Genomic DNA, 105949 nt, shown 5'->3' on the forward strand with positions numbered 1-105949 from the left:
CTTGAATTAATGTACAGTTCATCTACTTTCTTCTCCATTCCCACTCATTTTCTCCTCTTCCTACTCTCCCTCCCTTCTTACCTCCATTTCGTTCCTCTTCTGTATCTGCTGCATCTGCCAGGCAGTTAAATTTTAAAATAGCTTTTTTCCTTTGAAGTGCTAATGCCAGCAGCAATGCTACTTCTGTATCATTTAACTTTTCCAGTTTTCATAGTTTGCTTTTACTCTTTGTTTGTATGTACATATGCATATGTGTTACATGTTTTAGTAGTCAAGAGCAGGAAAAAGAATTGTAAAAAAGAAAGAAAAAATCTCCTAATTAAGTTTTCTAAATAAAAGTTAAATCCCGGCTTCTCTGCTATGATCTTGTCAGATCTCACAAGCTAAGCAGGTCAAACTTGGTAATTAGATAGCAGACGTCTGAGGAAAACCCAGGGTGCTAGACGTGGTGGCACTGAAGATTCAGTAGCTGCCATTGGTCCTTTTCAGAGAGTTTGAAATCACTGCTTATGTTGTTCTTTCTTCATTCAGTCCATCAGTGGCTTTTAAAAATGACAAGTTGGTATGTAACCTCTGTTTCAGAAAATTTACACTGCTTATTGCCAGAAGGTAGGAGGATGTTCTTGTAAAAGGATCACTTTGTATGTGTCCTCTTTTTATAGTCTTCTACAGCCATCTGCTAGTGCCTAAGGATAGGAAAGTAGATGAACTATACATTGGGGACGGGGTACTGGACTATTCTGATCAGATCCAATATGGCATTCACGTGCTTTTTAAACAGCCTGACTTGTTTTGTGTTGCACACTTAAACAGTCACTGTTGTCTTCTCCAAGGTGGTTCCTTTTGGTTTTGAATAAAATATGAATGCGTGTGTTTATTTTATATATGTATATATTTACCATATTTACAGTAATGACCCACAGCCCTAATAAGACCTTTATATAATATGCTGTACAGTTAGGTAACAAAGTAAAAAAAAAAAAAAGCCCTCATTCCATAGTTGGGTGTTAACCCTGAAGAGCTTTGGGGTCCCTAATAATACTGTGAGAGTTAGAAAGCTCAGAGGTGTCCATTTTAAATATTTGTGTTTCCTTCTTTCACATTGGGAAAGTTTCATTCATGAATGTGTAGCATCTTCCATGTTAGTTGTTTCATTTATACCCAGGTATAGAAAACAAATCACTGATCCGTAACAAAGTCACTAATTATACATGCACTGAGAATATTAAACATTTGCACTATCTGGATTAGCGTCAAGGTTCACTTTGAAAGATAATTTAACTGCTTCCTGGGCTGCAGGAATGTACTCACAGTTTAGTGAATTTAACAGTGGGACAGTTTGAGGGTCAGTCCTCTTACAGGGATATTTCTTTGACCTGATCCTGTTTGTTTAAAAGAAACTGTAAGATCCTATCTCCCGAACGGGGCAGTGGAACATTCCTTTGCTCCTTGCTCCAAGCCACTCTCAGCCGGTGCTCTACTCCAAACACTGCTTTTCTAAGCTTTTTTTAAGGCTCCAACTGCTAATTCAAAAGATATTTGGCTACATTCTCTCTTATTTTTTCCTAGACTTGCTGGAGGGGGATTAAAGACGTCCAAATCTTCACATAAAAATTGGGAATTAAAAACTTTTTGTCTTGTATAGGCATTATTTTTTGGCTGGTCTTTGGAGTATCTGAATGATGGCTGAAGATACCACTGTTTCAACTCCAAAAGTGTAATTCTTATGCATACCTTTAAAGAAAAACAAATCTCTTAGAAAATGAGATTTTGGAATTTCATAACCCAATTCGTACCAGCATGTATATTTATATCTGAGATTTATCACTATGTCACACAGCTTTGTGATTGTGCCCAATGGCTAGTGGGAGTTTGGGGGTCTGTAGATTATTCCCAGTAAGAGGAAAAACTGTTGATAGAGATTGATCTTTCTTCAGTGCAGTCCTGTTTATAACAAGCAGCATACAAAATCCTTTTTCCTTGAGCCTAGCAGGAATTCCACGTATGGAGAAAGCTGCTTTTCTCACAGCTCCAACCCTTGCCAGTTTGCACCAGCAGACCAAAACCTATCTTGCTTTTCTCTTAGGTGACTTTACCCTGTCTTGGCAGTAATTTGACATTAGCTCCCTCTCTCTATTGGCTATGTCTGCATGTTTATGTATGTCCTACATACACAGCCAGTATTTTTCTCATTTGTATTTATTTCCTGCTTGAAACACCAAAACCACTCCACCCACTTCTTTCACATTCTGAGCTGGTTCTTTGAAGCTTTTGTTTTGTACAGAGACATGTAATTGTGTTTGGGGTTTAGAGACTACAGCCATTTTAGCTACATGTTTCTGCAAAGAAGCATAATAACTTCTTACAGCTATCTTAAATGAAGAGGGACAGCTATACCCAAGAGTTGTAATGAGGTTTACCTGACCTAAAATTTTACAGCATCATAAACCACACTTCAGCTGAAACTTCAGGGCCAGATCTCCAGCAAAACAGTAAGGTTCAGTGTACTGGTGTAGTGAGTTTTCCTCTGATGTCTGTCTTATGTCTGTTCCTCCAGAAGCCAGGGAATGTATCAAGGTTGGGGAAGGCCATGGCTGCAGCAACACCCTCTACTCTGGCTAATTGCACAGCTTCAGGAGGGTGTTCAAAGCCGGTATACTGTACATGCCAGCCGTGTGTGCTGCTTACCTTGGCTGGGTATAGATGATTCAAAACTGCTTTCAAGGTGAAGGAACTGCAAAAGCATCTTAATTTTACTTTTAGTTACAGTAAGTCCTCTGCAAAAGGTACAGCTCAGCTGGACCAGCAATTTGGAGTAATACCTTTTGAACCATCTTACTCTTTCCTGAGACTGTTCATTCACCCCTCCTAGTTGATCTCTTTTCTTTCTTCAGTTCACCAGCTCTTGGTGATTCAATTTAGAACAGTGCAATAGCCATATGAGTGAGTGTATTTAAAATCAAGGGCAATTTTAAAAATCAGAAATAAAATATATGGCAAAGTGTTTCAGCTTCAAAAATGATCTACGCTTTTTTGGAATGGCCTCATCAATCATTCAGGAGTGACAGAATCACCCCATTTTTTGAAAAGAAATTCCAGTCATCTTTGAACACCATTGACGTAGTCTCAGTAACTTGTTTGTCATTTTAATATTAATAAGATTTTGTAACAGTCTTTATGACTTCAGTGAGCAAAAGTCATTTCATAATTAAATTACAATACACAATTACTAAATAAACATGAGGGAAGACACACTTCTCTGGAGTCTTTCAAAGGTTAGTACTGTATGAATACCAGATGCTGCAGATGTCAAGCCCTGAGGTTTCATATGATAAAGTTCCTGCAAGTTTTATGCTAATAGAAATCCACATTTGTGTAGATAATCTCACTTTGTTATAAAGCTGCAGAGAAAATGTCTTTGGAGAACAAGGAGCTGTTATGTCAAATTCACTCTTAATGAACTCTAGTGATTTCAGCATAGAAAGATAGATTTGGCCCTTTTTTTATCAGATGCTTAATTCACTTATGAAATTAATTGAAAATCAAGGCAAAAGACACCTTTCATACCTTGGGTTTTACTCTCTGCTTCAGATTGAAACAAATACTCAAACCATAATTCAACTGAAATCACAGTTTCTGTGTAGTGGCCAGAATTAATCATAAATCAAGCCAGCTTCATGAACCTTACTGGATGAATAACGGTGACCAAAGTTTAAGTTTTAAGTCCTGAATCAAGCAAATGTCATATAGCCTTCAGGCCACAGATATTTCACATAGCTGTACTATTATCATTTGCTTTTATTTTACTAAATCAGAACTAACCCTATCATAAAACACTCTTCCTTCAATATAACTCATCTTCAGTATAACATCTAGAAAAGAGTCTAGAAAATCTCTAATGTTCATATTTTTATATAAACTACTATAATTAGGAATTTCATGTCAAATACAGTGAGTCCTCAGAGAAAATTCAGTGAGTGAAATCCTAGCCCTGCTGAAGGTTATAGCAGAATTTCTTCGATTCTTATGTGATCAAGATTTCATCTAAAGTCTTTGGCAGAGATGCACTGGGAACTAATGTCTAGATGACAACACTGAAGCCTGAAGTAATCCATAGTGTTAACACACATATAACTTGAAAAATATCCACTGAACCTGGGTCTAGATAAATTCAAATGTTGCAGTTTTGGAACGGTGCATCCAGATGCAATAAATTTGACCAGCTTATAATACCAATAAGGGATCAGGAAAGATGTTGATCATTTAGTAGAATCACAGAGTTGTACCTTAGTAAAAATAAAAGTTAATAGAACAAACCCAGCCTTTGAAACTTTGAATACTTTTACAGGCACATAGCTATACAGAAGTTCATGAGATGCCTCATGAGTCTAATTGCCCATGTATTTGCGTTCTGTGATAAGGAATATGGAGAAATTCCAAAAACACTTAGAAGAAGCAGGTGAAAAGAACGGAAAACAGGCCCTTCCTCTGCCCAAATTAGCCACAGTGAATTTTCTTTGAGTCATGGTCCTAGTCCATTTTTAAGTAGCAGATCTAGCACAGCAGATACACTGGACCTTCCCCAGGCTAGACATACATGTATTTCTCCTCTATCATTTTAATTGTGCTGTACCTTTATTCGTCTCATCTCAAGAATTAGTCTTATTATTATAATATTTCTTACTATTTTCCCTAGTTATCTTAGAAAGACATAAAATGTGAAATTTACTGTTGTCTCCCAACTTAATGTCATCAGTGCAGACAAGATATTGGAGCCAAGAAGTGGGGTTATACTATAAAATAACAAAATTCAAGATTATACACTAGGGCCTAATAAAAATTTTTGCTATAATCTGATAGTCTGAGTCAAGTCATAGGGCAGGAGAAAAATCTTGTTAGTAGTGGGCACAGGAGGAGCTATAAGCAGCAATACAGGACAGCCATGAGAGAAAGCAAAGGCAATCCTATGCTGTTTCAAACTGTTTCAGTAGAGAAGAGAGACTCTTAATGCCATTATTCATGTTACTAATAACAGTTTACTAAAATGCCATGTAAAACTATGTCCATCGGTGATTAAGATAGACTAATTTAAACTGTAGTAGGCCACAGAGGTCTTTAGGGAAATAGAGAACTTGTTTTATGAAAAAGATTAAAGAGGACCTGCTTCAATTAAATGAAAACTGATTATTGTGCATAAACACATCAGAAGTTGAAGAGAAGAGAAAGAGTAATATCACTTATGGACATTATTGACAAAGAAACAAATGAGACCACTTCTAATCAGTTAGAAGAACGATGCTGAAGAACAGCCTTCAGTATCACTAGAGAAACGAACTGATTTTAAAATGAACCACAGGATTACAGAAGATATTAGATGATGTTGTTTGCTGAAAAGCTAGAGATTTGGCTTGGTGACTGAGTCATTTGACCCTAGTCCCATATTTTTCCAACTTTTTCATGTTAGAACTGATGTACTCATGTGAAACTTTTGATTCTGTAAAAATGATTTTTTTCAATAAAAGCTAGATAGAACAGTTCCATCTAATATTACAAAATTATGCTGAAACACCAGTAGTAAATGCAGAGAAGAAATACAGTAGCTATAGCTAGAAGCAATCAGGAAACAATGAAGAAAATTGAATTTACATGAAAAGCAGACACCAGAATTAAAAGAAAAGTTTATTTCATCAGAATATTAATCCAGGACACAGGCTGGTAGCTTTTAAAAGCAAAACCAGAAATAGCTATTTCTGACAAACCTTTGTCAGATATAATTAGGTTATGAAAAATAATGGGATAATTTTATATGCTTAATTTTAAAAGTTTAAAATTAGCTTTTACCTGTGTTCTTATCCTACAGCGAGAATGCCTTGAAATACATGGGAATCCTGAGTTGATGCTAGGAGAACTCACAAATGTGAAGAAAATGTGAAACTTTTGAAAAAGAGGGCAAATTTTCCTTTGCAGAAGGTGAATAAATATTATATTAAAAAAGAAAATTCAGTTGTAATACTCAAGTGTTATTGTGCTAAATGTGTAGTCTAAATGCAGTCATTGAAGTATGAAACATAAAGATTTTAGTCCTGCTATAAGTGCAAATCACAATGCAACCTCAGCTGTGGAGTTGCAAGTAATAATTCTTTTGTATACAAGTAACACAAAATCTAGCATAATGGGAAAGGAAAAATAACAATAGTATGTCGTACAAATGAAAATTTCCCATAAAGCGGGCTCTACCTTTTCCTCCTATTTTCTTCTCCTTTCCGCTTACACAGCGTTATCCTCATTTGTCTGTGATTAACTAAGGGCTTCTGACAATTCGGGGAGTCTCTCTGTGTACAGCTTACGAATGCTGTTTGATACTCAGGAATCTCTATATATAACTGTGTCAGACTGCAAATTCTTTCCTTCTGTGCTAATTGAAAATCTACGAGAGGTGACAGGAGAAATTTTTGCTCCTGGCATATGATCAGTAAAGAATTGTTAAACTTTGATAATATTCTATTCAAATACAGTCCCTTGAAGAACGAAGATGCTACCAGCTAGGCAAACCTGCTTTTACAGACGAGGTGAGGAGGCAATAAATAGGTGATAAATCATCTGCTCTGCACAAGTTTTGTTACCAAATACAGGAGCTACCTGACAAAGTAGATAGGATGCTGTAAGAGAAGCTTCTCTTGCTCAGTGTTGCAGACTGAGAAAAGATAAAGAAGTAAGTACATCTGTTAGTAAGTAGTGGAGAAGGATCCTGGACTTGCAGGACTCCTACCTGTATTTGGAAGGGAAAATGAAGGCAGAGAAATGCAAAGAGGGTCTAGCCTAAACCCACCCATTGCTTGCGTTAGGCCCTCGCTTAAGGATTGTTCTGGAACCCTTAAACTCTGGGCGGCTGCTTCCCCCCAATGCAGTGCCCTGCAAGGAAGAGCACTGAGGTCCAGCATACCCCGAGCGTTGGACTTTTGAAGCTTAAATGAGTGGGATTTGAAGAAGTCAGCAGTAACATGGGAAAGCCCCCGGCCAAGATGGGCTGTGGCGGACCGGGGAAGGAGCTCAAAGCCTGCACCTGCACGCCAGCACGTGGGGCTTGGGGGGATCCAGCTCAAGCAATTGGGAAGTGGCCGGCCAGTGTTTTTACCACAACCGTGGGGTTTGGGGCTGCATCTGTGCAAAGAAGCCCTCCCCGGCTGGCGTGACCGAGGGAAGGTGGCCCTCAAGCACCCTCTCTGCCTCAGTGACTTTCGCACTGCTGGGGCTCACTCCCCTCTGCCACTGTTTGGGGGGTGGCTTGGGGGCTTTGGGGCACTTCTCCATGGCCAAGGCACCTGGCGGATTGCTGTAAGGCAGAAAACAAGGACTCGTCCCCCACTGACCGTGGCCTGTCACAGCTACTGTTTGCCATTGACCGGGGCCGGCAGCGCCCCACACCCCACACCTCCAGACTGAGGAGAGCGGCGACTGAAGGCTACTTTCGCGGCCGGGGGCCATTGCAACTTCCCGCCGTTGCTCCAGCCCCTCTCGCTCCCGCCCCACGGGCGAGCAGCCCCTGTGACCGCGCCGAGGGCGCGGCGCGCGCCGGCGGCCGTTGGGCCCTAACCGTGCCCCGCGCGCCCGCCTCGCCTCGGGGGAGGGGGAGGGGGCCCGGGCCCGTCACCTGCCCAGACTCCTCCCCTCCCTCGGAGCCGGCGGGGCACCGGCCGCCGCCGCCAGCCGGGCGCAGCCTCCCCTCCGCCCGCCCGGCGCGGCGGTGCGCGGCGGCGGCGCCATGTGGCGCGGGGCGCGCTGCGGGACGCTCCCGCGCGACCCGGGGCTCCCCACCCCCCGCTCCCCGCTGCGTGCCGCCTCCTCCGGCCGCCGGGGCTGATGCATTAACCATGATGTGGCTGCCGGTGATGCGTTTGTGCGGAGCAGGCAGCGCGGGCGGGTGAGCGCGCAGAGCGCCGGCCCCTCCGCTCCGCTCCGCGGAGCCACCGCCAGCCGCGCGGAGCCGAGCCGCGGCCGCCCCGCTCTCGATGGCGCCGGAGGAGGTAATGGGAGCCGGGGCTCGCCCCGCTTCCCCGGCGGGCAGGGCGGAGGGGCGGCGGGGCCGGGCAGCGGTGACCGGCCGGGCAGGGGGGGACGCGCGCGTTGGTGCCCGCGGCGCGGAAATGGCCCTGCCGGCGTAGCCGTGCGGGAGCCGGTCGCACTTTTATCGCCGCTGTCAGAACCGCTGTGACTTCAGCAGTAACGACGCTGCACCCCCTCCCGCCGCCGGGTCACCCGCTCCGCATGCGAAATTAAACGCTGATAACCCATTAGCTTCATGTTCCCCGCTTAGGCGGGAGTGATGAGCGCTTGCTAATTAATTTACATACGAGGAAATTATCTCTGAAGGAAGGAAAGCTTCCCCCTTGCACCTGCTCCGTCGAGACTTGTCATCTGAATGTGGAGGAGAGCTATAAATCATGTCGCGTGTGCGCGGCGGAGCCGGCTTCCGCGAGCCCTCGGACTGTGTGTCCCCGTGCTGAGCTTGTGTTTCCCGCTAGGAAAAGGCTGAAACTCAGGTCAGGTATAAACCACCTCATTCCATTTACAGCTGATCTGTAGTTATTTATTGTGGTTCTAAAGGGGATTTTTTCCCTTCTGCTGATTAAATAGAAAGTACTTTTAGAGCATGTAGCAGTCATTTACGCAGTGTATCCTGAAATTTCTTGCAGAGTTGGAAGTGGTTGCCAGTCAATTTAATAATGATACTTCAGATTCATGTATGTCCTGTTATGTTTGCTACACCTGGAAAAAGTGAGAATAACTAGGCTCTTAAATCTTATTTTCAATTTCCAGTCAGTGCAAAATCATATTTTCTGATACACGAAATGGAGAAAACTCAGAGTAGGAAGACCACAACTTCCATCAGAAAGGTTGACTTTCTCAGGAACAACAAAATCTGTGTGTTGTTTTTATTGATTATTTCCATCGTTTGAAGAAACCTTTACAAATGTGATAAGCTACTTCAAAGATTTTTGCTTACTGCTTCTGGGGCAATACTTTGATAGTTCTTGATACTCACCAGTTGGATGAGCTGAACTGGGGAGAAGTGCCATTCATTCTGATGCTTGTTTTGAGGGATGCTTATTTCCGTGGCTACTATTTCTTCCTTAATTAGGAAATGGGATTTTTGGACTGGTAAGATCTTGGTTTCGTATTGTAGAAATTATTAATAATTGAATCTTACTTTTATGACGTCAGTGAATTTTCCTATATTTGACTAGTTTTGTTGCTGGAAAAGCTAGACAGATTTTGTTACTTCAGACAGGACTGATTTAGATCGGAGTTAATTACATTAGTAGCCTATCGTATTTTCAGTAATGCTGTAAATGGCAAATATTATTAAGCTTTGTTGCTCCAATTATGTATAAATACTGCTTTCTGGTTAAATAGGAAATGTTGTGTGTTGTAGTTTAAGACTGCAGTAAGTCATGTAATCTGAAGGAGGGAGTTAAGGAGGTTGTGTTCTTCAACAGTGATTTTTAAGTTTCCAAAGTTGCAGGTTTATTGTAAAAGTGTGTGTGTATAGCAAAAGAGGGCTATACTAGTGACATAAACTAATAACCCAGAAACCTAAGAGGTAAGAAAAAACTTACCAGCTAGGCTATAGCCTAACCACTGAATATGCTTACTTTGAAAGCAGGCACATCTGCAGTAGTTGTCTCATCACAGTTCTACAGCTGTAGAATAAGGGAACCAAAAGCAAGCACAAGCCAGAAATAAAAAGACAAAATTTTTAAAGGAGACTAGTAAGAGGGGAAGAAACATTCTGAAATGGAGTCTTTATGTTAAATCCATTTGCTGCAGTACTCAATGTTGTTTTTGAATAAAGTCATACTCAAATATACAGCAGTTTAAAAGATTTAAGGTGGAGGCCTCTGTCTAATCTATAAGCAACCAATTAACAAAGATTTTATTGTTGAAGATCCAGTTTACTGCAGAAAAGAGAAAGCAGGGCACAAATGACAGTCAATAAAGGTAGACTTCATTAGCTTTATCTTTGGCTTGGAACAAGAAAGCAATTTATTTTCTTCTCTACAAGTCTTCTAAGTGGAAATGCCATCATGAACAACACTGCCCAAAGTGGTCTGACTGTACTGAGTGGTGGCCATCTATTGGTCTGAGAGAGTACTGTAATAGAAACACTTTTTCTGTTTAACTGACGTTGTTCTGGTCTGCGCTCTGGCTAAGTAGATCACACACAGTGTGGAAGTGCTGAAAAATTAGGGGTATGAGCAACTTCTGTCATTGCTTGAGTATTCATTCCTGTGTACACAAGTGAAATACATGTTTGATTGCCAAAGTGTGGATCAAGTTATCTTGGAAGTGCATTTACTTTTCTTCTGTTCTGAAATGAAAAAAATCATTGGTCAGCCAGAAGGATGTAGGGAAACATATTTACAGTCACTGCCCTTTATTGTGCCTACAGTAACGACAGAATGGGGATCCTGGGCTCAGTGACTTCAGTAAATGACAGATCCACCTGCCTTTTGAACTTTTGCAACAAGTTGAGTGTGCTTTTTCAAAGTCATGAAGTCAGTGCTGCATGTTTCTTGATGAACACAGTTTCAGAAGAAGCCGAATGGAGCAGAGTTAGTGGGCTGCAACATTGCTTAATTAATGTGTGAATGATGTGTAAAATCACTGTCTGACATCTGGTCCGTATTTGTGGTCATGCTCTCTCTATATTCTGTAGCTCTTTTTGAATTGCATATTGCTCTTTGGCACTTGATATAAGGAAAGTTTTGAGCAAGTTGTTTGATGATTAGCATAAAAGTAGTATGTTTTGGGGGGGGTAGCTGTATGTTTTAACAGAGATTTATGTGAAGTTTTCAGACAGCATCGTCAATAAAGAAAGGATAATGCCAGCATCTTAGGCCTGTATGTACAGAGTACAATCAAATTCCTTTTTTGGCTGTTTATAGTAAGTAGGAATCTGTTAAACTGGCAAGGATGACAAATATTTAATGAAAACCTAAGAGGCAGTATTATTTCAGTATGTTTGCAATGCACTGCTCTGTTTAGTTGCTGATTAAATGTTTTGATCTCAAGAAGGGTTTCAAGCCAGCTTTAGTGGAATATTCTACAAAAACATGTAAGCTAGTGAGGTAGCGGGTTAAGTCTTAAGACTCTTTTCTTCAAAGGTTAATTGTAGTCCTCTTATAGCCCCAGTTGAACTTTAGTGGGAATAAAACAACTGGGGTGGGAGGGAACAGGATAGGGAGCAGTTCTAGTAATAGTAACACAAGGCTGAAGAAGAGGCTTTCCCGAGTTAGGCAAACATGTTATCTAATCCCCATCATAAACTCACTACAGTCTACCTTAATGCTAGTTAAGTATTTTGCCCTGTTGCTCTTTTTGGAAGGATGTTTCAAAACCTCTCTCCTAATGTTTAGAACTCTCTTCTAGTTTCTGGCCAAAATACATCCTTTGATTCCCAATTTTTCATGTGTCAGTATTGTTCTGTAAAGAGAACCCCTTTCTTGGTGTGTACCCTTCAGTATATTATAAACAGTGATCATGTGCCTTCCTCAGCTTTCATGTGCTAGATCGAACAAGCCAAAGCAAGCGCTTTTTAGTCTGTCTGCTAAAATAGAATAAATGGGAAGATACAGAGCCTAGTAACATGGTTCTCCTGTATTCTGAGCATGGCTCACCTGGTTCAAACACCTTGTTGGTGACGTGTTTCCTCAAAGTCTTAAATAATAGTGCTTCATATTTATGAAATAGATGTTTCTAACTGATATGTGAAATAAGTGGAAAAGCTAATAAGAAGACGTGCTGCAAAGGCTCAAATAACTGGAACTGGCATAAAAATGTCCATACATTTGATAAGTTACTGTTGTTTTGAAACCATACTTTATTTTTTAGGTGTTTGAGTTTTTTAAATGTAAATAGTAATTTCCATTAACCTTATTTTTTCCTTCATTTTGACACCACAACTTTTTTTTAAGCATTTCACTGGTGTTGTTTTTGCTTAATCCCAGAAGTGTAACAAGGTCTCTGGGGAATTGTGATGGTGTAATATTACTATTAAAATTTTAGATTGTAGATAAGAAAACAGAGTATGTCATGTGAGTGATGCATTGAAAATTCAGGATAAGATGTTTAGATTATCATACTAAGTAGCACTAGTTTGCCTTTATGTATGTAAGGAAGCTGCTTACACAAACAATCAAATGGATATGTAACCACAGAATTGAGGCAATTGGAAGGGACCTCTGGATATTGCTTGGTCCGACCCTCCTGCTCAAAGCAGAGTCAGAGCAGGTTGCTCAGGACCATGTCTGGTTGGGTTTTGAGTATTTCCAGGGCTGGAGGCTTCACAACCTCTCTGGGCAATCTGTTCCAGTGGTTGACCATCCTCAGAGTAAAGAAGTGTTTTCTTATTTTCAAATGGAATTTCCTGTGTTTCAACTTGTTTTGACTTATGTCTCTTGTCCTTTTACTGGACACCACTGAGGAGAGTCTGGCCCCATCTTCCTTACTTCTTCCCATCAGGTATTTATACACACTGTAAGATCTCCCTCCAGAGCTTTTTCTTCTCAATCCCAGCTCTGTCAGCCTCCTTGTATGAAAGATGCTCCAGCCCCTTAATCATCTTTTTGGCCCTTTGCTGAACCCACTCCAGTACGTCCATGCCCTTCTTGTACTGGGGAGCCCAGAACTGGACCGAGCACTCCAAATGTGTCTTACCAGTGCTGGGTAGAGGGGAAGGATCACTTCCCTTGATGCTGGCAATGTTCTTCCTACTGCAGCCCAAGATACCATTGGCTGCCTTTGCCACAAGGGCACATTGCTGGCTCATATTCAGCTTGTTGTCCACCAGGACCCCATGTCCTTTTCTGCAAAACTGCTTTCTAGCCGGTTGCTCCCCAGTCTTTCACTGCTGTATGGAGTTGCTCCTCCCCAGGTGCAAGAGTTCACATGTCCTTTTGTTGAGCTTCACGAGATTCCTGTCAGCCCATTTCCCCAGCTTGCTGAGGTCCCTCTCTGTACAGCAGCACAAACATGTGGTGAGTCAGCCCCTCTTCCCAATTTTGTACAGCCTGCAGACTTGCAGTCTCTCCCATCATCTAGGTTATTAATGAAGATGTTAAACAGTATTGGCCCCAGAATCATTCAGCTGAACCAATTACCAATTTTATGTTGGAACAGTACAAGGGCTTTATAAATATATGTTTGCTGAAGGTGATGATAAAAACTTGAAAATAATGGCACCTGTGTTCCACATTTCCTCTTGCTTTTCCCTGTTCACCTGCTTTGCTGGCAGCAGAGAACAGAAGAGACATTGGACTACCTTCATTGTAAGTGAAGGTTTTAAGAAGATCGCTGGGTGATACTCAGTGCGCTGTTTAAGCTTGGTCTAGGTCAAGCTGTTTTACTTCATGAAAACTACTTCAGTATTCCCTGAATAGAGTTTTCTGCTGGCTTACAAGTCATCAGTGCATCTGCTTCTAGCTATAAAGCTGCATTTTCTTTGTGTGTGCATGTAGACAGATGAGGAGAAGGAACCTTTTCATCAAATGAAGGCTTCCCATTTACAGAATACTGCAAAGGGTAGAGAAAACTTAAAATACTGAAACTGCTGATTTTTCTTTTTTCTCCCCCTTGAAATGAAGATACAGTGTCCTAGGGACCTGGTGATGAGGTAAGTATACTCTTGGCTTAATACCTTGACCTTGATTTCAAGAAGCAATCTAGTCTTTGATTCTGAATTCACATCCTATAGGAACTCCATTAGAAAAATCGAAGAATTTTGCTTCTCCTGTATGATACCAAGGCATCTCAGGATGCCTCCAGAATTTGGAGAGAAATCACTCTTGCTTTTAAGCTGCAGTGAACAGTTAGGAATCGCAAAACTGCTAATGGGCACCTGTGAAGGTGCGCAGCTCTTTCTATACCTTGATTTCCAAAATTAATATAAATGCGTATGTCCATCATCTCAATTTCAGAAAGATAATTTTGAACAGAACAAGGGAGAATATCATTTAATTCTTTTTGCCCACTGCCATTCCTCACAGACTGCTAACCATCCATTTTGTTTATTGTATTTAAGTCTCCGGAAGTCAGCTTAAAAAGTAGTTGCAGAGGGGAAAGAAAGAGATACCTAATTCAACTTTGTATAAACCACAAAAAAACTTTTTTTTTTTTACAAAGTTCAACCACAAAATGTGTTCTAAGAATATATGTGTTTACAATGGGATCTTAGTTGATATCTGTAAAGCGTGTAGCATCTGTGACTGCTATTGTCATTTGATAGCCCCAAAATTTCATAGCCCAAGAGCAAGAGAGAGGGAAGATAGATTGTCTTGATAAATGGCAGAATAGAGTGAGTAGGGACACCATGTTTCAGATGTGAGTGAATAAAATTTAAAGTAATTGGAACTCTGAGCAGATCTTTTTATTTTATGTGTAGAGAGAAACCAGGCTACTTCTGGCCTTCAAAACTTAGCATTTATATAGTGCTTCCTGTGTACAAAACACTTTATGGACACTAATGATCTTCATTATATCCTCTGAAGCAGGTAGATGATCTTATTTCTACAAATGAACAGTGTAAGACCAGTATATTTTAGATGTAGAAGCCTGATAGTAGGTATCTGAATTTGAATTTTGATTATAAATTTGTTCGAAGTGTGCAAAGGGCAGAATTCATCCATCAGTAAGTACTTACCATAGCTATAAAATCCAGCTCTTACAAGATACTCTCATTTTTAAGGAACAAAGATACAGGGTTTCATTATGAAAGCTTGAATATTAACGTCATGTTGCTGTGGTAATGGAGTCTATTCAGATGTAGTTTTTCCTGAATTAATATGTTGACTGCTATTCCAAATGAATTTTTAAGGTTTTTCTATTTATACAGACTAGATCTTTAATTTACAAACAGTATGTCTGATTTAGCTTCCATTTTGGTGGAAAGGTGGTCACATGTGAGAAGAAGAGCTTGTCTCTTCTGTCTCAACTCTCCTTGATTGACAAACCTTCTTCCCCCCAGCAATCAGTTGACAGTGATCAGTTTGAGGATTATCTCTGGAAGGAAAAGGTCTACAGCTTTACTTCAAAAGTAAGATTAAAAAGAAAGTAGCTGTCATCTATTTCTCCGGCTTAACTAGTTAAAGTCAGCCATAAAAATGCCATATACTCAACTAAGCTGTTCTGTGCCTTTTTATACTTAGGCAGATCTTATTAAATGAGAGGTGGTCAACTCTTGAGAGTTACGGTTTGTACCAGAAAATATAAAAAACTGAATTTTGGCTGGAACTTTAGAATTTATTTTTAGTATTTCTAGATAATCTCTTCTTTAAAAATAAGCCTTATGCAGATATTATAATAAAATATTTTATCTTGTGACCTTCACATGTAAGAAAATGTAGATAGTTCTCTGTTTTAAAAGAGTTTGTCTGATAACAGCTAGACTATCAAGCATTTTCCAAACTTGTCACAGATTAATTCTGAGACCACTGTGATTCCCACTGCACGATTTATAAAGGAAAGTACTGTCAGGTTTAAGACGGAAAATCATTTGCAATTGTCAGCTCTGACACTTTCTAGTGATAGATTCCTTAGATTCAGTATAATGTCTTGGTTGTTGAAAATATACATTTAAAAGATTTTTTTTTCTAGGTCACAACAGTTATGGACATCTTTTAGACCTAATCCCCAAACATTAGGTTATGTCAGTCTCAACAAGATCAGACTCTGCTTCCTTCGTATCACATACTACCTATAGTTTATTCTGTATATATATAGCTTAATTTAGTTAGAAGGGTTTTGAAGGGTTTTTTAAAATTAAATAGATTAAAAAAGCCTTAATTTACAGAAGTCGGCTTTATGACTTTAGTTTTGTTCTGTATTATTAAATGTTGAACCTTCCATGGTAGTAGTTTTGATAACCAGTGCCTCCCTGATTTTCTGACTATAGTATTTTTCCCCCTTGTATAGTAGGTTAGTGAGATATCCCTACAATGCATAGACTCTTGTGTGCTTCTAGGGCTTTCTAAGTTCAAAATCTGACATGTGCACTGGAGAATGAAGAAAAAGAAAAGGCTTGTTATTTTCATACTCTACTGCGTTCTTATATTAGCTCCAAGTTTCTGAATCTCACTTTGAGAACCAGGTCTGCACACTGCAAGAAACCCAGGAGATTGTGCCTGTTTAACAGGTTAGAGAGCTGAATGCTTTTATTGTTTTCACCCTTTTTTATTCAACCACTCAACAAAATTATAGAAGTTTAATACATTTATTTAAGTGTTTGCTGGCTGGCTTTTTATGCTTATGCTTTATCTCCTGTATCATGATAGTATAACCAGTGCCAGTGATGGAAAAAGGAAATTTCAAAATTAAATGTACCTTGAGAAGAAGAGTGTTAGGATAATTACATATGCAGTTTCAGAAAACTGAATTGATACAAATCTTGGCTAAAAAGTCATCCCTCAAAGTCATGGTAACCAGGTATTCAGAGAAGAGTATTGCATTTCCTTTCTTTTGAATTCTTGCATGGTCATATACACAGAAAATTGTGCTTTAATACGCTAAGGAATTGTTCTACTTTGCTTCTATAATGAAGCAGTTTCCTTTAATCAAGTGGAAGCCAATAGGAATGCCCAAGCATCTAATATGGCTTTATATTGCCCACTGGGAGATATTTGAATTTGTGCTGGCTTGCACTAGAAGGAAATGCAGTTAAAGCTTTTTTTTTTCAGTAAAATCCCTAATATTCAGTGCATATGTTTAAGAAAATTAGATATTGTATATACTGATTAAGGCAATTAACTGTTGGACAATCTAGAATTAAAAATATGTGTTATGTTATTCCTGTAGAAGCTCATCACATTATTTTGCAGTGTAGATTAAAAAAATAAGGGTTGCTCTGCTGTTACTTACTTTTTATGATCTTAGGATACTGGGGTATTCTGATTTATGAAATACAGATAATAATTTTGTATATGCTTACATATGTGTGGAGGGAGATAACTATCTAGGTCTTAAATTGCAATTATTTATTCTGGTGGAGATAATTTTGCTTGTATCTAGACAAGATTCCTTATTAAATAGTTTGTAAAAAGAAAAATTTTAGGATTAGAGAGTAACTTTTAAAAATCATGAGTCTGAAAATACCAATTGTCTGTGCATATAGCTTATTGTGTGTACCTTAGTATTTTGTCACTGTCTCTGGCTGTGCAGTCGTGTGTTGTTAGTCCTGTCCCCAGGGAATACATGCATTGTGCATAGTTAATAATAACAAGGGATATTTCTTTATCATTTTTCATTTGTGGATCTTAATGGGGATAATAAAAGTATAATAATGCTTATTTTTATAATCTTACTGTAGTCTTATTTTTTAAACAGATGGAGAAGCCAAAGCATACACAGTGAGCTATTGTATAGCAAGCCTTGGGAAAAGCTTGAAGTTTTGGTTTTGTAGCTATTGAATGGGAGATGTTCAATATGGGTCTCCACTGAATAACACGCCCCATGCACAGTGGTTTAAATCTACTGCACAGTAGTTTAAATCTACGGCAGTGTGTAATTAAGGCAAGCTTGTTTGTCCGTACTTATCAATGTGCTCACATAAGGAATGAAGGAATTTTAGCTATCGGTGTAGAGTTGGTCAGAAACTTTTGGAAGGAATATTTCTGTTAAAATGCTTCTTCATCCTAATATTTCATGAGAGTGTATTAATTCTGTCTAACAGAAATTCTGTGTTTCCTACTCCTAAACCCCTTTAAGGGGAACTACAGAGATAGATCCCAAGAATCCGAATTGTAAGGCAGAGCTGTCACAGCTTTCCTGGTTGTGCTTCTCCAGAGCTTGCCGTGCTGGCAGCAGGAAATCTGCATAGCTAGGGGAGTTCATTTCACTTAACGCAGATTTTATTTTTCATTTTAACAAAGAGCTTGGGGAAAACGTCTTCCTCCTCCTCCAAATTTTCTCAGAAATATTGATGTTATGAAGTTTCATCCTTCCATGGAATTATTTCTTATACTGGTGAAACTTCAGAATTCCCCAGAATGAGAATTCTATGTACCAGTTCACTAGGTATCCAAGTACAGAATATCTTCATCTTGACCCCTTAATGTCTAACTTAGGCTAATTTTGCTGTTGAGTAAATAACTACTTAAGCTTTAATGCATTCCTGTATAATGTGTGTAAAAAATACCAGTTGGGATGGTTCTGAAAAGTGGATATCGCAGTAATTTGTAAGGTCATAAGGAAAATATTTTGCCTGATTAGAAGTTTGATAAATTGGTCACTTTCCATTTGATGTCATGGAAATGCATGTAGGAAGGCTGAGTGAGATGGGAAGGGCTGTAAGAGGCTTTAGATTGTGCTACATCCCACATCACGCTTACAGCCGAATCTCACAAGAGGCTTGTACCCTATGAAAACTATATGTATTTCAGGTTCAGAAAGTTGAAGGTTAAAATAGTAAACCAAACCTATGTGGCCATTCCGTGGAAGGTGCTATGGAAATACCATGTGTTTTGCTAATGTTAAATAGCAAGGTTTCGCTGCATGACTGGGAAGTACAAATTGGAGATTCTTCTCTGGATGGGGAAGGTGTATGAAACTGGAAGTGACTCAAGTGTGTGTGGTGCTTTTACTGCTCTATGTGCTTCAGATGTGGGGGTCTTGGGGGTGCACCAGATGGCTGGCTGATGACTAGTGGACATTCACAGGAGTCATACCAAGCTAGCAAGACAGCTGAAAAGTAAATTATTTAAACAAAAGGCGGGGTTAGAGTGTATCAAGCTGTTCTGTTAACAACCTTTAACTTCAGGAGTAGATATTGAATATGCGACAGGTTTAGCAGAGCCATGTTTTCAACTTTGATTGCGACAAAATAATTGTATTGGCTAGTTCTGATTCTTCCAACCTGCTTGTTGTTTTTTGGAAAGGAATAAAAAATAACAAAAATCTCTATTCCATTATTCCTCCCTGAAGAAAACAGACCATCCTTTCTAAGGCCCCATTCAGTGGCAGTCTGTTGTTCAGAAAGGTATTGCAGGACTAAGACATCCCCCCCCCCCCCCATTTTGCTGATGATGAGGCTTTTGTTCCTCACCTTAATCTATAATGCTAGCATTTATAATGCCGCTGTTTTTCAGAGGATCATTAATTCTGTGTTGGGGAGGGAGGAACATTCCATGTAATTTAATCATACTTAATTTTTAAGCTACATTTTTAACATTTCTTTGAAGCTCTGATTTCGTGTTCATTTATCTGTTTCCTGTTTATTGTTAAGAATATTTGAAGTTTAGTTTATATAAAGCTGCAGATTTCCTTTTATGCAATCTACTTTTCCATTTTTTCTCCCTTAAATCTGTGATTCCCTTGACATTTATATATGCTTTATTTTTCTGGCTTCTCTCTCTTTTTGTTTCCTTTTTTGTTTGTTTGTTTTCCCCCCGCGCTTGCTTTCTGGTTCTGCTTTTGCTCTCTGCTTGTCATTCTTCACCATCTTCCAGTCTCCCAGATCTGGTTTTATGAGTTCTAAAATGAAACCTCAAACCCTGTTGAGCTGCAGGTTTTGATTAGTGCTGCTTGGGATAGAATTTTCTCCTGAAATCTTCTTTTATCAGATGTATCATCAGTTTGTCAAAACTCTACCTGTTCACCAGCATTTTGACGAAATGGATAATTCAGTGCTTAGGGTGCTCACCTGGTATGTGGAGGGAAGTAAATTGGACAGAGTGAGGGCTTTATCTCATCATGTTTTGCTTATACCTTGCACTGGATAAGTATATCTTTTTTCCATTTATCATTGAAAACTTGTTTTTTATTCTGACGTAGCAGAAACTGTATAGCATAGCATTCATTTCTTGGTGAACAAATCGTTGGCTGACCAGCTTTAGATGTAATTGAAATTTGGATTTGGGACATTTTTGACACAAAATAATTTTGAATGTGACTGGGTGCCAAGATACTGATATGTCTGTAGCTCTTTTTTTTCTTTTTTCCCCCTGCAGGACTATTCAGTGTGAATTACTATTCACTTCTGTGTAGTAGCTGTTGGCTATTACAGTGAGACTATCATTCAGTGTAGTGCAGCATCTGTGAGCATAGCCCTCACTCAAGATTTGAAACCTGGGTTCTCTTATGTGCTTTTCAATCCACATCTTCTCCCTGTTATGGAAATTAGGCCTGTCGGTCACCATAACAGGGCTCGACCCTAGGTTTCCACAGAAAAGTTCAGAGTCAAATCAAAACAAATCAGATAATTTTAATCACGCGCGTGCCGTAATTACAGCTTGAGCTGGGTGCCTCCGAAGAGGGACCCTAACATAAACAAATTCTGCGTAATTATAGTCTTTTCGACTTACATTTCCCACCCCTCACGCGATAGTTAGACTAATAATAATTTTTTGGGCTGGGGTCTCCTGCCCCACATTGGGTCTCATCGTCATTCTGAGGCAAGCTGTTTTTCTCCTTATTCTTGTTTTTTGCAGTCTCTGATGACGGTCGTACCTCTGTTTTTGTTGGGTCTGGCGGTTGTCTCCCAAGGTCTTATTTTTCCCCATTGTTCTGGCGTCTTCCCTCTCGGAGTCGGTGACACAGGTGCGCAGACTGCGTGTGGCTCCCTTATTTTCCCAGCCTGAACGAGCTCTGAGGCACTATTTTTTATTAAACTAAGTAAAGATTCGTTACTTTTCCCACGCTCGGCCTAAGGCTTCAGCAAATCTAGCCACTCATGCTAAGCAAGTTTTATATAAGCTATGCTAAGCAGCCATTTCTAGACAGTTTCAATTCACTATTCTTTAACACGCCCTCCCAAGAGAGTGCCAAAGTTACTAGTTCCTAAAGTATTTTATGGTGTTGTTTGGGGGGGGAGAGGAGGCTTTTCTCTGAAAATGTTTTACTCTCATTTATTTAAATATTAATGAGATAGAGAATACAGCAGTAGTGCTCATTATCCCTCCCCTGTAGGTGGGGACTGGGCTTTCCTTCCTGCTGCCTTTAAGGGCAGTTGCTTTAGAGGCACTTTCAGTCTTGGTCTTGGGTTAGGTAATTAGTCCATGCAAAATGAAGTAGCTTCAACAAAATGAGTTGGCAATGCACCTTTTTTTCCTGTTTTCCTCTGGTCTCTGAAAATGGATTGGAAGGTGTAGTGGATATGTACAGATCCCTCCAGGCAAAGATGCAATTGTTCTGGGTTTCCCAGTGTCTCATGAATGCCAGTCTCTGACAGCTGGACAAGAATGGTGACATCAGCATTACTAAAAAAGCAGGGAGAGTTGTGCACTAATATGTGCCAACAGCATGGGAGAGAGAGGGTAGGGGCGTATCTGTTTCCTGTGAGCTCCTTTTGGCAAATGGAGTTGCAGTGGGAGAGGTGGTAATCAAGTGATACGCTGTTTGGGGAAAAGACCTCGGAAGTATTTAGATGGAAGTAAAGCTGTCCATTTTGGAGAGAACACTTGAGGAACTGCCAGGGAATGTGAAGAAGTAGTGATTTGGATTGTCCAGCAATGTTGTTACCAGTACAGGACAAGGGGGCTTTTTCAAACAGTGTATGGGTTCTCAGAGGTGGCTAGAGACTTTAGATGCTCTCAGTTTTGTGCTACCAAATGATATATTCAAAAAACTGACTTACAGAGAACTGGTATTTAGTATTTCTGAAAGTTAGGTTCACTTTTAAGAAGAGTCAACTTTCCAAATTCAGGCTTCATGTTTAAAGAATCTAGTCCTATATATTCATTTACTTTAAAATATGTTTATGATGCTCTGTCATAGACTTGCATACATGTAAACAGAATAATCTGCTTCCAGGTAATGCTGTTTTTCCTCTTGCTTTTCACTGAAGGCAGGTAACAGATCCATCTTTACATTAGTAAAGCCCAGTGACTTTTAAATGTCTGATCCCATAAGGAGGTTTAGCATGTGTGTATTTGCATACTTAACCTTAGCTCTCCTGGAGTCCATGGAACTGTATGCAGTTGAAGTTACAGCTGCTTACACGGAGCTTTCATTGAGCACTTTTCAGGCTTGTTTGTGTAATATTGGAAGCAATTCCATATGTTCTATTAATAGTTAAAAGAGGAAAACATTAAAAAAAACACATGACATTTTAAAAGGAACTTAGAGGAAGAAAAGCAATATGCATACATTTATTTCTTCGCTTCAAGAATATTTTAGGGAGCTGGCATAGGGAAAGCTTATAATCACTTTCAGATAATGTTTGGATTGCGGTATTGAAAGGAAGGCTTCCAACTTTGCAGATTATGCTAAATTGGGAGGAACAATGCAGTCACATTTTGTACAAAAGAACTTCGATCAGTTAAGTATTCAGGCTAATAACTGTCAGATGTAGTTAAATGCAGATATGCAATGTTATTCTTGGGGCGAGATTAAAAATGGAGGGTATCTACTGAATGGAAAATTTTGGAGCATATTGACCAGCAGAGGGATTGAAGAACCTGTTAGAAGAATACATGTTGTGTATAAAGCACTGTTTCAGTACAGTTGTACTGTAGCTGGGGGAAAAAAAAGCAGAGTTATGTGTATAACAAAGGCATTGAAATAATAGATGGCTGTTAAGTAATAAATATGTGGGAGCACTCAAAGTAAAACTGAATTTAACATTTTTATTTAAATCGTACTAAGTCAATAGATGTATAACTTTCTTCCTTGTCTCCATTCATTGGATATCAGAGAATGACCATTCTATTCCTGAAGAAATGTATGTACACATGGATTGGTGTTTTTTAGATTTAATTTGGTTTAATATTCCTGAGTTTTCCTGTGTCGATGTGACCCTAGACCTTGTCTGGCAAGTTAAGATGTACAGTGCACTTTTGTTTGAGAATAGTTACTTCATGCGCCTAAGTCATAGAACCACATTATCTCCTAGTGAAAGAGCAGTCAGGTAAAATACCACTGCACCTTCTTATCCCATAGCAGACTTTACCTGCTCCATGTGAAACTGTTCTTTCAAAGAGAGTGGTGGAGAGTAAATAAAATACAATAAGAAGATATGATGTATTTTTTATTCTGTGGGGAGCAAAGAATCTAAAACGCATTGAACCTTAAGATGAAAAGTTAGATGTCAGTGTTTAAGTGGCATCTAGGTAAGAGGAATGTGTGGGATTAACCCAATGATGAGTCTGCTCTATAGAATCTGTACTCACTGGACTTGTAATTATGCAGTAATCTACTTTCTCCATACGACATCAGTACAAGAGGGGTCTGTCTTTGCCTGCAGAACCCTGTGCTGTCCGTTTCCCTGATGGCCTCTTACAAGCAGGGGTACATTGCACTCCATTTCCAGTTATGGTCCTCTCTGCCGTTCATCACACTTCTGCATTTGGCACAGCAAATGCAAGAGCTGAGAAGCTATTTTATGTCTGCTGGGCTTGACTTTACTGGTGAATCAAAAGCACAGAGCTCAGATTGGCTGTCAGTGAAGAAGCTGAGCTTTATGCTGTGAATAATCAATAGTTGGCAGTAGCTGTGTGTGAGAGGGTTCAACTGTAGAGCCCTGTTGTGGAAAGTTAGTGTTTTATCATCCATATAATTGGTGTCTGAAATCCATCTGCAGTCATGTGTCAGCAGATAGCTGAGTTAGGAACTAGCAGTCTCCACCAGAGAAAGATCAGTGATAGCCATGCTGAACCAGTGTTAGAAGTTGACTCTGGTATTATTACATCTGAAGCCCCCCAAGTTAACATTGTGAAGTTAATCTTGCATCAATCCTACACTCACTTCTCTAACATTGGTTTTTTGGTTGTAGCAGACACTCCTCAGAATAGATCTTTGTCCCAACTTTTTACTCATGGTCATATTAAATAAATTCTAGGTGTGATAGTTTCTGAGGCTGGTCTAAGGAAATAATATCTCTTGTATTCGAAGGTCATGCTCTTTGCTTTTAAATAGTCAGTTCCATTTGGTCTGTCTTTTTCAAGTGCAGTGAATGTATTTTTGTGGAAGACAGCTCGCACGCCCTAAACGTCACCCTGCCATTCTAATTCTTAAATTGAAACCTTTATTTTTATGTTTTTGTGTATCATTTCAGCGTGCATACTGTCATTCCCCTCTATTTGTCAGAACGATTTATGTGAGGGTAGATGATTAGCATGGGCACGACATAGAATTTTATTAGCCAGTTCTTGTCTCTTCCCCCCCCCCCCCCCCCCGAAGGACATCTTTAGTGTATATTTTGTTTGTATTTGTTGACAGTTAGAACAGGATTCCACTGTAGGAAAAAACTATCTCTTTGGAAGGCAAGAAAAAGGAACAGTTCTATACAACTGAAGTATTGCAGAAGAGTGGTCATAGTTTTCATTGCTTGCACCTTTAGAGTAAAAAGCAGAAACTGATCCAGTCATTCCTTGTAGTGTCTAGTGATATTAGGTGCCACAATTACAGTGGTGAAGGGTAGTTGCATAAGTGGAGAGATCAAAATAATGAAAGCACTTTAGCATTTAATGGTGTATATTGTTTGAATTGTTCCCTGAAGAAGCAGGAGGTCAATATTTTTTGCATTTAGGTAGAAACACAGAATAACTCAATGCTATTCATAACAGTGCTAACTGAAGCTGGTGAGCCACTGCCTTCCATTTAAGAGGCACCAAAACATAGGTATGTTGCTCAATAAAACAAGGTACATGTAACATGCTGAATAATTCTTAGGAAAACTGAGGGAATGTCTCAAAGGAGAGAATGAGCCAAATGCTCTTGAAGAACTTACCTGTACTATAAGATCTTTTTTCCAACACCCAAACAGTTCTTATGGGAGTATGTCCTTTGCATTCCTATTGTATATACAATATTCCCATATCACAGATAGTGGGGGTCCGGTTGGAATTTTTTTATTTGACAATGGTAGACTCATTCAGATCTTACTCAGTTCCTTACAAAATAATTGTAAACACTTCTCTCATAGACTAGAGGATCATAGTATAATTCAAATTGGGAGGGACCTCGAGAAGTTATTTTGTCCAACCTTCTGCTCAAAGCAGAGTGAGCTGTGAGGTCACAGCAGGTTACTCAGGGCTTTACCCGGTTTGATCTTGAAAATATTCGAGGATGGAGACTGTACAACTTCTCTGGGCAACCTGTACTGATGCCTGACTGTCCCTGTAGTCAGAAAGTTTTTGCTTACACACAGTCAATCTCTTGTGTTTCAGCTTACGTCCATTGTTTTGTGTCTTCCCACCATGCACTGCTGTGAAGAGCCTGGCTCCATTGTCTTGGCAGCCTCCTTGCGGGCAAGCTTTAGTTCCAGAAGCTCCTCCATCGTTAGTAGCAGGATTATAGACAAAGGCTACGTCACAGGTGTTTGCATGTTGACTTACAAAAATTGACTTGCTTTTTTGTGGTTCTGATACCAAAAAGGCATTGGAGGCAACTCAGCCTGTGTGTTTAATCTCTACTATAGATGTGGGTGCTTTCTGACCTTCTTTTTATGAATTTGGAAGTAATCTAGAAGATTGTGTTCAGTCTGTCACTGTTAATAGCTGCAACTTAGTAAAATCTGTAGATTTAAATTTTTCTTCTATACTGGAGTAGCTATATTTCTATATTCTATCTTATTTGTGATTTTTTCTGTTGAAATTGTAAATATTCTAGATAAAATCTGTATTTTGTTTTATAGAAGCTTGGTCTGAAACAGAATGATTCTCAAACTACTGTGTCAAAAGATAAATGCCAGTGAATATATCGCAAGATGGCTCTGATTTAAAGTTTTTTGGAAATAGTAGTATTTCTAATTGCAGGTGTATACTCTCTTTTTATATGAGGTCCTTTGATTAATTTATCATGTTTATCACATATTTGCAATATGCATAAAAGCACCTTAATGTCTGAAGTGTAATTTGTAACAAGGTTAGAATTGAATGACAGGAATTTTGCAGCTGCACGTAACTTTTTGTACTTGCACAGAGGAACAAATTTAGCTTTCTAAAACTTAGACTGCTGAGTGTTCAAGAAAAAAATGGGTTGACCTATCAAATCTCAATTTAAAGGAAGTCATCAACTGACAGATTATAAAAAGCCGAGTACATAAAGCTTATGAAAAATAGTATTTTGGAATAAGAATGGAAGCAACATTTCCACTTACAGACTTCCTCCAAATAATAATATGATGGGTGAAGCTTCCACAACACCTTAACTGGGGCAACCTTTGCAATATAAGGATTTTAGGTCTTTAAGTTCTTAATGTGACCTGTAGGCATTTACAGAGTAACAGCCTGTGTCTCTGCCTTTCTATAAGGCTGCAAGGTTTTATTAAGTATTTTCTATGGCTTCACTTAAGGTAAGATGGCACACTGGTAAATGACATAAAATCAAACACAATGAGGACTGAGAAATCTTAACTTTGAATTAGAGCTAGGACTTTAAGTTATGTCTGGTCTCACACAGGAGATTCTCAAATCTAAAAATTATTAAAATACAACAGGTAAAAAGAGTTCTAAAGGTAATAATCTTTTAAGCACGCTTTGATTTGTTTTCCTGTAACTATGAAATCCCAATGGTTAAATTGTAAACTTGGGCAGCCTAGAAGGTACTTCTAAAGGTAATATGAAAACAGAATGAACTTTTAAAAGTGATGATAAGTATTACACTCAATACACACAGCAAGATTTAATAAACTAGAAGACTACTCTTTATCTTTTCCTTGGCAAAAAAGCAATATTTTATTTTTGTTGGAATCTGTGAAGTCAGTGGGATTTTGCTATAACTCAAATCCCTCTAGTACTTCTCGTTTAGACAAGTTTTACATGATGACAAAGAAATATGAAGCAAGTTAATAGAATGATAAATAAAATACTGAATGATAAAATAGTTGACTGTTGATGAGTTAACTGAATGATAAATACAATACTGTTGAAAGAAAACATTTTTAACCATATGTTCGTAATTAATTGCCTTTTATTCAGACACATACATCTTTTGAAATGAAAATAGAAGATCTTGATGTTCCTGTTTCCTTCTGTGAATGCACTAGGTCTAATTATTTCAGTAACTTTAAGCATTTCAGTGTAAGTTGCAGGTTGTGTCTCCAATCAGTTCCTATTGTTTCAACAGGAAAAAAGTTACAATGTTCTGAGTCATACAACCAAAAATTGTTGTCTTTTTTTTATTACATATTTCATAGATTTTGTAAAGCAAGTTTTGCAAGTTTATTCCTCTACATGTGCCAGCTAAAACAGACTTTTTTTTTTAATATAGCTATTCAATTTCAGTCTGAACTAAATTTTGAACAGAACAAGGTCATTTGAAAATGTAGTCTGTTTTTGAGAAATATTTTAAGATCTGAGGCTTATAACTGAAGTTATTTGAAACTACAAATTATTTGCTAAATTACAGAAATAAACAGTGTACATTGGGGGATTGCCATATATTTCTAAGGTGGTTATTTAGTCCTTTATTTCTAGTTAGGCATGTCTCCTGAAGTATCAACATTCAGCACTGATCCACTAATATATCTAGTAGGAACATTTCTGAAGGATGGTCTGACTGGAGCCAGTGCTTTTATTGTGCGGAGAGCATTCTTCCATGCTACCCCGACCAGCGGGAGCTCAAGGACTGAACGAATCAGCTTTGTTAGACTCATGCGCAACACAAAGTATGAGAAACAAGCTACAGCTTATAACTAAACATCAGAATTAAAACTGACAACAGGGAAGACAACAACAAAAGATGTATGCAGTGTTGTGCTCTGTACACAAGCAGTAGATAAACGCAAAGAGTAAGGTGTAGAAAAGTTAACTCTTCTTTTTCAAAAAAGTTGATTCTAAAGCCTTTGGTGTGTTTAATTGTTTCTTGGTTCACTCGACCATCAGAGTTCATTGTGGTCATATTATACAGAATTTCAGTCAGCTCCATGCCTTTTCACTTATGCCCAGTGTTGCACGCTCAAAAAAAGAGTTTGTGACTGATGTCTGTTTTGCTATTGCTGACCAAGTCTCTGGTCAGAAAATAGATTGAAATTAGAGTCTTGAACAAACCTTTCACATTACTACAAGACCCCAGATTTGCTATTGGCACAAATCATAATTATGTGGTAAACCTGAGGAGCTCACTCAGAAGCTTAGAAAGAAAAAGTAGTCCCGTGATGCAGAAGACATGATGGAGAACTCAAGGTAACTTAACTGTTGAACATGAGGTAATGCGTTTTCAGAATGGGAAACACAGAGATGTTACAAGAGAGAGCCTAATAGTTCTGTAAGACACAGGGAATACTAGGAGATCTTGTCAGCAACCACAGCAGGCTGAGGTTTCTGGGCCCAAGATGGGATTCAGAAAATGAATGGACTTGTTGCTACCTTAATGAAATAATACTGATGTCTTAACTCTTCCTATGCATGTAACATCAGTACCTCAGAGGTGAACTGAGGACTGTTTAGCTACGGGTTATTTCTGTATGTCCCAAAGGTCATTTGGGAAAGGAAAACGTGGGGAGCCGTACCTCACGCTAGAGTCATCTGGAACTAGTGATGCCGAGGGCCATGCTTAGGCAATGCTGATCAATCAGAATTCAGCATGTTGAAGCCAAGTCAGAGTTTCCATCAAGTGAATACACAGATGTCCCTCTTTGTGCCATGTAACTTTGGCATCTAATAAAGCTAAAATTAGGAGTCCAGGCTTGCCAAAGTCAGTGGTGGCTTCAGAGACTGATTTGACTGCCTAACACAGAATCCCTCTCTTCGTTGATTGCACAAAGGATCCTAATTTTAATGGCAAACTTAAGTACCTAAAGATAGACTGTTAATACAAACCTCGGAAGTGAAATGTTAAAGAGCAGGACCATAGGATCAGTGTAACTGAAATTGTGTATGGGCTTGGGAAAAGTATGAGAGGCTTGAGTGCAAATAGGAAAAAAATGTTTCATTTATTTTTTGTAATAAAAATGCAAATGTAAAACAAACTCAGCATGTGTGCTTATTCTTATCCTGATTGCTTTAAGTGCTTGGATAACTTCAGCACTTTAAGGCACTCAAATGATACTCTTGTATCTTTTCTGTCCTATCCTTATGCAGTTACATGTTTTTCCTCACCTAGAGTTGTGACAGATCTGATACTGCATGGGCATTATTGCAGATTCACTAATTTAATATGTGATCCTTGGAGCCATTTAATTTGCTTTAGAGTTGACCTTTTTTATCTTCTTTCTCAGCTTGCTGAAGATAGTTGAATAAGTGGCATCTCACCTCAGATATTAATTCCAGATGCTCTGTCTTCATTTTCTTATCCAAAGCTATGAAAGGTGTCTGACAAAGCTAAGACAAGAATTCTATGTTCTTGTCTTCACTCATATTATTTACAGAATATATCAATGAAGTTAAGAACATTAGTACTTAATAAAACCTTTGTTTTGATCAGAAAACCACAAATCATAAATGAGAAGGGGTAGTTCTTTGCTGTTATCTGTGGCTGCATAGGAGCATTGAGAAGTCTCTCTCAGACACAGACCATGCATGCTATCTGCTGCATCACACTTGGAGCTCTGGGTTTGAGAAGTCTGGGTTGCCTTACTGTGGCTGGTGGGTGTCCTTACTGAATTATAGCTCAAAGAGGGCTCTACACAATGACACAACAACATGCATTTTAATGCGAATCATGAATCTGATTTCCCATCAGAGTGTTGCAGTTTCTTTTAAGTAATAGGATGGAGTAGCATTTCTTTGACAAACTCCATTTTGCCCTTTAACCAGAGTTCTAATGAGGTGATGATAAAGGAGAAATCTCCAATTAAATTGTGGATCTAGAGCGAAGGAAGCATCCCTACTATTCCCCCCCTCTATCAGTCTCATGCTTACAAAGGAGCTCTGCACCCTTTCAAAATGTAGGAAGGGAAGCAGTTACCAATAGATGGTGCTTCTTTGTTTGGGGGGAAGGGGGTTGTTTTTTGTCTCTCACAGACTTACCTGAAGACAGGTCAAGTGCTCCTGCCTGTTGTCAAAGTAGGGAAGACCTCTGAGTAGGATATAGGGTAGCTCTCAACAGAAGCTTGTGGCACTCAGAGAGGTGGTTTTAGCTCTTGTCATCTAACATGTCTAATGTTTTTAGTTGATCAAAAGGAAAAGAGAGAAGCAGTGTGGATTACTTTTTATCTGCAGCCACTCCAGAGTGCATATTACTGTCTGGCCAGTTGATGTATTTCAAAAACATGTCACTAGTGACTTGTCTTGAGGAAAAGGTCTGTGTAAGAAAATCTTCCTGAGACTAGCCTTTCTCTCTGCTTGGAGATCACCTCCTCACCTGTGAAGTAGTCCTAGGGAAACTAAACAAACCTGTACAGAAGCAGGGAGAGCAAAGAGAAGACTTTACACTGAGATTTTCCTATCATAACATGTCTGCCATCTAAGTTTTCACAAGAAGCCTGTCAAGCTCCTGCTTTAACATTGGGAAATAGGCCTCTAGTAGATCGTATGGCAGGGTTTTATGGGGACTTTCTTTTGTGGGCATAGTCAAAACTAGCAATAAAAACTTCCTTTCAGAAGTTAAGCCTCTAATCCTTGATTACTTGGCTAGGAAAGTGACATTTAATGCATTGCTGCGATTAAGAATTATGTCTCTGCTCTGTTTTTCATTTTCTTCTAGGGCAACAAGAACCAAAAAATCCAGGATACTTGTCAGATTTTCCTTCCCTGCCAAAGCAGTAATGCCTAAGACTACTCCCAGAGGAGTACAATGTTTTGCCAAATTATTTACATATGTTTATAAACTCTCAGTAGCCATAGTATTCTTGAGGCTATAATTTTTTTAGATTAGTTCTTTTGTATATTTAGCACCCAAATATATTTGAGTGGATTTGACATTGTCTTGGCTAGGAGTAATCTACATCTACCAAAAAAATTGTTTTGCAATCGTGCACAAAGTTTACCCATCTGCATTGAAAAGCAGAAACAAATTCTATTATAATACTCTTCAGTTTTACTGGAACTTTTGAAAATGAGGGATAATATATTTAAATGGTCTAGATTGTGTATGGGGTATGAAACTTCGATGTAGAAGGGTTTAACTTTTGGGGTAGAGCCGCTTACAGAGGCATCAGAATCTGTATGTGTAGTGTAGCGGTTTGATGAAGTGTCTCTGCACATAAAGTACCAAAACTCTTCAAATAAGAACAGATCTGGTTCAGAAACATTTCTAGTGCCATGAAGTATCCTCTTTCTGCACTGAAAGAGATTATCATGCTATGAGAGAGAAGAATAAGATTGCCTTTGGATTTTAGAAACATATTTTTAGGTAAAAGTGAATTTTCATTGTTCTTCTCTTACATTATATCTGCAGTGACTTTCCTTTAGGTAAGGTGTTTTCCTATATTAGGAAGCTTTGCAAAGAGGTAACTTGCTGATCATTTCACTTAGCAGGCTTTAAGGTTTTGATATCCTGAGCAATGAAGGATTTCGTTGTAGTCGTTGATACAGTTACTTGAATAGAGTTAATTAGGATAAATCTTAGGTAGATACCTTGTTGTTGATATGACAGGGTCCTTTACCGAACATTTCCATGTATATATCTCTTGCTTAATGGGGCATAGCTGGCTTGAAAAGGCTGGTGGTAAAATTATGAAGGTAGCTAAAAAAAACCCTTCCCATTTCCTGAACATGCTCACTTAAAACTAGAATTAAATTAACAGTCAATTGCACTTACATTCCTGAGAAGAGTTTTAAAACATGTACTGAAATCTTTAAAAAGATACTAAATGCTGATTATCCTGCCTGCTTTGGAAACGCCTTTTTTTCTCAGTGAACAGAATTTTTTTATAATGAACTATAAATGATGTTTTATTCAGACTTTTTGGTTTTGAAGATTTTCCTGGAAAATTAAAAAAAAATGCAGATCAAGGTACTGAGGTTTAGAGATAGGTATAAGTTCTTGAGGAAATGTCTTTTAACATAAACTCGAATTTTGGGGTTTCTGAAATGTTTTTGAAATTTGATCATTCTAATTGTTTCTTCCAGGGGAGAAGAAAAAGATATTCTTACCCCCAAGTCATTATCATTAAAAATGATGTTCAGTCTTTTATTTCAGCTTTGTTTTGTAAAAGTATTTTTACAAACAGAAAGGTTTTCCTCAGCTGAAAAAATCATTAATTCAATTTACCCTATTTCTTACCAACCTGAATAAATTATTATTAGATCTGCAACTGTGTTGTAAGGACTGGTTTAGTTGTATTTCCTCCATAACTTTATATATAACAGCCTTAAACTATTTCTGAATGCCATAATTTCTTTTTACATTTTAGGATTTGTTTTCAGTAGAACCGAAACAATGTACGTATACCAGAATGTTATAGGCATATAATGCTTTTTCTTGACACTGGGTAAACTTTCACCACATTGCCTTCTGTTTCCAATAGGCTTTAAGAAATCATTTCTACATTTTACACTGACTTGTTTTTAATTTACCCCAATGAAACAGAAAATGTATTTCTCAAAATGAGAATCAGGAAGGACGATGTAGGGCACAGATAGGAAGCATAACATTCAGTATACAAAGTACCTGTTACATTGCTAATGTTTAGATGCTTGAGCAGTTAGTAATGTTTAAAACTGCCATGGCACACTGAGGTTCATCCATCTGATAGCAGGGAGTCCCACGCTCCATGCGATGGGCTGATTCTGGCACTGGTAACGTCTTGCCAGGAATGAAGAGTGTTGGCTGTAACTGTGGCAGACAGTAATCCCAACCAGCTGTGCAAGTGAAGAAATGTATTAGCTTCCTGTTATGGCCCTTTTAATAGCCTAAATGTAAGGCTCTTTTTCACTGTATGTTAAAGATTAATTAAAAATAATAATTTGTAATGTCTTTGAAATTTTTCTTCAAAATTTTTCCTCTGTTAAAATCACATTACTCCTAATCAGTTATTTAGAAAGATTAGCTAAATTAAAGGTGTTACAACCTGGTTGGAGTATTCTGAGCTCCTTCAGTTAATAATCTGTTTTGAATCATGACACATGCACAAAGACATCAATTTTTATATTAAGGCAAGTGGGTAATTTTGAATAGGAGGTTTACAGCTAAAGTGCTTTAATATCAGTGATGGTATAGAACAGGGCTTAGTGTTTCAATAAACAATAGTTACCCTTTAGATACTCCACAGTAATTTTTTAATTTATATATACACTCACAGTTACCAGCTTTCAAATTAAAATATAGTTGATGAAGCATGGTGAATATATCACTTTTACTATATATTACATTATTTTGCAATGTCTTAAGGCAGGGTTAGATAGAAAATTAAATATTTTAGGCATTAAATGATACAACATAAGCTTTAATTGCACATTCTTCAATCCCAAGAGCTCCTTCAAGGTTTTTTTTTTTTCTTCCTCCCATCTATGATTATGTCTACAGATACTGCTGGGGTGCAGCAGAGCTCTCATGAGAGTTATCATGGTTCCTATAAAGTAACATCAGTCAACATTTTTAATAGCATTCTAAATCATGCCTATAGTTTGTTTGTAATGTTGAAAATGTTTGAGGTCTGTGGCCCTAAAACTTTGTCACAGAACTGACTATATATTATAGCCATTATTGGTGGAGTTATCCATATTGCACACTGTTAGAATTATAGGTTACTGTATTTTTAATTAGGTGTAAAGGTTTTTCAGCTGTTCTGAGAAACTTCTTATGCTTTTACCTCTTCTCATAACTTTGATCTCTGATTAAAATTAAATAATATTAATAATTGTTCTCTGAAGTTCTTGCTGCTTTATGATCGTTTCTAGGAGCATGAAGGACTAGAATGAAATTGATACTCTTTTAACTTAATTAAAATGTTGTTTTATTGCAGAATACTAAGCATAACCTTCATGATCAGACTGTGCATATGAAACAACTCATTATTAAACTGCAAAAAAGGATCTGCACACACGTTTAAGTAATCTTAAGAGATTCAAGCCAGACTGAACTTCAGACTTGAATTTACAACTTTGCTTTAGTCAATTTATCTGTTTGCTTAAGTCTTCTGTCATTTGATGACTTTTCTGTGCTATATTTAAAACCTGTCCGTTTCAGTGGATAATATTCACAATATTCACAGACAGCTGATAACTATGCTTCATCTCATCCTGCACTGAGATCTAATCAAGTAAATCTCAGTGTCCAGACAGAGGCCACAGAAGTTGTTATGCTTTTATATAGGTTATAAAGATGTAAATACGGTTTGCTTCCCCTAAGCAGGAGAAGGTTCTAGTATTGGGAACATAATGTTACGAGATTTTTGTACAAGTTAGCTGAATTTTCATAGAACTAGTAAATTAACTACTTTTATGTTTTAAATGCAAAGGATTGATTATAATGAGTCATGAGTGAGTGCTGCATCTAGTCATTAGCACGTAGCTCACTCTACCTAAATTGAGACCTAATCTATTTAAAGGGAAGACTGGCTGGCTGCATAATGAATTACACCTTATGCGTGGAGAGCCCTGCACTTGACAGGAGAGCCCAGGATTTCCCTGCTAACTTTGCTGACAAAACAACTGGATCTCCTGTAAGAAGACTTCTGTGTGTGCTCTAACAAGTTTACACATGTGCAGTAGCTTGAATGTAGAATGCACTGAATCTATTGCTGGTGCACTTTGCAGCTTGATGTGAGTACACATGGCAACTTCATGTGTATCTGCTAGTATTGATAAGATTGTAGCTCTTTTGTTAGCTCTAAGAGGCTTTTTTCACTTCTTTATAAACTACGTCTTATGCTAGTGGAAGATTGCAGTTTTCAACAAACCCAGCATCCCATCCTCTCTCCAAAGGGTAACACTGTCGGAGAGTCAGACAAAAACTACTCTTGAATGACAGCAAATGAGGAATTTGATACCTTAAAAAATGCATGTGCTTTCATGCACACCATTAATACCTGGTGTTTCTTGGCTTTTATCTAGCAGGGTGTTTTTTTTTTTCTTTGAAATGCTCTGGATAGATTCCATAGGTACACAAATACTGGCAATGTCATGTTTTCAGGGCAGGCAGGGAACATGGTGAGACTTACAAAGCTGTGTTCGAGATGAACTGTGCACTAAATAAAAACTTTTGGTGGGAACTTTTTCCATTTAATTATATTTCCTGAATGTTTGAGAGTGACCTCTGGTGAGCATTTAGATGCTCCAAGTTAGCCCATGTCGAGCATCTGGCACTTTTTCATGGGTTTTTAGTATACCATATATATCCAAAGTTTTTTGGATTGGATCTTGTGGGAATTAGATGAACTACACATCCTAAAGCTTCCCTTATTTCAGAGAAGATTTAAGTAGGAAAAGAGAAGGCGATGCTTTGATATCTGTGTGTATGTGTGTGTTTGTTTTTTTTACTGTGATACTGAAACTGTCTGTTCTTTTTAATTTAGTTTTATGCCCAAAAATTCTTACTCAGGGCGAAACTACCTTTTATGCAAAGCACTATATGCGGCTTACATCCTCAAAAATAAGGTGTTGGCTTTTTGCACAGAGATAAAGTTCCTTTGTACAAAAATCTCAGAGGAGTCTAAAATATTAAAGAATAAATAAGGAAATGTAAAATTTAGCTGGTGGCTTTCTTGTGACCTCTTTTACTGATAGATTTTTTTGTTTTGTTTTATAATATGGTAAGTAATATACTGATACTAAATAAGTGGCGGTTGATGCCATGGTCTGTGTTCTTTCTTTGTTCTCTGATACAGGATTTCCTGTGTGAGACTACTGTTTGACAGTATTGCTCAATGTAATACTTTCTATCTTATGTACTTCTGCCTGTAGTTTAGATGCGTCTTTGGATGTTTCAAATAGTTGAGCTCAAAAGAAGGTCTTCAGGGTGAAATAGCATTTTGCACACTTAAAGTGGCTGAAAGAAAATGAAGGGAAGTGAATACTAATGAAGGAACTGCTGTAAATGATTGGCTGCAAGTCCAGTTTCTCTAACCATGGAAAAACTAACCAAGGAGATCTTTGAAACTGCAAATAACAAATGCAGAAATGGTTAATCTTACATGATGTTCAAACTGGTTGTGTCACATGCTGTCATCTTGTGTCTTTGTGTTTTAGATAGGAAGAGGATGGGAAGGTTGGAATTTAATTTGCAAGCTCTGAAATTGAGAAGTGCAGAGATCTGAACCAGCTTTTTCACAGTATTAAAATAAGCTTTTCTCTTTGATAAATTTGCTCTTATTCACTTGGTTTTGCTGAAAGACGGAAATGGCTGTAGGCATGAAGTAGCCAGAATACTTTGGTTTATGGAAATGAGCTTCTTACATGGTTTTATTGAGCAAATCAAAGTGTGAATGCATTTATGAGAATGACACAAGTGCTTATTTTCCAGAGCGACAGTTCTTGCAAGGTGGTAGAAGCAACTTCTCTGAAGGAGTCCTTTCCATGTTCTCCTGTTACCTGTTTGTGCGTAAGGAAAACAGAATAGCTTGTGCTAAGTAGGCATCAGACTGGTTGCTGATGCAATTCCATATGGTACTTTAGCATCTACTTGAACTCTACTGTAACACATTCACCACTGTTAGGAGCTCCTCAGTTTCTCAATAACCAGACATAGAAAAGCTTTGGGCAGTTTTATAGGCTCTGTCCCACCAGTCAGAAAAGGTCTCCTAATTTTCTTTCTGCCTTTAATTTTTTTCAGTCACGTGTGTTAGGACGTGAATTTCCAAGTGTTTTCACATTGATAGTGAGATGTGGCTTTCCAGCATATCCAGCTCATCCATGGCTGTTGTTTCTTGTGCTGAACAGATGTGCTACAAGGCTTTCTTCATTCCTTTCCTAATAAATTAGCTAGTGTTAACTGACTCTTCAGTGCTTGACCTGACCCAGATCCAGGAACCCCTTTTTTTTTGACCTGCCCCATCTTGGAAGAAGGAGTTGTTGACCACTGACCAATCCTGTGTAAATGTTAAATAGGATTATTGACAGTAAAACCTTAAATTAAAAGTATTGGTATTAGTCTCTCTATGTGCTGGATTTTCACACTAAATACATGTTGTGTTGTTTCAGGTTTTCTCATGTCACAAGGTATAAATGCAAATAGTAGCACATCATGATTTTTCTGTCATTTTACATTTATTTGTTTTAATTCACATTCCACAGACAACAGTTAGAATCAACAAAATAGGCTTTTAAGAAGGTATCACTGGAAGCTAAAAATGTGGCATAAAATTAACTGAATACTTCTTGGAGAGCAAATGGAATAGTTACAGTTTTCATGACATTTGTTCTTGATTAATTATGCTTTACTTACTTAAGAAACTGATTTAGCTAACTATGGTATAGGACATGTCCTATGTCATCCTTATTTACCAACTTTATAATCAAAAAGACTAGAAACTCTTGGAATGCAACTGGTAATTGAACCTTACCATTTTCCATTTATTACAAATACTCATTAAATATACAAATATAAATGCTACAAGTTGATGAGGTTTTAGTGAGAGGCATGTTACCGTTCAAACAGATGAGACAGCACTTTAAACCCAAGGGGGCTGAAGTTGATATCAGCTTGCTTTTATTGTGTAGGGTGATCCTTTCCTCTCCCATGTCCTGGCAGAAAGACTTACTGTCCATGAAAAGCAAGGAAGGTGATAGGTTTTCTTCAGCTCTTGACAATCACTATGGAATACCAAGATCACAAGAACAGTAAATGCTCTAAGAGAGAAGGAGTCCCTTCTTAAAAGGGACCATGGTCTTTCCTGTCCTCATCTGGCCAGACAAGTTTCTCCTCTACAGACAAAGTTACGCTACAGGTTAAGCAGAGTCCCAGAGATTTCATTAACTACTGCTTTTACTGTGTTATTCAGTGGTTTTAATATGAGTCTGATTTGGAACTAGAATCTGAATAACAGAGGAAGGCGTTTCATGGAGAGAAATATCAGGCTTCTAACTAATAGCTTAACTCTAAGCAATTTGTGTGAGAAAGATGCTGAAAACCAGCCCTGCTGAAGCAAACGTCTTAAATGACCACTTACCCACTAGGTGCCTCTGGCAGTTTTTATGAATTTAATTTCTTTCATCCCGAAAGACAGTTTCTGGATCTCAAACACACGCATACATACCCTGACATTTATTTCTCTGCTTAGGCTTTCTTTTGAGATGGCAAATGTTTGGGGAAAAGAAATGGCGAGTGAATGTTTCAAGTCAGCTCGCTTTTGTACTGAGCAAACAAAGGCAGGTGAAGGCTTGAGGACTGACCCTAGGCGTGGGTGAGTACTGGTAGCACGCTGCAGGTATTCCACAGCAGAAGGCATTTCATTGTAGATGCAGCCAAAGTCTCAGGCAAGAGGTGCATTTCAAAGAATAAATAATTAAGGTAATTAAAAAAAAAGTTTTGCAGTGGGAAGGTGAAATAATATTAATGAGGTGAAATAAAATTGGTAAAGCAGGGAGAACTTTCAGTGCTTCTTAGGTACAACTTCATCCAATTCAATTTTAAAGGCTATCTGACTCTTTTTGGAAGATATCAGTTGAAGTTTTGGTAGTTGTTTTTTTTGATTGTTCACTGTATCTGGATTTTGAGTCTTCATTTAACTGTCCCATGCATTCTCTCCAGAGAGTTTAGTAGCTCAACCTGTTTTAATATTAAAAAAAGCAAAAAAAATAGCCGAAGGGCAAGAGAAGAGTATCAGTCTTTAAAATGAAACCTTACATATTTTTTCCTGAAGTCTTTTTGCTCAGAAGTCTGTCCGGGGGATCTTTATTTTGTCAGTAATAGAAACATTCTATTCAGGTTTTTAAATAAAGTCTATGCAATTTTTAAAGTGCTCTTTTACTTCAAAAGCAGGTTTACTGTAATGCTATCAGATCTTTTTCCAGCAGAGGTATACCATATAACTTACTCTGAGCATAGTAGATCTTAATAGCATTAGACAGTGTCTAAGCAGGAGAGCTGCCTCACCATCTGCAATACCCAAGCTAAATCAAGACTTTTTTTAGTGGAAAGGGGTTATGTCACAGTTACTTCTTTAAAATAGTCTGCTGTGGTGAGTCCAGGTTCATTGACTTGTTACGTGTTCGTGGTATATGTCCATTGACTTGTTACATAACACTTTCCTTTTCGAGTATGACCCTTTTTTGCCAACAACAGCTGTGAATCCCTTTATTACCTTACTTAGGCAGATAAGGCAATTCAGTAGCAAGTAGCAGCTTACTGCTTCCAGCATAATCTCTGTCACCAGAAGTGCTGGGAAAGATTTTTATGACACTAAACTCTCGGAGCCTTTTGGTATGAGTTGCCTTTACAAGCAACATCTTCTATTGCATGCCTTGCTCTTAGAACAGTTCAAAAACTGTATTTTTTTACTCTGTTTCTTGTCTGAAATTGCAAAAGGTAAGCCTTTTTATAATTATATCAAAATGTCTGTCACACAGGATTGGAGCTGTACAAACGCGAAAGGCTTCTGCCCACGGGAGTTTAAAATCCGAGCATAAATGAAGAGACAACTGAGGGATATAAACCTAAAAGGAGGAGTAATATGAGGAAACAGTAAAATGCTAGAAAGTAGTCATTCAGCAAAGGAGCAACTGGCTTCTGGAGAGGAAGACAGCAAAGAGTCTAAAGTATGGTAATGAAATAGCTTTACAGATACTTCTTAGGAGCTTTTGTGTGCAGAAGGACACCATAGGGGAAAAGTATGCAATTCTTTAACAAGTAAAGCAAAGGACAACGGAAATAATTTGGATGATGGGAAGTGAGAGGTGGCAATAGGTGAAAGTATATCATGAAGCACTGAGAAAAATGAAGGCAAGCAGAAAATGATGCAAATTTTTGGCCACAAGCTGCGATAGCTTCAAATCCTCTTAACTTTTCTTCTCTGAAAGAATTATGTTGTAGAACATTAGGGTTAAAGCATCCATCTTACATACAGTATGTTACAGTTTATTAGAAAAGTTGCACGTTAATCTGGCATAGTGTTTTCTGTTCTCTTTAAATTGTGGTAACTGCAGAATCCATATGATATATTTAAAGATCGAAGCCTTCTGAGAATACATCTGATTCTTTCTTTCCTTTTGTGTGTCAGGTTGTTGAAATTTTCACCCTCAGTGGCGACTGCCATGCTTAATTAGGAAGCAGATCATAAGAGAAACTGCTTCTTCACCAACTGTGACCAGCAGGTATTGACAAGAAAACTATGTAAACTCTACAAATGACTGCTGGTGTGCTTAAAGAAGCAGAAAAATATGTTCACTTCAATGTCCCTGGGGTGTTCAGCTTTGTATGTTAGACAGCAGCTTTTACTGAAGATGTGAGCACAGTGCTTGTGAGCCTGCAAAAATCTATAGATAATGCTCCAGCTGTTTAGAGAGAGGGAAGAAAAGCTCACAGAAAAACCACTACCCACTTACTGGTAGTGTTGTCAATACTTAACTCCGTGGGTTCAAAATCTTTTTCTAAGGGATGCAAAAACAAAAAGAGGTGTTCATTTTTCCAGTTTTCAAAAGACTTTTTGATCTAGTTGTTTGGTGCCTTTTTCTTCCAGATATCACTACTAAAGCCTTAAAGCAGTCATTTTCCCATAACAGCAGGTTCTTCTCTCTCTACCACCACGAAAATTTTAATTGGTCTGCTAAAATGATTCTCATAAGCTGCTTAAAAAAAAAACAAATTTACAGTAAAGCCTTATTTAATGTGTATTAAATTCTGGAAAGAATTGTTGCCTTTGCAGATAAAATCCTGCTGTTATGTTGTTAGTACAGAAGTAATTCTACATCTTAATTACAGATACAAGCAACTCAGATTCCCAAATCATACTTACAAATAAACTTTTACATTGACCCTTCAATGAAGTTAGGATGCAGACAAGATCATAGAATCCTAATTTGTGAAGGTGCTAATTTGTATATCATTAGATCTTTAGACTTCAATGGAACTAGTACCCCTGGGAACCCTTCTCATGATAAATTCGTATTAAGCAACAGCCCACCTGTGGGGATGTGTGCATGTGTGTATATATATATAGGTATACATGAAAACATCTCAATCCTTCTGTATAACAATTTTATGAAAATAAGAATCACAAAACTATTTAGCATAAAGAAATTACACTGTAGGTGGAGAATGCAGTATATTTTGGAGAATGCAGTATATTTGTACTTTGATTAACTATGAAGTTCTCTCTAAATTACTGATTTAAGGGCACCTGTGATTAGTTATGCAAAATTTCTCTCTATAAAATTCAAAACCAACCTACATTTCATATGCTTATTCATAGAGATATTCACATACCTGAGGGTTACCTGTACTAATTCAAGAGTGCTGTGTTAAATTAAAACTGGCAAAGAATGAATCTTGCAGGCTGGTGCCAGTAAGACCTTTCTGCAACACTGAATTATGGGTAGGTGCAATTTGTAAAAATATTTTTTGTAGATTGCCTATGGAAGCTGTGGAATTTCCATCAATAGGAATTTTTTAAAATCAGGTTACACAAACATCTGTTAAGAATGGTAACAATATTGTTGATCCTGCCTTGGGGCAGAGACACAGAATAGATGACCTCTCGAGGTCACTTCTAGACCTATTTTATATGATTCTGCATTATGATGCCACATATTGTACCTAGGTATTTAAAAGTTATCCAGGTATAAAAGTTTATTTGTACTATTTTATCCCACCCCTGTTTCTTATGCTCTTGGGATTCAAGCGTATAACTAGGAAGGAAGGGAGAACAGTTCCTAATTAATTACGGAAACTTGAAATGCCATTTGATTGCATGCTGCATTTTAAAATCTACTTGGAGACTGATAAAGAATAGAGTGGATGGGAGAGAGAAAAGGAAAACAGCATAGATCAAGACTTGAAATGTTACTAAGTTGACCTTTCCTATTAAAATATGTTTTAAAGGAACACATCTGTAAAGACAGGAGGGAGAATTTCTTTGACAAGTTTGTGAGGAAGAAAGACTGGCATTGCCTGAAAGGGATTGGGGGACTTGCATTTTAGACCTGCCAGTGCAGAGGTGACTTAGTCTGAAGTCCCAACCATGCAGGGTGCTGAAGATTCGTAGCTTCTACTAAGTTGAGCAGAATCTAAGGTGGGGCCACAGTGTAAGTTCTGCCTTATACAATGATCACCATGTCCCACTGTGCACTCATAGATCTGTGGATAAAGGAGCTAGAATTCAAAAGACTGAATATTGCATGGAAATAACATTTATTGAGGAATACTGCTTTCAGTTCTAGACAACGATGGTACCTGTTTGGCAGAGCTGTTAGCTCTTGCTATTTGCTAATAAAAATAGCATGCTCTTTCAATCTCTTCTTCTGTGCAGTTCATAAAGTGTTTATAGCCTCTTACTGTATGCTTTGTCCTGTGATGGAATGAGACCAGTTCAGTTACCTTTAGGACTCTTCAAAGCTATAGGGCAGATGGCGGCAACAAGAATTATGCCTAAGAGTTGGCCTGCAATTTATTATCAGCTCCAGTGTCATCCTTTGTGCATAGGCTTCCCAAGCTCAGAAACTAAAAACCCAAGAGAGGTGGTTATTAAACTGGAGATGAAAAAGCATACTGTTCTGTAAAACGCTTCTGTTTTTGAGAAAAGGAAGGAAAAGTTTGGGGATGAGGAGGAGGAATAAAGGGGGAGAACTAGCATTATCCCTGAGGAGGGATGGTATAAAAAAGGAAAATCAGTTGTCAGCTGGACAAAGCACTGTTCTCCCAGAACTGGCCTGTTCTCCCAGAGCCTGGATTAGTGTCCTAGCAGAGGCTCATCAACCATGTTTTGATGAAACACCATTCTTGTTAAACAGTCAAATGTTTCAGTTTGGGTTTTGTATAGAAAATAATCAATTTCAAAACCTTGGAATCTGTATAGCTTTGCTGTAGTGATCGCCAGTGCAGGCTGTAACTGCCGTTAAAACAGCGTAGGTGGTACGACAGACAGTGTGGCTTCTTTCACCCAAACTAGGCTAGAACTAATGGAAATTAAACCTCTTGTGAAACCATACCTCAGCAACAGTTTCACAGGCAGAACAGAATTCTTATATCTTTACTCTCGTAGTGTGCCTTAATCGTAAGTTATCTTTCAAGACTATTAACAACTTCTTTCTGGGCATCTGCATGCCAGTTGTTGCTACTTTAGAGTTGGTAGAAGACATTTATTATTTTGGATGATGGGACCCCACACAAATTTTACTGACTTTTTTTAAGAAGTCAGTATTAGTATTTCCATCATTGAAATACAAGTCTACTATTAAGTTGTTGAGGATGCACTTTAAAGCTACTATATAGCAATGGACTGAAAATATTTAGATTTTTGCAGCTGACCCATTTTTAGAAATTTTTGCAACACTTGCAGATTCAAACAGCTACTCCATTTATAGAACACTCATTAAAAATGAAGTAGCAATTTAGTAAAGGGGTAGTTAAGAGGTCAATAAAAGTCCCCGCAGTATGGGATCTAAAGCATTTCTTTTTATTTATTATACTGCATATTATTTCCCATCAGAACAAGTAAAACTCTGGTAACATGCAGGTAGCATAACATGTTCATTACCTCAGATATGTATATGCATGACTAACTTTATGATGATCAGTAAAAATACTAAAATAATAAGCCTACTGATAATGGTAAACACATATGCAAATATTCACTTAAAAAATAATAGGAGCTAAAATATTTTCTCTTGAATTGAAAAGTAGTTAACGTACACTTCAAAAAGTACTCAGTAATCTTATATGCTTCTGATCTTAGACATTTGGCCTGATTATTCTCAGGTGAGGTATGACTTGGCTGCTCTTATATTGAGAAGGGGCAGTATTTGCAGATGTCTTGCCTCTGTGAAAACCTGGACTTTGATATTAACGGTTGGCTACTTAAAAAGGAAGCATTAAAATATATTGGAAGTTTCTGAAGGGGTAGCCCTAAGTTTCCATCTCCATGGAGTCTTGAAATGTTGTATGTGTATTCTGAATCTGAGATCGTTACAGAAGATGACTAGCCTGAGCCTTTTGGTACTGGGTGCTCATCTGTCCCAGTTCATCAAGTATGTGTGAATAGTTCCAATGGATTTTGCAAGTGAGCTGTTGACATGAGACTAAAGCTTTGTATGTACTGAAGTCCAAATGCCAGATACGACAATCTAGGGCTTGATTTAGATGATATATCATCTAAAGAAGAGCTTGCTGAAGGCACAACATGATATGGAAATAACTATGGAAAATATGTATATAATTGTCTTTGTTAATGATGATATCTTCAATAACAAAAATACTGTAGGCAAGCAGTTTCAGACTTAAGTATAGCTTTTTTGCCTCAATGAACTTAAATGTGTGCTTAAAATCAGGAACAAGGTTAAGGGCTTTTTTTACTGGATTTCTCTCTTCAAATTGCGTCTTGAATAGAAAAAAATAAATGAAAACATAGTTCTAAAAGTTAATTGAGATACTGACAATTGATCTTCAAGCAATAAGTTGTGAATTACAAAATGGTTTTTAATGGATTGTGCTTCAGATTACATCAGACTTTTTTAATGTTTATCTTTTCATGCTGAAAAGGGTTACAGCTGTACACGTTTAAAACTGTCAACAGATAAGCACTCTCGCTATTTTTAGTATCACTATTATGTTCATGATTTTTAAAACACTGTGAACTTTAAAAACATTTGTATACTCTTGATAAAGACATACAATGCTAACATTTTAGTAGCAACAAAACTGTTTTATTCCATTTTAGGAAAGGAGGAAGAAAGTCAGTGATTTTTATCATTTTTTACTTTCTAAAGAACCTGGAATCTGTATGCATTAATCCACTTAAATTTTACAGATGACCATTTTAAGTAAGCTTTAATTGAATAGTATACTGAACGGATTATTTCACTGATTTTAATTGCTGTAGTTTGCTTTTTTTATTTGGAACATTCAGTGAAGTTTGCAAGGGGAACAAATTTAGTAATGTACCACCAATTGGATAAAAAAATAAATTGCATTGCATAGAAAAAAAATAAGGGCTTTCCTAAAGAAACAGTGAGGTCCTTTTTAATTAAGGGAAACAAGCTTCAGGGTTTTGGGGGAGGAAGTGTTCATTGCCGGTGTAATTTTCTCTATAATGCAAAGAAGAATCAGTTTACAAAGATGTGGTTTTGGTAGTTTTTGTTAGAGCGGGAATAGAAAAGACTCCTTGGAAGCATTCCGTTTCAAGGTAGAAATGGCAGTGAAGTTGAGCAGGTTTAAGAATATTCAGAATCAGAGTAAATGTCTTCTTTTTCCAGGTCTGCAAAAGGAGATTAAAAAAAAAAATCCCTGTGGGGATTTATTATATGCAGTTTTCCGTAAGGTGTTTTTTGACTTAACATTTAATCCATTTTCCTCTTGCAAACCAGGTAAACCCAGTTACAAATTAGGACAAACTTGCTTTTCAGTTATATAATTCACAGAGCAAAAATACAACAAACCTTGCAAGCCCAAAGAAATTCACATTTCTAAATATTTAGTGTAGAATTTTTCTGTTATTTACAGAAACTGTATATCAAGATTCAAAGTGCATGTTCAGCATTGTTATGCTGATAGTCCATTTCTGGTAAAGGCTGTGTAAATGCATCATCCACTGCCTCTAAAAGCCCCAGACAATAATTATTGAAGAAGTGCATATAGAAGAAATAGAGAATGACATGGGCGGCACACAGATAATAATAATAATAATAATAGCCTGTAATAACAGCTGAATTAGATTCTCCTGCTAGGTCTCTAAAGTCTCCTCTTTCTACTCTGCTAGGAGTGCGTGGATAGCCCATATCACGTCAGTCCAGAACCCCCCTTTGCTTTGTCCTCTGTCATGTACACAAACTTGTGTTTTGTCACTTCATTACCTGCCTTCAGCTACATTCCTTGCTGAAACCCTTTCTTCGAGGGCAAGTTTTATTTCCTGATTGATTTATATGATCTTTAGTTTACTTGAAAATCAACTTCTTAATCCCTTTGTTTGTCTTTTATGTTATCATCTCTGCAGTGCATAAATAATTGTGAGAAGATGAAAACATTCCCTGGGCATCAGATCCCAGAGAGAGATGCTGAAGTCTTTTTATATTTAAAACGTAGTTTACATGAGGTCATGTGTTTAAAGTAGCTTCTGGCTAGACAGATCCTGGAACTGTTTCTGATTGATGGGAATGCTACCAAGAAACAGTCTTTCAACTTCTCCCTTTTAGGCCATACTTACATCCTAAATTTGTATAGTATGAATTTTATTGCATAGGCCATATATAGTATAGACCAATACAACCATTGTTATGTTAGTTTTTCACCAGTGTCCTGGGGGGTAGTATGCATCTCTCAGTCTTGAAATACAGACACACACTATAATGTAGGCTTGCTCCAGCCCTTGATTGAGTTTCTGTGCCAAGTATTCACTCATACTCTGAGGCGTACTTTCTTCCTTTCTCGAGTCTTCTGTACAACAGAATCCTTGGACAGTACTGCACATTCTTCTGTACAGTACTAATTACCTATACATAAGCAGATGTTACTGTTACACGGGTAGTTAAGGGAATATGGGGATACCACTGTCTATGCAATCATCCTAAGAAATACTAAAACCATATGTGCAGCAATTATTTTTGTATAAGACCTATAATTTGGGTGCAGTGTTAAAATCTTGAGCAGCTGGTTAGTGTTTGAAAGCAAAGACTAAATTGCCTTTTATGGCTTGTTGTTTTATTTAGTCATATATGAATACTTAGTGTATTACTTAGTGTATTACTTTTTCTGTCTTTGAGGTCTCATGTTGTGCCTAGTAGTACTTCTGTTTCATGTGCGTTGTTGTTTCTTCTGTGAAGCTTTAAATGTGATATAGCCATCTAAAATGTAACCAGAATGCCATACATGATGGAGGCAACCAGGGGAAGCAGAGACAGAGGACGGAAAGCTCAAGAAGACAAATACGCTTGGCATATAATTTAGATATCTTTTCTGTGTCTTATTAATGTCTCTAAATGTCTCACATTGGTTAGCATCTCTGTAAAGCAAAATTTAGAAGTTAATATACTATTGGTCTGAATTTTATAAAAAGTTGATGTGTGTGCATCTTGTGTCCAGTAAGTTTAAATATATTTTATATACATATATATATTTTATATATATTAAGTACTTAATGCTACATATTTAATAGCATCATATTTTCAGTTTTTCATAACTATCAAATTATCAATTATTAGCGGAAAATATTCATGCAGATCATCTAGCTCAAGCTGAATGTTTTTCAAACCTAATCTATTTCAACTACATCTAAGAATAAGAAGAGTTTAAAAATAAAATAGGGGGAAATACGGGAATAACTTCTTAAAGCTGAAAAACGTGAAACCTCTGTTGTTTGTAGCAAGGCTTTCCCTCTCCTGAATTCACTTTTGGGGGTCTATGGGGAATGTGCTGTAGTGGACACGAAGCCCCCAGTTCCCTCAAGACGCGGTATTCCTTGGGTATTGGAAAAGCCCTGGCCATCCTTTCCCGGCGGCTCATGCCAGTCTGCTCCTTTCCGCTTGCTCAGCACCCTCGTGTTTTGTAGTGCTTCCTCGCCCGGCGTTGTTTCTCGTCGCTGTGCGCTTCAGCGCGGCTGCTGCCGTGGTGCCGGGAGGGGGAGCCCGGAGCCCACGCGAGGGCTTTTCCTGCTGTGCCTCGCGCCTCTGCCGGCAGGCGTGGGGCAGGCGTGGGGTGAAAAAGCTGTGGGGTGGTGGAGCAGGCTGGGGGCAGGTGGGGGCTTCAGAGCGTTTTGGCTGCTGGGTGTTTAGACAGAAATGCATAAAAAGTCTATAACTTGGCCAAATTTGTAAAATTTGCAAATTTTCATGCGCTGAATAAAATGCTGACAGGTCCTTGTCATATTCCAAGGCCCTATTTAACAAAACAACACTGAAGTTTCTCAAAGAGCCAATTGCAGTATTTTTTTTATAACCTGAACAAACAATGTGATTTTCCCCTAGCTTCATTCTTGGAAGCAGCTCCGCGCAGTAAGTTGCAACTTTCCAGAAAAAAAATCTGCTTGGGCAGACACCCAAGCACGGAGAATTTCAGGTGACAGTTGTTTGGCAAAGATGCGTGCAGCTGAAAACAGGATTTGCTAATAAACTGTGTTGAACAGCCTTGGAGTAAATCATTCTAACGGTAATTAAAAAAGTAAAGATAGATGGGGAGAACTGAAAAAGAATGAGGGAGGAATAAAGTGCAGGCACAGCCGGGGAGAGATGAAACCATGAAGGTAAATGCCAAGTGCAGGGCAAGCTAAATAGGAGGGATAAAGATCATGGAGAGCATAAAATAGTTGGATAAAGGTGGATTGTAGGTGTCATTTTGCTGTAAATAAGGGTTTGCTTAAGTGCTTTGAAACTAGAGCGGTGCATAGGGCTATAGCTCAATTTCAGAAAAGAAGCATAGTCTTAATCAAATAGTAAAATGTGGAGAGCACAGACATTTGGGGTTTATTAGTGTTATATGACCTATCCTTATGACCTGTTCCAAAGCTGTTGAATTCAGCGCAAAGAAGTCTCACTGGCAGATGGGATTTGTATCCTCTACTTAACTGCACAGGATGTTTACTGCAAAAGCATCTTCAAATCTCAATAAGTGAACTTCAGAGTGCTTTGATCTAGATCACATCCAAGGCAGTGGATTGGCATCTTGAACCATCTGCTTGTTTTTCGTCTTGGAAATAAAGTATCAAAATCCTCTAGGATGCAAGACATTTCTATTGAATTATTCTAATCCATTTGACCATGTCTTAAAAGGATCGATTCCGTTACTTTTGATACATCTGGAAGAGATGTATGTTTAGTCTGTTCTGAAATTCAGATTTCAGCTAAACCTTCTAGCAAGGAAGTGTTGACCAATCAATATAGAAGAAATAAAGATGTGCCCATCATTCCATTATTCAGGGATAATAGTAAAGAACTTAAAGCCAAAATACAGCAGACTAAGAAAGAGCTTACAGAACAATTTGTTAAAGACATAAAACTAGCACTATTTCCTATTTCTAAAGCATCAGGAAAAGGAAGCCTGCTAGTCTTTATAGAGGCGAAGTTTGCAGGTCATACTAAATTATTCAGAATAGTAGAAATAAAAGCCAGCTGCAGAGAAACACCTCAGTGATACTGAATGATAAAATGACAAGCGAAATTCATGGTAAATAAATGTAAAGCAAGTCTCAAAAGGTTAAAAAAAAAAAAAAAAAAAAAGCCTTTACGTACCCGAGAATGGACTTCAAACTGATAAACACTGTGCAAGAACTACAGTGTGGGATTATATTAAAGCTATGAAAATAGTCTCAGTAGCAGTCAAAAAAAATTGAATATTAGGAGTTTTTACAAAGAAATAGAACAAAATAGAGGACATCACGGTTGCATGCAGTGTCACAGTGGTGCACCAGCACCTTGAAAAAGTCAAGAGAGGGATGACTAGGATGAGTTAAGGATGATTAAATCTTTCAAGTAAGGAGGAGGTAGGACTAGGAGTTTTCAGTCTGGAAAGAAAATCCAAGGAGGCTGTGATAAGTTTTATCAACTCACAAGTGGCAGGTGAAAAGATTACGACTGATTGCTGGCTCTTCTGCTACAGGGACATGGGGGCATTAAATGAAACTGGTAGGTGATATGTTTAAGTTAAACCAAAGGAAGGATTTGTTCATGCCTCTTATGCCATGCAACTCCTTGCCACAGACTGCTACAAGTTTACCCTGATTGCAAATATAATAGGACTGATCATTGAAAGAATATCCATCAAGGGCTATAAAGCTAGCAAGGTAAAAACCTTACCTCACAGTAGACTAGGAAAGTATACTGGGAAATAGCACTGTATGCTTGGCTTGTTCTTGTACTCTCTCTTAAGCATCCATGATGGGCCACTGCTAGAGGGAGGATACAGGGCTAGTGAGGTGCTTGGTCAGACCAAGTATAGCCTTTTGTAGGGTAAACTTACGTTTCATTCAAAACTGCTGCCAAGATGCAAGCGTGCTTCAGTTTGCATGTAGCTTCAGGGTGGTGAGCTAGATCTTTTGTGTTTTTTTAATTTGACTTAATCTGAAATTAACATCTCCATTGAGAAGAATGGGATAGCCTTTCTACATCTTTGTTGCAATTTTATACTTTCATGGCTAATTATATTTTAATTTACTCACTACATATTTTCATATCTTTTTTCTGTATTTAGTCAGGTATCAATTGTTGTTTTGCATTTCATTCCTATGTTTTCTTTTTAACACATCTTGAATGAGAGCAAAAAGAGGAGTTGTGCTGTGGAGTTCAGTGCTTATTGCAGAAAGCTACTTTAGACTACACAGATTTTAATCATAAGAAAAACAATAGCAGTATCTTTCATTAATGACCTGGTTATTTGAGATTCATAGGCGACACTGAGCTAGGAAGGCTTTAAGCACATTGGAGGACAGGATTGGATGTCAGACTCTTGTTGATATATTGGAGAAATGACTTGAATAAAATAGGCTGCAGTTCAATAAGGACAAGTACGAGTAGGAATAAGCAGAAACATTTAACTGTACAAATCCCAGAAGTGGAATCGTTGATTAGCTAACAGTTCTGCACCAAAGATTTGCACAGGATTTCATGGATTACATACTGCTGAAGAATGAGTGCCATCAGGCAAAAAACAGGCAGAATGTAAGGATTATTTGAGGGGGACATAGTCTGAAAGCCATGTGAAGTGCCTGATCTGTTCTCCTTTGTGTTAGTGAGGTCCTGCTGAGGAGAGCAGTCCAGGAGTTGGTGTCATGTTCAAGATAGATATGAACCAGAGAAAGGTTCTAGAGATCACTGAAAATGGTCCAAAGTCAAGATGACTTTCAAGGGAAACTTAAATGAACTGTGATTTTGTTATCACATATCCCCTTAGTTTTTTCTGGTACAGTATGACAGCTTCAAATTCATTAAAAGCTTCTACAAGAGAACTCCTGTTTTGGAATTTATCACTTAATCTTTATGTTACTTTTTGCATTGGCATCTATAATACATAGATAGGTCTGGGTTCCTAACTTTCTCTGCTAGCTTGCTTCATTTTTATATTTACAGGCTCTTCTCCTCTAGCATGTGACTCCAGTCTTTCATGCCACTGTCCTTTTTCTTGTTTTCTGCAAGTCAGCCAATGTTGCTTATACTTCAGTATAAATTTCAAAGTGCATGTTCGAATTGTACAGTTTCTGGTCTTCACGGAAGTTAGTGAAACATGAAAAGTTGTGCTTTGAGCTGGAACAGTGAAAACTATGGTCATTTATTCAGAAATGGATATCCTTCTCTGCTCCTCTCTCCACATAAGAAAGAAAACGAATGTGTCCAAACCGATTAAGAATGCTTTAGTCTTGATTTAAATGAAACTTCTGTAGAAAATATATTATGTAGATTGTTATATATTTTTATATGCTCTACCCGTAGTACTGTGGTCATAGAAGTGCAGATTTCTCAGATTGAATTCAGTTTCCCTTTGAGCTTTTGTGAATCTGTTTCCTAATAGATTGCTTATTTAAGATGCTAAATAGTGTATTTCAAAATACAGCTTAAAATGTCCTGTTTCTTAGTTGGCTGTCCTTTCTTTTGTTTTTTTTTTATTTGTGGCAGATAAGCCTTCAGTAGTATTTTGTGGCAGTGACACTGCCAGATTAATCGTGTGCTGTTAAGAGTACATCATTTTGTCGGTTTTAATCTTGTTGCCTTTTTGTTTCACTGAAACATGTTTTCCCTGAACTGGCAAGTGGATAAGCAAGGGACATCCCAGTACATTCATCTAATATGTAGCAGTCACTATAAATACAAACTATCCAGAGAGGAAAAAAGTACTCATATTTTGAATATCTCCATATATTAAGGAATTATTTATGCTTGCAATCTTTTGTTGTCAGCCACGTCTGAACTCCTCCCTCTGATCAATCTTTCTGGAGAGAAGCTGACCAGAATGAAACACACTATCCCCTGTCACTCTGAACCATTAATTTACAAAAATGCATTAAAATTGTACTGATATTTTCTCTTTCACTGTTTTTATATGTTAACTGTCTTTCCCTTTGTCCACTGCTGTGCATCAAACTGAAGTTTTCATAGAGATTTTGAGTGTTTCACAAAGAGCCCTGGGGTTAGGGCTTTCCAGGAAGTCTGAGGGATCTAGGTGTCCATCCCTCATTCAATATTCAAATTTCAAGGGAATTAGTAAGTGAAACTCCCTTAGGCTCCTCTGAAACGCTCAGTCTGTGTCTTTTTCTGCAGAGTTGCATGGTGCAAGGTTCTCAATTAACTGGGTGCTGAAGAGTTCCTGTGTATTCCTGCACTTCTGATTTCTGAGCTAGTTTTTTAATCCATGGTGAATCTTTACTTTTTACCCCTAAACTAATAATGAAGTGCTTTGTGAAAAGCTCTTTAAAAGGTCGAGTAAGCTGTGTCAACCTGTTCTTTTCCCTTTGCTGTTTCGCTTGCATGGCCAGTGGAATCTAGAAGCCATGCAAAAAGTTTGCTGAACAAAAGGAATATGTGTTGAATTAAACAGTGATGGGGTAGATACATCTTTAGCATATCATGGTTCCCTTGCTATTTTCTTAATTTTTTTCGATATAATTTCTCCCAATTTATATCAATGACCATGACCTTTCTTAGTACTGCTCAAAACTTAAAATTTGCTATCTTTTGACATGGTGGCTGATATTTTAAATTCCTTGATAATTTGTCATCCTTGTAATTTAAAAACCCTCCAGAACACTTGGATGTATTTCTGCCTGTGCTTGATGATTTAGCATTTCATTTATCGTTCTGTTGCAGCAATGCAGCTCACCATTACCAATCTTATCCCTCTATGGTTGCTTCCACCTTTCTATCACCTGGATGCTCAAGGTATGTGGATTTGCCCTTGTAATATCACTGTAAGGTGAAATATAATTCTGAAGAGTGCTAGATGAGGAAGGAAGGGTTTTTTTTGAAATGTTTAGTACTGACATAACTTTGCTACTAATTAAATTACTCTGCGATTGACTTCTATGGGACTAAAATTAGACCAATGCTAAACACTTCTGAAAATTTTCACACTAAAGGTTTGTTTTCAAGGGGAAATTACTGTAAGGAAGCTAAAGTGTAAATTCTAAAACCCATTAACCACATAGCTTTAACGTCCCAGGTGAATAGTCTGAGAGCGTAAGGACGGTTACTCGACTTGCAGAGCATGTAATCAATTGTAAGTTCAAACTCCACCTCATTTTCTTTTAGTATCTCTGGCTGAAGTGTTTTTGCTCCAGTCTCCATAGGAGAATATAGAAATTGAACTCAGATTCATCCAGTCTCCATGCCAAGTGCAACCCTAACACCATACTTACTACTTTTGCTTTCTTACCTGCACTGTAGTAGAATTGAAGCTTTCCTAAGGTTTTACATGTTATAACAAATTTAAGTTTTTTGTGCTTGAACAGCTGTTCATGCTTCCAGTGTATACACATTTATGTGTTTACAATAAATTTTTATAATCTACATTTATCAGCATCAGCTGCATTGCTAAGGAGTCCAATTGAATCTGACTACAGTATTTCCTATTACTGTCTATTTTTTTCTTTGTGTGCTATATAGGCTATGTATTTGCACAAATATAGTATCTGATTTTGGTCATTAAAATGATTAATAACCTGATTTTGCCTACAGATACATCATTTTCTGCTTTTCATAACTTTATTCACTCCTTCCTCTTTCACTACCATCTTTGTCGTGCTTTTAGTAGGAGTTGGGTACATGTCATAATTTAAAATACTCCACATCCAATTTCTCATCCACACTTAAGAATACAGCAGATCCATAAAACAGATTTATGAAATAGGTTGGAGTTCATGGTTTATTTGCCTGCTACCTTCAATTTGACTGAAATATGGTTTCTGGGAACATTCTCAGACTGTGACCCACAACTATATCAGTGATTTTTTTTTAATGTCGGGGAAATAGTTTCATTTCATGAGTATTTTTTGATGTGCTGCTCTCTAGTATCTTGCATAATTTTGGTGAACTCTATAATATAGAAATCGAGACTCCATCACAATTATTGAACTTGTTTTTCACACATGCACACACTACAGTGTTGTTTGGTTCTAACATCTTGATTCTGATCTCAAATAGTTGCTCTGAACTGTAATTGTTATCTATAAACTTGGAATAAATGACTTTTTCCTTTGGCTAGAATGCCTGTTAAGGCATCAGTAGGTGTGACAGCCTTCTAAGCACATCCATGTCAGACGTTCCCCCTGGACAGAAAGGTTCTGGAAGAAATTTAACCTGCTCTTAATGTTGTTTTTGCTTGAAACGCATTTAAATTGATAGATGCCCTAAAGAATAAGTAGGGAATAAGTGTGAAAATATTTTAGCTAAGAAATGCTAAACTATGCATCAAAGATGAAAATTCAGCATTAAAAATGTAAAACAATATATACCATTTATAGCTTCTAGATAACATACTTTCTTCTCTTGAGAGGCAAAGCTATTACTGTTGCTTTAGAACAGAGCTGGCATCAATAACCGATAGCTTACACTGCTTGCTTTCATTACCTTTTTAGCATACTATAAACAGAAATAACTGTTACATATTTGTATAGTTCCCAATTAAATTTAAAATCCAGATTTATTTGCCCCTGTGGATACATTTTTAAGATAAGAGGACTGAACATTCATAATCAATAATGCAGGAAAGTCCTTTATAGCCTTAAAATTAAACATGACATTGTTTTAAATGGAAAAATACATTTTTTCACAAACTAGACTGGGAGGAAATAGTATTATGATGTGCTTTGCAGACTGCTTTGTGTATAAGTGACCAGACAGTGAGGTACTAAAAGCTCACTGAGAGTAAGAGAAGGATTGATAGGATCTGCGATGAAATACCAACATCACTGGTCATAACCTGTTTCCTAAATAAATTTCACATTAATCTTTCTGAATTACTGTATGTTTGTGAGCTTAAAAAAAAAGTTTAAGTTCTTCTGAAACAGTGCAAGGCTTGGAAGTGTGTCATCAGCTGCAAATAGTTTGTTTGCAGACCTTTGCAGTTGCACATGCTCCAGTGTGTTTCTTCCCTCTTGCTGAATGTAGAAATGGCTGTGAAGGCTCTCAAGAGCCTGCTGCCTTCCAGAGAGGGCTCAGCCCCTCACAGGGACCCAAAAGCTGCAGATGCTCAACATCTCTAAAGATTTCACCACCCGTATGTAGGGAATTAATTTTGGACCAGGTTCTCCAGCCTTACATTAAGCACTGTCTAACTTTGTTTTATTCATGGAGTCAGGAAGTACTCACTGTAAGTAATGGCAGCAGGATCTCTGATTTTATTTGCTATTAGATGCTCTGATTTGGAAGTGTTGGCTTGGTGCTTCGCACTCTGTTTTTTCTGTGAATCCCACTGAACTTGCAGATTAGCTGGTATTGACTTGTTGGCCTGGGTTCTTTAGTCTTTGCTCTTAGTCTTTGCTCTTAAAGTAACTAAGCTGGTGATGAAGAATGCCACAGCAAAACTGCTGAAAAGTGCTCCATTGACCCTCCAGAAAAACTCGGAAAATAACGTGCTCAAAAGTAAAATATACAGTGAGATAATTAATTTTAAAAAATGACATCTTGCATAGGGGTTGCTCAGTGAGTTTATGGGGCAAGAGGACCAAGGAACAGGATGTGCCAGATGTGTCCTGTATATTTAAAACTATTATACACACGTGCACACACACAATCTTTGTCTCATACAACAAGGCTTTAGTAGTTAAGGAAAATAGTTAAAAGAGAAAGAGAATTGATCCTCAACCATTCTTTTTTAAATTTCTTGAGGCAAAATTAAATGGACTAGAACAGTATGGAATGTGTGGATTGAGAGCTATACAATAAGAAAGACTGTATTTCCATTTGTGTCTACAAAATGGCAATGATCAATCACAAAATTGCCTCTCTTTTTTTCTGCCTGAAGAAGTGAAGGGAAGATATTTGACCAAGAAGTGCGAAACAGGATAGCACATGCACGTGTATTTTCCTTCTTTTGGAGGGTTAGATGCACCACTCTCTGCAAAAAGTGAAGGTCTTTTGAGGGTCTGGAGCTGAAATAAAGCATTTCTGCTTTGCTTTGTGCCTCTGCGAAATGGCTGTGCTGAGTTCAGTTGGGAGGGAAGGCGATCGAGGATGCCAGGTAATGGCAGGACCTTTTGCCTTTATGCTATGGCAAAGTATTGTTTCTTCATGAATTTTCTAGTCATTGTGTCAGTATAACATCGGTCTGCTGTCCTGTGATACCTTTTTGAGTAGCTGCAGTGAGTTAAAGCACCGGCGCTGTACATCATAGCTGCTGTTAAGAGCATGGTTTTGAACGTTGTGACCCTTTCGGGCGCTAATCAATAGGCGGTTAAATGTCTGAAAGCGCCTCCCTACCTCTGCCTCTTTCTCCTGTGTTACAGGGAAGTTTCCAGCACCTTCTTGCCAGTTACCAGAATACTGACAGCACTGTTCAAACCTAAGCTGAAAGCTTCGAAAGGTCATTATAATATATCTAGGTACAACAGATGTTTTCCAGAGTGCAATTAGAAGTCTGAATAGTACAAGTGCTATTTGTAAATTTTGTCATCACAGTGAGCAAACATAATATTTGAATGTGGGAGGGAGTGCGGCCATGCTCTCAGTCAGTCTCTGACCACATCTATTATGGCTCCTCCTAGTCATAGTCTCTAATGTGACAAGCTCTTACCATTTGTCACGAGTCTCACAAATTTGAAGTCTTAAAGTTCAGATCCTGACTCTATGTGATGGCTCATAAATACAACTTTTACCTAAAGACCTAGGTGAAAATTGACAGCCAAAGCTTAACAGCTCCAAAGAATTGCCGTAAGCACTGTCAGCCGTCAAAGAGCCTTCCGGAGAGGTTGTGGCTGATTAGAAGTGAAGCAGCACTAAATGAATAGCATGGGAGGCTCAGTTGGGTGCAGGGTGGCACTGAGCTGTGGGGGAGAAGTGATGCTGTATGGCAGGGAGCACGTTCTGCTTGAATTAACCATGATGTTTGATGGATTGGTACTGCAGGTATTTTTTTCCTTGGCTTTAGAGATTTAGAGCACAACGGCAGAAACTGTCTGTTTGTGGGGAGACCTTCAGCTTACGGATGCAGAGACTCTTCTGGCACAGGGGGATTGTCGTAGTAACTGGGTGGATGGGGGGCAGGGAGGAGCAGAAGCTGCACTGTTTTTCACTGAAGTTTAAGAGTTTCTGACATATGTCTGTATCTCTTTAACACCTTGACTTTACTGCCTTGACTAGGTGTGTGCCTGGGGTGCAGCCTGTGCATTAAAGCTTGAAAGATTTGGACTGAAGAGAAGTTTTGCTAAGTTCTGTTCTTCCTAACTAAAATGTGCCAGTTTGCCCGTAAAGGAAAATAGAGCTGGTCTAACGCTAGGTAGTGGGTCAGGATAGCTGATGATACGCTGTTTGCTTATTGATCTGAGTGAAGTAATTCTTTGGCAATTTTCATTTGCATGTGGAATGACAGGTTTTTGGAGAGAACCTTCCCAGCCTCTGCCTTCCTGTTTATAAGAATAGTGCTTTATAATATGGGGAATTTCCCCCAATTTTTAATAGTTTACTTAAAATTTTAGGTTGTTTAAAAGGAGAAAAAAGGTATCCTGATGGAGGGGAAAAAAAAGTCCAGAGGTGTGCCTCTAAGCAGGAATATATACATTAAGTCACTATCAAAATTTTCACAATAAGCAGAATAACTAATTGGACTCTTAACAAAGCTCAAAGATACAAAGGTATCTTACTTCCCCCCCAGAAACTGTAGGTCTGGTGTGAAGTTAAAATATATATTACCTAGTGCATATGTTCATACAGTACTTTTGCCCCAAAGTTAATATAAGAGTGAGCAGAAAGGTTTGTCAAACAGCTAATTTTACAAGCTCTGATTGTATGGCACCTAGAAATTTTGTTACAGCTCACCAGTCTGTCACCATCCCTATTTGGAAATTGGTCTTTGGAGGAATTCGAATGCAGACATTTCAACTCAAATTGGGCTGAAATTTGGCATGTGAAATAGCCCAGATGCCATTTGTTTTAAACGACATTTAAAATTTTTAATACATTAATGATGCCATGCTTTGGTATCAAATCTCGATTTCCTCTGAAATGAGGACTTGAGGTCCTTTAGTGATAGCAAATGTAAAAACAACAATAACAAAAACTTGTCAGTCTAGAAAACCATTTTTTTTTTTAAGTCCTGTGCCTTTGTTGGGACTTGCTGTACCATCCCTGCTAGTGTTTCCCCGGAAAGAACATCAGTTGTTTCTCGTGATCATGGTGTGTAAATACAGAAAGTAAGGGGCACACATGACTGTCAATTCAGAAAATTATATGCCCTGCTCTTATAATGGGGGATATACAGCAGTTATACAGACCCCAATACAGCAATTTTTATCAGTCAGCATTGTATACCTTAACTGGTTTTAAGAGGCCAAAGCCAGAGCCTTGGAAAAGCTCTCCTAAGAGTTATTCAGGAGGGCGGGAGTTAGATGCTGCCTGCCAAAGCGGCAGGCTTGGCCGAAGTGCTCAGCTGTGGGCATGAAGATGCGCCTTGCTCTTGAGGCTCCTGCCTGCTGTCGCCGCTCCCTGGGTGGCTTGGGGGCTCCCCTGGCCGTTCTGCTGCCGGCTTCTGATGGGCTCCACCTGGAGCGTCTCACCCTGCCTCGGTGCCTGCCAAGACCGCAAGGCAAAATCTCCACAGGTTCTGCCCAGAAAAACTCGCCTTTGAGCCAAATTCTTCCCTTCCTGGAGTCCTTGAAGTTGTAATGCTGCTGAATCTCTACCAGGTCAGGTTAGCAGATGTTTATCCTTACTTTTTTTCTATGCCAGGAAGCTGTGCTCTTCACAAGAAGGCGTAACAGAGGGTCTAGGGGTGCCTGGTTGACAAGGATGCCCTGCAGGTGTTTGCTGTTCTGTCCAACAGAGCGCCAGCCACCCTCTCCTGGGTTCCCCTGCTGCTGGTGCCATCTCTCCGCCCGGGAGGGAGCGCTTCCCGTGCAGGGTGGGTCTCGTACGAACCCTACGCAGCACATTATAATTTCAATTCCTAAACATCACTGAACGTCAAGGTGTTTTTGTGAGAATGGACAGGGGCAAATGGATATTCAGCTAATAGGTAGAGGGGTCAAAGTTTTGCCAGAGTAAGATCTGTAGAAATGGACACAAGAGCTAGATATCAGCCACCCATCACTACATCTTGCACTTTATAATTATGTGATTCCGGCCTATTTGGCTGAAGGCCTGGCGTCGTACCTTGGTAACTTCAGTTTGTATTTGGCCTTATGCATAATTGACAGCTACGGGTGTAAGTTTAAGTCAACAAAAATGATAATGTGATTTCATTTGAAATATGCCAATATGATGTGTAGAGTGATTAGGTATATAAATGGGCCTTGTCACCTGTATTAACCCGACCACTGTCTATAGTTCACGTGAATAGATTATTTTTTAGTCTCTACTTAGAGGCAATGAAGAATATAGCTGACTTTATGTTAAGGGAGTTTATGAAATTAGAATTCAGTAACTTTTATGTGGGTGTTTTGATTGTTTTATTTTCAAAGATACCGTAAAATACAAATGTGTAGGCTACAGCTACAGGTTTATTTAGCTCAGAAATATATTACTATATATTTGTACTGTATATGTTACTGTACTACTTTATATTTGCAGTCACATTCTCATCAGGCAATTTTCTATCTTCACTTATCAGAAATAGGAATTAGAAAATGCAGTGCTAGCTGTAGGGGAGCAAACTTTTTTCAGCACTCCTATCTGTTAATATCACCTGCCAACCATTTAATGTGTTTATAGTTTATGTGAACCTTTCCCAGCTTTCCTTTTAATCCATTAGCATCTGCATACCTGGCAGAGGGCAAGCCTGCAGCCAGTTGCGATTACTTTGCAGTCCCTGCCTTTAGTCACCAAGCTGCTGTTTTCTTTTTTAATTCCTTTTTTTATTCCTGCAAGTTAGTAGTTGTTGGCTGCAATTTTATTAACAAAATCCTCAGTCAAATAAATTCACCGCTGATGTTAGGACTTACAAACATTAATTGCTTTGCTTCATCTTTCAGATAACACATATTTTTGTAGCTTAGAGGTTATACAGACACCTTTAGACTCTCTCATTTTCAGGAGAGGTGTTAGGCTAGTAAGATTGTATCAGTAAGTGTTTTGGGATAGTCTGCAGGATCATATATTTTTAGGTAGGGCCTCATTTAAGAAAAATTTTCTTAGTACATCTCTGTTTTTAATTAAGGGTCCAGTGCTCTGAGCGAAATGAAATTGATCACAATTCTGAAATGCATCCGAGATTATTTATGTTCTTTGGCAGCAGTACGGACTGCTGCGATGTTTGTTTGGTTTGGGGATCTGTGGTCTTTTTTTGTACTTTGCTAATCCTCTGTCCCCATGCATAACCAAGAACTAGTGGAGTTCAACCTGGAGCTGGAAAAATGTTCTGTTGCAGAACTGCAATGTGGTAGTTTATTCACGCTCAGCCCTTCGTGCTTGCTGTGCTTTGCATCCAGCATTTCCCAGAGTCACACGGGGAAGGTGTTCTTGGTGCCAAATTTCTGTGTGTACATGGAAACCAACTGACCTGCCTGAATGGTTCTGGTAAAGGCCAGTGATGACCTAATGGGAATGCGATTTAGTTGTTATCCTTAAGCTGGCGAGGAAGTATTGAGTAAACATGTAGCAAACATATGAAAGCTTCTATTTCAAGCCTTCTATAGACAAATATGTATTTATTTGTTTATTTGGGATTCTTCTGAATCAGATCTCACTGAAACTTTTAGGACACAGCTCAAAGCATGTTACATTTTACCTAATTGGTCTCCTTCTAACAAATCTAAAGTAGTTGCACAGCTTGTAATGAAAACAAGGTTTACTTATAGTTGTTTATATTTAGGAAACCTTTTCAGCATTTAAGTTTTAAATATTTTTCATGCTTAGAACATACTGGCATGCTCTCATGCCATCTGAACTCAATCTAGGCATATCTGCACTATGTGCATAGAAGTAGCTGAATTTTGTTACTTTTCCCTTCTTATTAAAAAGAATACTTTTTTGTTTCACCATTGGGTATGTGCCGTGTATTTGTAAATGTACATTATTTCACAAATTGTTCTACTAGAGGGGGGTTAAGATGCTACGAAAGGACTTTTGATGGTCACATTACTTATTTCATTGCTTAGAATTAACAGATTTAGTCATTGCTTTATTAGATTCGAATAAATTGATACTGAATTTTATTAAGCAATGTATCCCATATGATTATTTATTTGCCTTTTTCTTTATTTTAATGTGCAAACCACACTGAGGGCAGATTTGTGTTTATTATGCCACATAACCAGCTCTACTTTGACCAAAGCAAGAAAAGGAGCCTAAATTCAGGAACATTGACAAATTTTAGATTGACAAGCTGTATCTTTGGCAATATAAATAAACATTAATTGGTTAATTAAATACTAATTTCAGAGTGTTTTGTACTTTTCCCTGGTATGGGGTAATCTGTGCATTCTACAGCTTATGTACTCGATGTTCCTAAATACTTTCATGATCTTTTTTAAGTCAGAAAAGAGGGAAATGGATTTGGATCTGTCTTCTCAAAAAAACAAGAACCTGTGCCTGTACCTGCAATGTCGAACTTAAATACTCACTCTTCCCTTAGATGTTGTATTTTCCCATTCAGTGGCCGCTGCTCCAGAAAGGTACCCACTATGAAGCCCTTTTGAGCAATTCCTGAAAATGCTCCTCTGACATGATGCCTACAAAACATTCAGCAGCATTTAGCTGGTCACCACACAGTGTGTTAATTACAGGAGCTTCACTTGTTACATTTTGCAAGTCCATTTCTACCCATACTTTTCTCTTTTCTGCCTCATTTATGACAACGTAGGCTCATGAGGGCTGGGACACTTCCCTTCTTTTGGTATTAGCAGTGTGAGCCTTTTACAAGAGTCCTCACCGTGATTGTATCCAGGCACAACTTCAGTATGTTCCTGAGGTCTCTAAGCTACCAGCAGATGAGTTACAAGCCCATTGCTTGGGATCGGTGGAGTGAGGCACCTCGAGAAAGTAGGATGGGTTTGAGCTGTCTGTGACTGATAAAGGGCGATTACAGCATCAGTTCAGATGCGGCCTAGACAGAGCCAGTCTGTCTGTGCACTATATACTGCACTGGCATAACTGTCTTACCAGTGTGATTTTTTTTTTTTTTAAAAAACTTTTTTTTTTTCCTGAAACAATACCACTAATATAATCTAGTTGTGAATACAGTTAGGCTGCTACAGTTGTCTTTTTTTTTTTTTTTTTTTTTTTGGTAATACTGCCAACATTAAAGATGTACATAATTGCAGAGGTGTAATTGAGCTGTTACAAATTCTTGTGCTGGCAAGCCTTAAAATGGCTGGCTGGTACTCTTCTCTGTGGCTGGTTTCTGTGTTGCAGTGAGTTGGTGTCTAACAAGAATAAACAGGAAAAGCAGTACATTCGCCTTTTAAATCCAGAACTATTTTTAAAAATCGAGACAGAAAAAAACCTGGAGCTTTATTGTAGTTGTTCTGTCTGTCTCCCCTTTGTGTAGCTTTCAGTAGTGAACAGGACTGTTTTTGCAGCAATATCTTGAAACTACAAAATTCTGAATTCATACTTTCTTGCAGTGGGGGGGGGGAGGGTGGAAGGGAGGAAACAGCCATATTTGCTGCACAAAATACTCTGATCTTCTGCTGAGGCCCTGAGGGATCTCTCTGCTTCTCAGCTCAGCACCTAGCCCAAATGTAAGTTATCTTAAGAGATGTGAGTGACTGCCATGAAATGGCACAAAATTGGAATTGGAACAGCAGCTGGAAGCCTTGTGGGTTTTGTTCTTGGTTGGAAGATAAACTGCTGTATTACCTTGAGCGGATCACATTAACCCTGGCTTTCCAGAGCATTTGCACTTTCTTGAACTGGTTCTAAAGATTGGTCTGTCTCAGCTTTCTGTACGGTGAGAAGGGTAATGTCTTAATGCCTTCACAGGGTGTGGGCAGTTCATTAGCGTAAAGTGCTGTGAAATTCTCCAGTTAAAAGCATGATAAGCAGTGAAAAGCATTATTAGAAATTAATAGTATTATAAATTATTAATAATAATAATAATAATAATGCAGCTAAGTTTACTCTGTGATGCCACGCTTCACCCTGAAGCAAGATAAATCATAAGCTTCTTAGAAGATTTGTTATAATAGAATGCGGCAGTTGAGGGTCTCTTGAACAGTTGTGCAGTATTAAAACGATTTTTCAGCCAGCTTATTAGCTTCTTTAGTAAATGTTATGTCTAAGGTTTTGAAAAAGTAAAACAAACAAAAGCCCAAGGTATTATTTACTTAATTAGTTCTCTCTGCAGCATGAACAAAATGAAGCAGAACTTCATTTCTGCCTAATATGTACCATAACTGTTGATGTTCCTTATGTTACTAAGCAACACCAGCACTACCAAATAATAGAAGAAAGCATACAATAAGGCACTATAATTCTGATCTTGTATCATGGGGTAAATTTTTTAGTTGTGTCCCATAAAGCTAATAGGAATACTCTGAGATTCAGTGAGTGCACAGTGCAGCAGTGTAAAATACATTGTTTTTCATTATACAAAGCAGTTCATACTATCTTCTAAAAATATGCATTAATTGCATAAAGACAGAAAAGCAGCACAAGAATTATTCAAACAACATTCCAATTATATTTGATAAATCATGTTTAAATCCCTTTTACATTTATGTAGCAATTATAACCTAACATCTAACATCTTAGAGTTCATCAAAATCAATCAGTTCTCTTAGGCTGAAGCTGGAATGTTGTTCCAATGGAATTGCTCCCAAAGGCAGTTTTGATCTATTTAGGCATCAGCTTTACAGCACATTCTCAGTTCGATTTCTTCTGGTAGTATTTCCCAGGTAAGGTTTTGTTCTAGCAATGAGTATAAGAAATTCCCACTATATAAAACAAATTGCAACCTGGTTAAGCTAAAGTAATTGTTTTCAAAAATACTAGTAATACTTCTGTCCATAGAAAATGTAGAATCTCTTTTTTTAACCTGATTTCGAGGTGTTTTCTGTGGAGGTCTGCTCGTTTCAAATGGTAAATAAAACAGACTCTCACTCATGTTAGGCGTGAACCTGAGCATATTTTGGAAGAGCAGTCTTCCTGTAGGTCCAAGTATAAATTTCTCTTTCACCTTCCAGGCCTCTCTGAATTACAGTGTTTGTGCCTGGTTCTTGGCTGAATGAAACTAGATAGCTATCAGTTAATTAGGAATAAAACAGTAACTGTGATTCACTTCAGCAGGTCTTCAGAGAAAAAGTTTATAATGAAAAGCATGCTGTTTACAAGAAGATACAAAAAAGGATGTAAAAGACAACTCAGGTGACCATTAAAGAAAGAAATAATAATCTTGCCAGGAAAGAGAATGCTGCTGCGGCAAAGACAGGTGCAATGATACGAAGCTCATGAGTAGAAGAGAATCAGGAATGAGAAAAGTTTTAAAGGCCTGTGGGAGGAGGAGTCCATCTGACGCTGTAGCAGTAGAATTTGACTTTTTGTAACATGATGAAATCGTCAGGCAAAAAAGTATTGCAGAAATAGCTATATATGAATTGAAACAGCCAGCCACAAATACTCTTTTATGCCTGAATACTAGTAAATAGAAAGAAGAAAATACGTATTTGGAATAGGCAACAAAGAAGGATGTTGAGGTAGTCAAGAGACTTAGTTTCTGGGTGTCTCAGAAAAGGTCAGATTCTTTTTGAATATATCCACAATCTTTACTTATTTTAGCAGTTACAATGTTGTTTGAATGTGAACCAGAAAGCTTCAACAGATACATTTTTGCTCAGTTAGCAATAGATACCATAGCATGAGAGCATAATTGTACTGTAATGACAGGAGGAAAAAAAATGCTGCTGCCTCAGCTGAGTCTCAGGGAATAAGTTCTTCCAAAATAAGGTGTCTGTTTATTATCTGAAATGCAGAACTTTCTACCATCCACGTGCACACTAATACTGAATACATCCAGAGGGCGGATCTCTCCAAACGTAAGTGGATTGAGGAATGGATTAAGGAAAAATTCCAAGGCATAAATGCCCAGTACTGATTTATAACTGATTGATAATTGATTCATTGGTAACCAGTTGTGAATGACTGCACGCTACTCTTTGTGGCAATTTTGCAAATATGTTACAGGACACAAACACACACTTTTTCGGGCCATCAGAAATGGAATAAGACAGATTGTATCGATGACAGATTATGCCTGAAACTGTCATTATGTGACTAAGCAGCCCAGATTTCAGCTGATTATGAATGTTTATGTAATGTTAAGTCCTGCAAGTCTACTGGTTGTTGTTGTCCTCCTGAAATAAAGTCAGTAAAAACAATTACCTATGGTATAATTTTTCTATGGTGTGATTACAAGTTGAATGTCAACTGCCAATTTGTGATGGGTTTAGAAATAACTGATTTGTCTTTCTTTTTTTTAGATGTTTCAGAAACTTGCTGTGTGTTCACCACCAGTTCTGCCAACCAACCCAAGAGGAGACTTACCTATTGTTTCATTAGTCAAGCCTAACATTATCTTGAACTAATTATTCCTCTCCACATGGCCTTCCTACTGGTGTCAGCTTATCTTCTGCTGACTCGTACTCAGGGTGCTCCAGTTGAGAATGGGGCACTGCTGGAAACACTGAAGTCCCAAGTAGGATTATTCAGCAATAAAAGTGAACACTATTCGGCACAGGTGAGACCTCCTGGCACAAGCCGACGAATACCTCAAACAATCATAATAGGAGTTCGTAAAGGAGGGACGAGGGCTTTGCTGGAAATGTTGGATATTCATCCTAACATTGTGGTAGCAGCTACAGAAGTCCACTTCTTTGACTGGGATGAAAATTATGTGAAAGGAATAGACTGGTATAGGAGCCTGATGCCATTTTCTTATGGAAATCAAATTACAATTGAGAAAACACCAGGCTATTTTACATCGCCACAGGCTCCAGAAAGAATTCATGACATGAACAGCTCTATTAAACTGCTGCTCATTCTAAGAGATCCCACAGAGAGAGTTATATCTGACTATACCCAAGTATATTACAACAGAGTAGAAAGCCACAAGCCTGTTCAGCTTTTTGAAGATATTGTTATTAAGAATGGAGCACTTAATACCAAATACAAAGCTATTCAGAGAAGTCTATATGATGTTCATATGGAAAAGTGGCTCAAGCATTTCAGTTTGGATCAGATTCACATAGTGGATGGTAATACTTTAATCAAGGACCCTCTTCCTGAATTACAGAAAGTAGAAAAATTTCTCAATCTTCCTTCCCGAATTATGTCTTCTAATTTTTATTTTAACCAAACCAAGGGATTCTACTGCATTAGAAGCGATGGAAGAGAGAGGTGTTTACACGAATCCAAAGGGCGCCCCCATCCTGTTGTCAACAATACTGTTTTAGAGCAACTTTATTCTTACTTCAGAGGGCACAATGCAAAATTTTACAGAATGGTTAATCATTCTTTTGACTGGCATTAATGAATTTGGGATCAGTGTTTCTGGAAAAGGGCCTGAGATAAACTCTTTCAAACACATCTTTGTAAACCATAGAGCATCATATTATGAGAGCTTAACAAACTGGTAACAGGGAAGCAGACAAAACTGTTCTTTTGGAATAGCATATGTATTAACTCATTATAATGACACCCTTTATATAGGAAAAAATAAGTTTGATGTATTTGTATGATTACTGTGGATAATATTCTGATTTTTTTTTTCCCTTCTTGCAAATGCATTAACTTCAGTGGATTTAGTTCAGAACTGTTACAAGCTTTGAGCTGTTTTTGGAAAAAATGACTGCTTCCAATAGTGTAAAAAGTGTAAATATTTGAAAGGGTATTATTCTGACTGTTCTGTATTTTTTGTTGTTAGTATTTTTTTATATCAGACACCATGATAGTGGCATTGATTTCTAGAATTTTTCATATAATAAGTTAAATACGTATATTCAAACAGGGGCATACTCAGTGGCTCCATTGAATAATTCCTAATTTGTCAATAAGTCAAAGTTCTTAATAAAGTAATAGTAAAAGGAATTTATTTCACCTATGATTTTTGAATAGGTGAACTAGAAGCTCCCTGAGTGTATGTCATTAGTATTAAGTCACACTCTTAAGAGCTTGTGTTTGCAAAAAAACCCCCTCCAAACTGAGTAAGAATATGAACAGTTTGAAGAAGCTTTAAGTGAGAGTTCTGAATGTAAAGAAATTAAGATCCCAGGCAACCTCAATTTACACTGTTACTCTGTATACTAAAAAATAAATTTGTGAATGCAAAAAATTTATTAATATCAGAAACTGTACAAATGTTTGATTATATAAGTTGTGTCACTTTCTCTTGAATGAAAAAGACATTTCTTCATCAGTACTACCATATTAATCATGTTTGTGTTCTGTGACTAATTGTTCTATTTGTCTCCTGGCTTTAGATTACATATCTATTTTGGCACATTGTTTTCTGAAAGAAAAAAGAAAAGTTATTTGCCTGCCCTCTAGAGCATGGGATAATTTATTTCTTTGTAATTTCTCATGCAGATCATGGGATATACTCAGAGTTAAAAGTAACTCCTTGTTATATTGTGTATCTCAGACACAACAGTTTTGAAGATACAAGGTATGACATAGATCATATAAAAAATCATGTCCATTTGTATTAATGCATTAGGAATTTTTTGTTTTTAATATCTTTTGTTTGACAATATTGTGCTGGTCTGCTCTTTTTTTTCATGTAACAACCATTTCATTATATATCAATACCAAAGAAGAAAATCAACGCGAAATGTTGAGAGTGTGCTGCCAAATAGAAATACAGTGAAACCTCTGCTAGCTTATGTTTATTTGAAACCTTGCAATCCAGAAACACTGCTGTGCCCCACAGAAGTTTTCAGTAGGTGCACTCCTCTGTAAGCTTCTCCGGACACTGCAGAGCAGAGGCTGTGAGAGCCCACTCTGAGTTTCTCAGCATCTCACACCACCTAATCCTGCCGAGGATCCCAAATCTCTGTGTTCTTCTGCCTACACCACTGTGCAGCCCACAGGAGTCAATGGTCCTAACATGGGGTTTGGTCTTCCACCTCATGGGCTAGAAGGTGCGTATTGTAGTGCTAATTTTCAGGCTTCTAATCACTTCATGGGGGGACTGCTTAGATTGTAGGCAGCTAGCAGTCTTCTTCCACTGAAGCTGGACAGAATCAAAGCCAGCTAGATTACACAGAAATAACCTTCATTAAATACTCCCTCAATAAATGTAAAGTGTTAATATAATAAATCTTGTTCCTTATTTCTTCTGCTACCTTGTGTGTGCATATCTATGAAAATTATCATTAGCATATAATTAACCTCTGAAATTATCTTTCTGCAGTATGATTATTTAGTACATCTGTGATTTCTGCAGGTGGGCAAAATCATTTAGTTCCTCTACCTTTTGTGCAGTTGTGGTTTCTTAATCATTAGTGTTGATCAGATCTATGCAATACTCAGAAGTACAAATTTCATCTGGATCAGGTGTGGAAATATGAATGCATTTCTTTCAAATTAGCCAAAGAATATGATGATGTTCCTACTAGTCTTGTACCATCTGTAAAAGGACAGCGGATAGGTGAACCGTAATAATTACAGTTGTGTGGTCCAACAGTACCTTCTTTGTCATTTGTCAAATAGAAAGTTAACCCAGCAAAAATCCTGAAATCAGAATCAGGTTTTTATATTGGACCAGCACCTTGTGTGTTGCAGCCACAGCATTTTTATCTGGCAGCAGAAGCCCCAAATCCAGACTTCCTATAATGTCTTACACAGTCTATTCTTTCTGTCCAGTGCAACCTCGGTGAGGAATAACTCATTCAAGTCCACTAAAGTAATTTCAATAATACAGTATTGCAGATAGCAGTAAACCAGTAGTTTATATAATAGATTACAGTTTTTCCATCAGTACTGTTTTCTGTTTCTTATGCATTCCAAAACTTCCATATTCTTCACATGCTGCTGCTTTTCAGTCATCATTCCATTTAATAGTGTTGAATAAGAATATATATTTTAGTGAGGAAGCTAATTTCAAAACAATTTCAACAAAGGCTTCAGGTAGTTTCCAATAATTGAAGACTTCACAGGTCTATATATCAAATCAATTTCATAGGCTTCCAAAACAAAATCTAATGTCTTTCTATATTTATGCTTGCAGGCATCAAGTCGTTCTCTTTTTCCTCTGAAGTTTACAGCTAATCTTTAAGTGAGTAGAATGCAGGAACACCAATTGGCAGAAACCGTACGCATCTTTGAAAACACAGGTCTCTCTTTCTCTGTTCACATTTCAAGGAGTGCTGATCTGTATGGATTAACGATGCCTATATCTACCTGATTTGTCAGCAGTCTTCGTTCCTGCTCAGCATTTCTGGGAAGGAAACAATTGAGGGAATGAATTCAGTGACCCTTTTAGAGTTTACCAATACCAGAAGAAATATAATATACACACAACCTAATTTGGGTGAGGGATTGTTTTGTTTTTACATAAATCAGAACTCTCCTCTGAAGTTTTGTTTTGGTAAACCATCTGCAAAGGTACAATTTATCCTCCCCATGGTAGAATTCAGTAAATGTAACAGACTATAGCATTTCAAATGGTTCCAGTCATAATTTCCAATTTTGTGGTGTGAAAAAAATAATTCATGTAGGCCTGACCTGCTCCATTCTTAGTCTCCTCAATACATAACCCTCTTCCTCTGTTCCTCCCAGGAGGACGATCAGAGCCACTTAGAAGATCCACTGGACCACCCTCTTCTAATAAAAAGCTGAAATTTTCTCCATAAGAAGTACTCAATTTTTGGTGTACAGAATTCAAAACTGGTTGAATTTTGCACAGAACTGAAGGCACGCCATCAGTCTGAAGAAGTTAGTAACAAGGCAGTTCATAGATATGCAAATACCGCTTAGGAGTTTCCATAGTTTATAGCAAACCAAAAACTAATCTGCTTCACTTACATGGTCATCAAGGGACTTTCTTCCCATACCTGATACTCACAGGAAGTTTTGCAGAAACAAGCATGCAGTTGTTTGAAAGGCTGCTGGGAGCATCTGCAACAGAATACAGAGACAGAGGTAAGAGCACTGCGCAGTTTATGATGATTTGAGCAACTCTTTGACATTGTTCTGCATTCCACAAATGTTAAGCTTTCACTTTAAATACTGTTCCATTCCTTTTTTCAGTTAAAATGACATAGTTCTAGTTGCTTTAGTCAAATACTACTGAGAACTATCAGCAGCAAGCAATAGCAAGCATAACTGGATCACTTCAGCCTTTGCCACAGTGAGGAGCATACCCACCCTTAATACCTAGATGAGTCTAATATTACTGTGTTTTTATACAGGCTATATATATTATATGTATTCCATAAATAAAAATCAGTGGGAAATTCAGGAGCTAGATTCTTTTTTTCCCAGCAAAACTCCCACTACTTACTTAGTTGAAAGAAAACAGAGGTTCCTCTCTTGCACGCGCTCCACCCCCCCATTATTTTATCAGGGATATATATATATATTTTAATATAATAGCACCGTAGCAAGCTGCTCAAGGGCCCTGCGCTTACTTCCAGTCTTCTCTTTCACAGTGTAGCCTTGATAGAGCTGCACTTTCGAAATGCAAGGGTACCTCTTCAAGCAGGAACATTTTTGGACCATCCATAGGCAGTATTGTAGAGAACTTTGCAGAGGGCATACACTTAATACACATCATTATATGCAGCTACACAACAGCAATTCCTTCAGTAGCCTTTTGATACAAAGCCAACAGAGAATCCTATAAAACATATTGCAGAAAGATTAGATTAACTGCTGTAGGAATGAGGATCCGCATACAGAGTTTTCAGTCTCCACACACATTTCTGGAACACATCAAAAAGAAATATAAAAATTTAGGTTGCTTGCCACAAGCTTAACTGCTTATTGCCTCTGTCAAATCAGACTTCTTTCATCAGTGGAATAAAAATTTGAATATTGTCATAACCCTTATCATGGTCAAAACCCAAATTCTTGTTTATTACTTGGCTTTTCCTTGAGCACAGTTTAAAAAAAAAAAACAAAAAGATTTAGATACCTAGATTTAAAATAGGAGTTGCACAATAACAATACTTAAAACATTTGCTTGCAGAAAAGTAAACATTTAAATTATTTAGGGAAAGATTTATAGTCCTTGAGATTATTCTTCTCTGTATTCAGTTCCTTCAGGAGTCCGAATTTTATCATGGAAATGCGTAGACACATCAGAATAATAATAATAATAATTTGCCTAGTATATTAATCATTACCAGCTGTTAACGACCAATATTTAGTTATCGGCCAAATAGTTTGCATTTTGATATTTCAGGCTTTAATGGGACTCACTAAATTGTTCTGCTATTTTATAAAACAAATTGTAAAGTTAGAACCAACAATGAATAAAAAGACTCTGTAGCATCAGTCTGTGATTATAAAGGAGTTGTCATTTCTTTAAGGTTAATGAACAGGGACATAAGCTTACCAGAATTCCTGCAAAATTAATGGATGCCAAGATACTAATTGGATTGCAAAGCGTAAATTTCATATAAGTACTTAATCAAAGTCAAATATGCTAGTTAGGGAAAATACAACAGAGTAAAAATACACACACCCAAAAAGATCATACTTTCCTGGTAAAATGTATCTTGTGTGGTGTAAAATGTACAGTATCTCATACAGTAACACATGTAACAGGTACTATGAAGTCTGTATTTTGATGTAAAAAAGCCTTATACTTTTATGTTGTCTGCTCTTTTAGTTCCACTACAAAAACCTCATAGTAACTATTTGAAGAAAAACATCGTAATATAAACAGTGGTATAGAGAAATTGGATATTTCTTTAGTTTTGTATTGTTTTCTCTGAAGTAAAAAGGTGGTTCAAGTCATAATGCAATAAAAGCAGGGAATTATCATACCAAAAATTACAGTATTACTTCTATTTGTTATGGTTCCTCATGAAGGACATTTTCCTGTAGGCACTGATAACAGTTTACAAAACAGTATTTGTCTCTTTGCTCTCTCTCCCCATTAGATAATATAACCATGTTATAATTTTCTTATTCAAGAGAACATTACTCTAAATTCCAACAGTGTTGCTCTAAAGCACTGACTGACAGATTTAAATCAAATGGCAATAGTAAATGGGAACAACAAATAAGTAAGAATGCATTCCCATTGCCCCTTTAACTATTTTCTTTTTTTTCAAAGCTTTTGGTGTGAATTTTTGATCCATCATAAACTTTCTGTTAGAAACATATCAGCCAAACTTTCAACAGGAAAAATATAAGGTAGGGGCAACTAGACTGTCATAAGCCCTGAGCTGATGTCCTTCCTCTGGTAAATATTTGCTCACGCAATATGGCATAGCTCCAAATGCAAGTTATGATTGGCCTGACAGGGCAGTGCATGGGACGACGCAACGTCACTCCAGGGATTTCATCTAGGTATCCTACCTCCCTGAATTAATCTTCTGATCATTAGGCTATTAGGCGCAAATGTAAATATACATTTGCAAAACACTCTGGTTTCATCTTAGTAGAGAATAGAACAATACTGTAGGACAGGCTTAGTATTATCTGTCTGTCTTGGGCTAAATGCTATAGCACTAAGGCAGATCGCTGAACCGTTCGAGGGAAGTAGCAATTCTCCATGCTCAATGTTGGTGGGCGTTTTAATTCTTTCTGGAAAATTAACAGCACTAGCTGCAGCAGTTTTGATACTGATTTGACAACGACTGTCAATCTAGAAAAATGCTGTGCAACTGTCTTGAGCAAAGTGAAGAAACCACTTCCGTACTCTGCTGAGATACAAATCTACAACTCAAGACAAGTGACAGAGATGGATCACTGTAAACTGCAGGGGGTACACTGCTGCCTTGAGTGAAGAAAGACTAAAGGCTCATAAACATATGCTGCAGTTACACACGCATGCACACACACAGCTTGCAAAATACACTGATTCTAAAACAAAAACAAGCAGAATCCACAACTGTGCAATGAAGTGCTCTTGTTGAGGGCATCCTGAACCGTGGGTAACTGTTCAGCTGTGAACCATCTGTACTTCATTATTTGTTGTATTAATAAACCAAAATCTGTTCAGGCCAAGCTTTAGGCAGCCTCTGTGAGATATTGCTCTTAATATTTTTACTTTGCAGATAATGGGTATTGTGTTCTCAGATTCAAAGCAAGCTGCATCCATTACATGTTTGCCAGACAGCTCATGTTTATGTGGTTGAAGTTTTTTGTCAAGTGTTCATATGGCAGAATGAATTAAAAAAAAAGATGACCAGATTCTCTGGAAAAAAATGACTAATGGGTCATATATACTTAGGGCCTGTTTATGTTCAGCAAGCAGAGCGGAACAGGGATCAACTGCCTTTCACACTTTCAAAAAATAAGCTTTCAGTGTGTTTTCATTTCCTTTAATTTAGGAAAAAAAGTCTGCTATATATTTTTAAAAGCAAACTTCAAATTTTGAAATGCATCTGAACAGTTACAAATATGTTGTTTTTCAGTGTCTTAAATGAGACATTACTATTCAAAAATCATATTTTCAATAAATTTAGAAAACTTTAGTTCTGTTATACCTTGTCCTACATCCTCCTCTCTCCTTCTTGAAAGGAAACCTTTTCATAGCAAATACTGCCTTTCTTTTTACCCACTCAAGTTAAGGTAATATGGGCAGGGTTTACAATCTTAATCACTTGCATTAAAAATACAAAGATAAGGTAGGGTGATGGCTTAGTCTTACATTTCTTTGCTGAGCAGAAAGAAAGGCATCTGAAATAAAATTGTGGGCACACAAAATGGGTACCTGCTGAATCACAGTGAGTATTGCGTGCTCCACTTCATAGAGAGAGATCGGAGCTACTTCAGCCATCCAAATGAGTGCTTGCAAGTGCTTTTGGGGAAGAGTCATTTCCCCCTTCTGGAAAATCAGGATTCCAGTGCCAATCTGAGAGAGTCTTTCTCCACTTCTTAGGCACAGAAATGAGTGGTTAGATGCCTTTTGTCCCCTTGAATTACCTGCAGTACAGATTTTTGCCAAATTGCCATACGTATTCCATCAGTAACAGCAAACTAGCCTTGGAAGCCTCATTTTATTTCATTTCTTCAGGCATTTGGTCCTCTGTTACTTTTGTCCAAAGCCCCAGTTGTCACAGATGGTAATTAGTCTAGACAGTCAAAACTACAGCCACTCAGAAAAATACGGATAAAATACACTAATCCAGCTTTCTGTATCTACTAGCTATAATAAGCCAGAAAATGCAGAAGCACATTTTATCTTGTTAAGGTCCTTTGCACATGAGTTCTTTTTATCAAATAAGCATTGGGCTCAGTTGTACCTGCTTGTAGGACTCCCTGTCCTGATTACCAGTGTATTATGATCAAAGGGAACAGGATTATGTTACCCCACTTTTTAACACTAAAGCTCAAGATACTTATTTTACATAGGCATATCTTCACTATCAGCCACCTACTATCTTTGATTTTCTTCTACTTCTATAAATTCTTATCTGTGGTTTTTTATTTGTTAAGGAAATCTGGCTTTTCTCATTCATGGAATAAATTATTATGACCTTAAATTGAGCCTTCCTCATCTGAGAAAAGTAAAAACTGAAACATATACCTCTCCTACAGCTTTCAAAAATAAACATATTTTGTCTCTGTGTGGTGTTAGTATCTCAGGGAATCAGACTACAAACTTGCAAGCAATTAAGACAAAAACAAAATAGCCATTCCTAACACACATAAGTCGAGGACATGTTTTGGAGGACAGGAAAAATAATCATCTTCAACTAAAAAAAAAGGTCTATTTTAACAAAAGCATAGAGTCAACTCACATAACCTCAACTAACATAAAGTGGCACTGATTTCAGTCAGCTACAGTGACTGCAGTAAAACTAAACTAATTTGTAGCTGAGGATGTAGTCCCAAATATATATACATGTAGAGAATGTTAGTTCAGTACACTGATGGCTGATGAGCCAAATAAAATAACTATACTTTCTGAAACACAAACACTCAATCACTTAATACACAAATTAAGCATTTTATAGTAATGATAATTTAGAAACTACTTCTATCTCAGCTTGATTTTTCTATAAAAATATTAGTAAGCAGTAAACTACATTCTCTAACTTTATATATAAATGAGTATATTTACTGCAAGGAGAGAGGGGGAAAAAAGTTCCTTTATTTGCATTGCTGGCCTCATTCTGTCAATGTATCACCCAGCTTGCTGGATACACACAGAGATGCATTCTGGCAGTGCTAGGGAGGGACCTGCAGTTCCTGCTGTCTGTTTCAACTTATTAGTAATAGGATGATCCTTCTGGCACATCTAAAATAAATTAATATTGGATTAATTCAATTCAAAAAGATGGCAGGAAAACACGCTGCAGATTCATTCATCACAAACTTGAGACCAATCCTTTTAAAAAAAGAATCCCATAGTAATTATGTTTACATATATAATTGCCTAAAGCTGAGCCAAATGACAGAATATATTCTAACACTTTCCAACATGCCTTCAACGCTGACCAAGCTACCAGTTCATAAAATACATATAAATACAGTATTTTCAACACTAACAGTCACAAAAAGGAATTATTTTAACTAGTTATTTTATTTAACTTTAGAAAGCATTTAATCTGAACTATCAAAAGGTGTTTTTTTAATGCTGCTGCTTTAATGTTATGTTCACTGATGCCTTTGTTGTTTACTGATGATCACTTAGATTTTTTTTTAGTATCAAATATCAAGGAATGACAGCATAGTAGTACTTTTGTAATTGATAATAGGTTTAGCAAGAACAACTGCCAAATTTTACTTAATTGATGTAAAACATAGTACTGTTGGATAATTTTTTATATGGATATATCTAAACAATCTGTACATACAATATATTGTGAAAAGTAAAAACAATGAAAATTCTGAGTAAATGTGTTAGCATTCACAGTACCTTATTAATAGAACGATAAAAGTAAATAAATGGAGACCGACAACAGTCAGTCAGCCTTTGATCAGACAAAACTCCCGCTACTATCAGAGACATTGCACTCGAGCTTAGATTGCAGGTCCGAACCACTGGCTTGGATATGTAAGACTCTGGTATTTTATGCGCACTACCTGTGTCTTCAGTGGGACCTCAGATACAGCTATGTCCTACTCAAAGTAAATAAACCTGCCAGAATCTCACCGTATGTGAGGATGAATGCAGCGTTACTCCTCTTGCAGTGATGACATGCAGATGAAATGCAGCTAGAGCTATAAAGATACCTTTAGAGAAGGAGTCTCAGCGTATTTAGTGGCTTGCCCTTTGCATGTTTTACAAGAAAAGAGCAGATAAATCTCATTTGTCTGAAGCATTTAATATCATGATTTAAAATAAGCAATAAGCAGGCATAATGGCCTCTCCAAGATCTTCAAAAGCCCTGGGAAGTAGGCTGAAAAGTCAGATAAAGAATTTTTCATTAGCCATGTCCAAGGCAAAGGGTGATGACTCTTTAATACAAATTAGATCATCTCAGAAGTCTTTCTTGCTTAGTCTCCTACACTAAAACACATCTACCAACAGTGGAATAATAACTAAAACTGCTGTTGCACAAAGCTTTCTGGTTGTAGCCATGAAGTATATTTTAAAATTTGCTAAATATGTGACATGTCTGAGCTCTGGAAGGAAAGCATTCCACACACCCAGCACTCCAGAGGAAAAGATACTGTACAATCTCAGCTTATTCCTCTGCAGTAAGCCCTCAGGCCCAAAAGCTCTCTCCCCTTCTAACCGACAAGACTGAGATGAAATACAAGGCATCAGAAGCTCAAAAATACACCTGGGAGGCAACCCTCTTGGGACTTTAAATATTAACATGAAAAATCTTAAACCTGATCTTTGGGCTACCAGGCAGCTGAGACTGAGAGCAAAACCCTGTGAAGAGCCAGACTCCCCTCTGCTAATCTCTCCATGCAACAATCGCACACAACTGCACAGGGAACCAGCTGCAGGCAACAGATCATTTATGCAGGTTGCCCAATGTACAGCATATATTACTTTAACCTGACTGCCATTTCACAGAGATATGCACGGTGATTATCAACAGGGAATTCAAGCAGAGCTTGATCTCATTTTCATTGCAATAAAGTAACAGTGGCTTCAAATTCTTCAATTGCAGCCTCTGGTTAATTATAGCACATAGACCATGCAGTCTGCTGGCCTGCAGGAACAGCACCTCGTCGCAGTTCGAAAGGCCTGGGGAAATACCACTTTCTTCAGCCCTCCTGCCTGAACCAATCGGAATAAGCTAACTCTGCAGGGATTCTGTTTTTGCTAAATCTCTTCTCTTTTCATCATGTATTTCAGTCATGTAAATGGAAAACTATTGCATGTCTCCTTTAGTTGCACCTGAAAATAGACACTGTAATGATAACCCAGGCCATCTTGTTCTCAAACTCTTGAGAAGTCAGATTGTGGCTACAGATGAGACAGGAACCAAACCAGATCCTTGTGAAATCACAATGCCAGGCAAAAACAGGCAAGAAAATAACTAGGTTGAAAAGTATACTGGCACCATCTGCCATCCCAGGTGGCTTATAAAAATAAGCCAGTCCTGAAGAACCGTAAGATTGAAAGGAAAAATCACAAGTTTCTTTAAACTATTCAGTTTGATTTTACCTTCTGCTTTTAAGCCGTCAGAGTGTTCTAGGGCCATATATCCATGCTTTTCTCTGCAACCAGAAAAGATACACATTTCCTTTAATTAAAAAATAATAAGCCAAGATACTTGTACTCATATATTCACAAATTTCCAATAGCTGAAACTTTGGGGGAAAAAAGAGCAATTGCCTTGAGACTTGTACTTCAAACATGGGAGCTGGCAAAGTTGGGGACATATTCATCACACACCTCCTCTCTCTAGCTAATTAGTTGGAGATCGGATCTGCGGTATCAGAGAGGACATGAGGTAGAAAAGGTGATAAAGTAAACAGCTGTAAGTCACTGGAGCCAAGCTCTACTCATCAGGTCCTGGAGAAATTTTATACTAAATGGCATGATCCAACGCCAAATTCTTCTACTAATTTAATGCGAGTTTGGCTCATGGTAAGAGTTTGTAACATTTAGTTTGAATTCTATGTATACCCACTTTTTTTAATCTAGGGGATATATTCTTTTGCTGATAATAATCAGGAGAATATGTACTGATTATATCCTCTTCTTTCTTATAATGAGAAGCACTATTGTTTAAAAAGCTTTGTGCAACAAGGTTTAAACAGAAAATGCCAGATTTTCAATCTCTGTCCTATATTATTCTTTGACAGCTAGATTACATTTTGCTTTTACTCAGCCATGAAGCTTTTCTAGATGTTTGTACAAGAAAGGGGTTAAATTAGATTGGAGTCAGAGTCATACTTCAATACAATCAAGCATTCTTCCTATTAGAATGAAGTACAAATTACATAATTTAATGAATGTCTGATCCTACAGCCAACTTAAGTGTATTTTCTTGGTAGATTATATCTCAAAGTTGGTAAGTTTGTTATGGATGGGAATGACACTAAGTTTGCATTTAACAACTGTGATTAACAAATGAAAATTCAAATTATATAGAGAAACTGTGTTTTTCAAAGTGCTGGGAGGCAACTTGATGATAATATTTTAGTTTATCCTGAATCAAATACTGTGGCACTTTGCAAAGGAATTACTATTCAAGATTTCCTTCTACTCCTTGGAAACCAGCAGAGCATGCTAGTAGATCCTAATTTCTCCTCCATCCAATTCACATCTACTGCAGCTTTTCCATACCTCAATCATTGGGACCAAATCACTGAAGAGAAACTAGATTGTTTCAGATCTTTTTACAGAGAAGAAGGAGCAGTTTTCTCTTCCAGGGTTATAGACCAGCCATTAATTTACTCCGACTTCCTTCAGCATCAGTTATATTGGATGCATGTTTAACTAGGGAAAATTTTACCAACACTACAGCAAAAGGAAAAGGCAAGTACGGTTGAGACAATTTCTTTATGGGATGCTATAGAATAATAATAATAAACTTATTTTGCGGACAATGAATCTTTATTGGTGTGCAACACTGTTAGCATCCTTGACGTGTATAATTCGGCACCAGTCAATTCATAGTCAAAGACTGTATTATTCCCTAAGCAGCTATCTGAAATGTGCAGACAGAGCACAGCCATACCGTGTCTATGGCTCTGCTACACTAAAACATCTCCAGGGGTCAGGTAATCTGTTCCCTGTAGTGGTGTATTTAGGTGCGATCTGCTGACAATCCTTAACAAAGAGGAATGGAACAGAAGATAAATTCTCTTCCCAGTTTGTCAGATGCAATGGATCCTTGTCTTTCTGTAATAGGAAAAAAAAAATCAAGCTGCTAGGAAGGTCTGAGAAGGGTGGGAGAAAAAGAAGACATGTATTTACTGCCAGTGCAGGCATTCAACAGAGCTCTGAACTGAGAAATTTCAAATGACACAGTATAAGCCAGCATTAAAAGCATTCCTGGAGAATATAAAATAGTTCCCATATAAAGTTAAAATCTATTAAGATGCAAATTTACTTGGATGCTAGGAAAAATAGACAAATGCTAAATAGATCTTCATTTTAAAAGAGAAAAGAAAGAATGAGTTAAAGAGTAAAGCACAAACTGACATACTGTGTAAGGAAAACATTAGATAGATAAAATTAAGTGGGGAACTGTTTGTCTTGTGCTTTATATATATTACATTGAATGTACTGAAACCCATCTCTTATTTTTAGACATCTCAGATGACTTTTTCCCTTTAATATTCATCTGTGCTGTTTTAATACAGTAGTGTAAACAGAATACTGTCAGTTTTAGAAATATTCTGTATTAGAGGGATTATCTTCCAATTACACTTATTTTCTACAATGTGCTTCTAATCATATGAAATAACAACATGAAGGTACCCACCAAACATGTTGAATCAGACGCTGAACCAATGAGAACATTTTTCAGACAAACTAAAATCATGGTGGATGTTCTTGGATTTTAAAGATACATCTTAGGTCTCTGAGTTTTACTCTGCTAATCAGAAGACTAGCAGCCTGAAATGACTGCTACAATTACACTTTTTTCTGCCACAGAAATAGTTTCTCATTTTCTGTATAGTTATTTGTGTTTCTTGTAGAAAAGCAAAACAGAGAAAAAATAGCATTCCAGCATTAGTTTTCTTTGAAGAAGTCCTAGGTAACTATTTCCCTTTGGCTAATGCTAAGTTTTAATCATAAATATCTAATTTATTCCACTGTTTTTGTGTCTAGCTCTGTATTATCTTTACATGTCAGTGTCAAACGCATGCAGAATTTTCTGGCTGTAAGAAAATGAATGTTTTGGTGCATGCAAGAATGCAGCACATTTTATGAACAAGTATTTTAAGAATTGTTATTTCTATTGAAGTATAAGGAGAAATGCTACTGACCGTAGGCTCTGCAGATTTTTCAGATATACCTATTTAAAATGCAAATTTGTGTATATGTGAATGTCAGGGTCTCCATCTAGAAAATGCTTCTTTAAAGGTTCAAACTCCTCATTATTTTTTCAAAAGATTCCTGGGGATTCTTTCACTCAGATCACCTTTCAATTTTTAATTTACTTTATTAAAATCTCAATAAATCATCATATTGGCAACTTCTCTATCTGGAATTCATTAACATATCAGAAGATAATTTATCAGTCACATCTCATATATTGCTTCTCATACATCAGTTTGTCATTCTTCTGCTTTCATTCTCCTTTGTATGAACTAAGGAATTCTTATCTCATTTCCAATTTATATTAATCCAAGACATGTAAATTTTAACTATTTAAAGTCTTCTAAATACTTAAATTGGCTGAGTTTATACATACCCAGCTTCTGAACTTTTCTCTTGGTAAATGAAAAATGTTTTACACTACTGATGTCTAAAAAGGGTTAAATTAAGGATTTATCAATGCTGGCAAAATCTTGCAGTAACTATAGCACAACTAAGAACCTTTGCGCTCTAACAGTATTAATTGTGTCGCTATAGCAAGGTTTCTGTTTTCTGTGTGATCTTCAGCAAGTCACTTGGGTCTCCCTGAATCCCCAAGTCTTTCTGCAGGACCCGCTGATCAGAACGCAGCAGTGCCGCCTGAGCAAGTGCTCTCACACTGGCACACACAAGGCGCTATGCTGGAACGACTGCAAGAATAACCTCACACTTGGCAAGTCCAATGTTCCTGTTTCATAGGGGGTAGTGAGGATGAGTCATTCAAGACTAGCAATCAGGCAAACATAAAACCTCAAGCAGACAGATACGTGACCATGCATGTCTAAACAGATATGATCAAAGTGATACTAAAATGCTGTTGGTAGCTGGCCATCTGTCTCCATTAGCAGCCAGGTTCTCATATGCACTTACATTCAGGCAAGCTATATAGCACCAAACTGCATCTGCACCTTTTCCTAGTTTCCCCTGATGGTTAGGGTGACAGAAAAGAGCTACCGCAAAAATGAGATTCAATCTTAAGGCTCCAGATACTATCTGCAGGAATGGAGGTATATTTTTCAAGATTCAGTTACTGTATACAACTTATCACTAGATAGATATGGATTCCATAAGGATCAGCAACTGGAAAGTCATTACGAGCCTTTTGTCTGACAAACATAATATTGTTTGAATTTTAAAAAACATAAAAAGCCAACTTTTGCGTGCAACAATTTTAGGAGATCCATTCTAAAACAAGCCTATTGTGAGACTTCTTCGTAACATGAAAAGGGGATCGATTCCAGAAGTGTCAGAGGAAACCCATCACTGAGTATAATAAAAGCCATATGACTCTGTAATTCCACTTTTGCAGGAATGAACATGAAAGAATTATGGAATGGAGACACCAAGTGGGAGTAAAAAGGTTATAGATAATCTTTCTTCACATCTCTTTTGGCAGGACCACAACTATAAAAGACAGTTGTTAGTAGCTGTAAGCAATGGTGAAGATGAATTTCATCTCATGTACACCGCATTTATGTAACATCTCACATTACAGTATACTTACCTGCATGTAGGCTGGTTGTCTGGATCCCTTCAATAGGAGTAAAATCCAACATGGGAACAAATACACACTTCTGGAAAACAGTCCATCTGACCTATTTTAGACATCTACTTCAGATAAAACAGATTGTGTCCTAAAAGTATTTGTTTCTTTTTACTTAAATCTTGAAAAATTACAGCGGATGTATCTAAATTTGAACAGACGATCCAAACTGCTGTCAGTGATGGCTACGGAAAAGTGTTTATCTATAAACTTCAATAAAAACAGCCATATTCATCACCACTCTAGCAACGAAATAGGCTCTTATAGCCATAAATAACTCTAGGAGCATAAAGAAGTGGTCAGCTTTTGAAAATCTTCTCTTCAATTCCTATACCTCCTATTTTTTATATGCCATTGTGCCTTTGGTCCTTGTTTTTGAAGCTGTATCCGATTTACTTAGTGATGTTCTATAAAGTCCTCCCCCCGCCCCCAATCCTATTACGTTGTTAATAAACCCTAAAAAAAAAGCTACAGGTTAAAATCGGCTGCTGACTGATTTGTCTCAATGGCCTCCTGAAACAGTAAATGCCAATGAACGATTATACTCCAGGGAAAGAGTCCCTTTGTCCTTTTAATTTCATTATACCTCCTTACTTCCTATTTTGAGATGGGGCTAAAAAGAAAACAGTTGTCAGTTCTTACTAATCTTCTCATCTCAATCAAATCCCTGTTATTCTCTTTATTCACACTGAATTATCCTCTTTCTTCTTTTCAATCTCTTTGTTCCTATTGCAATACTACCATACCTTTAACCATTTTCTTAACAGCTGTCTGGACTCTCTCAGTCTCAGCTTTATCTTTCTTAGGCAGCTGTCAGAGAAGGCACTGGGATCACATTCATGTACAGAAATACAAGTAACAATTTCTTAAAGAGGGTTTTTCAGATTTCTGGTGAGCCTATGCACTCATGTATTCATTCCCTGAACCTACAAACAGTATGTTCTCCTATCAGTTTATGGGCTCTGTAAATGTTCTTCCAGATTACACAATAACATGAAGTAGAATTTGTGAAAGTTTCAAATGACCGCACAAAATCGCAACCTCTTATAAATACAATGTAGTCATGAAAACACACAAAGCAGCAGTCTACCACAGGAAAGATTCTACAACTTCAGGGGAGTTGTGTGGGAAAACGTTGTGAACTATATGATAGAAAATGTGGGCCTAATAATCACAGAACCAAGAACAGATAAGTATACAGAACACAACGAGGTGAGCTACAGAAAGGAACAACAAGCCACAAAGAATTTGGGAACTAGTAGGAAAGAAACTGATAAGGAATCAGAGGAATCTGCCTAGCTGCAAGTAGGGAGAGCGGTAGGAGAAAGATACTTCAACAGATCAGGAAAATTTTTCTCAGGCAAAAAAGTTTAAAAAAAAAAATGCATTCCTGCATAGCCCACATAAAATTTTTGGCCTTAATCCTATAGTTTGACACAAGAGAAAGAACTCCTACGACAGGTTTTTTTTCTCCCACAGAAAAAATGCATAATGATCAAATATGACCTTTAACTCCTGTATATCAAGCTGGATCTAAATGAGAAAACAGTAAAGAACAACTTTTCCTGGGCAGAAATCTGTCCAGGACGCTTGTCCACCTTTGTTTTACAGGTTCAAGTTACAGACCTTGTAAAAACTATGTGATCATGTTCTCATTTGCATGTCTTCAGATTGTGGCCAGCTTGAAATTTTAGATTTTTTGGAAAAAAAAAAAAAAAAAAAAACAGCCTGAGACTTTGTATACAGGTGCAACAGTACCCTCATGAACAATTGTTCTTTAAAACAGATGCACTGCCAGAAAAATCTGATTTTCCTTTGCTCTTTATTCCAAAAGGGCATTCAGGATAGGATTGTTAAACTTGTTTTCTTGTAAAACTATTAGAAAACTTCCTATGTTTGCATCTATGCTCAATCTTAATATCAAAAACGTGATGACAGTAGCAAAATTATTAATTATTGTGGTTGCATATGGAGCCAGAGAATAAAGTCTTCTTTTTTTTCTTTAGTTGATAAGATTTTCAGAGTTACAGAATTAGGGTTAGCTTAAAAAAACTGATCGCCTTCTTTCAGGATTGAAAACCTTTCTGTTTCTTTTAAGTCAGGTTCATGAGTGAACCAAGATCTCCACAAGAGGAAATCATAAAAACATCTTTCAGCTGCCAAGAGTCTTTGTTTTAAGAGCATATCCTACACTGTTCTGTTGGGAACTGTAGAAAAATACAGTCCAGTTTTTATTTAATTGTCTGTAAAGTTTTACTGTTTGTCAGAAAAAAAAGACACATTTTGCATAACATAGCTGATTGATCTTGGAAATAAAACTAATGGTCAAATTCCTGAAAGATTTCCCACGTGCTTTTTGTATAACATCAATGGAGCCTTTGGGCCAAATTAATGGAACTGTTGAAATAACCTGGTTACACTAGCAATTAATATGTCACACTTTCTTGTAAAGCTTGCAGCTGTTTCAATCAAAGAAGAAGAAGAAGAAGAAAAAAGAGACTGACCACTCCTTAAAAATTTTCTTAAAGCAAAAAAAGTCAGGAAAAGAAAACTAGGAAAACTTTGCATGGCACTGAAAAAGCTTTAAGAATATACATGTGTCAAGTTCATTGAAACAATTATTTCTCTAAGAATCAGTTTTTTAAATGCTTTTTAGTTAAATTTTGTAGCACCAAGATGACATCAAGTGGCTGCTCAAGCAAATTGCTCCATGTTTTCTGTAAACAGTCTCTGATGTCTCCTTGGTAACCTACTCTAAGTAAAAACAATTAGGCATTTTACCAACCAATTTCTCTGTTTTAAACTCAGTTTTTCAATAGTTCTTAACTGCAAGTCATCTGTGCTTCCTCAAGCCTCTCCTTAGAAATAAGGAGCCTAGACACCTGCCAACTTATGAAAGAAATCTCTTTTTCATCTAATATTCCTCATTCAAGAAATCACTTATACATTCCTTTGGATTTAACTGGTTTATTGAACTTTGTAATAACTGGAATAATTAGGCTTAGCTGGTCAGACCTTTACTAGAGGGAGAAAAAATTCATCTAAAACAAACATCCTTTGAGGGATCTTCTTGGTATGTAAAGCCTATTATTAATAGCTGAAAGAAATTTCACAGTTTAATATTATAGACAAAAAACAGCTGTGACTTGCATGATAGATGTTAATCTGGAACTTGAGTTTGCATTAAAAAGATATAACCAGTTTAGAACTAATTAACTGAAAAATATTTCAAGCACCTTTTGTCTTTATTAATAATATAATTCACTGTAGTTTGTATTTCTCAAAATTTTATAGAAATAATACTTATTCCAAGAAATGTCCACCTTCAAACAGTAAAGATTACAGTCCAAAACTGAATTTGAGGACAACTGAATATCTAAGACTATTTATAAGATAAACTCTTTCCAACAGGAAGAATGTGGTTCTACAAGTTTACATTTCCTTCTCAGCTGTAATGCAGAACTTAAGAAAAGCTTCTCGGTGGAAAAAAAGTTACTCCATAAATAGAAAAAGTAAGAACACCTTTCTATAGCTCCATGTCCTTGATCCCCTCCACCCCCCCACTAAGCTCTCCTCATCACAAGAACCCCACCTTTATTCCAAATCTTTATTCCACGTATTCACACCACTGCTTTTCTTATTTGGGGGAAGTACATGCTGTGCCACATCCAGAAACAGATGTGCATGCAATTGGTTATCAATATACATGTGTTTATCGGCCAGGTGGACAAATAACAGATGTGTTCTGCCTGCCTTTCCCTCGGTGGGGCATTATTTGCCCCACTTCTTCTCCACCCAAATGCCCCTTTTCACAGATCTCATAGGAATTCTCCTATCTTTCAAATTTGCTTGAAAGTGACTGTAGTTTCAAAAGCTGCTATGGGGGCAACGACCAGATGGAGAGAAAGAAAAAGAAGCAGAATCATCGTGTAAGCCTTGTTTCCTATAGGAGCTGCTTAAAAAACAAAACAAAACAAAACAACCATCATAGATAGATATGAATTTTCAAGGCTTTTGAAGTTAAAAAAAAAAAAAAAAGCCCATAATAAAAAACCAAAACCCAGGTATTTAAAAGCGGCCTCCAGATAGCTGGCATATTAATGAGTAATACAACGCACAGATCTGTGTGTTTCCATTCTTTCACTTGTTCCTCCAGTGTCCTATATAAACTAATTCAATGCTGAAGTCATCCACATTTCTTTTGTTCTTCCCTTTCCCCCCAGTCTAAATGTACTTTGAAAGATTAACCACTCTGAAGGTGCCTTGTAAAATACACCTACAGGAGTTTTTTCTGAGCCCTGCCTTAGCAGCAGATTCTACTCTGCTTGCGTGTCAACTAATGTGTCCCTTCAAATACTCAAATGACATGAAGCTGTCTAGCTCTGCCAAGAGTTCCTCTAAGTTATGTTGTCATGTTTATTTAAAAGCTCTGATTGACTCTTGGAAGGACGTTTTACCAGCTACGAAGCCCACAGTAAGCCGATCCGTGCTAATTCCTAGAGAAGCCTGGTAAGGCCTCAAGGAGAGTACCCGTCTCGAAGAACTAGGCTGCCCTTCAAACTCTGATAACCACACAAACTCCCCCTGGGACTTTTCTAACAAGACAGTCACCTTGTCTTGTCTGAGCTTTGGGGTTTCACAGCGGAGCTTGATGAGGAATGACAACTCCTAGTCACGGCAGGACTCTGGAACTAATAAACTTCTTCTAAACAACAGACATGAAACCGGTTGCATTTAATCTGTGATTTTAATAGTACTGGGTGTATATACACATTTAAAATAATATTTGTTCTCTATATATCTGTGAAGTTTTTGCTCCAGTAGCTTGTTCATATTGAAAGCAATATTAGAACAATATTAACAATATAGGTTTAGGCATTATCAAGATTAATTTAACCTGTTTTACAGAACTAGCAACTCAGTAAACACTAGAGGGTAATAATTAATGACAAATAAATGCTTGGCTCTATTTTATCTGAAGTTCACAGAAAAAAAATGCACAAGTTTTAACAGGAATAGACTTCTGATCCTAACATTTTTAATACTTTATTTTTGAATTTAAAAAATACTTCCTTTTAGTAAAACACTTCAAAATCAAGCATGTTTAAATAAAGTTCAGGCTGTTATTCCTGTGAAGATTTCAAACTATTGCTAGCAGCTTAGTCTGACAAGGAGCTGGGCATGTGTTTAGCTGAAATGGTTCACCTGGATTTTTTTTTTTTTTTTTTTTTTTTTTTTTTTTTAAGGAGGTATTCCCTTCTTTTCAGGTCCAGCTTTGGTAGCTCTACCAATTAATCTACTCTCATCACTGCCAGAGCAAAAAGATATTCACTCATATCTTCTTTACTTCTATTTGTTCAGAATACCATTGGCCTCTTGCTTTTAGGACAAACCGGAGAATGCACTGCAAGCTTCAAGGGTATCAATACATGATGCATGGATGAGAAATCACCCTCTATTTCAGTCACAGACTGACAGTAAAGAATACAGAATTAAGTGTTAACCAAACCAAATGTCATCATGAAGGCATTGGCCATAGTGTACAACTGGAGAATTAATACATGTGGTATGCATCCAAAGCAGTTTATACCCATTTACTTCAACTAGTATTTGGTAAATAACTACAAACATAATATAATCACATTACAAAACCTAAAAAATAAAGACACTTTCACATTCAAAAGCTGCTGGATTGGGAAACATCCTGCATTAGCAGTTCCATTCTAGAATATGTAAATAAGAAATAAGAATTACAAAGACTGCATTTCAATACACCCCTTCTCTTAGTTACTACTTTTACTTAGCATTCCTAAAAAAGAAAATCCTAGTATTAACCATATGCTATGAACAGCAATACCATTCTGTCCTCCTTGAAATCATATACGCAGATACACATTTTGTAAAGCTTTTCAGTGATTGCACAATTAATAGTGATTACTTCTTGGCATTTAACTGTCTAAAACATATCAGCTAAAACAGGCCCTGAATCTTTTTCTCCTACATCAGCATTACCTGCCTCAAAACATGTATTGTGCCGCTGCTCCGAAACTTGAACATGGCTTGAAATCAATGAAATTAGAGATGAATGCATATCTTATCCTCTCTGGCCTTGTTTTTTTTAAGTGTGTGTAAGATTTTATCCTCTATCAACAATATGCTTTTCTTCTTAAAAAAAAAACAAAAACAAAAACCCAAGAACAATGAAAGCCAAAAAACCCCCCCAAAACATTGCAGATCATCTTTAACTTTAAGAAGTTGTAACTTTAAGAAAAAGAAGGCTAGGAAAACTGTAAGCCTTGCATTCATCTGAATAGCAGACTGTCTGAAGGGTCAGTGTCAGTGTCCTGTTCAGCAGTGAGCGCCATCATTCATAAACGGATACAGAATATTTTGTTCACATTGTGTCCTCTACTGCAGTACATGAAGTGCAAGTGTCTCTTTCTGTTTAGAAAGGGAGAGTAACATTCTGTAGAATCCCAGGAAGTTTTGGCTGGAAACATCTAAAAAGAAATGTCTGACCTGCCAGCAACATATCTTTAAGATACTGAAGGAGTCCATCTACATGTGGACACTTATGAAAACTAAAGTGAACTAGCTAAAGCTGTGCAGTTACATAGCCTAAGCTTTCAGTAAACATTGGCTATTTATTGGCTTGTATCATATGATGGTTTACATAAATGTTTTAATAGTTATAAAGACAGGCAAAAAGATATGTTTTATATTTTGCACTTCATGGGAAAGCAATCAGACAAAATCACTTCCTTTTGCCACAAAGGGTTCAGTTCCCTGCTCCTTTACATTTCATTGTGATAACTTGCACCTGTTCAGAGGGTGTGCAATGTGTTACCAAATCGGACCGGTTTCATTTAGCACCTAATTTCACACTGCATAAGTGCAAATGAATACGCAAGGTGCAAACCAGTAGAGAACTAGGATTCAAGGCAGAATATTGCATGTTGTGTTAAAACTTTATAGTACAGTCGTCACAGAATAAAAGTTAACCTACAGCAGTTCCTAGGACTACAACTAAGTACCTGTGATGATGCCTGAAACTCTTTTTGAGTGACCATTTGGAATTTTGAATGACCACTTTTGTTTATCTGTGTTTTCAGTCTGTGTCTTTTCAAAGTGACTGGGTCCAGCAGAATCCTCTGGCAGGAGGAGCGAGAAGCTCTCTACTCTAGAGTTCAACACCCTATCAAGATGAAATATCTCATGTCTAGCAGCCTTTTGCAAAGTTCATTGCTTCAGCTTTATTTTTCTTTGAGTGATGCAAAAAACCTACAATCAAATGATATAAAAAGGAACAGTCTGAATATGAAAATTTTCCTCTGACTGTACTAGATACTGGGTTTGTCCATTATATTAAAATTCAAAAGTCAACATTAATACTGAAAACATTGTATGATTCCCTTTTTTAATTAACACTAGTGATCTCTAGCATAAATAGAGCAAAAGATACTACAAAAAGGAACTTTGTCCTATCCTTCTGCATAGGAAAAGACACTGAATTTCAACTCCTTTATGAAAGGAGTCTGACTAGACATTAGGGAATAACTTTCCAGTTGTAAGGTTAGTTAAGGACTGGTGCAAGTCAGAGATCTAACAACTTTCCCAGGGAAAGTATTCAAGCACAAATTAACAACTTTGCTAGGGATGACACTACCATAGAGAGTGGGATAGGGAAATAGGCTAAAATATATTGCAGCCCTAATTTTTCCTGAAATTCTAGTCAAATAATGAACATTTTGCAGGAAAAAAGGAAAACTCAGAAGCCAGATTGCTAAACACACGTAATTTTGGCTACCCTATCCTCAGATATACTGTAAATGGTCTTTATTACCTTAAAGACTATACATACGGCAGTAAGCAAAATGGGATGGATTTTGAGGAACCTTTGCACATGTATCTGGATACAAATGACATGCAAACAGCCACCCACTTTGCACTCATAGGAACACTTCTGGACAGAGCTGCTCACTTCCTCCACTTTCCTGGCAAAAAGGAAAAAGAAAAAGACCAGAATGATCCCTCTCTGTTTTGGGGCAGTTCACGCTGTCCTCCTCAGGCAAATACAAATTCATCATGGGAGTGGGAAATGTACTAGAACAGATGTTATTCTGCATCTTTGCTGGAACTAATGCAGCCTACACTGACAATTACTACATAAGATGTAACACAGACTGGCTTCACCTTAGCCATTACAGTTTGCAAGATCTGACCATGACATATGAATAGAAGTGGGGAACACAAACGTTGAATAGTGCAAAACTCTTCAAGCTCCCGTCATGGAAGAGCAAAAGACAGTGCATCAAAATACTCAGATTAAGTTAGACATATGAAACAGACCACCTATCTGTAAGTGTGAGCCCTAAAATTTACCACAAAGATTGTGATAAAAAAAACTGATGACCCTATGGTGACAGATGCATGGCAACCAAACCTCTCTCTCTCCCCGGCTTTTCTTCTCATTATTCTCCTGCTGCTCTAATTTACGAGGACAGGGCCCAAGCTGTCCTTTTTCGTAGTTTTTATTGTTTTAATTAAGCTTGCCTTAATCATCGCAAAAAGAAGAGGAAAAGCTTTCCCCACCATCTTTTTTTTCCCCCCCCTTTTTTTTAAACAAACCAACCTGGGAGTCTGCTGAGCCAGCAGATTTTCCTGAGCTCTCTCAGCTTTAATTTTAACATCACAAAGCTAATCAAGCTGCATTTTGAAAATCTGTGAAATGTTACTTCCTGCTGCTAGGTTTAGTGCTGGTAATTACTTACTGTTTTTTAGGTGGGGGGGGAGGGAAGGGATATCTTGTCTGTATAGAACCTTCTTATCTAAACTTGGCAGAATGCCTTTTTACAATAAAATGTCCACTCAAAGGCCTGCTTTGCTGCACTTTCATTTTTCTTAAGGTCATTACGTTCACATGAAAGCAGGTTCACTGGCTGAGTTCAGCTTTTTTCCAAGAAGTTCAGTTAGGATCTGGGAATGTACATAAAGCAGTCACCTAATAATAGAAGTATTTAAAAGTGATTAGCTTCATTTTCTGAAGGCACTACAGTAAACAGCAAAACTTTGTACGCTATAGTATTAACTTGATGCATGCTTAAGGGAGCAAAATCCAATGAAACTGCCTTCTGAGTTACAAATATTGCAATATTTGAATGGGATTGCTACTCAGATGGTCCAAATAAATGGATTCTTCTACAGGAAGGACCTTAAGTATTACTGCCAGCAAGCATATGTTCTTTGACTTTCATGTCTATAATGATTTTTAAATACAGAAATAAAACACTGAAGACCTATTTGATTCAGTTATGGAATTCTCAAAATGAGAAATAAACTGGTGAATGTAAACATATTAATGACAGATGATGCAAAAGAAGGAAGAAAGATGTTTGAACACAATGATCACGGAGAGTACAAAATGGGATTCGGGGAAGAGGTAAGCGCTATTTTCAAGTTAGACAGCTCAATGCCAAAGCAAAGAAGGGGACAAAGACATAGATTTAGATTGGCTTAAATGTGTAACAGAAGAGCTATTACATTCTGGACCTGCATCTTTACTTCAGTGAAATTCACTTTATGTTCATTCAGCTAGAACAAACTGAAGATTAATTTGCAAATTGAGGTTGCACTACAGTCTCTGGACTCTGTTCAGAAAATTTGAAATGCTGCTCCATGAAATCATGTCTTTGTCATAAGACATAAGCAGAACGTAGTGGGCATTCTCTAGCACTCCATATCCTGTCAAGTGTAGCCCTAAGGCAGTTGTTCTGCTTATGAATTTCTTGTCAATTGATCAACAAAAATCAACTCCCTCCATACAGTAGCTCCACATCTGCCTTTTGTTAGCTGTTTCTTTGTTTTAAATTCAACACAGAAGCTACAGGAATGACAAAAACAAGAGGTAGCAAGCATCCAAGGTGGAGGAGGTAAAATTGAAAAGAGCGTGCTGCTGCCATAGGGTGGACATCTGGTATTAAGAAGTGTAAACTCGGAAAAAGGCAAACAGCACAGATTAAAACTTATAGCTATGAAGCAGAATATAAAACACACTCATTTTGGTAAAGCTCTTTTTTCCATCAAGTTTGCTTAACATGCTCCTATTACCTTTTTACTAATTGAGCTACTTACCTGCTGAAAGCTCGATATGTGATTGTGCTGGTATATGAGAGACTGGTCTTTGAGGTTCTTGGTCTTAAAAAAAAAAAAAAATTCCTTTAAATGAAAAAATCAGTCTCAAGTCTCACAACATAGATCTATGATATTTCAAACAAAATGGTGCTGAAGAACTCATATCAACAGAAGCAGCATCTAAATGCCAACCTCATCTCTTCAAAGTGTAACTCCACGACAGACGATCCACATATCATGGGGAATCTGTGGAAAGCATACATTGTTTTAACTTCTGATGCTGGAGAGGATGGAAAACTACTGCTACAGATATGGAATATTTTTACTATTTCAGTACTCTGAGGCTTAGAATCTGTTGATTAGCTTTTTTTTTTTCTTTTGTTTTTTCAGTGTCAACATTTCCTCAAGCAAAAACAGCAGTAGAATTATGCCATTATATGAAATTTAGTTTAATGTCAGTAGGGCATTTTCCAGCAGAACTAGCTAGTGTATTACTGACTTTTTTACATCAGTCTCTCAGCTCCCTGTATGCTGTTGATTGTGCCACACAACACTGTCAGAGAAATGCCGAGAGTTTGTCTTTGTTTATTCTAGCTTTGCTTGGGACCAAATCTCAGCCCTGTCCTGCCTGGCTGTTTTGACAGCTGCTTATTACTGCTTCTGTGCAGTCACTGAATGTAGCAAGAGTCATCCTCTTAAGTTCAAGGGCTGATTTTATTGCCTTTATTCACACACTGATTAATTCATTTCAAAGTGCTGCTTGTGGAAGAAAGCATTATAAGCACAGGAGACAGAAGCTGGGTCTTAACTAATCTCTACCTTAGTTATATTACGTAGAAAAAGAGTAACATAACATTCTTTCCTCCCTTGTGTGCACACACACATACATGCTGTGCATAGCACCTGAGACCTGGTAAGAAAGGATGCAACTTTAGTGTTAATTCATTGTGAATAATACAAAAAGGAAGATGCTGTCTGTGGCTGAGCACACGAAAGATCTATTCTATGGGAAACCAGGAATGAAGAGATGAAATGAAGAAATGAAGAGTTTGCTAAATTCTCCAGCCCTGTAGGCTATCAAAGCAAAAGCTTGTTATAAATCAGGATGTTAATTTAGATTCACTGTCTTCTTGGCCTCCTTAGAATAGCTGAAATTTAGATTCCCCCCCTCCCCATAAAGATATGTTGATTTTTCCTATTTCTTGTGCAGGTGGTACCATCTCCTCTCATTGAAAGAAAAATGAGGATAGTGAACTGAGTAGGGAAGATAAGAAGAGCTTTTCTAGTGAGAATGAAGAAAGAGCAGAAGAGATCAGAGAATATTAGAAAAGAGACCCAGAATGAGCATGGGACAGCATTTAACCTACTGAAAGCTGGAAACAAATAAACAAACTAAGTATGGCAAAGTTTTAACAATACTACATTTAAATTCCAATAGCTGTTGGAGCTAGATTATATATCCTAGTTTAGGTTGTCATCTATTATTCAGCTTACTGCCAGTGTGGCAGTGTTCCTTTTTTCTCACCTTGCTTCCTTCTGTTTGTGAACTCTGACATATGCAATAGTAGGGGAAACAAGAGACATTGGTCATAAACCTGCATCTGGCTGGTTTGCATATGATCATAGGATAATTTAGGTTGGAAAGCACCTCAAGAGGTCTGTAGTCCAACCTCCTGTTCAAAGCAGTATCAGCTATGAGATCAAACTTGGTTACTCACGCCTTTATCCAGCTGGGTCTTGAAAACCTCCAAAAATGGAGACTGCACAACCTCACAATGCTTGATGGTCCTCAGGGTGAAAAGTCTTTCTTTGTATCCAGTCAGAGCTTCTCTTGTTTCAACTGAGTCCATTGGCTGTCATCCTCTTCTGCAAAGGGCCTGGGTCCATCTTGGTAACCTCTTTGGTAGCTGGAACCCGCTATTAGGTCCCCATAAAGCCTTCTCTTTGCCAGGCCGAACAAGCCCAGTCCTCCTAAGACATTAGCCTCCTGATCATCCATGTAGCCCTCTGCTGAACTTGCTCCAGTTTATCGATGTCTTTCTTGTACTGGGCGGGGGGCACAAACTGGCAGCAGTATTCTAAATGTGGTCTACTGAGTGCTGAAGAGAGGGCCATAATCACTTTTTTTGAGCTACTGACTATGCTCCTGCAGCTACATGCAGCTGATGGTTCTTCTGTCCCAGGGAGACTCTGCTAGGAAGCTGTGGACAAATTATTTCCTCCTCTTCCAGTCGCACAAAGGGGCTATATGACATATTTGCAATTGTTTTACCTTTAACAGTAGTGACTATGCACAGCTATTAATTAATAAATAGACAGAATACCAGCTCACCTTAACTACACTTGCTATTTAATCAGTTAATGACTTCAGATTACCCTCTTCATTTCATAATTCCTATGTTTGTCTCCTCCATGCCATCAAAACTGTTTCTACAATTTTCTTGTCCTAGCATTTATTTGAATCCTACAAATTGACACTATTTTAGATATTTTAACTTGCTTATTATCCACTAAGACTTTGGGACAGCATCTGCCACCTTCTTATAACATTTTATATTCACTAGTTTATTTCCTGACTTTTGAGCTCTGAGACTTACTACATAAGGAACAGTCACTTAGGACAGTGGGCAGATAGTAAATGGTGACTTAACTTATATCTAACTTTTTTTTTTTTTTTTTAGACAAATCAGATAAAACATTTTGAAGATTCTGATAGGATATGCAAAGCCCCCAATAGAATTATAAATGGCCTCTTGTTGCATCTTTTATCCTTTAACAGACCTATGGACAATCACAATTTATATCTGACCTGGTTTTGGACACAGCAAAATGTCATGCTTAATGTTTATTTCTAGATTCAATGGCAAGAGATTAATTTCAAAATAACCCCCCGACATGCTCTGGATGGCTATTTCATTTTCCTGGGCTACTACTGCCATCTAGTGATACGATAATTTACAACAGTCTTCGTTTATCATTTAGAAATTATACTGCAATATACATGTTCCTAAAGGTTCAGGACACACACTCCGAAGTCTTTGCTTCTTCTGTAATGCACCATGCTGGTGTGCAATTACATATAGATTCAGCTTTGAAAGCTAATAGTCTTTCTGGCTTCACTATAAGCATACACTTGTACATTTACAGGATCAGAAGCCCCAGGTACTTGCCTAAGAGGAAAACTGTTCATCACAGCCAAAGTAGTAGTTTGTGATGTATTCAGCTTCTGCCAAACTTCCCTTGAACAGGTCATAGAATTCAGGACTGCCATGGTTGTTAGGAAATGATTCCTAATGATTTATAACGAACATAAATAATGAAAATAACCCAAGTCAAGTAAAGGGAGCTCATCTCTTCCTCTTTTCAGTGGACAAAAAGTGTCCCATCTTGGTTTGAAAAGTAATCACTCTCCAAAAGTCCTTCCTACCTAATATAAGACTATGAAGTGAGAAAGCAAATCAGAGTGAGAACTGGCTCCTAGAATGCTACTGGAGGGTGAAGTTCAAACTGGAACGAAGCAAACAATCTTAATCACGAAGGCAACTGCCTATTAGAAACATTCATTATTCCTCTGTAATTTGATGTCTTTAAATCAAGACTTAGCCAGAGCCCAAAGAGACTACTTAGTGCAGAGGAAGAGATAATAGACTGTATTGTTATGATCATCTGGCTTTATTTCCAAAATAACAAACTGTTAATTTTCTGTAGTTATGTGCATACACAACATTTAAATAAGTTGTCCAAAGCATAACGTAAATGTCAGGCTACTATATAAAAATGTTGCCATATAAACTGACATGTTATCAAGGCTCAATAACAAAATACCTCCCCCAGCCTTCCAGAAAACACATCTGCTTTTGTTTTCAGTTGGGTCATCCCACTCCCCACTGTGGTCTTTCAATTCACAGTACTCCCAAGTTTAAATGGTCAAATTTGCCCATTGGATCCCTAAGAAATACAAACCCCATGCAACAAAACAGATGCTAAGAATCTCAGACTTGACATAATCAGCTGTATTCCAATTTGGATTCAATAGTTAACTGAACTGCACATAAAAAGCCTTCCCACACAATGCTATGGGACAATTCAGGCTTTCACCATAGCTTATCACAGGTGCCTGGGTTACGGACCAAACACTGATGGTTCAGCCAGAGTGCTCCGTTAACTCTTTCTTCACATGCTGATCTTTATGTTTCTCCAAGTTCTGCTGCAGGCCTCTAGGCCAAATTTTTGTACTCCTTTTGAGGACTCTCCTAGTTATCTACCTTTTTACGAGTCTGTCTTCAATTCATCTGAACAATCTGCATGTGATCTGCTTCAAAGCCTGTGATATGGGTGACTGAATAACAAGGACACAGAAGAGACATATATCAACCTGTCCCTCCTGCTACCAGCATCAGGTCAGCAGAATATTTAGCCTATACATGTCAAGCATACAGTTAGTCTTTGGAATGTTAATATTCAAGTTAAGTGATGCTTGAGTTCTTTATTCAAGCAGTAGCTTGTACAATAAGCACCTTGAATATCATCAGTGTTGTGAGTAGATGAATATTGTTTGACTAGCTATAGCCTTGTTCTCAATATTAAAACAAACATGTATAATTTAATTCTTCTGAGTTTGGACTTAATTCTCTCTACAAAATAAAACATGATAATTTAGCACAAAGGCAATCCTATTGGCACATACAGAAGTAACCTCAGGCTGGCTCACTTAATTCTATCACCTCAAAAATCCCAGACAGCTTCCTTCTTAAGTTTTTAGCCCTACATAAATCTCATTGTAACAATGCAATCATGCAAATGCACCTCTGATAATATTAACTATGCAAACTGGAAAGAAGGAAATGCAAGTTGGACACCCTGGCCCATACAGTGGATTTCCTTTCTTCATGAAATCTCTTCAGACTGAGATACTATTAACAAATATATGGACTCCACCCCATCACATTCAGACATTCAAGATATATAATTCTGCCTACCAGAGTAAACTGAAAGGAAATGCTGCTTCTAAAGTCATAAAGGATTAGGCATTGTTAACTAAACACAGAACGTTTTCAAGTACTAAAGACTATGCTGTTGAGAAGGCCTATAACTTCTTGCTTTCGCTGGTTCATTATCAAAGTAACTAAGCTGATGGACCATTGGCAATTCTAAATTATGCTGTTTTGTGACACACTGGATTCAGCCTTCACATCTAAAGAAATAAGAAACTTCAAGTAATACAAAAACATGCATTTCTAATTCTCTTTTCAATAAACCTTCTGCCAGTGTCAAAAAACAAAACAAGTATAGGAAGTTGGGATCATGCTCACACTGATGGAATTTTTTTTGTCAAATGCTGTAACTTGCCAGAGCTAGCAAAAGGGATCACACAGGTGCTCTCAGATCTGTGTGTTTCCCAGAACTGGTCCAGGAAGAAGGAACACAAAGAAAATGTTTAACTCTGAAATGAAATAAAGATAATAACTAAGAACTTCTTAGGAAAACAACTGTCAGATTATTGGGAAAAGAACAGCGTGGGATGAATTTGAAGGCATTAGCGCTTGAGCTGACCTATTAGTTTGTCACTACCGAAAGGGGGAGATGTTGTTCCTCCTCCTGCTTCTGACTACATGCACTATTCTTCCTCCCTCTTTCATGCTCCCCTTGTGCTGGCTCTCACAAACATCATAGCCCACTTTAAGCCAATTCGACTTGTGAAACAGAAGAAAACTAACCTAACAAAGAAAAGAAAGTGAATAGTTTCTTTATGGTTTAATTACTTGAATCAATTTATTGCACAATCAGTTAGGTACTAGAGCTGGTGCAAGAGAAAGGGTGGGCTCATGCAGCCAGGAAGAGCTGAAAGAGAACTTACCCATTCTGGCAGCAGTAAGCTGTTAGATAAGGCCAGCCATGAAGTGTAACCTTATCCTCAAGCTGTGGTTCCAAGTCATGCTGACTACTAACATCTAGCTCCTCTTCCCAAGCCACCCACACAATCCTGCCCCCTGCCTTGCCTCGGTTCTGGTGCTTGTCCAACCAGTGCAGTATCTTAACTGAAAGACATTCTCTTTCTTTTGTTGCCATTGAATGACTTGGCTGGGTTACTGTGCTGGAACAAAGCAGGTCAGACAAACCAGGCCCAAACTGACATGGGAAAGGCACAGGAATGCCTAATGACGGATTTGTAGAAGCCAGGTTGGTCCACAGTAACCATCAATTATATTGCCTTAGTCTGGCAGTGTACCACAGTCTCCCCGAAACTTAAAAAGTGCCTCCCACCCCCCCCCAAAAAAAAAAAAAAATCAACAAAAAGTATTTCCATACAGTTTTATCTCTCTTCACTCCATTTCTCTTCATTTGTTTGGGACTACATCAATCTTTTCTTGAGTTAAGGATATGTCAATGCTAATAGAAGAGGGCCACTGGAAGATGAAATTGGGGCATCATTTGGTATCAGTGGAACCACCACTGGTAAGTGGGGTGTATTACACCAATTTTTATCCCACTTTCCTTCTAATCTTTACTGTAATTGGAAAAGTGTCAAGTTTCAAAATATTATAATCCTATTAAACTGACACACTATTTGCTGAAATGAACACAAAGCTATAACTAAGTCCCCATAAAAAGTGCACAAAAATAGATAAAATAATTACCCATGAGATTACAGAATCCAGCAATAACATATCCACTATAATGAGTCTTTTTAACCTCAGATGAAAAAAGCAATTAAACACAATCACCGTAACAATTTTAGCTTATTTGCAGATGGCTGTTTATCTTCCTAGACTATAAAAAACAAAAAAAAAAGATATAGGGAGATGCTTAATTTTTGGTCTAAACATGAATATTTTAAGTAATTCACAAACTATGCATAACAATTCTAAAGACAGAAGTGATTAAATGCTGTGACTTTTGTTCTGAATTTGAAAGTAATGTGCTGAGAAATGAAAGACATGACAAGTCATCTCTTTTTCATTTTGCTAAATTTAATATTAATGAGAAGCTTTGAGCTGGCAACCTTAGAGATACAACTCTTCTGTTCAGCTAAAGAGGAAGTTCACCATAGGCAGCAATCAGCTATTGAACTAGCCAACCAAAAAAAACATCAGCTCTGCAATGACCACCTCTAGAGGTGAGAAAACAATTTACACTCGTTAAAACCCTACAGCTATTCAGTTCTCACTGATTTGCTGAAACTGATGACAAATGTGTTAGTCGGTTTGAACTGGAGCTAACTCAGGTGAGATCCTTGTGGTCACAGCTGTGCTCGGGGGGGGGGGGACAATCTCAGGATGCATGCCTTTTCTCCCACAGATACAGCCCAGTGTTACAGCCCCATTACATACAATGAACCAACTGAACACCACTCCGACAAGGATTACCTTTCAGGTGGCAACAGACCTAAGGAGGTCTCTAGTCTAACCTCCTGCCCAAAGCGTGGTCAGCTCTGAAATCAGATCAAGTTGCTCAGGGCTTTATCCAGTTGAGTCTTGAAAACCACTGAGACGAGAGTCTGCACCACCTCTCTGGGCAGCCTGCTCTGATGCTAATCCAAATCAGCCCTGAAACAGCAGCTATTCCCTTTCTGCAGCCAGGCACCATTGGGCAGTACAATACTAAAGGTGTGTTGAACTTTGGTTTTGAAAAAACCCTAAAGTTTAATATCTGGCAATAACAAAACGAAATAAATTGGATAGTTTAGATACATTCAGCTCAGCTGCCTCTTTTTTGCTTATGGTGGCTGCACCACAGGACATAACAAGAGAAAGGACACCATCGTTTATATTCTTTGAAATACTGATCACTTCTTTGCCTTTATTTCTTAGAAACAGATCACCCAAGAGCTATCTTTTCTCTAGTTATCTTTTTCTTATCTGACTGGCTCCTTCTTGATGAGAGGTGCACTGAGAAATTCTGGGGAGCTGTTAGTTCAAGTAACATCCCTAAGACTGTTCTGTCTTGAAATTCAGTGGGCTGTACACCTAAATGAAACAAGGGTGAAAATAGTAGGTCTTAATTATTTCATTCAGCAACTCCACATGCCAGACTGTATTTGCAAAAATGGTAAAAGAAATTGGCAAGATCAAAATTAATTTGATCTTAAAGCACTCAACTGTATGATCATATAGAAACATTTGTATTTAATTAGACACAAGAACTCACCCTCAGTACCAGAGACCAGGTTAAGGCTCAAATAAAAGTCAAGGCCCGAGCACTCAGAGAGGACATCTAAGCAAACAATTCCCATCTAAACAACTGTTTAGGAAGAACAAATTATGAGTACACAATGTGATCTCACATAACTGTCCATTTTACTGTATTGGTCATTACTTAAAATGAACATTCAGAACGAAGTGTTTGATCTTTTCAGAAACTATTTTTACTAGAAAATACATTACATAAGACTATTGCCAGAAATAGAAAATGGAAAAATTAATTATTTAAATAGGATAAAATACTGAAATTCTGATGCTTTTAATGAAAAGCAAGATCCTGTGAACAAAGAGAAGCAATATTTTATACTGAAAGGTTATGAACTAAGTATTGATATTGGTTTGCATTTCTAACTTTGCAGCAATCAATGATCTGGAATACATGGCTAATTTTTTGCTGTAACTCAGCTGCAGATGAGCATTTTAGGCTTCAGTCATCACAGAGCAATACAAGGTATCTATATGGAGAAAAAAACTATATAATAGAGAATTCTCTAAGTGCTACGGAACAGCCTGGCAAGAGCCAATAACTAGAAACTGAAAAAAGAGAAATGCAGATTAAGATTTTAACAAGGTGATCAGTCATAGAAACAAACTACCAATAAAAATAATAAGGGTCTCATTTCTTGATGCATCACACAAAATTAGATAATCTTTTGAAAGACATGCAATGGTAACAAAGTTACTAGCATCATCTGCAGAGATCACTGGGTAAAATTTAGTAGCCTGTTAAGTGATAACCTCATACTAAACCTTCTAGGGGTTCCTGTGGCTTTCAGTTCTATGAATTCCAGCTCACTTGCTGTATTTTGCATCAAAACAAAATCATATTTTATAAGTTTCAGCACTTTCTCGTGTAATTATAACGGGGAGAGGGAATCAAAACAGAATTTAGACAGATCTTAATTAAGGGAGAAAGGCAGAATAATCCTGAGATGTTTTTCTTTTCTAAGACCTAACATCTTCAAAGAGAGTTCTTTTCAACCATAAGACATAAATCTTTTTCTACAATGTTTCATAAGATATATTTTCTGACCATAAATTCAAAACAAAAATGCTAATAATCCTATAAAAAGGAGTAATTTTTAGACAGTAATGCTGCTCATTTTTATGTAGTCCTGCATTTCACCTGTATTTTGAGTCTGATTTGAGAAGCATTTTGCAATAGTTTGGTAGAAATGATATATAAATAGCTTTTAAGATTATTAATATATTCAAATTTTCCTTACGAAAATGTTATGTTTAAAAACTCCTTTCTCCAAAAGAGAAAACTTTTTAGCACAAAATATCAGTATTATCAAAGCTTTGGTTTGTGCACATCTTGACAAGTTCAGTGAAGACTTAGGTAAAAACAGTAAGGAAAAGCTAAAATACTGAAAGGTGCTACACAGTGGAAGCGACTGAAGAAATGAAAACTCTGTTCAGTAACCATTTTTAATATTCACTCTGCCTTAATTTTTTTGTCAAAAATACAGTGTTAGACATTATTCTGATGTAATTTATGACAAATGCAGATCATCCCACATACTTTAGAACTTGACATAAAGAGTTAATATTTGAAGCAATTTTTAAAGAGTTTTTTATGTGCTCTGCATAACAAGGAAATGTTTTTCTTCTTGCTGTTTATCAGTCTGTTTCAAAAAAAATGTTGCGGCAGATGGTACAGAAGCTGCTTAAAGATATTCTCAGCCACAGATACTGTCAGACATTAATTTCTTTTGTTCTCAAGCTGAAAAAGTTTCTTTTCTTTTTCTTTTCATTTTTTTCCTTTAGGAGCTCACACCTCTCTTAGGAAGTGAAAATCTGTCACAATTTGACTAAGGCTGGAAGAATGGACAATTGTGCAGTCCTGCGCTGAATGAATCTTTCAGGACAGATGAGACTTTACCCAGTATTACTTACAGGGATCCCATACAGCAAAATGGAAAATTGTCTATCTATATAACTACAGAGTGTCAGGAACCCCATAGTTTTAAGAGCATGAAAGACAGTTGAAGAGATCTGAACAAATCTATGAGGACATCTATAATAAAATCTTGTCCTTACATCTATTAGAAAAATACCTTTGACTTCAGGGGAGCCATAAGTTTTTCCTGATGGCCATCCATTTCTATCTGCTCTTAGAACATTAAAGGGTTTTTTTTCCCACATTATCCTGTACAAAATGATCAAACTTAGGTATGTATGGAACGAGCTTCCTGTCATGTTAAAAAGGTCAATGATCATACTACTCTGTCATTAAAAGCTTCCAGAAAACATTTAAATGGGATCATCCTTTACTCTAATTCTTAACAAAACAAGACTAAATCTTTAAAACCTAATAAAATATTAGATCAACTGCCACTGCTATTGTCACAGTGATATGAAGGGACAAAACATCTGTCTGGAAGCTTCAGGCAAATTAAAATCCTTCCAGAATGCACTTATTCTCATGCAGTTATTCATAATAACTCTCCTTCTTTGTATCTCAGTCCCTTTTACAGTGATAAAAAGTAACTTCTAGCTAATCTTGGCTATATACAAGGCCCAGGCACTTCTCTTTTATGTTGCCCTTTTCTCTCTTCCTGTTTGCACACTCCTTACTATGATATCTCTGTTTCAGTACTGGAAGACACAGAGAAATTTATTTTTCATCAGAATGGCAAAACTGCCCGCTATTATTAAATGGCTCGATGGGAGTTTTCAGAGTTCAGGCTTCAAACAAGGTTCAATCTCCCCCACAAGACAGCAAAAGTAATGCTCTAATTCATTAAGTATTTTTTCCTCTAAAGGCTCCCCAAAGAAAGCTTTGAACAAATGATGAAATCATAGATCTACAGAAAACATGTTTACATTGCAATAACATATAGCAGTTCCTCTACAGGGCTCCTGTAAGCCTATAAGCACTTACTTAATAATTTTCATAACTTTAGTTTAGACTGAACAGCTGGCTTCTAATAAAAAATGTTGTACCAGACTAAAATAGATTTGTACTATTTCTACCCACAAGAATATGTTAAAAAGCTGAACACAATGTTTAAATGGCTCTGAAGGAGTCATGGAATAAACACAGTCACACAAAACATGGCTCTTAGCCATTCTGCTGAACATCAGCTGCAGCATCAAAGTAGTTCCTAGCGACCTGAACAGGAGCCTCTCTTATCACACAAACGAGCTTCTGGGGTAAGATTCTCAGAAGTTTTGAGGAATGTACAGAAGTGCCTCATCTACACATGCCAAATTTCACACTCCTAAAAAACAGACCTTATTAAGAAGATTCTGCATTATGACTGTTTCAAAAAAATGGGGCCTCTTGAGGGAAGCTGCAGAGGAGACATTCAAAATCACTAGCAACTTTTTAGTATATTGGCCTTTCTTGTTTATTAATAGCTTTGTTGTAGGTCCCCATAAGTTTTATCTGTAGTTCTAATTAACTATAGATTACAACCTTTTAGGGTCCTGCTGTCAGATACATTTGCAGTTATGTTATTGATTAATAACATGCTGAAAGAATCTAAATTAAGTGCAGACATACTCAATCTGTAATGGAAGAACTCTGTATGGTGGTTAAGCTCAAGGATTTAATGATCTAATGAAATTTGGATTTCACTTTTAAGCAGATTCATGTTTTTCTTTAGCTGTTAGCAATGATCAGGGAATTTTGTGTTCTACATGATACCTCTTGGGGAGGGCAGGTATAAGTACCCCCCAAAAAAGTAAAATTGATAAACGAGAGGAAGCATATCCATTTAGAATATATGTTATCATCAATTTAAAAATACAAAATGACAGCATTACAATGGATTTCACATGTAATTAAAGACAATTCTCCCAATAAATATGCTCTACAGTCATCACACAAAACTCCAAAAACTTAGTCAACAGACTTAAGTGGTTACATAAAGGATAAGGAAGAAACTCCATATAGCAAATAAGCTATGCAGACAAATTTATGAAGCTATCAGAGAGAACTTTTCCAGCATTAAACTAATAAAGACTGGAGATCATTACATTGGTAAAAGACAAAGTCTTCAAGGAACTCACTCCCATCCCATGTGCTGTCATTCATCAGGATCTTTTTATGGACTTCAGTACCCAAGAAAATGTTTATACTGTGTTACAAAGGGACAAAAACATCCCTTGGGCAACAGAAATTTAGCCTAGTCCTCCTGATTCAATAACTTTTTATCTCTTTTATCTTTTTATAAACTTTGTATTTTCCAGTTTCTTGGTATTTTCCCTTCTTTGTTTATTATGATTTTGGCTTTTCTGATTGTGTGTGTTCTAGATAAGAATTTTCATTCTAAGTAGTACGTTTTCTTGATTAGAAACATGTACTTACCAATCCTCTGCTTTTGCTCATGGTTGGAGACCTAACATCAAGCTTGTGTTCTGATTACAAAGCTTTGGAAAAGCAAAATTTAATTTTTTTGGTTTTGCTTAAATTTGTTCTTCCTCTAAGGACATGTTCTCATGATAATAGAGGCTTAGGTGCCAAAGCTGGTCTAAGGAATATTTGCCCCTTCTGTCAAAATGGCGCTCTCCTTTTCTGTGCTAGCTTTTGCACATAGCACATCTTTCACTGATACCATTCAGCTCATCAAACCAAAAGAAAACCACGTACTACTTCTACATGTGCAGTGATTTTGAATCAACTTGCAAGTGTGACAAATGAGCACTAGCGCAGTGAAAGCAGCAGATATACACAGCAGAAGTGGATGTGGTAAAAGACAAAGTGGGAGGGTTAAATCAGCTGGTCCTGTCTCAGAACTTCAGCTTCAGTTCCCTAAATCAGCAGGAGATATACAGAGATGAATAGCTGTCTGCCAGTTTAGCAATAACCTAGTTTAGCAGTTGGCTCACTGAGGGCTTAGATAAGTAACAGCAACCAGAAGAGAGGAAGTGTGCAGCCAGAAGAAACAAGAAAGGTGAGAGCAGGTTGTACCTTTCAATAGCAGAAAACTGTGAGATAGGTTCAGCAGTCTCAAAGAGCCACATTTGTTCCGTGAGTCTGAACTGTCCTAAATTTTCAGTCCAAAACAGGTTGTGTTGTTCAGGGAGCTAAACTAGCAGAAATAAAACCCTCTCACTGCAGGACTTTGTGATCTTTGTCACAGCTCAGTAAAAAAAGCTGCTGCTAAGCTGGACACCTCACAACCACCCCATTTGTTTCTCTGGTATAGAAGATAACCTTCAAAATAAGTAGCTTCAAAACATTTACTAACACTAGAGATAGAAACCTTAGGGGAAACATTATAATGGGTTTTTCACAACTCAAAGTAATATGCAGTATCTTATCTCCAGCTACATTTGCACATGTACCTCTTACTATGAAGATTAGCTTTGATTAGTCACATGTCTGTACTGGAAAACGGGTGTACTTGTGTCATAAAATGGCTGACACACATTAACCTCTAACACAGACACGATTACTTCCATTTTTCACATAAATTAGCCGATTGACTTCACCCTAATGTTTACCTCAATGATTTACCTCAAACCAGTAAACTTCAAGGAA

The 105949-nt window shown here is 37.6% G+C and overlaps 1 protein-coding gene and 1 long non-coding RNA gene across 6 annotated transcripts; one reads left to right on the forward strand and one right to left on the reverse strand.

Moving 5' to 3' along the window:
• Nucleotides 1-7754: 7754 nt before the first annotated feature.
• On the forward strand, nt 7755-67307 carry LOC112979764 (heparan sulfate glucosamine 3-O-sulfotransferase 1-like). 5 transcript variants are annotated; one of them, XM_064514070.1, is made up of 4 exons: nt 7755-8024; nt 8371-8540; nt 52683-52754; nt 65441-67307. In XM_064514070.1, exon 4 carries the CDS (start codon nt 65560-65562, stop codon nt 66487-66489), a length of 930 nt encoding a protein of 309 aa, XP_064370140.1. In that variant the 5' UTR covers nt 7755-8024; nt 8371-8540; nt 52683-52754; nt 65441-65559; the 3' UTR covers nt 66490-67307. The 5 variants fall into 5 exon arrangements, with proteins under 5 accessions (XP_064370140.1, XP_025949972.1, XP_025949968.1 ...); XM_026094187.2 differs by lacking the exon at nt 8371-8540; XM_026094184.2 differs by lacking the exon at nt 7755-8024 and having other exon boundaries at nt 8238-8540.
• Nucleotides 67308-69911: 2604 nt separating this feature from the next.
• Nucleotides 69912-79383, reverse strand: LOC135328724 (uncharacterized). Its single transcript, XR_010389733.1, has 4 exons — nt 79232-79383; nt 77710-77762; nt 70589-70797; nt 69912-70076 (listed from the first exon to the last, which is right to left on the reverse strand). It is a non-coding gene; the product is annotated as an uncharacterized LOC135328724 (long non-coding RNA).
• Between the last annotated feature and the right edge of the window lie 26566 nt (nt 79384-105949).

This window comes from Dromaius novaehollandiae, chromosome 6 (genome assembly GCF_036370855.1).
Source record: "Dromaius novaehollandiae isolate bDroNov1 chromosome 6, bDroNov1.hap1, whole genome shotgun sequence".
NCBI lineage: Eukaryota > Metazoa > Chordata > Aves > Casuariiformes > Dromaiidae > Dromaius > Dromaius novaehollandiae.

Bases quoted from the DNA above. Each gene is read 5' to 3' on its own strand.
- LOC112979764 (XM_064514070.1), top strand. From the start codon at position 65,560: ATGGCCTTCCTACTGGTGTCAGCTTATCTTCTGCTGACTCGTACTCAG.